Source organism: Notamacropus eugenii, chromosome 5, assembly GCF_028372415.1.
Source record: "Notamacropus eugenii isolate mMacEug1 chromosome 5, mMacEug1.pri_v2, whole genome shotgun sequence".
Lineage (NCBI taxonomy): Eukaryota > Metazoa > Chordata > Mammalia > Diprotodontia > Macropodidae > Notamacropus > Notamacropus eugenii.
Window position 1 is genome coordinate 23,003,314 of NC_092876.1, and position 143,351 is coordinate 23,146,664.

General features: G+C 43.0%; 6 protein-coding genes and 1 long non-coding RNA gene across 8 annotated transcripts; 2 read left to right on the forward strand and 5 right to left on the reverse strand.

The window, feature by feature from the left end:
• Positions 1 to 5,398: 5,398 nt before the first annotated feature.
• LOC140507412 (olfactory receptor 2G3-like) lies at positions 5,399 to 6,882 on the forward strand. Its single transcript, XM_072615509.1, has one exon. It carries the CDS (start codon positions 5,923 to 5,925, stop codon positions 6,880 to 6,882), a length of 960 nt encoding a protein of 319 aa, XP_072471610.1. The 5' UTR covers positions 5,399 to 5,922.
• A 20,838-nt stretch (positions 6,883 to 27,720) lies between these two features.
• LOC140503593 (uncharacterized) lies at positions 27,721 to 29,425 on the reverse strand. The gene is made up of 3 exons (XR_011966834.1): positions 29,318 to 29,425; positions 28,950 to 29,009; positions 27,721 to 27,839 (listed from the first exon to the last, which is right to left on the reverse strand). It is a non-coding gene; the product is annotated as an uncharacterized lncRNA (long non-coding RNA).
• Positions 29,426 to 47,390: 17,965 nt separating this feature from the next.
• Positions 47,391 to 59,266, forward strand: LOC140503594 (uncharacterized). 2 transcript variants are annotated; one of them, XM_072607724.1, is made up of 5 exons: positions 47,391 to 47,599; positions 52,722 to 52,937; positions 53,146 to 53,292; positions 54,257 to 54,382; positions 54,799 to 59,263. In XM_072607724.1, the coding sequence occupies exons 1-5, from the start codon at positions 47,440 to 47,442 to the stop codon at positions 54,978 to 54,980; spliced, it is 831 nt and encodes a 276-aa protein (XP_072463825.1). In that variant the 5' UTR covers positions 47,391 to 47,439; the 3' UTR covers positions 54,981 to 59,263. The 2 variants fall into 2 exon arrangements, with proteins under 2 accessions (XP_072463825.1, XP_072463826.1); XM_072607725.1 differs by having other exon boundaries at positions 47,392 to 47,599; positions 52,630 to 52,937; positions 54,799 to 59,266.
• Positions 59,267 to 63,819: 4,553 nt separating this feature from the next.
• Positions 63,820 to 77,359, reverse strand: LOC140503598 (kallikrein-15-like). The gene is made up of 6 exons (XM_072607730.1): positions 70,937 to 77,359; positions 70,259 to 70,340; positions 66,105 to 66,258; positions 65,198 to 65,472; positions 64,489 to 64,640; positions 63,820 to 64,198 (listed from the first exon to the last, which is right to left on the reverse strand). Exons 2-6 carry the CDS (start codon positions 70,299 to 70,301, stop codon positions 64,049 to 64,051), a joined length of 774 nt encoding a protein of 257 aa, XP_072463831.1. The 5' UTR covers positions 70,302 to 70,340; positions 70,937 to 77,359; the 3' UTR covers positions 63,820 to 64,048.
• An 87-nt stretch (positions 77,360 to 77,446) lies between these two features.
• On the reverse strand, positions 77,447 to 83,127 carry KLK5 (kallikrein related peptidase 5). The gene is made up of 6 exons (XM_072607726.1): positions 82,988 to 83,127; positions 81,793 to 81,885; positions 80,764 to 81,028; positions 79,375 to 79,628; positions 78,860 to 78,993; positions 77,447 to 78,484 (listed from the first exon to the last, which is right to left on the reverse strand). The coding sequence occupies exons 2-6, from the start codon at positions 81,875 to 81,877 to the stop codon at positions 78,332 to 78,334; spliced, it is 891 nt and encodes a 296-aa protein (XP_072463827.1). The 5' UTR covers positions 81,878 to 81,885; positions 82,988 to 83,127; the 3' UTR covers positions 77,447 to 78,331.
• A 2,359-nt stretch (positions 83,128 to 85,486) lies between these two features.
• On the reverse strand, positions 85,487 to 89,483 carry KLK6 (kallikrein related peptidase 6). Its single transcript, XM_072607727.1, has 6 exons — positions 89,226 to 89,483; positions 88,524 to 88,571; positions 87,956 to 88,118; positions 87,451 to 87,710; positions 86,841 to 86,977; positions 85,487 to 85,793 (listed from the first exon to the last, which is right to left on the reverse strand). The coding sequence occupies exons 1-6, from the start codon at positions 89,263 to 89,265 to the stop codon at positions 85,641 to 85,643; spliced, it is 801 nt and encodes a 266-aa protein (XP_072463828.1). The 5' UTR covers positions 89,266 to 89,483; the 3' UTR covers positions 85,487 to 85,640.
• Positions 89,484 to 119,667: 30,184 nt separating this feature from the next.
• On the reverse strand, positions 119,668 to 129,227 carry KLK7 (kallikrein related peptidase 7). The gene is made up of 6 exons (XM_072607729.1): positions 129,147 to 129,227; positions 127,797 to 127,947; positions 126,523 to 126,679; positions 125,298 to 125,551; positions 123,902 to 124,038; positions 119,668 to 119,923 (listed from the first exon to the last, which is right to left on the reverse strand). The coding sequence occupies exons 2-6, from the start codon at positions 127,873 to 127,875 to the stop codon at positions 119,774 to 119,776; spliced, it is 777 nt and encodes a 258-aa protein (XP_072463830.1). The 5' UTR covers positions 127,876 to 127,947; positions 129,147 to 129,227; the 3' UTR covers positions 119,668 to 119,773.
• Between the last annotated feature and the right edge of the window lie 14,124 nt (positions 129,228 to 143,351).

Below are 143,351 nucleotides of genomic sequence, written 5' to 3' on the forward strand. Positions count from 1 at the left end.
TAGAGGATAGATGGGTGGGCATAGATTAAACATTGAAAGAGAAATTAGAGATCATTTAATCCTATCATTTCATACATAAAGAAACTGAAACCCAGAGAGATGAATTGATTGTCCAAGTTCCCACAGGTGTAAACAGCAAAGCCAGAACTAAAGCCTGGGTCCTAAACTTTGAAATAGTATCCTTTCCATTGCATACACTGTGTCTCCAGCACTTCACATAATATTTCTCATGTCTTTTTGTTCTTGACTTTTTCCCCATCTATGATGCTGCAAGGGAATCTCATCATGTGCACATGTCATAATTTGTTCAGTCATTTCTCTGCCACGTAAACATGGACTGTCTACAAAATTTTGCTATTATCAAAAAAGTCGATAGTTATACATGCTATAGATTTCAGGCTTCTCTTTATAATTAGTAAATACTTGCTGAAAGAACAATCGTAATTTCATCAGGAAGCATCAGGATGGGAAATGCTCAATCAAAGAGACATTTAGTGTGTGGTAGAGGAAATCTGGCCATCCAGTTAGTGATAGAATCCTAAAGGGTTATCAATTTATGGGGGCAGATCAATCAACAGAATCAAGAAGAGTGAGGCAGAGGCTAGTTTAGCTGGCATGAGGAATGAGGAAAGCAACACAAGACTTCAAGGGATTCAGTGGGGAATCAAATGCCCCCTTCTAGATCTTACCATCTCTCTAGGCTTGTTTCCATTATGACAAAAGAGAGTTACACCAGATGAAGGCCCTTGCCAGCTCAGACAGGCCATGTTCTAAGAACTGCCCAAGTTCTGACATTCTGTGTTCTAAGGGTGACTCCTAGTTCTAACGTTCTCTGTTCTGAGTCTCTCAGAGCTCTGCCCTTCTGCATTCTACTCTTAGGGTCCCCTCTTTTCTAACAGCCCATCTTCTGTGTTCTAAATGGATTTAAAACTCTGACATTCTATATGGTTCTATGAACCACTAAGCTGAGAAATCAATCCATGCTAAGACATGACTGGGCACTAAGGAACTGACGTGCTCCTTCTCACAGATAGCATTTGTGTGCAATTGGGGTTAGCATTTGTGCCTTCTTAAAAGAAAAAAAAAACTATCTCACATGCCTAGGGCATGTACATGTGTTACAGTAAATGATATATTTGGGATCTATATGGATTTTGAGAAGATTGGAGGGAAGAGAAATGAGATGAGAGTCTTGCCAATTTTATCTCCAAAGTATATCTCACTTCAAACCTCTGATCTCCATTCACACTATCCTGCTTCAGGTCCTCATTAGCTCTCACTTGGAACATTAAAATAGCATCCTGATTTATCTCCCTGACTCAGTCCCTTCACTAATCTGTCTTCCACAAGCTGGAAAAAGTATCTTGCTAATACATAGGTTTGATCAATGCAGTGCCTTGACCCCAAATACATTATCCAAATTGCCTCTGGGATGAGTTACAAACTCCTCATTCTGGAATTGAAAGTTGTCCACAAATTGGCATCCACCTACCTTTCTACATTGATTTCATATTTCCATCCTTCACCTACTTCAACTTTCAGCTGGGGCACAATGCTCTCCCTATATCTGCTCCTCCCTGGAGCATTCAGTTAAGTGCTTGCTATGAAGAGCCCCATGGTGACTGCTGGTGATTCCTAGGGTATAGTGTCAACTTAGGCTTTGTTCCCATAGTTTCCAGATGGTCTCATCCCATGAACTGCTTCGTCGGCTCCTCCCTGCTTTTAGTTTTGTGGCTTATCAATTCAGGTTCACCCACTGGGTCCAGTCTACTAGAAATTTTGATTGGGTATGCTTCACAAGGTATCTTGGGGCTTGGGGGGGCTAGATTTTTTTCCTTCCCTACTTATCTTTTTTTTTTCCAAAAAACTGGGATAATTAATTTTTTTGTCTCATGTAGTTTTCACTTAAGATTTTTTGAACTACAGCTGTGGAAAACCAGGCTTTGATAAAATCCATCAGGATTCAAATGGAGCTACTTGACTATGCCTTGAAACTGAAATTACTATGTTCTCAGTCCAAGCTCCATGTGTTCATTATTTGGGTTTTGATGACTCAGAGTCAGTATAAATAGCAATTCTTTCTGTTTTAGCCAGAAACTTAGAGGGTCTACTCCTCCTAGATGATTCTTTTTTAAGGGCAAACTAGGTCATTTTTGCCTCATTTCTTACTTAGCCTTTAATCGCTGAATGGGTGTTGGCTCAGACAAACTAAGACCTGAGGAGAGCTGAACTTAACAAGTCAAGGTCTCCCATTGCATCCAGGCCATCACCACTTGTGCTGATCTATTTTATCTTGCCAGTGGATCCCCATGACTGGAAGAGAGAGGGAGGCTGATGACTTTGCACAATTTTGCGTCATTTAAATCCAATTTACTTGCCAGTCAAGACATTACCCTCCTGATGTCATTGGTCTCTTGGAGAATGAAGGAGGAATAACTAGAAGAGAATAGCTGAAAACTTTCCTTGAAAGGAGAGTCTGACCACTCTTTAGTTATAGCTATACTCCCTAGCTAAGAAAAGCCATGCGGAAGACTCCCAGGATAATCCTGTCTTTGTTTTTCCACCCCTATGGCTGAGCAGAAAGTGTCACTACCTAACTTAAGGTAAGACATTCCCAAAATCCTCTCTGGATTAGCATGCAAATGAATGTGAACCACAGCCAAAGGTAACAAAGGGAGGTAATTGTTCTCCATTCACTTACACCATATTACTGACCTCATTATGCATATCTGTCAGAAGCAACACCCCTTTACTTTTGTGCTAAATATTTTGGCTTGTAAAAGGTCTTGCTATATCCTACAGAGTCAGAGGACTCCAAGGTATTTCCTGAATTAAACTTGCACCCCCTTTCTCTAAGCCTTTGCTGTGTCCCCTCTCCCCTTGCCTAGAATGGACTCCCTCCTCATCTACACCTCTTAGAATCTCTGCCTCAAGTCCATCTCCTATGAGAAGCTTTCCTTGATCCCCCAAGTAAATAGCATTCTTCTTGACACTACTTTTGGATTTATATATCTGGGTACTTGTTTTAACCCTTAGAAGAACATGTTTCTTCAGGATAGATTTTTTTCTTTCATTTATCTTTGTATCCCAAGGCCTTTTATATACTAGGCACTTAATAAATGCTTTTTGAATTGATTTGAACCGAGGGAAGGAAGAAGTTGGAGGAAATAACAAAGGGAGGGAAAAAAGGAAAAAGAGAACAGAAGAGGATATGAGAGGGCTGGACTGGGAAGAGAAACATAGAGAAATGAAAGATAAGAGACAGAAGAGAAGAAGAGGTTAGAGTAAAAGAGAAATCAGAAGGAAGAGAGGATCAATAATCAATTAATAGACATTTATAAAGTGCCTACTATGTGCATGACTTGTCCGAGGTCATACAGGGATCGTCCAAGGTAGATTTAAGCTCAAGACCTCTGACTCTAAAATCAATGCTCTTTCCACTGGGCCATACCCATTAGATTTGTGCATTAGGAAAGTGATTTTGGTAGCGTGGAGAAGCAATGACCTGGAGAGGGAAAGACTATGGGACAACAGATAATCTCGGAGTAAGAAGGGCCATGTTAGTCAGCAATGAGTATAACCCATACCAGGAAAAAAGAATTCTGTCTAAATATATTGGACAAGGGGTGATCCAGCCTTTAGCCAAAGACTTCCAGTAAGCAGGAACTCATTATACCCAAAGGTAGTCCATTTGCTTTTTAGGGCTCTAGTTGTTAAAAAGGTTTCTTTCTCCCTTCCCTCCGCCCCCACCACCCAGCCCTTATATTAAGCCTAAATTTGCCCAATGACAACATATGCCAAGTTCTGCCTCCGGAAATGGAAAGTCTCTTCCACATGGCAGCAGCTCAAATAAATACTTGAAAACATCATATGATCTCTCCTCCCCATCAAGAAAGAACAATTACTCTCCTCCATGCTAAATAACCCAAGTCATTCAATCTGTCCTCATATGTCAGAAGCTTCAGATTCTTGGCCATCACAAATGCCCTCCTCTGCACCTTCTTCAGTTGTTCAATATCCTTCCTAAAACATGGTACCTGAACTGAACACAACACTCCAGGTGTGGACTGATCAAGGCAAGATCCAGCAACAACAGCTACATCTCACTAATCTTAGATATTCCTTTCAATGCAGCTGAAGAATTTTTTTTGACTGCATGTTCCATGGTCACCAGGGGCAGCTGAGTGGTGCCATAGTGCATAGAGCCCTGGGCTTGGAATCAGGAAGACTCACCTTCATGAGTACAAATGTAGCGTCAGCATTTCTTAGCTGTATGACCCTAGGTGAGTCATTTAACCCCATTTGTGTTAGTTTTCTGATCTTTAAAATGAGCCAGACAAATAAAGGGCAAACCACTCCAGTGTCATTTCCAAGGAAATCCCAAGTAGCATCATGGGGAGCTGGACATAACTGAAAAATGACTCACCAATAATAACCCATGGTCATGACATATTCACTAAATACCCTGGGGAGTTTTCAGAAAAAATATTTTCCTTTCTAGTTATACCTCTCCTGTCATATACTTCCAAAGCTGATCTTTGAAGCTTTTTTGTGTTTCCTATTAAATTTTATCTTGTTAGTTTCAACCCAACATTTTAAACTTTCAGGATATTTTGGATCCCTTCTCTGATATCCTAAATGGTAGCTATCCAACCCAACTTTGTGTTATGATCCTGCCATCATACACTTTAATCCAAGTCATTATTAAAGAGGCAAACACAGATTTCTGAAACACTCCTCTAAAGATCTCCTCCTAAGCTGAGATCAGATCACTAATGATGATGCTGAGCCTCATTTAGAAAATTTCAGAATCCATAAACCATATTACCATTTGGCTCACGTCTCCCTGTTTTGTCCACAAGAGAGGTAGATGAATCTTTGCCAAATGATTTTTTAAAATAGAGTTAAAACTATATCAGTACCACTTCCTTGCTCTATCTGCCTAGCAGGGCTGTCATAAGAGCAAATCAGGTTAGTCCAGGGATAACCTGCTTTTGATGAGTCAGTCATGCTGACTCTGTGATCATCATTTCCTTTTCCAGGTGTTTGCTCATCATGCCTTTAATTAGAGAGTGGAGAACTTTTGCCAAAAATCGAAGTTGAGTCCACAAGCCTAGAGTCTGCTGACTCCATCCTCTTCCCTCATTTGAAAGCCTCCTCCAGTACGGCAGCCTCTCTCTCATTCTCCACATTCTTTCCAAGATCATGGACAGCAGCTCAGCAGTCACATCTGCCCATTTGTTCATTCCCTGGGAACAGAGTTCCTATGGGTGTGAGGGCAGCACAACCTCTATACACAAGTGACTAAATACAGATTCTACACAAGGTATCAAGTGTGCTCTCCACTAGAGGGGACCAGGGTATGCCTAGTGCAGGAGGGCTTTAAGAAAAAGCTGGGGATTTTAGGAGTCAGAGATGAGAAAGACCCTCCCTGCTTATCCCCTTTGTTCTCCTCAGGTTTCTTTCCTTCTCCTCCCTCCTCCTCTTCTCTCTCTTTAGTCTCCTCTCCTCTCAAGCCCTATTCTCTTCAACTTTCTGCTCCCTTCCTAGGATCACAGGATTCCAGGCCTCTTGTGTCAAGGTCTGAAGCTAAAAAGACAGAAGGTCAGGAAGGAGGAAAAGTTATGCAGGTTAACTTAATTGGAAGGACTGGCTGAAGGGAATATTTTAAAATAAGACTGGAGAGGGAGATGGGAGCCAGATTATAGAGGACTATAAGTACTAGGCTAAGGAGTTTATTGTTGGTGTGGGAGCTAGAGAAGGGAAGAGTGGATAGGAAAGGAAAGAAGGGTAGGAGAGGAGAGGGGAGTGGAGAGGAGAAGGGAGAGGAGGGGAGGGGAGGGGAAGAACATGTAAACCTTAGATCTCCACTCCAGCCCCCTGACTGTATCCCTACTGTCTCCTCATCCCACTCTACACAGGATGGGCCAAGGGAACACCACAGCTCTGTCTGACTTTCTCCTCCTGGGCCTCTCAGCCCGCCCTGCCCTCCAGCCCCTCCTCTTTGTAGCTGTGCTGGCCTCCTACCTGGCCACTCTTCTGGGCAATGCCCTTCTGGTGTCCCTGATCCTCCTGGACAGCCGGTTGCACCGGCCCATGTACCACCTGTTGACTCACCTGGCTATGCTGGACGCATCCTATGTGAGCACCACTGTGCCTCAGGCCCTGGCGCACATGCTAGTCCAGAGGCGGGCACTTCCTTTTGCCCGCTGTGGTGCTCAGCTCTACGTGGCCCTCTCTCTGGGCAGCACCGAGGCCCTACTCCTGGCCTCAATGGCTGTTGACCGCTGCCTGGCCGTCTGCCGGCCCCTTCACTATGCTGCGATCATGACTCCAGGTCTTTGTGGGGGTCTGGCAGGCAGTGCCTGGGCTCTGGGCTTCTTGCTCTCTGTGCCCAATGCTGTTGCTGCTCTGCGCCTTCCTTACTGCATCGGGAACCCACCCATTGACCACTTCTTCTGTGAACTGCCAGCAGTTCTGAGGGTGGCCTGTGCTGACACAGCCCCTAATCGGGCCCTGGTCTATGCCATAGGTGTCCCCATCCTTCTAGGGCCCTTTGGCTGCATTCTGGCTTCCTATGGTCTCATCTTGGCCACTGCTCTGCGGCTCCCCTCTGCCCGGAGCCGCCGCAAGGCTCTTTCCACTTGTGGAGCACACCTGGCTGTGGTTGGTCTCTTCTATGGAACCGTAATGGCTATGTACCTGAGGCCCAAGGGACCCACCCCTGCTGGGCACCACAAGCTCACAGCAGTCTTCTACATTGTGGTCACTCCACTGCTTAACCCACTCATCTACAGTCTGCGGAACAATGACGTCCACAGCGCTGCCAGGTACGCAGTTGCCCGCGTAAAGGGGATGAGGGCAAGAGCCATAGAATCATAGATTCCAAGGAAAGAGAAAGTGCCTCAGGTGTGATGTAGTCCCATGTCCTTCCTCCTCACAGGAGTCCCTTCCGGGGCAACCCATCTCTGCCTGAAAAAGGGGACCTCAACCTTTTCAATCAAGCCAGCCTGTTTTTGCACAGGAACACAGGTCAACTGGGAAGCAGATTCTGAGAAAATAAAATGTTAAGCAGGGTTTCTGAGTCATGGATCCTTTTGGCAGGCTGGCAAAGGACAGGATCCCTTCTCAGAATGACATTTTTGTGGTTTCTGTTTCTTTTAATTCATAATTGAGTGGAAAACTAAATTTTAATTATTAGCTATTAAAAATAAAGTTGTTGTTTTTCCATCCAAGTTCATGGACTCCCTGAAATCTGTCTTATGGACCCAGGTTATGCACCCTTGAGGTAGAGAAGATGGCACTGGACCTGGGTATGGTGAAGAGTTGGCCAACCAGGGTTCAGGTCTACGTCTTCTCCACAGAACCAGTCACCACCCTCTGGCCTTGGGTTTCCAGGCTTAGGGGGTGATCCGCTATGAGGACCTCAGCATCAGTGTTTCAAAGACCCTCAAAAGTGGCAGATGACCTAAGTCCAGCCTATACGTGAGCTGGAATCCTCCCTCCAACATCTTGCCAAGTGGTCAGCCAGTTTCTACTTGAAGGCCAAGAGATAAGGAACTCACCACCTGCCTCTTTGTGGAAAAGCACAAAGAACATCCAATTTGTCAGAAGACCTGGATGTGAGTCCTGGTTCTGTCCCTGACCTACAAGCTGAGTGACCTTGGGGAAGTCAAGTGCCTTCTTTGGGGCTCATCGGGAAAATGAGGACTTTGGCCTAGACCCTCTAAGGTGCTTCTAGCTTATAACTAGGATACTAGGAAATATTGCAAAGCAACCCCTTCTACTTCTGGACAGTCCTCATCATTGGAAGGTTTGGTCTGGACAGTACTTATCGTTAGAAGGCTTGGTTCAGTTATTCCCAGAAATCAAGTTGAAATCTGCCTTTACAATTTCTACCACCTGCTCCTGGTTCTGCCCTCTGGAGCCAAGTACAAATCTAAAGTCTGTTCCTCATGATGGCTTTTCTGGTGCTAAAAAAGAGTTCTCTTGTCTTCTGGAAGTCTTTTTTTCTCCAGCCTTAAATATACCCAGTTCCTGAAGCCAGTGCTCATAGACCATCGTCTCTTATCTCTTTAACATCCTGGCTGCTCATGTTTGGAAGCACTCCTGCCCAACAACATTGTTCTAGTAGTAAAGAATATGAGTGCATGCTCTAAGAACTAAAAGGAAACAGGGATGTCTGTCAAACCAGGCAGTGGTGCCCAGGCCCACTCCTAAGAGTGAAAACTCAGGCAGGGATGCTCATACCTGCTCCTAGGACTGCCATCCCCACCATCACATTCCTAAAATGTTGCATCCAGCACTGACTACAGGGAGGTCAGAGAACCTAAGCATATCATCACAGGAAAGGCTGCAAATGTAAATGTATGCTACCCAGGAGGAAACGGTACCTTGGCACCAACATGGAAGATTCACAGCAATGCTCCCCCCAGACATAACTGAGACCCTTCATGCCACAGTCACCTTTAATATACCCACTAGAGTTCTGCGGAGCTGCTGTCTGTCTCTGAGCACCTTGTGCTCTCTGACCTCACTTTTGCTTTGCTGGGGCGAACTTCCTACTTCTTCCCATGGGATGCTCCTGTGGTGCCGTTTCTGGTCCCTCGCAGTTCTGCCTGCCCTCCTCTGGACAAGCCTCTCACTAGCTGTAATGCTGCAGATGGGAGGTGATGGGGGCTAAGGGCGATCCCTCCTCCAGCAAACGAAGACACAGACAGACATAATTCAGCTGAACATTTCTGCGTTCCATAAGTGCAGGGCCCTCCAGGACCTTCTGAGAAAACAACCTCATACATCACTCAGTTTAGCTCCCAACTTGTTTTTACTGGATGAGGAAAGTGAGATCCAGGCAAGATATGTGGCTCTTCCATGTTACAAAATAAGTGGCAAAGCCAGGCCTCAGACATAGGACTTTTTGAAGCCTTCCACTATTCTCAAGCCCTAGGTTTGTTGTTGTTGTTTAGTCACGTCTGACTCTTCATGACCCCATCTGTGGTTTTCTTGGCAGAGATGCCATTTTACAGATGAGGAAACTGAGGCAAACAGGGTAAAGTGACTTGCCCAGGGACACCAAGATAGTAAGTGTCTAAGGCTGGATTTCAACTCAGGTCTTCCTTACCCCAAGTCTGGCGTTCTAGCCACTCTGCCACCTAGCGGCCCAAGTCCTGGGTACTTTCCACTATTACCATTCTCTGCTTGAGGAACACACAAAACACAGACAACTGAGACTGAGGTAGACTAAGACAGTGATAGACACTCAGACAGAAAATGAGACTCCTCCATTTTATGGTTCAAGATCAAAAAGGGGAGGGACAAAAAAGGATGTGCTGGAGCTTATCTAATCAATCAATCAACATTTATTAGGCGCCTACCAAATGCCAGTCCCAGGAGCAGCTCTTGAGAGCATTACTTTTCAGTGGGAGCATTTGCCCTTTCAAATATGGACTTGATTTACCGTTTTGTTGATTTCTGGGCTTAAGAAAATGGAGAAAATGTTGATCATACATTTAAAGTGTATTGTGTTTTTTGAGAGGGCTATTAAACATTTACCAGCACATCCTGAGGGCCACAAAAAGTCCAAAGACACGTGCAGAAGTCAAAACTAAGAAAGGGTATCTATCTGAGGACAACTACAAAAGATTGGTCTGGTCCTCAACTGATATGGGGACTCATGAACCCAGAATGCTAAGAACTATTTAAAACACCTTTTGAGATATCCTGAAAGCAAGAAGATGCCCAAGGAAGGTGTAAGAGCTCTGCTTGGTTAGAAAGGATAATGATAATTCATGACAAAGAGTGCTCAAATCCAGAATAGTTTGCTTTCAGTTTCTCCACCAATAGTCCTCAGACTAAAAAGTATGACATAGCATACATCTAATAAGCCCCTCTTGGGTGGATCATTGTGTGATTCAGAACTAACATTTGATTGCTGATGAGATAAAATGCAGAATTTTGGTCAAACATAGTCCTTTACCAAATGAGCCCCAGCACATCTCCTAAATGTACAATATCACGTATGTGCACTGGGTCGTTTTAAGAGGAAATTTTCTGTGAAGTCCAAGTGTTGTCACTCACTAGGAAGGACCAGGGAAAGCTTCCAAAAGAAGATGAAATTTGAGTTGGTCTTTAAATAATGGATAGGAACTAAACTGGTGAAGAGGGAGGTTTATTCTATACATAGGAAGCAATGTCAGCAAAGTTGGCAGGGGAATGAGAACATAGGGCTCATCTGGGGATGGATGGAGGACTGAGAGCAGTGCAGTTTGGACACAGCACAGAGTTCCTGGAGAGAAGACACCGGAGATGAGACTAGAAAAGTGTAGAGCAGATAATGGAAGGTCTTGAATCCCAGACAGAAGAATCCAAAATGGTGAAATATATGAAGTTTTCTGATCCATGGAATGACATGTCCAGTCCTATGCACAGAGAAAATGATCAAGACAGAGATCAACAGTCTGGCTGAAAGGGGAGAGAGAGGAGGCAGAAGACCAGGGAAAGGACATTGCAAGAGTCCATGGAGGTGTTAATGGATCCTCTAATAAGGTAGTCACAGTGGGAAAGAGATGCCACAGAGACAAAATTGATAGCGATTGTTAACCATCAAAATTAATAATATTGGTTAATTTTGCTGAACTTGTTTTCTTTTCTTTACCACTTTGCTATAAGAAAAGGCTCTTGTGATTGAGAAAAATATTCAGAAATAAATATAATATAAAAACCAAAGATTTTTTTAAAACTATCAATTGATTTTGGAGTGTGGGGGAAAAATAAGAAAGTAAGAAGGGTCAAAGATAGTAGTGTCACAGTCAAGGGAGATAGTTTGAATGGCAGTGGATTGTGAGCAGTTACAAAGGGCTGACCCCTGTAAGTCAGCATATGTTCATGGAAGACAAGTCATTGGACTATTATTTCATTTTTAGAGTGATATGACACTGTCAGAACAAGGGCATTTTCACAAGGCATTTGACCAAGTCTACCATGACATCCTCTTAGACAAGACAGAGAGAGGTGCAGGGTAGATGTTAATAAGGTTAATGAAGTTATGTCCACACCCTTCCTGACCCTTTATTACCCAGAATGGTAATAAAGGTAGATTCAGGCCAGGTTCAGTGTGAAACTTGTCACAGCCCATAGTGGTTCTGTCACCCAGAAGAAGAAAGAGCATCAGAGAAAGGGCAAATAAAGGGAGACTACAGAATTGGTGTTGTGCCAATGAATCAATCACCCAGTTAGCATTTATTAAGAATCTAGCACTAGTACCAGGCACTGAGTGAAGTCCAGAGGGTAGATACCAAGAAAGGAAAAACATTCCCTACCTTCAGTGAGTTTACTCACAATATGCAGACAGAGTAGAAAGCAGGTCACCTTAGAGCTTGCGTTCTTAACCTTTTGGGTGCTAGGGATTCCTTTGGTAGACTTGTGAAATCTACGGTTCCCTTCTCGGAATTGTGTTTTCAAATGAATAAAATAAATAAGGTTACAAAGCAAAGTGATTATATTGATGTAACTTTTTTTTCTATCCATGATCACAAACTTCCTAAAATCTCTCCATGGACTCTGAGGGTCTGTGAACCCCAGGTAATAAATCTGACTTAGAGGTGACTGATACTCTGCCAGAGGCCCTCCATGTACTTTTGGTCTGGACCCTTCCCCTCGCTGCCCATCAATTTCCTTATCCACAAACCAGGAAGATTACACTTGGAGATGGATAAAGTCCTTCCAACTCTCAATCCCACAATTCTGTGATTCTACTGCTCCAAAGGCTGGGCTCTTCCCCTACCCCATTCTGCTTCCTTTCTACAAATGCATGTTGGGGCAGCTAGGTGGTGCAGTGGATAGAACAGCAGTGCAGGAGACAGGAGGATATGAGTTCAAATTTCACCTCAGACACTTGACACTCACTAGCTGTGTGACCTTGGGCAAGTCACTTAACCCCAATTACCTCATTCTAGGTCATCTCACAGTCATTCTGATGCATATCTGGTCATTGGATTCAGATGGCTCTGGAGGAGAAGTGAGGTTGGTGACTTGCACAGCCCTCCCTCACTGAAAACAAAGTCAAGTGCAAGTCATTTCATTATCTCTCTAATGGCATGGTCTTCGGCAACGAAGGACAAACACACATAAATGCACGTTAATAGTCTGCCCAATGGGCAAAGCATAATAAAAGCCCCTCCCAGCTCAATCTTCTGTTTTAATAAAAGCAGCAGCTCCAGATTTCAAGGACCATGATTGTCTTGAGGAAGGGAGAGAGTGCCACCCTGTGGGCACATGCCCTAACACATCAAAGCTGAGTCACCCTTTCAGCATTCTAGCACACAACAGGGGGAAAAGCCAGAGCCCTGTACTAACTCTGGGACCACACCGGCCTGCACTGGATGGAGCCTAAGAGCCCCTCCCAGCTCTAGATCTGTGGCTCTTCAGTGCCTGCAGTGCCCTCTCTGCTTACCTCCTCCTCCCTGGAAGTTAGCATCACTCAAAGCTGAGCCTAGGACCAACTCCTAAAGGAGCCTTCTCCAGCCTCCCCCAAAGAACTTGCTTTGCATGTGCTTCATATGCTTTGGTCATGTGTGCTATTTTCCCACAATAGAACACAAACTCCTTCAGAGAAGACTCTTGGTCCAGCTTTGTAGGCTCAGCCTGGCACTTGCTGTGTTGTAGATGTGTCCGACTCTTCTCGATCCCATCCGGGGTTTTCTTGGCTGGGATACCGGAGAGATTTTCCATTCCTTCTCCAGCTCATTTTACAGATAAGGAAACTGAGGCAAACAGAGTTAGGTGACTTGTCCAGGGTCACACAGCTAGTATGCGGATGTAAACTCGGATCCTCCTGACTCCAGGCCTGGTGCTCTACCCACAGGGCCACCTGGCTTCCCTGGCACGGAGAGGCCATTTAAGAAGTTCCACTTAGTTGCATTTAATTCGATGTCCAGCCTTGTACACTTGCTAAAACACTAATAATCCGAGGCTCCACTGTTCAATAAAGTTGGGTTATTTTAGTCCAATTTCTATAAAATAAAAAGTCCTGCTTTATTCCAGTTTGGGGAGGGGGCGAATCCTCGCCCTAAGCCCATTGTTTTAGCACGGTGGTCCCACGTGGCGCTAACAGCTTCCGCTTTTCTCTGTATCCCCAGGGCTCAGCACAGTGCCAGGCACATAGCAGGTGCTTAATAAATGCTTGTGGGTTGACCCCAAGCCTCAGTTTCTCGATCTGCAAAGAGAAGAAGCTGGCCTTCGCGGCCTCTGAGGTCCCTTCTGGCTACGTTTATAAAGAAGAGCCGAGTCCGCCGGAAGCAGGGGACAACTAGCACCCGGAACGCTCGCACTGTTGCCATGGGGACGACGCAGCCTCAGATCTTCGCTCCCGCCCGGCTCTTCCGGGGCGGGTCATACGGGTCCCAGTCGCTCGCTCATTGGCTCTAGGAGTGGATCCAGGTTGACTTCTGATTGGCGGGGATCCTGCACACGCTCCCGTCGCCCCACCTGCTTCGCTCTCGGCGCGCCCATGTACGCACGCAGGCGCAGTCACGTCTTTAGGCCTTCTGAGAACTTAAGTCTCCCCTTCGAAAACGAAGGACAAACAACACAATTCTCCCGGTCGCTCGGGTCTCGTAGGTCCGTCAGATGGCCGCATCGGGTGCCCCTGTCCTTCTCTGTCCTCCCGGGACTTCCACGAGGAGGTCCAGAGAACACCACTACTGCGCGTGCGCGCAGTCTCTAGGCCCGTCTAGGCTATTGGAGGACCAGTCTCCTCTCGGTGGATTCTTCTCCTCCCCGCGGGGGTGGGGGAGGAGTACGGCGCATGCGCCACTAAATCCTAAATTCTTTCTTCCCCCTGCCGCTCTTCACGGAAGAGGAAGATCACCCGCAGGTTACAGAGAAGGAAATGGGAATCCTACCCCCTCATTTTACAGTGGAGGAAACTGCGGCCCAAAAAGGGCATGTGACTGGTCCAGGGCCTCGCAGAAGGTCAAGGGCAAGCCATCCTGCCCTGGGAGAGCAGCTGAGAGTTAGCATTTATGCAGCGCTGCCTGTGTGCCACACAGTGCCAGTGCCAGGCTGGCAGTCGGAGGAGAGAAGGGGGCACAGAGGAGAGGTAGCAGTGAGCCTGAAAGGACGAGACTTTAACACAGATTGGCTGTAGGGAGTGAGAGAGAGAGAGAAGTCAAGGAGGACGCAGAGGCTTGGGTGTGAGCCTGGGTGGCAGGGCCAGTGGTAGTAGAGCCATTCAAACTCTGCTTCCTAGGGGCTGGCCACACTGCATGCCAAGCTCATGTTCGCCTAAAGACTATCTTATGGAGAACTCGTGCAAGGACATCACTTGTATTGATATCAGAAGAAACAGTACATGGACACTCTCAAGGTGTCTCTGAAGAACTTTGGAATGGATTGTGAGACATGGGAAGGACTAGCCAAGGATGGTCTGCCCGCATCAAAGAAGGCACTGGACTCAATGAGCAAAGCAGAACTGTATTTGGCTCCAAAGAAATGGGAGATACGCAACATCTACACTCCAAATATTCATATGGATTGTTTGTGTCTGATCTGTGGTCAAGCCTTCCAAGCTTGTATAAGTCTGGACACTCCAACATTATGATTTTGGTCTCCTTCAAGTACAAAGGACAACAAACAAGTATGCTGAACTTTAATAGGGAAGTTAGGAAGGATTTGGGGTAGAGAGATTATTTCAGTTTTGGAAATAGTGTTTAAGATGCCTATGAGACCTCCAATTCCAAATGTCCAATAGGACATTATAAATGTAAGCCTGGAGGTCAGCAGAGGGGTCAGGACTGGACAAATAGAGCTGAATATCATCTGTACAGAGAATCCTTGAGAACGAATGAGATTAAACAAAACAGCTCAGAAGAAGATCCAGAGCAGAGCCTTGGGGGAAAAACCAAGGTTAGCACATATAACATGGATGAAAATCCTGCAAAGGAGACTAAGGGGCAGTCAGACAAGTACAACCAGGAGAGAGTAATGTCACAGATATCTGGAGAGAAGAGTAAAAGGAGAGGAAAATGGGCAATGGGGTCAAGGAGAATGGGGATTGGGGAGGGGCAGAAACCACTGTATCTGATGATGGTAAAGAGATCATTGTTAAATCTAGAGAAAGCAGCTTCAATTTGAGTAAGGTCCAATGTCAGAATGCAGAGTTAAAGATAGGAAAGGAAGTTGGGACATCGACTGTGGACAGGTTCTCTGGTTTATTGAGGATATAGGAAGATAATTAGCAGGGATGTGTGGATCAAGTGAGGGTTTTTTGAGGAGGGGGAAGAAATGAGTGTGTAAGCAGGAAGGAAGCAGTCAGTATAGTTTTCAGATAAGTGAGAGGGGGGAGCATGGAGGGGGCAGTCTGCTGGGAAAGTTGGGATACAGTTGGATAACTTGTGCATGTAGAGTGGTTGGTTGGGCCAGGAGAAGGGTCACCTCATTGTATGATTCGAGAAGAAGGAGATAGAGGCCAAAAGCAACTGGGTGATGTCAGATAAAGAGGAAGGAGAAGAGTGAGCTCTTATGGAATGGTCTTGCTTTCTTTTTTATTTATTTATTTTTTATTTTATCTTAGACTCAAATACCAGAATTCAAATACAGAATAGAAAAAAGGACCAAAAACATATCGTAAACTTAAATACTGGAATTTATATACAAAGTTACAAAGAAAAAAACATGCCATGTGCATAGCAGAACATAAGACAGGATTCAAATTGTGTAACAATATATTTTCATTTCAACAAAGCCTGTATGATAAATAATACTTGTCCTCAGAACTGACCACAAAGCCCAGCACATAGTAGGCATTTAATGTTGATTGACCAATAGAAGAGATTTTTGCTCAGATGCTGATTGAATAGATGCCCCATGAGCTCCCTTCAGACTCAGTTTCTGTGATTCTAAGATGAGAGTCCTTCCCTGCCCTGGGGAGTCCATAGGAAGATGGGGAGATAAGAGTCACATACTTGGAATAGAAGAATAAAGGACACTGTCCATCTACCCAGTTCATTCACTCCATAACTATATATGAAGTATACTATGTACCTAGCCCTGGGCTCAGCCCAGAGGAAGTCATACTGATGAATGCAGCCCATAGTGGAATGCTGGATTATGTACGTATGAAACAGTAGATGTGCTGTGGCAAGAGGCTAGTCAAGGAGTGTGCAACTACATGTTTAACAACCAGCTTTCCAGAATGGGTGAGGCAGGGAGACAACCTATATATACATGTGAGATTAATTTTCATTACTGACATTTTCTCCATCACCTTCATCAAAAATAAATAAATAAATTGGACCCTAATTTGTAGCATTTGCTGCTTTTTGAGGGGCAAATGGTCATCCTTAAAATTTAACAACTGGCTCTCATCAGCCTACTTTAGCTAGCTCCAGCACACCCCTGGAAGAAGGAAAGGGAAAGGGTGGAACAGGGAAGAAGCATTTATAAAGCTCCTATTCTGTGCCAGGTGCTTTACAAATATTATCTCATTTGAGATAGAAATAGAAATAGGTAGAAATCTGGGTTCCAGTTCCACCTCTCCCCCTACTTTTCTGCGTGACCTTAGGCAAGTCCCTTAACTTCTCTTGAACCAGCTTCCTCACTACCAAATGAGGATCCCTTCTGAGGGCCCTTCTATCTCTAGGATCCCAGGATTCTGAGCATTACAGGAATTCGGAAGAAAAAGAAATCAACCAAAGCAAGAGTCAGCAACAGAGGTTTCTGAGAGAAAGCAGAAGTTCCATTGGACCTTAAGGATGGAAAGAATATGCTTAAAGACATTCACTTGGTGTGCGGGAGCCACTCCAGAGTTCACATGGAACTCAGGTGGTATCTGTTCAGTCTCTCTTTGAAAACTCTCCAGTGATGGGGAATTCACTGACCCCCCAGGTAGCCTTGTTCCATTCCAAGTTGTTCAGTCTTTTCAGTTGTGTCCAACTCTCTGTGACCCCTTTTGGGATTTTCTTGGCAAAGATACTGGAGTGGTTTGCTATTTCTTTCTCCAGCTCATTTGACAGCTGCGAAAACCGAGGCAAACAGGGTTAAGTGACTTGCCCAGAACCACACAACTAGGAAGTATCTGAGGCCACATTTGAACTCAGGAAGATGAGTATTCCTGACTCCAGGCCTGGCACTTTGCCCACTGATCCACCTCATATTCCAATTTGGGATGGTTCTAAATGGGAGAAAGTTGATAGAGATTTCTTTTTATTTTGTTTTGTTTTCCCATTTTATCAGCCCCTTGTCTCTTCCACCTGCTGGTTGATGGATACATATGGGTCCATGTTGGTACAGAGAGGCAGTTGACGTTGCATGGGAAGAGCCCTGGATGCCTGCCTAAACAATCAACCTGCCAATAACAAAGAAGGTGTTGGGAAATAAACGTGTTGCCCAATGAGGAAATAATGTAGAAGACTCAGGATGTGTGAAGAAATCACCTTACTGTGGGCGAGATCCGTATGATCATATCTGTGGACTGCTGTGACCTCGTGGGGGCTACTCATTCACTTAATCATTCCACAAACATTGCTTAAGCAGCTACTGTATACAAAACACTGCTCAGATTGGTGGAGAAACTATACAAAGTTTAAACAAGGAACATTTTCCTTAAGGGATTCATAGTCTAGTGAACTGGTTCCCTGGCCCCCATGCTCATCTGCCTGTTGCTGCCTTCAGCTTGTATCTGGCCTTCTCCAGGCTTCAATATGAACACCTCCCCTCCTTCTCCACCCTCTCCCCACCTGTTCTCTTAGCTAAAGAAGATAGTGATTAGTGGAAAGAAAATCAGTATGCTGAACTGACTGGGCACAGATGTGTCTAATCCCAGGCAATCACCATGTAGTAATCATATTAATATGCAGAGCAATGTTTTCCACACTGGGAGGGGACAGAATATGGATAAGATGAGTTATCTGCCCTTTTGTAAGTCAGGGAGGGAAGGAAGGGAGAGAGGGAAGGAGGGAGGAAAGAAGAAAGGAAGGGAGGGAGGAAGGGAGGGAGGAAGGGAGGGAGGAAGGGAAGAAGGAATTAGTGAATAAGTTAATGAATGAAGAATCTTTTAAGCTCTCTTTTTGACAAAGAAGGAAGTTGAGACTCAGAGGGGAAATATGCTTGCCCAAGATGACACGGCAAAAACAAAGAGTCAAAACTAGACCCCAAACCTCCTGACTCCTAATTCAAGACACTTGGACAGTGATGAAAAAGTCCAGTGTTACTGACGCACACATATACATATGGACACCAAAGGTCATGGACATAGACATTAATATACAGCCCACAGTCATGAACGTACAAACTTGTCCATAGGCACACACATCATCATATCAAGAACCTGGAATTTTGCTAGTGTGGAAGCACTCTCCACAGGTGTGGAAGCCCTTCACAGGTCATCAACTGTGCATACTCTTTAAAGTTAGGTGTTTTTCCCAAGGCCATATGGCTCATGTCAGAGTCGGATATTCAAAGCCAGGTGTCCTAACTCCCACCTCTTTCCACTATGGCCCTTTGTCTCCTTTGTAGGGGTTTGCTCAGTAGGAGAACCCCCAACACTCTGCCCCCCACCCTGGGGGTAGTACAGAGAGTAAAGGTCTGTGGCCAGAGGAAGGATCTGCCCAATTCTATGCCTTAAGACAATTTGTATGATATAAAAGATCAAAGATCTACAGCTTGAAGGCCATCTGGTCCAGCTGGGGCCGAGGAGAAGGAAGGGGCTTCCTCAAGGCTACACAGGTGGCCAGGAGCACTGCAGGAGTCAAACCCAGTGCCTCCCTCTGATAGCCTCACTTTTCTGCCTACATCCTCCCTGTCCCCCATCCTCTCCCTTGTGTATACTTTGAGGCTGACCCCTCTCCTATATGTAAAGCTCGAGAACCCCCCGGATTCCCAGGCTTCAGCAATGCAACTTAGCAGTTTGGACCAGATGATGTACTCTAGTTTTCTGAATGTCTTAGTCCCCAAGTTGAGCAGTGAGCTTCACGAGGACTGGGTCTACATATTCAAATTATAGACCTAAGACCTCAGAGATCGTCTGATGAAAACTCCTCCTGTCACAGATGGGGAAGGAGAGGGACAGAAAGGTATTGACTAATCCGAGGTCATTTAGGTAGTGAACATCTGAGGTCCTCCTTGTTTCCAGAGTCCAGTTCTTTCCACTGTTCCAGACTACTAAATTCTGTTTCCTCCTCAGTTTCAAGCACAGTGCTACACATGCGCACGCACACACACACGTATGTATACACACAGGCATGTGTGTATGTATACATATATGCATGTGTGCATATACATATACATGTGTGTATGTGTGTATGTGCATGTATGTATATGTATATATAGAGAGATACAGAGTTTAATAGATGTTTGTTGAAAGAACCAATTAATAATCCCCAACCTAGATTTGAATGAATTCCAGTTTTGTAAGTAGCTACGACGTCTTGAACAAGTGATAGGTAGGCTCTCCAAGTCACCATTTTGTCATAGGCAAAATGAGATATAATATGATGTTTGCACTGCTTGACTCTGAGGATTTCGAGCTGGGAAGGGCCCTTAAAGATGGCCTGACTCAACTCTTACACTTTATTCTTGAGGAAACAGTCCCAGGAAAAGGAAGTGATGGGGAAAAACAAAGCTGGGATTCAGACCCCAATCCTCCCAAAATGTTCGGAGTTTACATCATAATATATCATAAGCTTTCCACTCCAACACACTGCCTCATAAAAGGTTCCTCTGATAATAAGGGAGAGTTATCAGCCACCTCTACTCACTTATTATTAGATAACCACCAAGGCCCCTTCTAACTCTGAGATTTTATGATTCTGTGATATTAAGAACAGGTCAATAGTAGTCTCCAAGTGCAAACTGAATGATTGGCTGTTGGGGATTTTGTAGGTTTTACAAATGGGGAAACAGAGGCACAGGGAGGGTAACTTAGGCAGTAAACATTTGAGGCAGGATTCAAGCCTTGGTCCAGCAAGCACTGAGGGTCTTCTAGGACACTTTCTTCTCTACGATCCTGTGTTCTTCAGTGAATAGAAGGGATACAACTTTGGTGAATTGCATCTTATAGATTTCAGTCCTTAATCCATCAGCCTCCATCCAAAATGTCTTCTGTTTGGGTATCTTAAATAGAAGACTGTATCCCCTGTATCTCCTGGTGGGCAATCCTAAGACCCATTGGCATTTGGCAAGTCATTACAACACTAGTTGGTCCCTTGCTTTCCCTCCACAGGGAATCATAAGTCTTTTTTGTTATTCTTTCTCCTTGCCTAGGCTTGGGAAATCATGCTCATTGGTTACTCTCTGTTCCTTCCAGCCTTCACAAAACAGCTCCTTGCTTCTACCACTCTCATTCACGTTGGTCTTGAGCCTTAATTCACTTGACTGCCCAGTGCAGTCTTCAATTTCCTGGAGGTCTTTAAGTCCCAACTAAAATCCCCTCATTTACTTGAAGCCTTTTCCAAACATCCTTAATGTTAGTGCCTTCCCTCTGTAATTATTTTCAATTTATCCTATATACAGCTTGCTTGGTATATATGTTTGCATATTGTTTCCACCTATAGATTGTGAAAGAGCAGAGGCTTTTGCCCCTCTTTGTATCATCTGCCTGATAAATAAGAGAAGCTAAATAAATGTTTGCAGCTAGGTGGTACAGTGCATGGAGTAAGGTTCACTTTCCTGAGTTCAAATCTAACTCAGACACTTACTAGTTGTGTGATCCTGGGCAAATCATTTAACCCTGTTTGCCTCAGTTTCCTCATCTGTCAAATGAGCTGGAGAAGAAAATGGCAAACCACTTCATTATCTTTGCCAAGAAAACCCCAAATGGACTCATGGAGAGTTGGACGTGACTGAACAATAATGAATGTTGATTAATTAGTTCATTGTAAGTGTCTGTCATATTACTTTTCTATCAAAGCAGATTCTATTAATGTATCCCATACAGGAGTATCATCGTGTCCACAGACAATCTTCTGTTCAGGTCTTTCCCTGGTACTTCCTTATGACACATAGGTGTACCTGCATTCTTGCATATCCACTGGCAGATCTTACCCCCCAAACTTGTTTGGTGATTTAAAAGGTTCAAGAGACATGATTTCTGGATAATTTAATCAGTTTATTAATAAGGCCAGCATTTTCACAAAGATGGTCATTTGACCATCTCTCTCTTTGACCAAAGGCCATCATGGTGCAGGGCTCACAGCTTATATTTTCTTTTGGAAGAGGAGTGTACAAAAAGATGGCAATCGACTGTGATTGGTTAACAATTAATGAGGGACTGGACCTGAACTTTGATTATGTCATCTACTTCTAGGTCCCCCCCTCCCTTTGGGCAATCTCTTCAAAGAATTTATGTCCCATCCTAGCCTGAGCAGAGCAACATGGCTGCTCCACTTGGGTGGGGTCTAGATAGAGGAAAAAGTTAGCTCAACCTTCAGAAATTGAAGTCTTGAAATAAGATTTTAAAAGGGGGAGAAAATCTGAATCTCCCCAAATCATTGGTTATTAATAATCATTTTTCTCATTTTTAATATGGGCCTAATTTCCTTATTCCCATGACACTGTCCACGCACCAGCTTAGTTGAATATGAAGTGCCTTATCACCAGGACATTGGCTACCAGGCAAGGAATTTTTTCAGACTGAGCGAGTCCTGAAGTTATAGATTTGTTGAGGGGTTGAGATCTGTTTCAGGGACTGAGGGGATACTCCAGTGGGGCCACAGAAGCCTAGGGTGAGGAAGAATTGGGTGCTCTGCATGCCTCTTGATTGGCCAAGACATTATTTCTTGTAACCACAAGAGAGGAAAAGAGCCTTGGACGTACCAAATTTGGTACCATAGTCTCATTCAGATCTTACTGCTAATTGCCATGAAAACTTTGACCTGCTCTGTTTCTAGCCTGTACCTTTCCATAGGTAATTTGATGAATTCTCCCCACCCCACTCTGAGGGACTCATCAATGGCTCACTCACTCATTGGGGCCAGACTGAGCGTTGACACCCATCCAGTATAGTCTGAACTCAAAACGCTCGTACTCAAGCAATCCACTAGCCTTAGGGATTACAAGAGTAAAATCTGGCTACAAATTGAATTTTTTCAGTTCTTTTAAACCTAGACAAGTTTCCTGAGAGAGTGAGTGGAGTTCTAGACCTCAAGTCAATAAGATGGCCTAGATTCAAATTCTCCCTAGACCCTTACTACTTTCAGTAGACTAATTCAGTAGTAATCTGAGTATCTCAGATCATAATCTGAGTAATGATAATCTCAGTAATAATCTGAGAGTTTTGGGTGGGCCATGAGACAATTAATAAACAATGAAAAAGACAAGGAGTAGGAGGGGAAAGCAGCTTACATGATGCCCAAGTTTATAGATTTTCCAGGCCCACCAAATGGGATAGAGATATCTGTACCAATGTGGAGCCCAGGGATCTCACTGCCAGGCTCCAGCAACTCTCAAGGCACAAGGAAAGACAAATGATGCAGCTACTGAAGGCTGCAAGTGGTGACAAAGAGACATTAAATGAAATATGAAGGCAAGCCAAGATAAGGTGGTTTACAAGAATTGCAGAGGAAAGAGAAACTTCAAACAGATAAAGCAGGAGAAACTCAAAATTAGAAGGGGGCTACATCAGAGGGAAGTGTAATCACCATCTCCAAGGACCTCAAAGTAGATTACATAAGGATTGGAGGAATTAGAATGTTTAGCCTAGAAAAGGCCTTAAGGTCTCTCCCAGCTCTGAAATAGACCTAGAAAACTGGAGTTCAAACCCAACCTCAATCACTTGTCATCTGTGTGACCCTAGACAACTTACTTAACCATATAGCCTTAGTTCCCTCATCTGTAAAATTGAAATAATAATAGGGTCTACCTAACAGGATTGTCATGAGGATTAAATGGCAAAATACATGTAAAGGCTTTTTCAAACCCTAATGTACCAGGTAAATGTTAGCTATTACGATGCTTTAAAAAGTCGAGAGACAAAGTTTCTCAGTAATTAAGCATTCTATTAATAATGCTAGCATATTACCAATAAAAAGGGCCAGTGACACCCTCAGATGACAAAGATCCTGCATGGAATCCATGCAATACTTTTAAGTCGTTGGAAAGGTGGGTGTTCACCAAGGGTGCCACCCTTTCCAAGGGTGGCAATCAACTCTGATTGGTTAAAAATGAATGAGAGAATGAATATTATGATAACAGTTAGGTTATTCCAATAAGTATCTTGAGGTATGTGACACTGAGCACCCAAATCTTGGTCAAGAGACTTATCAATTTTCATATCTCCTGTCTGAAATAAAAGAAGAATCCACATTTTCCCAGACTTGTCTGAGTAAACACAATAATGAGTAAACACAATAAGCAGAAATCTACCCGTTCACCTAAACTTAGACTTTTTTACTGCCTTGCTCAAAATTTACCACACTGGTTAATTTTTGGATGAGGAAGTAGAAAGGGGGAAAAACCTTGGTTCTGATTCAGTAAATGGTTATTAAATGCAAGAGATAAAGAATCATTTCTCTCACACTTGATCTAATGACTCGCCCAGCTCTGACATTCCCTGTTCTCAGAGCCCTCTCAGCTCTGGCTATACAAAGAAAGGCAACGACAGTCCTTGCCTTTAAGAAACTCACATTTTAGTGAGAGAGAATATATATATATATATATATACACACATATACACACATACAAATCGTATATCTACACACATATATGTACACACATATAGAGATACATGCTTGTATTTATATAAACACATACACAGACAGGTGTGTATGTGTGTGTATGTCAATGCCAGCAGTAATCTCAGAAGAAAACCATACAAGGGAAGGGTTTCTGGGGACCTCTGGAGGTGGGATTTGAAGGAAGCCATGAAGCAGAGATGAGGAGGGAACTTTGCCATTCCAAGCAGAGGAGATAGACAGTGAAAAGGCTTGGAGTTAGTTTTCAGAAAACAGCAAGTAAGGCACTGTCTCCAGATCATCTAGCATGTGGAAAACACCAGAAAAGTGTCAAGGCACCATGTTATAAAGTCCGAGTGAAGATTCTGTATTTAATCCTGTAAGTCATAAGGATCTGTTGAAGTCTATGGAGCAATGGGCCTGACCATGGTGAGACCTGCCCTTCCAGAGCATCCCCTTGGCAGTTGACTAGAGAATGTCATTTCAGTGGAGAAGCACAGGAGGCAGGCTGTTACCTGGGTCTGAGGTGATGAGGGCTGGCACCAGGGTTACAGCTGCGTGAGTGAAGACAAGGGACATATGTGGGAGATACTGAGAGGTACAAACAGAAGATTCAACCACAGATTGAATATGAGGGTTAAGTTCAAGTGAGAAGTGAAGGAATAAGTCTAAGTTGAAAACTTGGATCACTGGGACAGTAGCACAACTTCTAATATTTATAGCAAAGTGGGAAGAGGAAGGTTTAGGGGGTATTGTGGGCTATGTGTAAAATTGGCTTGTTCCAGAAAATTCAAAGTTTATTCAAAATGGAATAGGTATTCCTGAACTATAGAAGTCTGATTAAAGTTACTGGAATATTCTAATAAAATAAAAATAATGAAATAAATGTGTAAGATGAATATATAGGAATATAATAAAACAGACACAAATATGAATGAAAATAAATTAAAGAAGATTTGTTTTTTAAAAATCATACAAAAGTGAAAAGGATATGGAACATCATTTCCTCCTATGGTCAGGAACTGAAGGAAACACCCTGCAGGCAGTTTGAACTTTGGAAATTGTTTCTGACCACCTTCCCAGACCAAACCTTTTATAATTCAAACCTAAAGTAAACCTAAAAAAATCAGATAGGGCTCAGTCAAGAGATGGAGCAGAGAGTAGACTGCAGTCACTGAACTGCTATGACCCCAAGAGCCAGCCCGATCTTTCACTACATCCCATCCCTTGGTGAGAAGGTTCAAGCAATTTTCTGAAACGTTCTTCACCCTTAAAATAATCTCAATAATTCTATACTGGGGAAGGTGAACTTGGAACAAATTAAAATAAAATATCAAATAATATAAAGTAAAATATATAATAATATAAATGAAATCATTTTTAAATAGTGGGAGAGATGAAGTAAAGACAGTTTATTAAAAGTATATGGCGTAAAATAAGTGTGGTGGCCAGGAACAGTGCCAAGAACATCAAGTCCACTGAATGGATTAAGATATTTCCACTGTCACTGGTTGTCACTGGTCTCCAACTCCAGTATGGACCATCTGAATTAAAACAGTGAAGAGATCACAAATATCTTGTATACAGGCTATCCCAAGGGCTCTTACCCTGTATCACCATTCAGTCCCCTGAATGGTGTCCCCTGGCTCACCAATCAAAGAACCACCACCCTCTCTCCATCATCGATAGCTCATGCAAAGAGAGGTCATTGTGCGATATCCTGTCACTGTTGCATTTTTTTTGGTGTCTAGTGCAATTGATCCCTCTGATTGAAGGAGTTCAGACTAACAATTGATTAAGTAAAAATACTCAGGTTGTCCCAAAAGTCTTAGTTCAGCGTTGGGCTCTGATTGCAAAGGCTATCAGGTGAAAACAGGTCCCTCAACAGTTAAAAGCAGGCCAGAGAATGAAACATGAATGTCTCAGAAAGGTGGTTCCCTGGGGACTCTGGGAGCTAACAAAAGTCCTAACAGATCTGACCGAGTCCTTCAAAAAATCACTTTTATACTCTTGTTGTCCAGAAGGTACAGATGGATCCCAGATCAGTCACCAAGGGGCAAAGTTAACTCCATCTGCCCCAGTTCTTTACCGCTACCTCCTTGCTCAAAACAGTTCCAACTGGTGCAGTGGGAATGTGAAGAGTTAACACATACTTCCCAGTTCTACCAATGTCCTGGCCACAACATCTTGCTGGTGTCAGATATGGAGCTATGTTGCCACATCAAGCCTAATCATATGGAAAAGCTCTAAGTCCCAAATTCTTGAAATAGACCTTTCCAGGATAAAGAAGTCACCCTCATAATAAAGTTTTGCAGAAAGAATATCCTTTAACAGACCAAAGCCCTCAGTTTTGAGTGGGTTTCATCTTTGCCTCTTCACTTACTGTGTGACCTTTGGTGAGTGTCTTCTCTTTTCTGGACATCAGCCCTTTCATCTGTAAAAATGAAGCAATTGAACTAGACTGTCCTGGAGGACTTTTCCAGCTCTGGATCCTGTCCAGAGTGAACTGTCCGAGTTTGCTCCAGAGCGGGTGGTATCAGAGATAGGACCAGAACCCAGGGCTCCTTGACTAACATACTTTCCACCGCTTTTGATCAATCCTAGAATATGGTACCCACCAAACTCTGCTTCTGCCCACCTCCAACCCTCCTATTTCCATTCTCTATCTGAGTCCCAAGTTGGAGCCAGAGTGGAATTGAGTGGTTGGCCTATTTACATGTGAAAAGCACTGTTTGTGGAAGACTGGGATTCTCGGATTCTCGGTGTATGACAGCCTGTCCTGGGAGGAGCACCAGACCAGGCGTCAGAAAACCTGGATTCAAAGCTCAATTCTGCTGCTCATTGCTTGTTAAGTCCCTAGACAAGTCCTTAGCTTCTCTATGCCTCAGTTTCCTCAGATGCATAGCATCAAGAATAACTCCTAATCTACCTACTTCATGACATTATGGTGAATAACAATTGAAATAATGGATATAAATCTCTTTGCTAATCATAAAATGTGATAAAAAATGTCAGTTATTATTCTTGAACAGACCCAGTTAGCAAGCAATAGAACTGGCTGGTGTTCATATTGTTAATCTGAGCCAGCCCCTCCTAAATACTTCCCAGGACAGGCCATGGCTAGTCCACCATCTTCCATTTTCTTTCATCCATAGGAGACAATGCTCTGCCTTCCAGAAAGAGCTCCTGCCTAGGAGTCAGGAAGCCTGTGTTCTGAGTGTGACCTTGTGGTCTTCTTAGCTATAAAATAACAGGATGGAGCTAGGGAAATTTCAAGTTTCTTCTCAGCTCTTAGAGTTCCTTTTTTCCACCATAGGGGGAGGAGGTTTGGGTGCATGATTCTGGAGGTTCTAGCCTTGTTCCTCTCTTTCTCTGTCTCTCTTGTGGCCATCTTTGTCTCTATCTCTCTGTCCTTTCTTGTCTCTGTGTGTCTCTCTGTTCTTCTCTCTGTCTCATCTCTCTTTTTCTGTCTATCTCTCTGTCTTTCTGTCTCTGTCCGTCTCTAACTCTGTTTCTCTCTGTCTCCCTCTATCCATCTCTCTCCCTCTCCCTGTGTGTTTCTCTGTCTCTGTCTCTCTCCCTCCCCCCCTCCCTCCCTCTCTCTCTCTTCCTCCCTCCTCTCTCCTTCCCACATTCACCAATGCCCAAGGAAATATTAGCTACATACCCAGAACGGCCACAGGGGGACAGCAACAGCCTAGGAAATTAACCGTGACTTTGGATGCTTGGGTGTCTGCCACCTCCAATCCAGATCTTTGCCTTTCTGAGCTCACCTCCACACCCACTTCCAGGAAGCCAGGCTCAGGGACCTTATCTCCAGATCACCTAGGAATCCCTCCCCCCAAATACACACACACGCACAGGAACACACACGCACACAGGAACACACACATGCATGTATGCACAGGCACACATCACTCACTCACCACACATACACACGCACACCCACCCACACACCCACCCACACACACACAAACACACACACACACACACACACACACACACACACACACACACAGGAAGCTGTGTGGGGATGAGTCTATAAGGAAAGGAGTGAAGGAACCAGGCGGGATAGGCCCGTCACATTTATTTAGTCCAAGAGGCCAGGCCGATTATTCAAGGCATGAATGTAGTCTTCAGGTCTGAGGTTCTAAGATCTTCTCATTTCTGGGCCTGAGTTTGAGACAGAGACAAAGATCGCAGTTGGCAGGGATCCAGGGGGACAGTGGCACCAACACCAGGCTGATGTTCGGCAGCTCCAGGTTCCCTGCCTCTGTCCTTGTAGCCTCAGTCTTGAGAAACTGACACAATAGTTAACTGCTGTGTGCAAGGCTGCCCATTCTCAATGCTGAAGATACAAAAATGAAAGACAGACTTTGCCTTCAAGAGGCAAATAAGTCCCTAAATACAACATAGAATGTGATGGAGTCACATTATAAATATGATGAATAAATATGATGAGTACCTAAATACAAGCTATGGTGTGATGGAGTCAGACAAAGAGCTACTAAGAGGTCTGAGGAAGTATAAATAACTTCTAGTGGGAGTGGGAGGCGTGGGGGGTATAGGAAGTGTGGGTGAGGGGGGACAGTGGTAAGGGAGGCTTCCTGGAAGAGTTGGCATCTGAGTTAGGCTTTAAAGGATGGGAAAGACTTAAATAAATTATGGGATTGAGGCAGGGGGTGGGGCACAAAAAGGAGGCTTATTCAACTGTGGGGACAAGTGTGATCACAGGTTCCAAGGTAGGTGGGAACAGGAGAGTGGAGACAGAATGTTTCAGTCCAATGTACAGTACTCAAATGGTTGTGAGATGACATCATCTGGACTGGTGACATTATGAAGGACCTTGAATCCCAGGACTAAAATCTTAAACTTTATTCATTGTAAACAGAGCCATTAAAAGAATTTCGAGTACAGGAGTAACATGATCATAGCAATGGGTTGGACAAGTCTCTTCTTGCTGAGTGCCAGTTGCCTTCTCTGTAAAATGAGGGGCTTGGAGTTAAGGGATCTCTAAGATCCTTTTCACTCTCCACATGTGTTAGGTCATGGGTTTGTGGAGTTAGACTTGAAGAGAACCTTAGTGGGAATCAACTCCAAATTCCTCATTTTACAGATGAGGAAACTAAAGCCCAAAGGATTAATTGATGTTAAACATCACAGAGGGTTCAAGATTGAAAGATTCAAGAGACCCAGAGAGAGGGAGAAATAGAGAGAAAGAAACATACAGGTCAGTGCATTCCCAAGACACTCGATGCCCTTTGCTCCCCAGTCTCCCCTCACCTTATGGAAGAAGTAAATGGAGGCAAAGATGGTGACCACTCCCATGGCCAAAGTGACATTCTGGGGAAGGTGGAGAGCCAGAGGTCAGGTCTTCTGCGATTCCCTTCCCCAATCCTAACTTTCTGCCCCTCAGTGCCCCTTTCTCCATTTCCTTTCCCTCATCCTGTCCTCCTTACAGCCCCAATTTGCCTCTTCCTCATGACCCTTCTTGATTCTCTTTCCCCTGTTTCCCCCACCCTCTAACCCTGAATATTCCTACTTTCCCATTATCCCTATCTAAGCTCTTTTCCCCTAATAATGCCCCCTATTCCTTTTTGTCTCGGTACCCAACCTTCCTCTTTTTTCCATTCCATATCTCCCCCCACCACCTCTTGCAAGCTCATTGCTTCTCCTGCCCTCTGTGGACTAGGTACCCTCTCCCTCCAGCCTCTTCTGAGTATATGGGGCTGGGTTCAGAAAGTCCAGGATTGGACCTGCCGTAGCCTGGGAGAACAGAATGTTACCATGGAAATGGTTCCTCCCACCCTGTGGCTAATGGAGTGGGGGAGAAGACTTGGAGAACTTGGACCAGGGCAGAGTCAAAAAGGAGGGAAATGCTGTTTCAGAGCATCCTCCCTCCCCTTCTGGAGGTCCTCCCATGATTCCCTATACATTTTGGGGAAGGATGATCACAGTGACTTTGAGCATCTAAGTGTATCTGTACATTGGTTCCCCCATGAACCGAGACTGTTAAGTGCCTCCCAGTCTTGACATTTGTGTGATGTAACCTCTCTAAGCCTCAATTTCCCCTTATGTAATATGTGATACCTAAAAGCCTCCCTTTCCTCTCTAAATCCTATCATCCTAAGCCAAAAACGAAAGACAAAGACACCATTACCAATACCATTACCCTTGAGATTAGATTCTAATGGGAGAGACAACATGAGAATATATAGAAATATGGAAGACGACCAATGAGATCATACAAAGCAACCTTAGTGGGGAAGGGGCTGGCAGGTGGGGAGGGGGTGGGAGAGGTAGTTCAAGATAGACCTTGAACAGAGACTTGAAGAAAGCTATGGATGCCAAGAGGCAGAGGCAGGAGGGAGAACATCAGCCACTACCAAGGCATGGAAACTGGAGGGGAGAATGTTGAGTGTGAGGAACAGTGAGTAGGAAAGTATGTCTGGGCTGTAGAGTTCGCAGAGGGGAATATTGTGCAAATAGGCTGAGAAGGTGGGGAGGAGTCAGGTTATTGAGAAATTTAGATACCAAATGGAAAAGGTTCTTTTTAATCCTAGAGGTAATAGGGAGCCTTTGGAGTATATTGAGTAGGGGAGCAAATGATATTAAAAAGGAATAGATATCCATCTGGTATTTTACATTCAATTTTATTGTTCCATGCTGTATGTTACATTTTATTCCATTCTGTAAATGATTTTATTCTATAACCATATTCTCTACTCCATGTAACAGGCCTAATCTTCTTCTTCCTCTCTGGGCAAAGAAAATCATAAGTTAAAAACTTTGGCCTCCTTCTCTGAGGCTGGAGGTATAAGCTATAGCTCTCCATAATCACTGCTAATTAAAGAGAAACTCTGAGCTTGGGCATGATTATCTCAGCAACACCTGCCAATCATGTCTGCCAAGGGAACTTTGTTATTTCATCTAACTTCAGTCTCTGAGAAGCTGAATGATGTCTTGGGGCCATCCTAGAGAAACCAGAACAAGATGATTGCGACCCATCCTAAGGCTCCATAAATTCAGGGTACCTTGTAGTCTGGTGTCCCTATCCAGTATCTGTGATCTCAAGAAGCTGCTGGACTCTGTAAATTTACAAAAGCACTCTTTAGAGATAGAAAGAAATGGACCTTTTCCCCATGTGTGCTTTATACCCTTTCCTTAATGAAATCAATCATAATTTCCTAACGCCATGATGTTCCCAATCCCATAACCAATGATATGATTTTTATTTTTTCTTTATGATTATACAAATGTATTCCACCCTCCATTTAGGGTCTTTGAGCGATTCAAGGAGTCAAGAAACTTAATTTATTCGTAGATAGTGCCTCTACTAATAAATCATAACTTTGTGCAGAGAAGCCTCTCTCAATTTACCTTTTTGTTAAATTTCAATCACCACCATGTTTCCACCAAAGAAAGTCACTTTGGCAACTGCTTGGAGGATGGATTGCAAGGGGGAGACTTGGCTTGACACTGAAAGATGACACAGTCTCTGTCCTCAAGAGCCTTACAGTCTACTGAGAGGTATGATGAACACCCCCATAACTAGGGCATAATGTGATAAGGATGATGGAGAGACTCAGTCAAACAGGTCTTGGCATAGAGGAAGGAAAGTTCATCTTTAACTGGGGAGTCCAGAGATGGCCTCAGGGAAGAGAAGGTGCCTGAACTAGATTTCGATTGGAGGGAAAGATTTCAGCGGGTGATGAAGAAGCAAGCAGTGTCAGCTGCTAACTAGCTGAATGAACTTCAGCTTTCTCTGTAAAATGAAGGGAGGTCACTTCTGCAGTTCCTTCTGGTTCATAATTTATTAAACAGGAACTTGCTCCATGGTCCACAAAGACTCAGCAACAAGACAGCCCCTGCCTGCATGGAACTGATGGTCTAGTGACTGATACAATATGTGCCCAGACAAGTAAAGTCAGGGTTGTTTGAGGTGGGAGGGAGCACCCCCAAGGGAGGAACAGGGAGGATCTTCCAGAGGAGATTATATCTGAGCTGAGCCTTCAAGGAAGAGAAGGATTTAAAGAGGAGTGTGTGTGTATGTATGTGTGTGTGCATGAGAGTGTGTGTGAGAGTGTGTGGATGTGTGTAGATGTGTGCATATGTGACAGAAAGATAGACAGAGACAGAGAGAGATACAGAGAAAGGTAGACAGAGAGGGAAGGAGGAAATAGGGAGTGCTTTGCACAGAACCCAAGGTCTGGGAACAGCAAATAATCTTGTTTGTCTGGAGCCTAGAATGCATGAAAGGATCTGGAAGAGGAAATCTAGAAAGCTAAAACAAAGTAAGAGCATGGTGGCCTTGAATGCCAAGCTGAGCACTCCATACCTTAGGACAATAGGGAGTCACTGTTCTTCCTGAGCAGGGGATGACATTGGCCCAAGGAAGGGTATACAGGCAGAGGTGTAGGTGGTGGATTGAAGGGAGAGAAAGTAGAAATAGGGGATCTGGTTATTAATATCATTGTGTTGCATAAGACAGGTCCTGTAACTTCCAATCCAATGGCCTTCCCATTCCATGCTGCCCCAGACCCATCAGAGTGTATAAAAAGGTACAAACTTGCCATGGCCTTTGCAAGAGGGACAAGAGGATGGGGTCAGACCACTGGGATCAGGGCAGACTCACCAGAGGATAATAAGAGGAACATGAATTTAGAGCTGGTAGGGACTTTAGAGGCACTGAGCCCAGCCTCCTCAGTTTGCAAATGAGGAAACTGAGACCCAGAGAGGTCAAATGACTTGTCTAGAGTTGCACAGCATCTGGAATGGGATTTGAACCAGATATTTGTGGCTCCAGGTCCAGAGGCCTCTCCCTCCACCAGAGGTGTGCAGGCAATATGTTGCACTATGCAGTGCAGGAACCAGATAAAATGTGATTGGAAAAAAATGAGCAAAAGAATAGAGAGTGTCAATATGTAGTGCACTTATGTATGGTCCAGTGACCCCATTTGTATTGGAGTTTGACATCTGTGCAGGACTCCAAGGACCACTGATTTCAGCCTGAAGAAGAAGCAGGATTGCCTGGGGCAGAGCTGTCAGGGAAGGATGGGGCGCTAGAGCTAGTTTGGAGGAAACAGGGCTAGCTAAAAGGAAAAGGGAAAAGTCTGGTGAGGGGGACTGGGGCCTGAGCGAAGAGAAAAGACTTAGGGGAATTGTTGTCATGTTTCCTGCTCATCAGCCCTTTTGTTTTTAAATCACTGTGGGAGGGAAAGAAAGAAGGAAGGAGGGAGGAAAGGAGACAGGAAAGGAAAGGAAAGGAAAGGAAAGGAAAGGAAAGGAAAGGAAAGGAAAGGAAAGGAAAGGAAAGGAAAGGAAAGGAAAGGAAAGGAAAGGAAAGGAAAGGAAAGGAAAGGAAAGGAAAGGAAAGGAAGAGACAGAGAAAGATAGAAAGAAAGAAAGAAAGAAAGAAAGAAAGAAAGAAAGAAAGAAAGAAAAAGAAAGAAAGAAAGAAAGAAAAAGAAAAAGAAAGAAATGAAGAAAGAAAGGAAGAAGGAAAGAAAGAAAGAAGGAAAGAAAGAAGAAAGAGAGAAAATGGGAGAAAGGAGAAAAAAGAGGGAAAGAAGGAAGAAAAAGGAAGGAAGGAAGGTGAGAGGGAGGAAGGGATGAAGGAAGAGAATTGGAATGAGAAGTTATGGGAGTGTCCATCAGTTAAAGAAAGACTGAAAACTTGTGGTTATATTAATGTAATGGAATATTATTATATCACAAAAAAAAACAGAAGAGACCACATCAGAGATTCCTTGGTAATATAAACTTAAGACAGGAAGTGAGTAGAACGAGAAGAACAATTTATACAAGGGCAACAACATTGTAAAGAAAATCAGTTTTGAGGGCCTTTAGCGCAGTGATCAAAGCAGTGACCATGCATGTCTCCAGAGAGCCCAGGGACCAAGCATGTGACCCACCTCCTGACAGAAAGATTCACACACATACTTTGTTTCATTTGACTATTCATTGATTGCTTTTTTCTCTTGTTTTTAAGAGGCAGCAATAATGGTGCACAAAGAAGAGGGTGTTGAAATATATATATGAGACCAGACAGAACTGTAGAAGGAAGCACAAATAAAGGAGATAATTTTGAAAGTAATAAAAAATGCAATTTATTAAATATCTTTTGAAAAGCACTCAAGCAGAGTGAAATGGAGGTTCCTACTTTCATATCCAGTCTTCTTTTGTGTTCTGCTGTGTATATGGAAATGCTGATTTGGGCATGTTTGAGTTTAGAATATGTGTGTGTGTGCATATATACACATGCATGTGTTCAATACATGTGATGCATGCTAGCCATATACACATGTACATATACTATAATACATGTGCAATCTACATGTGTGTACATATACATGGGTACACATCTATACATATATAGAATGTTTGCATATATTTATAAATAATGTCCCAAAAGAATTATATCTTAAAAGTACATGAAGGCTTTGGTATCTTCTCCTGTCTGGCCGCCTTTCCACTCCCTCCTCTATGCCATCCCTAGACCACCGCCTCTCCCCACTTCCCTAATCTGACAATGAAGTCTGTGTCCCAGCCTCATGCTCCTCCCCAGTCACAGCTCCCTCCATCCCCCTTAGACCAGCTCTGGCTCTACCGCCCATCTCCATCCCATCCTCTATCCCTGTCCCAGCCCCAGCTTCATCCCAGAGGGAACCTTGGCTCTCATCCCCACCTGTCATCATGAAGAGGAAAATGCGTGCCCATGTCAGGTAGTAATTTATTTCCAGGGTGTAGCTCATTCTCTCCTGCAGGAAATTCCGGGCCTGAAGCAGGTAGAACAGGGCACACAGGAACAGGAACAGGCCTTGACACAGGACAGGAGACATAAGTCACAAGAGGAAGGGATGAGGGAATGGAGAGAGAGTGCTGGCCTAGGAGTCAGGGGCCTATGTTGCTCCTGAAACATGGCAATCACCATCCTTGGAGCCAGGATTGTGGGTCCTGAGCTGGGCTGTCCACCAAATTGTTTGTTTTATAGCCAGATCTGGAGATAGATCATAGTCTAAGAGTGGGACTGGATCTAAGGGTCAGGCTGGGGTCTCCTCAGCCACAGGGAGATACCTCAGTGGGCAGAGCTGGAGTCAGGACAACCTGAGCTCCAAACCTACCTGGGCTAGTCATTTATCATCTCAGCCTTAGTTCCCTATTTCACAGGGTCATCTTTAGGACTAAACGCCATAACACATGAAACACTTTGCAAACCTTAAAGTGTTATGCAGCTGCTAGTTATTATTATTTAGAAGGGAGGCCAACACTCTCATCTTACAGAAAGGGAAACTGAGACCCTGGGAGGATGAGCAAATTCTTCAAAGTCATGCTGAGAGGATACCTCTGGCTCTGCACTCAATGTTCAGAAACATTCTTAGGAAGAATTCAATCCTGTGAAGAGGTAGGTCTTACCTCTCTTGGATTTCCCAGAGAGTTGGGCTTTTTTCAGTTTTCCTATCTTGCCAAGACTGGACATACAGTGGAGACTCACAGTCTCCTTCAGCTCTGAATGTAATGTGGGCATCCTAGGGGCTCACTGCCTCAATATAATCCTTTCTGTGGACACCCAAAAGATTTAACCCACTGCAACTCAGAACTCCTGATCTTAAGAGATTGTCCTGAGGAGCAGAGATGACAGGTATTCCCCACCAGGCTCAGAAATGTGGGCTCTCTTAGAACCAAGCAGGGGCTCTTTCCCTTTGGTCCCCAGGTTTTCCCATTTCCCAGACTTTCTAAAGTTTCTTTCATGTCTGAGCTCCCAGATCCAAGTGTCCTAACCTGAGTCTGCTTTGTGCCTAGGGCTGACAGATCTACCACACCCTGTTCCTAGTCACCACTTCCTTCACCTGCCATGGCCTCCATAACAGCATGCTGGACCCAGTCACTTGCCTGCTCTTTCCTGAACTGAACAGTCACTAAGGTTCCCTCTCGCCTTGGGAATTCCTCCATGTTTCCCTTTCATCCACAGATGCCAACCTATAAACTTGAGTTCTCTTGGTTTCTTGACAAAGAAACCTCTTCTAACATCCCCCATTGCTCAACATGGCATGGAGCTGACCTTGGCCTCATGACACCTATGCCAACAGATGAGCTCTGACTCATTCTGCCAAAGTTGACAGGATTTGGATGCAGGTTCAGCCCATGTGAATAGCTACTTCTCATGAGAGCATTGGCCTAATCATGTTTGCTAAAGCCTAGGGTCAGACCTTCTGATGACAGCATTTGGGGCTCAGCCACAGTGATGTGGAGGGTTCAGGATGCCCATTTGAGGGTTCAGCATCCACAGCAGTGAAGTAATAGGTCCTCAAAATAGAAAGTATTTGAGAAAAAAAAGCAAGTGTGCAAAGTCAGAAAAAATAAATCCACCTGACATTTAAAGTAATTAGAAATGACCAGGAAAGAAAATCACCGATCACAGGCTCAACTCCTTAACTATTCTATGTGGTTCCCATCCTGTTGGCTGGGCTAGATCAAAGATATTCCTTCGGCTTGGAAACTCTGTGCCTCAGGTCCTAGAAAAAATGGTTCAAATGCCACTTATGATACTTAATCAATCAGGAGACAAACATTTATTAAGCACCTACTATATGCCAGACATTGCACTAAACACTGGGGGTACAAAAAGAGTCAAAGAAAAGTTCCTCCTCTTCAGGAGCTCATGATCAATGGGTAGCAACTGGCATCCAGATATGTTGTGCATAGAAAGCAAGCTGCAGAAAGCTAGGGAAATGATGTGATTGGGAAAGGCTTCCTGTAGAAGGGAGGATTTTCCATTGGGGTAGAGGAGAAAAAGGATCCAAGCATGTGGGAACAATCAGAGAAAATGCCGAGAGCCAAGATATGATGGAGAAGTATGTTCTCCTACATGAGTAACAGCCAGGAGTCAACAGGATTGAAAAGAACAAGTAGGGGATTAGGGGGTGGAAAGATAAGGGGAGGCAGGTTATGAAGGGCTTTGAGCTCCAGACAGAACATTTTATATTTTATCCTGGAAGCAATAAAGGGTTACTGGAATATGTTGAGTAGAGAAGAGACATGATCAGACCTGCCCTTTAGTGGTTGAATGGAGGATGGATCAGAACAGGGAGAGACTTGAGGCAGGCAGACCCACCAGTAGCTATTGTCATAATCCAGCAGTGAGGTGATAAGGATCTGCACTAGGGTGGTGGTAGCGTCAGAGGAGAGGAGGAGGCATATTGCAAAGATACTGTAAAGGTCACATCAGCAGACCTTAGCCACACATTAGATATAGGTACTGAAAGACAGTGAGGGGTCCAGGACTCCAAGGTTGGGAGCTTGAGGGCCTGAGAGAAAGATAATGAGTTCTGTTTGGGATATGTTGAATTTAAGATGCCTGCTGGACATCCAGTTCCAGATGTCTGAAAGGTATTTGGAGAAGTGAGATTGGAGATGGGCAGAGAGGGTGGGGTAGGATAGGGACATTTGAGAATCATCAGCATAGAGATGGTCATTAAATATGTTGGAGCTGATGAGATCACCAAATGAAGTAGTATAGAAGGAGAAGAGAAGAGGGCCCACGATAGAACCATGAGGGATGGTTAGAGGTTGTGATCTGGAGGAAGATCCAGCAAAGGAAACAGAGAAGGACTGGTCAGATGAGTAGGAGGAGAAGAACGAGAGAAAGGAGTGTCCCGAAAACCTAGAGAGAAGAGAGTATTGAGGAGGAGAAAGTGTTCAACAGCATCAAAGGCTGCAGAGAAGAGAATGAGAAAAGAGAAAAGGCCACTGGATTTGACAACTAAGAGACCTTACCGTCCTTCATGCTAGCAATCAAATGCATGTGAACATGAATTTGTATTAACTATGCACTACTAATACATTAACCCCTCTAAGAACAAACCATTTCTTAGGTCTTCCCAATAAGCATGTCTCATACGCATACTAAATGACAAGTTTCCAAAAGAGACAAGATCTTTCTTCCTAACCATAATCTGTCTTCTGACCTTACTATTGCACCAAGAATGCTCTTTCCAAAGTCACTAATGCTCTCTTAGATGTCAAATCCAGTGACCTTGTCTCCATCCTCATTCTTGACCTCTCTGCAGCCTTTGACATCGTTAGTCACTCTCTCTCCTCTCTAGACATTTGGGACACCCCTGTCTCTCCTGTTTCCCCTCTTCCCTCTCTGTCTGCTCCATCTCTGTTTCCTTTGCAAGATTCTCTTCCAGGTCACACCCTCTAACTGTAGGTATCCCTCAGGGTTCTGTCCTGGACCCTCTTCTCTTCTCCCTCTATACTACTTCACTTGACAATCTCATTAACTCCTATGGACTTAATTATCATCTCTATGCTGATGGTTCTGGAATCCACCTTTCTTGTCCCAGTCTTACCACTGGCTTCCAAACCTGCATCTTCAACTGCCCTTCAGATAACTTGAATTGGATCTCCAGTAGACATCTTAAACTTAATATATCCAAAACAGAATTCATAATCTTTCCCCCAAACTTCCCCCCTCCTCCTATGTTTCCTTTTGCTCTAGAGGACAGCACCATCTTCCCAGTCCCTCAGACTCACAGCCTTGGAGTCATCCTGGACCCCTCACTCTCCCACCCCCTCACAACCAAGCTGTGGCCAAGGACTGTCGATTTCACTTTTGCACCATCTCTCAAACACACCCCCTTCTCTCTTCTGATGCTGCCACCCGTACTCTGATGGAGGACATCATCTCCTCACTTCTGCTTGGTCTACCTGCCTGAAGTCTCTTCCCCACTCTAGTATACCCTCCGTTTAACCAACAAAGTGATTTTTCTGAAGTGCAGGTTTGACCATGTTACCCCCTACTCAGTAAACTCCACTGGCTCCCTATCACCACCAGGATCCAATGCACAATCTTCAATTGGGCATTCAAAGTCTTTCATGATGAGCCCCCTCCTTTTCTTCCAGTTTTCTTACACCTTAAACTCACCTACTCTTCCATCCAGTGACGCTGGCTTCGCAGTTGTTGCTTCTCAAATAAAACCATACATCGCTAAGTTCTGGGCATTTTCTCTGGCTGTTCACCCACACCTGCAATTCTCTCTCTCCTATCTTCCTCTTCCTTCCCTCAAGTCTCATTAAAACACCACCAGTAGGCTTTTCTGTCCAGGTTCAATCTCTCCCTCTATTGATTATTTAGAATTTGTCCTCCATATAGGATGCTTGCACATTTTTTTGGATCCTGTCTCCCTTATTAGATTGTGGGCTCCTTGAGGTAGGGAACTTTTACCTTTCTTTGTATCCCCAATGCTTCATACAATGCCTGGCACATGAAAGGTGTCTAGTAAATGCTTGTTCACATATATATATATATATATATATATATATATATATATATATATATATATATATATATATATATATACATATATATATATATATATATATATACACACACACACACATATATATGTATATATATATAGAGAGAGATATACACACATACACATCTATATATACATATAGATGTATATGTATATATGTGTGTATATATGTATATATGTAAGCAGGGGTGTGTGTGTGTGTGTGTGTGTATTATATATATACATGTATATCAAACCACTCCAGTATCTTTGCCAAGCAAACCCCAAAGAAGACCATGGGGAGTTGGACATGACTGAAAAACGACTCAACAGCTAAAAACAGTCACATACGCATGCATGTAAACATGCTGTGCACATGCATGTATACAGGCAATCCAACCTACACAGTGTGTTGCACATGCATGTGCATATGAACATGCATTACATGCATGTGCATATATGTGTGTGCATATTGTTGGTCACTTGTTTCAGTCATATCTGATTCTTCCTGATCCCATTACTTTCTTGGCAGAAAAACTGGAATGGTTTGGCATTTTCTTATCCAGTTCATTTTACTGATGAGAAAGCTTGGACAAACAGGGTGAAGTGACTTGCCCAGGGTCACCCAGCTAGTAACTGCCTGTGGCTAGATTTGAACGCAGGTCCTCCTGTCTCCAGGCCCAGCACTCTATCTACTGCAGTGCCAGCCAGCCACCCAATATACATATACATGCACATATATACATATACACACATATATGCACATACATATATAATATATACACATCAGTATACATATGGTTGTCTGGAAAGATTGGTGGATGACTACAAGACCTTGATTTTTGTTTTTCCTATATTTAACATGTGTTTTTCACAACCATCAGGCATTTTTCATGCTGCTGCATATATAAGGTAGCTGCTAAATTCATGGAGAGAATTTTGGTATCACATTTATAATTGACAGTGCACATACAAGACCAATTTATTGATACTTAAGCTAATTAATATGACAAAAATACTCATTAGACTCATTCTTCTCAATCGTAGCAATGAAATTTTATCAATCAAATGCATGTAATCTATTAGAGAATACATACATTAGTCCCACTAGGAACAAACCACCGACCTGATTTTCTGGGTATTCCAGTAAACATCTCTTACCTACAATTGATGATGAGGCACCCTTTCTGACAGTGTAGGACATGTATCCCTCTCAAAGGCATTTGTCTTCCAAGTTGGCAAATCTCCATCAGTTACTCAGCACTGCCCTAGAGAGAACAAACACGTGGAATATTTGGATGTCAAGGGCAGAGAACACAGGAGTCAGCCTTAGGTCTGTCCCTAAGTGATGTTGTTGATGGGAGACCTGGTTACATCTAAATTTTGATTGGTGATTGGTTACTTAAGCATTATGATTAAAGGAAATGATCAATTAAAGCTCACATCAATAGTAAACATTTGTCAGCTGTTTATCACATTTGAGAGACTCAGTAATTGTTTGGGAAAACACAAGTCATTGACAAATTATACCACTCAAGTACCACTCTTTAGGGAAGCTAGATGGCGTAGCAGATAGAATACTGGGCCTGGAGTCAGGAAAACCTAGGTCCAAAACCGGCCTCAGATACTTACTAGCTGGGTGACCCTGAGTGAGCCACTTCACTCTGTTTGACTCAGTTTTATCATCTGCAAAGTGAACTGGAGAAGGAAATGGCAAACCACTGCAGTAACTTTGCCAAGAAAATCTCAAACAGGGTCAGATAGGAAGTCAGATACAACTGAAATGACTCAACAAAAAACAACATTCAAACTTACTTATTCTTCAAGTGTCACTCAAATCAGACATTCTCTATGAAACCTTTCCTGGTCCCTTACCCACAGCAATCTCTCTGTCCTCTAAACTTATTTAAAAAAAAGAAAAAAAAGAAAAAGCACATCTTGTTACAGGAAAAAAAACAGCTACGTAATAACTACTCATTCCCAAAATGGAGGTTTAAAATAAAATGGAGACAGTTATGTTAAGGTAACAAACCAATTGGCACTGAATGTCACATTCCTGCGTTAAGTGCAAAGTTGGTTTCAGACATTCTCCAAGAGGATTTTCTTTGGAGGAGACTCCAGGGAGGAGAAAGAGAAAGCCTTATGAAGCTGCAGATAAGAAGGAAGAAGTCAGCTTTTTGACCTTTCTTCCCTGAAATTTGGATAAGTGAATTTCCCTTTGTGGGGACATCCAGTCTCTCTATCAGTTTGAGGTGAGATTTCATCTTACCCCCATCAGAACAACAGACTCATTGATGCATTTTTCTGGTACATTTTAATCTGCAAAATTTCTCTATCTTCTATGTCCTCTTGGCTCAGCTCCTTAAAGAAACTTGGGTTCTTTATTTAGCTAGCTAGGGAGGCACAGTGCATAGAGACTGGACCTAAAGTTGGGAAGATGATCTAAGATCCTTCTTCAGATACCTATGAGCTGGGTTACTCTTGGCAAGTCATACATGTTCTCAGTGCCTCAGTTTCCTCATCTGTATAATGGGGACAATAATCGCACCTATCTCCCAAGGTGATTGTGATGATCAAATGAGATATCATAAGTAAATCCTTTTGCAAGTCTTAAAGAGCTAAATAAATGCTAGTCATTATTATTATCAATATTATTATTCATTATCTATGATGGACTTTTGAGTAGTCATCATTCAGTGAGAAGGGGCCAAATCATCAGGAGTAAGCTTGGGGTAACGGCATCCCTTAAGAGTAGTCAGGGAAGCTGACTTCTGTTTTAACTTTTCATGCGACTGGACTATTAATATTTCAATAAGTGGGACAAAGCAATGGCAGTTCTAGTCCACTAGCCCTCTCAGAGTTTGGAGACAAGAGCACCCAACCTCAGGGCCCTTCTCCCTCTTTCAAGGCAGGAAACACAGTCTTGTTTAGAAAGGGTTGGGGCATGATTCTAGAGACACCACTTTGTGTCTCTGGGGAGCTATCTTTAGACCACCCATGTTGATAGACAGACAGATTGAAGGACAGGGATGGGGGGAGAAAGAGAGAGAAAGGGAAAGAAAGAAAGAAAGAAAGAAAGAAAGAAAGAAAGAAAGAAAGAAAGAAAGAAAGAAAGAAAGAAAGAAAGAAAGAAAGAAAGAAAGAAAGAAAGAAAGAAAGAAAGAAAGAAAGAAAGAAAGAAAGAAAGAAAGGAAAGAAAAGAAAGAAAGAAAAAGAAAGAAAGGAAAGAAAGAAAGAAAAAGAGAGAAAGGAAAGAAAGAAAGATAGATACATAGATAGATGCACATGGCTGTGGCTATGTCCACGGATAAAGATAGTGTGTATGGATATGAATATGGATACTTATGTGTCTATCTTTATATAGAGATAGATAGATAGAACTTGTGAGAGAGAGAAACTAATTCTCTTTTCTCCCAAATTCTCCCCACCTCCAGACTTCCCTATTACCATCATGTGATGTTCCTTATCCATTAGACTCATTATGTATTTGCCTTTCTTGACTTTACATTATCTCTCCCCCTCCATATCCAATCTGTTGCCCATGCCTGTCTATTTCACCTTGTTATCTGCAATCACAGCAGCACATCTGAGGACAGCTGCTGTGAATGATTTCAAGGGTCTTATTGTGTAGTATAATGAACTCTCTATTTATTCAGCAATAAAATAAACATTGTTCAATAAAGTAAAGCGTAACATTCATAGCAACATCTTTAAACAAAACGTTTCATTCTATACATACCGACACATATACATATACAATAACGCTCAGTATGTCACATGGCACATATTATTACATTCAGTAGTATTCCCCAAAATACTTGTTTACACAATCAGGGTATTCCAGGATAGGGTCTTCCCTAGCATAACACATCCTTAAGGGGTAGCAGAATATACCTTATCATCCACCCCTAGGTCACAGTAAGAACATCACACTGCACAACATATATCATTGATCCCCAAAATCAGGGGGTCCCAGGCTAGGATTTTTCCTAGAATGACGCATCCTTAGGGGTAGCAGAAAATACTACATTATCCACCCTGAGATCACAACAAGAACAATCTCCCTGATCAATACCAAGTGTCCAAGCACAGTCCTCTTTTATCTTAACTTGAGGTTGACTTCCAAAGTCCCATGGTTCTTCCTCCGTGAGCTAATCACTCTGGACTCTCATCTGGATTCACATGTGAGCAGCTCTCCCTTCCTGCTCCATGTCTCAGCTCACAGAGACTGCTCCACTCCAAACTCTCCCAGCTCTTGCCCACAGTTTCTGCCTCTAGGAAAACAAAGTTCAACAGTGCAACAGCATCACTGATGCATATCACCAGTACTGTCTTCTCAATTCACCACCAAAGTCCAGAGGCTTTGTGATAACAGCTCAGTTCACTTTAACAGTTCTCAAAAGGAGCTTAAACTAAGCCTCCTTCTGATGGGCAGGTTTCTACCCTACAGCTCTATTTGATTTCAAAGTTGCAGGCTTTTTCAGCAAGTCTCTGCCATCAGAGGTCTCTCTGCTCTAAGAAGTCTCCCTGTTCTCAGCTCTCTTCTTTTCAATGCTGGCGCCCCTCTTCAACACTGTCTCCCTTCAGTGTCTGCTTTCTCAACACCGGCTCTCTTTATATACAGTTCTACTCAGCATCTGATTGGCTAGAGCCCACATGCATGCATCTAACCACGAGTGGTTAGAACCCACTTACATGTCTGATTGATCTTGCATGTCTCAATCCAGAAAAACAACAAAAAGATCCTACTATGTTTGTTGTTACACACTGTTGCAGCATCTCTTGAATACACCTCATTCTTTCTTCTGATACCACCACTACCTTGATACAAGTCCTCATCTCCTCACATCTGGACTAACCTATGATCCTTTAATTGATCTACCTGCCACAATTTTCTCCCCATTCCAATCTGGCACCCCTTTAGCTACTAAAATGACTGCAAAAATGCAAATCCAACCATGGCATTTTTCCACTCAATAACCTCCACTTACTCCCTGTCTCCTCTAGAATCAATGATAAAATCCTTGGTTTAGCATTAATAGTCTGTCATTGCCTACCCCTCTCCTACCTATCCAATGTTCTTACATCTTATCCACCACCACCTACTCTTCAATGCAGTGATACTCTTCCCATTTTCCCTCAAATAAGACCACCCATCTCTTAGCTCTGGGCATTTTCATTGACTGTCTTCCACATCTGTAATGCTATTTCCCTTTATCTTAGCACAGTATCGGACACATGGTAGACAGCTAATAAATGTTTACTGAATGACCCACTGATCTCTACCACTTGGCTCCTTCAAGTCTCAGCTAAAATACCACCTTCTACCAGAAGTATTTCCAAACCCTAATTCTAATTCCTTCCCTCTGTTGATTATTTCCATTTTATTGTATTTTTAGCTTGCTTGTTCATAGTTGTTTGCATGGTCCTCCCACTGGAATGTGAATTCCTCCATGTCTTGCATGCTCTTTTGCCTCTGATTATACCCCCAGTGCTTAGTACAGTGTCTAGTACGTAGCAGGTAATAACAAATGATTGACAGACATACATGTCATATACATATATATGTACACACATACACCTATATGTGTACGCATACACATAGACGTGCATACATATATATACACATACATGCACATGCAGAAATACATAGATACATATGAAGCTATACTAGGCATAGGGTCCAGCCTTTACATCTGGATGTCTGCTTAAAATATATGTCATCTTATCTTAGCTCCTGGATTCCTAGACCTCATCTCTACAGGTTTTTATTTCAATCCTGGATAAATTAGCATATTACATAGAGAAACAGCTTGGATTTAATGCTGATTCTAACCTAACCTGACTGTGTGACCCTGGGCAAGCTGCTTAAACTCTCAGTGCTCCAGGCCCCACCTTAAGGCTATTAGATGTGGAGAAGGTGCCAATATGCATTGGTGGAGGGGATTTCCTTACAGGGGAGCTTTCTATACCAGTAAAATCAGAGACCTAGTCCATATCCTTATTCTAAAGTTTCCTCAAATCTAGAGGTGGAAGAGATATTAGTAAGCAAGAATTTATTAAACACCTATTATGTGCCATGCACTATGTCAAGCCCTGGAAATACAAAAAAAAAAAAAAAAAGGAGAGAGGAGGGGGAGAGAGATGTGCAAAAAAAAAAATCCCTGATCTCAAAGAGATTACAGTCTATTGGGAGGAGATAACATGCAATCAAGTGTGTACAAACCAAGATAAATCCACACACAAAAATGGAGATAATAAGCTGAGGGATGTCAATTTCATTAGTCTTCTTGTAGAAGTTGGGATTTTATCTGGGACATGCAGAAAGTCAGGAAGACTAGGAGATGGGAGGGAAATCCAGACATATAAGACAGTTGATAAGAATGCCCAGAGTCAAAGAAAAGGTCTCTTGTACAAGGAATAGCAATGGGGAAGGGAGGGGAATGGCCTGAATTTGAAGAAGATCCCTTAGAAGGTAGCATGGACTTGAGAAAGAGAGACAAACTAGCAGTCTATCAATGAGGTGATGAGGTCCATTACCAAGGGTGATGACAGTGTCAGAAAAAAAAGAGGTACATACTAGAGATTGTACAAAGATAGAAGAACTATATAGGTCTCCTAGTCCAACATTCATTTTATAAGTACAGAAATAGAGGCCCAGTGTGGTTAGGTGATTTGCTCAAGGTCAATAAATCTCTGATGTATTAGCTTCTTATGGACTACAGGTCCAATAAACTTATTCCTTCTACCACCTAGTTATCTTCAGAAAGACTCCAGCCTGAAAAAAAAAAAAGCGATATGCCTCTTGCCTTTAGAAAGCCTGAAATTGAGGGTTAGACCTACTACACACAGGGAGAAACTTAGGACTTTGAGATCCAGAAGATGATGAAAAGATGAGGGTGATAGAGTTCAAACCATGAACCAAAGAGAAGGAGGAGGTCAGAGAGCCTAGAGTTGGGATTTGAAAAAACTATGGATAATAAGGGGGACAGCAGAAAAAGAGGTAGAAGGATCAAGACCATGTCAATCATCTGCTTAATACCTTTAGTGGCCCTCTGTTTCCTCTAGAGAAACAACAAGCTCCTCACCTGAGCAAGGGTGACCCTTCTTCATCTGTCTCCCATCTATCCTTCCAACCATATCTGATATCCTTCCACCTTCCCTACATTTTAGCCAAGCTCACCTATCTATCCGCTGTTCCCTCACTTCCACATTCCATTTCCAGTATCTATGCCTTGGCTCAGGCTGTCCTCTAAGCCTGAGATTTCCTTCTTTCTTTCCTTTTCTCTTTCTTTTTCTTCCTTCCTTCCTTTTCCTTCTCTCTCCCTCTCTCCCTCCCTCCTTCCCTTTCTCTCTCTCTCTCTCTCTCTCTCTCTCTCTCTCTCTCTCTCTCTCTCTCTCTCTCTCTCTGAATTCCTTTCTTCCTTCAAGGCTCAATTCATATAGCATATAGATTTTATTGGAGACTTTTTTTGATCTCCCTACTTCCTATTGTTAGTGGTCTCTCCAGTCTATAAATCTATATATTAATATATTATAATATGTGTCTGTATTTAATAAAGTGTAATATTCACAAGGGGAGGCACACTTTCCTTCTTGTATATGCCCACACTTGGCACAATACCCAGCATGTGTTTGTTTGCATTTTGTTTGTTTTTTAGCTTTTTCAAAGAGATACTTTGAAAATAAGTAGCAAAAGTACAAATATCCCCCCCAACCTCAACACTGAGGAGATAACTTATTTATACCACGTAAGCCCCAGTGGGCTCAGATTAAAAGCAGTTTCCATATAGCCTGAGTCCTACCAAGTTCAGCATTATCTAAATCCAATATCATTCAAATTTATCATAACTGTTAGAAGAGTGAATGTCTTAGCTACAAATGGAATGCATCCAAAAGTCATTCCTTGACTTAGGATGGGCTGCAAAATCTTTCATTCACTCTACTACAATTCACAGTTTTCCAATCCATAGTCTTCTCTAATCTTCTTCCGCTAAAATAGAAAAACCAATGTGGAAGTAAAAACTCAAGGTGTATACTCCTGGGCTATATGTCAGTCTCAGATAGAGAGGGTCCAAGATGTCTACTCTCACAGGCTTGTTTCTCTCTTCTCTCTGGAGCCCAACCAAGCAAGGAGGAGTCAGACAAACCATAATAGTCTAAGTGTTGGTATATTGAAGGGATGGATAGTTGGCTTGGCCCAAAGCGCAGAACCATTACTCAAATCTGAATTAGTCCCACTATCCTCCCACTATACCACACTGCCTCTACTCTTTTTGGATTTGAGAACTCCTCTGTAAAGAATTTCTGGGTTTTTCCCTAAGGATCTGCCATGGAAGCCTCTATTTCTCTCCCTGTCTTCTTCATCCCCAACTTTTTCTAGGCCTTTCTCTCTCTTGGTTCCCTAAACTAAGAATTCTGTTCTAGCAGGGTGGGGGTTAGCAAGTCTGGGTGTTCCATGGCAGTTGCTCATGTTAGTCGAGATTAACATTATGAGTGTAAAGCCAGTAATAGCAATCTCATCAAAGAAAAAAAAATTAAGTCCTCTCTCCACAACATTTGAAAGTAGTGATAGTACAGCATTGCAGAATCAGGAAAGTAAAAAAGACCCCAATGAAGAGGAAATTACAGGTATGGAATGGCTTCAGGGAATTTGGTAATTTGGGGAGATAGAATTAGAAAATCAGAGTTTAGCTGCTTGAGAGGAGAGATGAGGGTGAGGATGGAAAGCAAGGATGACAATGGAAATGAGATTCATGGCATGGGCTTGAGCTTTGGGTAGAAATGACAGAAGTGATTTTAGGATCTCTAGTTGTTTGGGGGACATTACTTGCAATGGGAAATGTGGGTTCAGGAAAGTCAGAGAGTTGCATAACTCAAGGTGGAGATGGAAACTATTATTTGGAGCTTTTGATTTGGGACTTAATGGATGTGTAGGGGTGAGCAGTTGAGAATGAAATCTCAGGGAATAAGGACAAGGTCAGAGAGTTTGAGCATTAGGGGAAAGGGAGAGCGGTTGAAGGCTTTAGTGGGTTGGTCAATGGCCAGGAGTTCAAGGTTGGTGGCTGTGATTTTCAGGGAATCAGAGCAAGAATTAATGCAAGGGCTATGAGAACTCAGAAGATGAAGATAGGGGTGGAAAAGATGAATTATGATTCCTCAAGAAACGGAGGTTATCTGAAGTCTTCATCTCCCCTCTTATCCCCACCTCTCCTCCCCAAAATCCCCTAAACCCAACTTTGCTCTTCCTCTTTACATTCTTGTTTTTGTAAATAGCACCACCATATTCCTTGACTTTCCCTCCACAACATGGCTGAGCTCCATCTTAACTGTTTGCATTGTTTAAAAAAATATTTTATTAATACATTTTGCCAAACTCCATTTACTTCCAAGAAATTCATCCCTTTACAGAAAAAAAAAGGCAAACAAACAAAAACACCACGAAGGGTAGAGAATGTGGTATTCTCCAAATTAGTTATCTGAAACAATAGTGATCTTTGCACTAGATTGAGGATCTGTGATCTTTGAGTGCTTTCTTAAGTCACATTATTGTAACCATTGCATGTATCATGTTCCTGCTTCTTCTCTTCTCATGTTAAAGCCATTCAAAAAGTCTCCACATGTTTCTGGGAATTCTCCCTTTTCAGTGCTCTTTCAAGAGTAACAATTCTTAACATAGTCTGTGAGCTTGTTTTTCTTTTTAGATGAACTATTGCAACATAACAGATGTCCTTGGTAATTCTATGAATTTATTTTAAACATTTAAAACCAGTATTCTGAGAAGGGGTCTATAGGCTTTACCAGACCAAAGCTCCTGGAGAGCAGGGACTGTCTTTTGCCTCCTTTTATATCTCCAGAGCTTAGCACAGTATATGGCACATAGTAAGTGCTTAATAAAAGTATATTGATTCTCCAAAAGAGGTCTATGACACGCCAAAAGATTAAGAATCTCTATTGTAGAGAAATGCTATTACTCACGATCAAATACCCATCTCCAGAGAGAGAGGGAGAGAGAGAGAGAGAGAGAGAGAGAGAGAGAGAGAGAGAGAGAGAGAGAGAGAGAGAGAGAGAGAGAGAGAGAGAGATGATGGACTCAATGCAGATTGAAATATGACATGATCAATGCAGGAATTTGTTTTGCTTAGCTAAACACGCTGCTGACAATAAGGTGTTTCTTTTTCTTTATCAACAAGGAGCATGGTAGGAGGGAGAGAAATGTGGGTTTCTGTTGGTTGACAAAAAATAAAATTTAATTTAAAAAATTTTTTAAAACCATCAAAAAAATTGCACGCAATTATTTGTTCAGCCATTTGCCGATAGATGGACAACTATGTGTTTCCGTTTTTTTCTAATACAAGGAGTGATAACATGAAAACTATGTCTGTCAATTGACTTAAGGTCTTTGTCCAATAGTGAGACTGTTGAGTCAAAAAAAATGACCAATTTTTTGGTCATTTCAAACATAACATAACATAATTTCAGGTGTAGTGGATACAGTGCTGGGTCTGGAGTCAGGAACACTCCTCTTCCTGAGTTCAAATCTGACCTCAGACACTTGCTAGTTGAGTGACCCTGGGCAAGTCACTTAACCCTCTTTGCCTCACTTTCCTCATCTGTAAAATGATCTGGATAAGGAAATGGCAAACTATTTCAGTATCTTTGCCAAGAAAACCCCAAATGGGATCATGAAGAGTCAGACATGACTGAAACTATTCAATGACAGCAATAAAATTACAAATTGATTTCCAGAATCATTAGAACAGTTTACTTCTTCGCCAATGATGTATTAGTGCAGCCATTACAACATGGATTATTTCCATAAAATATTATCATTTTTAACTTGATGCATGTGCAGTGGTGCCTCAGTTATTTTAATTTATGTTATTGATAATTTGAAGTATTCTTTTATATGGTTATCGTTAGATTTCATTTCATCTTTTTTGAAAGATAATCACTTGTCTATTAGAAAATAGATCTTAATCTTATATATTTGGGTCAACTCTTTATATATTCAGGGTATCAGGCATTTTATCAGAGATATCTGATGCAAAATCTTTCCTAGTGAATATTTTATCTTCTTAACCTAATTCAATTCATTTACTCAAAAGTTCTTTTAAGTTTGATCACTGAAATTATTTATTTTGAATTTTACGATCTCCTGATCTTTTATAATCTCTCCGTTATCTAGTTACAAATTCCCTTTCCACTTCCAAACCACAGTCATGAAAGATAAACTGTCAATCTTCCTTGATAAGTCCTTTTATATTTAGGTCACGTGTCTATTTGGAATTTATCATGACAAGGTACAAGATGCTGGTCTAAACCTATTTTCTACCAACTTTTCCCCCAGAGATTTTTCTTGTACAAGGAATCTTTCTCCCAGTAGTTTGAGTTTTGGGGTTTATGAAACACTGAACTACTCTGTTTATGTTCTTCAAGATCATTCTCACCTAGTCTGGTTCAATGATCTTTTTTTTTTTTCACCAGAACAAATAGTTTTGAAAACTACAAAACTGAGCATAGAGCTCAGTCTTTAATGTAGAATGCCAGGCCCCCTTCATTCCTGCTTTTTCCCCATTGTGCCATATTATTTTTCTCTACTTATCCTAATCTCCTAATAGAACATTAGTACTCAAATGTCAAGGACAGAGTGTATTCTTTCCCATCTTTGAGCTCTTAATGACTGATTTGCCCAAAATAGAAACTTTGAAAAAATTTGTGTTTAGTGGAAACCATTTTCTGATTCCTGCTTCTCTATCATTTCCCACAGTCAGGTCTTCTCCATTTCATCTTTGCATACCATCTCTAGATCAAAACTTGTCACTGGCTTCATATTACCCATCAAATCAAGTTCAGATGCCTTAGCTTAGCATACTGTCCAAACTGATCTCGATGTTGCCCACCAGATTCCATTCATTCTCTAAGACTTAAGTCAGTTTCTCTCTTCTGGAGAGACAATTGTACCAGATGAAAGATGAAATGACTGAAGAAACAAAGGTTCAATCTTCCAAGAATATTGATTTATTAAGCAACACATGCCAATTGCCCAACAGAACCAGACCTCTTTCTCATCTTAGGGCTGGACCCTGAATACAGGGGCACAGAGACTTTTATACATTAAAAACCAACTAATTAAAAAACTTGATTAATCCAATAAAGTCAAATAATTAAAGAGAAACAACAATACAGTATTAGGTAATCTGATTTCTAATTGGAAGAAAGATTAGGGACTTTCCAAATAGGGAGGGGGAGAGTGAACAGAAGTAATTCCGTGAAATTAGAAAAAGAGGTGTCCCACTCCCCAACTCAAGTGTCTGTAAACAATCAAAGGAATGTGCAAACAATAACTGATTGATGAGTATTGACCAGTTTTCAGATAAGACATATTAATTGCTTGAGATGTAGAATTGTGAGAAAACTCCTTTCATCGGTCTTTGGATTAGACTGGGTTTCTGGTAAATCCAATCTATGTCCTTAGTTAAGGGTCTAGCAGGTAGGGATGGTTCAGCTTCCCAGTCACACAGGGCTAAGTTCAAACAATGCAATAAAGTTTGCTTTCAATTCCTACAATTGCATAAAGTTTTCTCACCAAAAGAAATCGGACTTGACCCATAACTGAATAAAAAGGTAACTCAGTTGACTCCAGACTTGAGTCACCAGATGGAGTCAGTAGGATTCATTCAGTTCCCACAATTAATCATTTGCTGTCCTATTTCTCTCAATTCCCTCACAATATGATATAGTGGAAAATGGACTGAATGTGGACTCAGAGAACCTGACCACCTTCTACTTCTGTGACTTTGGGCAAATCACTTCAGTTTTCTGGTGCTCCATTTTTTCATCTGAAAAATGAGGGGAGACTAGATGACGCAATGACATACTCAAAATCTTGCCTACTTCCACTCAATTCAACCAAAATTAACAAGTATGAACTTTATGCTAGGTGATGGGGGAAAACAGAGATAAATGCATAAAGGGGCCTTTGTACACAAGCAAACTAATTACTTTGACACATGGGAAAGGGATATCAGTGTCAAAGAGAGCAAAGGAAAGTGCTACAGAAAAATATGAGGAAGGAAAAATCCCCTTTACACATAGGGAAAAGAAATTCAAGGGAGGCTTCCCAGAAACGGTACCTGAGTTGAGGCTGGACAAAAAAGGAAAATGTTCATCTCTGGTGGTGGGGAAAGATTTCTCTTAGGGTCTCCAGGGATAGTATAAACAAGGGCATACCCACAAAAGGCAGGATGAAAGTGGGGTTGGAGTGAGGACAGTACCTGAGAACTCAACAATTCAGCTCATGTTACATACTCCCCTGACCCTCCCACACATTTCCTATCTGTACCATTTTTCGTTGTTTTTTTTTTTTTTTCTGAGGCTACGAGTGAAAATGAGAATAAATGTGAGTGTGAGATGGGGATGATGGGCAAGGGGAGATACGAGGTAGAATTAGAGGTGATAAGATGAGAGAATTTAGAGATATGAAGATGCGGTGAGCTTGGATGACAAAGATAAAAGTGGAGTTGGGACAAAAGGATAGAGATAGGAATAAGAACAGGCCTAGGGCTGGAGATGAGCTTGGGGGCAAGGTGATGGGGTTGGGGGTGAATGGGTCAGGACCACATATAATGAAATCTCCTTTGTTCCTTGCTCTCCCCCAGAAGCTGTCTCGAATTCCATCTCCTTTGTCCCCTGCTCTCCCCCAGACACTCTCCCTCGAATTCCATCTCCTTTGTCCCCTGCTCTCCCCCAGACACTCTGTCTCGAACACCTGCCACCATCTGGACTGAAAGTCGATTCGTCCTGCGAGCCTGGGCTCTCTCCATTAACATGTTAGCATTTCTGCTGCTGATTTCTTTGGCTGATGGTCGACTCGCTATCATAGAAGTATCGGCAAATCACAGTGAAGTCCTGGGCTACTGGACCAACTGTCAACGTCACAGCTGCCTAAAACTAGACAAGGTCACAGGTATGAATGAGTACCTTGGGCAGGCGGGGTTATGGAAGGAGAGGAGAGAGGAGAATGGCAAGGCTCACGCTGCACAAGTTCTGACTGTCATCTTCCCTATATTGAAGCCCATCCATCCCTGTCTCATCCTTATCCCCATCCCTGTCCCTACATTGAGGAAGGGTCTGGAAGGAAACTAGCCAACAACTTTGCCATCACTTCTCTCCAGTGAGCAAACATTTGGGAATGGGTTTCATGATTCTTGCCCTGGCTACTGAGACCTTCTGCCTCTTCTTCATGGCCTTCTCTTTCCGGCCCATCTTCCGAAGAATCAGTCGCTGTGATTTGGTCTTTGGTTTTCTCAACCACACCACTGGTAGGATAGAACTGGGGTCAGGCCTGAGGTACAGGAGAATGGAGGAGATGGGTGGGATCAGGGTGGGAAGAGAGAGGAGAATTGAACTGAGGAGTTGGAAGGGGAAGAGGAATGGTTCCAGGGCCTGTGAAGCCCTGAACCTCTTCTGTGGCCATCTCACCTTGGCAGTATGTCTCAGGCCTATTGTGTCTAGGTCTCCCTCCTTTTCTTTCTTTGAGTTCTCAGTCTCATGTTCCACTTTGCATGAGTCTGCCTATCCTCTGGGTGTCCCTCTTTCTTGGTATCTGTCTTTCTAAACTCTTTCTGTCCTGTTGTGCACCTTTCTGTCTCTGAGTCTATTTCTGGTCTCTCTATCTCCATTTGAAAGACTCTTTCTTACATCTCTGTTTTGTTGCACCCCTATCTCTGTCTCAGTCCCGGTATATTTTGCAACACAGGGCTCTCTCCCCTCCTCTTCTTTCTCTCTGTCTCTGTCTGTTTGTCTCCTCTGTTTCTTCTCTGTCTCCTCTGTCTGTCTCTTTGTCTCTGTCTGCCTCCTCTCTCTCTCTCCCTCTCCCTCTCCCTCTCCTTCCCTCCCTCCCTCTTTCTCTCTCTCTCTCTCTCTCTCTCTCTCTCTCTCTCTCTCTCTCTCTCTCTCTCTCTCTCTCTCTCTCTCTCTCTCTCTCTCTCTCTCTCTCTCTCTCTCTCTCTCTCTCTCTCTCTCTCTCTCTCTCTCTCTCTCTCCCCCCCTCTCCTTTCTCCCTCTCTCCTTCTCTCTCCGCTCTTCTCCCCCCATCTTCATCTCTTAATGTGACCTGTTCTCTCTCTATGGCTCGGAACTTTCCGTGTCCTTGTGTGACCGTCTTCCCGTCTCCTTCCTTCGTGTCTTTCGAGAACTCTCAGTCTCTGGAGGCTCTCTGTTTGGGGTTATTCTGAGACCATACAGTGTGATGTTCTAAGTGTCTCTGGCCCCGCCGGAGCCCAGGGGTCCTGATTTTCCTCAGTATGATACTCTTCACTCTCGAATGCCGGACCCTCTCCCTCTCCAAAGTCACCTACGTCTCCCCTTACTATGTGTGCTGGGGGAGCGCCTTCATACAGTTCTTGTCAGGTAACGGGACAAGGGAGGGGAGAGTGGGGAGACGGGGAGAAGGGAGAGTCCAGGGGCGGAGGGGTTGCGGGAAAGGGAAAGGGGCGACTAGAATTGGAAAGAGGATACAAAGAGGGCTGGGAGAAGAGCGATGGGGGACAGAGGTGAGAGAAGGAAAGAAAAAAGGGAAACGGAGAGATCGAGACATGGAAGCAGGACTGGGAGGGAGGACTAGAGGAGAAGAGGGAGTGCCCCGGGATCGGATGGGGCCGGGCCGGGTAGAAGGAGAGGGAGGGGCTGGACGGGGTCTCCCCCACCTCACCCCATCCCACCCCCATCTCACTGTCTAGTTTCCCTGACCTTGCTTGCCTCCCCTCTCCTCCCCTCGAGTCTCTCGGGGAGCCTAACCAGCTGTGTCTCCACCCTCCTCGTTCCAGGGTACCTCTGCCTGATCAACCACTGGCGCACCTTTACCTTTCCTCCCCCGTCCCCGAGGTCCTCCTCGTTGATCTGGGTGCAGCAATCCTCCTCTCCCCTCTCTCGGTACCCAACCAAATTCCCGCGGGCGGGGCGGCGCAGGACCGCCTTCCAATGTAGGAGCCAAACCTTGGAATCCTAGCGAGCCCCGGCCTCCCTCTACTGACATAGACAGGCCCCCAATAAAGCGTGCCCATCTGCCAGGCCATCTCCGTGTGCCTGAGTGCGGGGCTGAGAAGGCGCAGGCGGGTGGCGGTGTTAGGGGAAACAAAGGAAGGTCCTATTCCAGGACCCGCATCTTTATCTGTAAAAAGGGAGTGGGGTAGGCGAGAAGTGTTTCAAGGCCATCTCAGGACCCTTCTAACTCCACTATTCAGTGACCTGGGTCTTTTTTATCTCTGTCCCTATCTCTCTCTCTCTATTTCTGTCTCTCTCAGTGTGTGTCTCTCTCTGTCTCTGTGTGTCTCTCTCGGTGTGTCTCTGTCTCTCCCCCTTTCTCCCTCCTTTCTTCCCTCCCTCCTCCCCTCCCAGACTGTCTCTAATTCACTCAATGTTTCTGTAACTCTCTCTGTGTCTGTCTCTCTAGTTCTTTGTCTCTGTTTTTCTATCTCTGTGTCTCTGTCTCTGTGTTTCTGTCTCTCTCTCTGTATCTCTCTATGTGTCTCTCTCTCTGTCTCTCTGTCTGCCTATCTGTCTCGCTTTCTCCCTCCTTCCTTCCCTCCCTCCTCCCCTCCCAGCCTCTCTCTCTCTCTCTCTCTCTCTGTCTCTCTCTCTCTCTCTCTCTCTCTCTCTCCCTTTCTCTCCTCCCCTCTCTCCTCACCTCTCAGACTCTGTCTCTAATTCACTCGATGTAGGTCTCTGTTTCGCTAATTCTCTTTCTGTCTCTATAGTTTTCTGTCTGTCTTTCTGTCTCTCTGTCTCTGTGTCTCTGTGTCTGTTTCTGTTCCTCCCCTCCCCTCCCACACTCTGTCTCTAATTCACTCCCTGTAGGGGTGTGTGTGTGTGTGTGTGTGTTTCTGTGTGTCTGCGTGTGTCTGCGTGTGTGTGTGTGAGACATTCCTGGCTTCAGAATGATTATGAAAAGTAACTGTTGTTCTTTCCCTCCCAGCTACATTTACTTATTTTTTTCTTTGTTTTACTCATTAAAGGGGCCATTCCCTGTTTACTTCTTGAAGAAGCCTATTCACTTCCTGTAGGGGTGTGTGTGTGTGTTTGTGTGTGTGTGTGTGTGTGTGTGTGTGTGTAACTCATTTATCCCGTTATGACAACCACTCCCCATCCTCTTGCCTTTCCCTATCATTCCCGGTCTAGGATGGTCTCCCTGTGTCTCTAATTCAAATGTGTGTAGCTGCTTTACTTCCTCTGGGTCTGTCCCTACCTCTGTTTCTGCCTGTCTGTCTGGTCTTTGTCTCTCAGTCTCTGTTTCTCTTCCTCTCCTTACTCTCCCTGTCCCTTTCTCCCTGCTTTCCTCCCTCAGTCTCACAGCATCACTCCCTCCATATTGATGTTTCCATATCTACTTTTGTCTCTCAGTCTCTATCTCCAATTCTGCCTTGGTTACTGGGGATTTAAAAGGAATGTTACAGGTCCTTAGAGTTGGAGTTAGTAAGAAACCTTAGAGAACCCCTAACCAAACCCCCTCATTTACCACATGAAGAAAAGAGATCCATTGTGCAGAAGGGTGGAGGCTCACAGGGGAAGACTGAGAGACCCCCAGCAGTCTCTGTCAGCTCTGGGGTCCCCTGGCCCCATGAAAGAGCCATACAATTCTAATTCATGGATATGGCTTCTTTAATGTGACCAGATCAGAGGAGGTAATGTGCCCTGGAGTCAGAAGACCTGGGGTTCCAATATTCCTTCTTCTACTTGCAATCTGAGTGACACTGGGCAAACCAATCAACCTCTCCACTCCTCAGTTTACCCCTCTGCAAATGAAGGAGTTACTCTACACCCTCTGAGGTGTCTTCTAGCTCGAGATCTCTATGGCTATGTCCATGACTTGCCCAAAGCCAAGTAGGTCCAGGCAGGAATCAAAATCAGGTCACCTGATTGCAGTCCTCCATACCCAGGTGTATTTCGACCACAGCATTGTAGAAGGATATGGACTCAGTATTGGGCTTGGCATTTGGCTGAGGATAAAGAGGAGAGGCAGACATATGGGAAGAGCATCTTTTCTAAGTTTACAGGAAGTAGGATCAGGCAGTGAGGGATGAGGGAGGATGAAAGGGAGACTCGGTTGTTCTTTACAGTCTTCTGCATCCCCTCTCCCCATGAAGATGCTAGGTTTCCCAGTAATCCCACAAGGAATGTTACTGCAAGATATGAAAGACACCATTGCAAAATAGAGGGGCCACCTGAGTCATCCTTGAGACATGAGAGAGGCCAAGCTGAGCAGAAGGGTCTCCCTCCAGCTCCTCCTTGCCCTCACTAAATTCTGGTTCTCTAGGACAATTGGCCAGATTTGACAAATGGTCAAAAAGATATTATCTCTATTGTCCAATCTGATTGGGAGGGATCTCTGGCAGTGCTCTATCCTCTGGCAAGCAGTCCCTCTGGGACTGGGATGCTAGAAGATTTTCAGGATCTTTGTGGGGATCCTCCACCCTTTTCCCTCCTCCAATTTGGCTGTTGGTCTAGGAGTGAGCAAGGAAAAGCCTCATCCTTTTCGCCATCCTGGGAGAGGGGTAAGGGTGAATCTCTTAATTTAGACTAGAACAGGTACGAGGAACCTATGTTGTCCTCTAGGTCCCTGAGTGTGGCCCTTTGACTGAATCCAAACTTCACAGATCAAATTCCCTTAATAAAAGGATTTGTTCTGTAAAACTTAGACTCAGTCAAAAGGTCACACCCAAGGACCTAGAAGGCCACATGTGACCTCAAGGTCACAGGTTTCCCACTCCTGGACTAGAAGATGTTAGGACACCCAGTCCAAGGTTGCCAGAGCCCTTGTGCTTTCAGACAGGGCCCTTTAAAACAAGTAGTAGATGCAAAATGTACAAAAACATCTACCAAGATGATTCTACTCACCATTGGCACATGGAACATACGCACACTTATAGACAACACAAAATCCAGCAGACCTGAAAGACAAACTGCTATTGTTGCAAGAGAACTCAATAAATATCATGTCCAAATAGCATCACTAAGTGAAACAAGGCTAATGGAGAACTTGCATGGGGCAGGCAATCACATGGTGATCAGAAGAAGCAATACAAGGACACCGTCAAGGTCTGAAGAACTTTGAATTGGATTGTATGACATGGGAGACACTGACATAGGACCACTCAGCATGGCGTGCCCACATCAGAAAGGGTGCTGTGCTCTATGAGCAAAGCAGAATGGAGACAGCACAAAGTAAACATAGGATGCACAAATTTGGAGTACCTACCCCAAATGTTCACATGGACTATATGTGCCCAATCTGTGGTAGAGAATTCCAAGCTTATATTGATCTGATCAGCCACAGTCGGACACATTGAAACTTGACTTTACCATGGTGATGTCATTTTGGTCCTCTTCGGGAATGAAGGACAAAAAACAAAACCAGATGCCCAAATCTCCAGCTTTTCAGGGATACCTCTGACCCACCTCAAGGAAAGGCCTTTTACTTAACCCCTTAGCCCATGGAACCTTAGAGATGATCTCCTTCGAGATGATTTCCTTCAATTCTCCACATCAGAGAGGAGAGAACTGAGGTACCAGGTGATTTAGAGAACATCAAACATTGAGGTACCATTGGAGGTGAGCTCTAACCTCAGGTTCTGACTCTACCTAGACAGAAGAGCATCCCCCACCCTCATGCTTGACCTCTCCCTCTCCAACCATCTAGGTTAGAGTTCATAGAGGGCTTGTGAGTATCTTCTCTCTAGCTCTCAATTTTATCCTAGATAAAATGCAGGATGGGAATTCAATGATTTCTAAATCCCTTTCTAAATCTGACTTTGGTTAAGAGTTTATTTGCTGGGGTGGGGAAAGGGGGCAGATTGTGCCAAGGGCAGCAAATTGTACAAGACTAGGAGTTTGGGAGAGGGAAGGAGTCCCTATAGTGACCACTGGACTCTACAGAATGTTGGAACTAAATAGTACCCTGTTGATCCTCGCCAACCTACTCATTTTACCAATAAGCAATCTGAGTCTCAAAGAGGAGGAAATAGTTATTCATGGCTATAAGTAAATAGTAAAAGTGGGAACTGATCTCATAACCTGAGTCTCTGTGATGCTTCTTTATCACCCTACCATCTTGCCCTGAGATACTCAACCCTCTACCACCTCTCAAGTTTCCCAAGTCTTGGAGAAGTCTTACTAGGCATCCCGCCTTTCTCCCAGTAAGTTCCCAGCACATAACATGTATTGGGGGTCATGTTCTAAGGGTGAGCATCAGCACAGATTTGGTTGGGGAGGATTTCCAAATCTACACAAACCAACTCAGTGGGGAAGGTTTCTGGGGGGTAAGGGAGAGGTCGGGTCTAGGACCATGCTAGGGATAATCCTTAACTCCCTAACAATTCTAGGACTCAGGCAACTAAGATATTCCTACTTTCTAAAGGAGTTCTGCTTCCCCCAGCCCCACCCTAGAGACCCAAGTGCCCAATCTACATTCTCTGCTTTCCTTAGTTAATCCAGGAACCTGGTCTCTCTGATCCTGTCCCCATCTGAATTTCGAGTCCCCATTGATTCCGCATTAATTATTCCTTCAGGAACTCAGACATCCTGCTTGCCCAGTTTCCTACTCTTTAAGGACCCAGACATCCTGATTCCCCCAGTCTTTTTCTCCTTAGGGATCCAACTATCCTGATCCTTCAACCCCCTGATCAACAGAAAGCCAGTGCCCATACCATTGGGGCTAATGATGCTACCCCAGCCTGAAGCCTGGGAGATGGTACACAGGGCAGGCTCTGAATATGGCAGGTCAGGGGCCTAATGGACTTATTGAACCTAACTGGAAAGGCCAACTGTAGCAGAATGGTGCCATGGCTTGGGTCAGCCAAACTAGGGAGATTCAGGAGACTCTGGTTGGAGCAAGGATGGATGAAGCTAGCTTTCACTGAAAACAACTTACCATTTTCCTCTTCCTGTAAGGCATGCCACCCCAGTTAGGTCTGATAAGAGCTAGGCAAGAGATGAGAAAAAGTGGTAAAAATGAAGAAAGGACAATAAAAAAAGTGCATGATGACAAAAAAGAGAAAGAAAATGGAGAGAGTAGGAAGGGAGGAAAGTGAACAAGAGGTAAGGAATGGAAGGTGAAGGAGAAGGGGAGGAAAGATGGAGAGGAGAGGGAAAGGGAGAAGGAGAGAAACAAGGAGGAGCAGGGAAAAGAATAAGAAGAGACAGGAAATAAGAGTAAAAGTGGAAAATGAAAAAGAATGAGATGGGAAATGGCTCGGTGTATCTGGGAAGATGAGGCAAAAATTAAAAAATAACTGTCAGACCTTCTTAAAGGGGCCACGCCCTCTGCCACCTCATCTGCCAAGTTGGCACTCCACAACCATCAGGAAAATATACGTGATTCTATTTCTCACTTCAGGTTCCTCCCCTTTAGCACCTCAAGTTGCATGTCTGTGTCCTTGTTGGTTTGAAAGGTGGAAAGATTGTTTTTTGATCTGACACCAAGCACTCTGGACAGCCTGAAGTGACTCTCAGCGGCATCTTCTGGTCAGGTGCCTATTCCCCTGGGCATCAAGGGCATTTAGTGCTACCATTCCTCTGTACTGCTGCCATCCCAATAAAAAGCCAGAGAAGGGCTTGGGGTCAGTGTTGATAGATCCCCAGTGGAAGGGAGGAGATGGAGGTGAACAGGGTGGCAGGGGAAGATCAATTTTAATAAACTTGTTCGGCATTTAAAGCCTTCAAAATCCAAGTTAATTCCCTACATTCACCATCTTGTTCTCTACGATTCAGCAAGACTGTCCTACTTGCCTTGCCTCCTGTTCCATCCCTGCCCATTTCAAAACCACTTTACTCGCACCTAGCCACCCTCCCCCTCCTCTACCAGGAGCGCTGCTCTCAGCTGGTCCAGAACGCGGCTACCACCCTTCAGCTGCAAACCTCTTTCCCATTTTCTATGTGTGGTCTTCCTCGCTAAAATGTAAGTAACCTGAGGGCAGTTTGTTTCAAATATGGGGAGCTAGGTGGTTTAGTGTGGGTAGAGTGTGGGAATGTATTTGAGAAGACTGGATTTCAAATCTGATCTCAGATACGTACTAGCTGAGTGACCCTGGGCAAATCACTTACCCGCTGTTTGACGTTTCCTCATCTGTAAAATGAGGATAATAATAGCACCTACCTGCCAGTGACACTGTGAGAATCCTTAGCACAGTGCCTGGTATACATTAAGTGTTATATTATTGCTTGCATTTCTATCTTAGCACTGCTTAGCAAGGTGCCTCGTGCATTGTTTAATAAATGGATTTTCATTCATTCATTTACAAAACAAGCCACCTCAACTCACGATGCTTTACTGTAGGTAGGCTCTTCCCCTGTGCCTCTAATGGCAAGGCTCATTCAGACTGGCTCCTTCAAGAGCCCTTACCTGACTCCTTTATTTTTGTGCCCTGTCCTCCACACACATATATAAAATACTTTGTAGTTATTTTGTTAACATTTTGTATTGATATGGGAGCAGCTAGGTGGTGCAGTGGATAGACCACTGAACCTGGAGTCAGGGAGACGAGTTCAAATCTGGCCTCAGACGCTAGCTGAGTTACTCTGAGCAAGTCACTTAACCTTGTTTGCCTCACTTTCCTTATTTGAAAATGGGGATGATAAAAGTCTCTACCCCCCAGACTTGTTATGAGAATAAAATTAGATAATAATTGTAAAGCCCTTAGCACGGTGCCTAGCACATAGTAGATGCTATGTAAATGTTAGTATGTATGTGTATGTATGTACATATAGGTATATATATATATACACACACACACATATGATTGTACATAGTACACTGATTTCCCCTCAGCAGAATGTGAGTTCTTTGAGAACAAGAACCATTCTGGTTTTAATATTGCATTCCCAGGATTTGCCACAGAGCCCAGCACTAAGTAAATGCTTTTTGAATGAAATACATGTGAATGAGAGGAAATTGAGGTGAACAAGACAATTAAAGACAAACAAGTGATGGGAGTGAATGAGAAAACTGGAAGAGGAATAGAAGAGAAGGAGGAAAGAGAACTGGATGGAGAAATGTAAGGGAATGTGGGAATTTGGGTTCTTTGGAGTTCACTTAGCAGGGTATCTGATAGTACCTAATAAACACTTGTTTACTGGTTGACTGACTAAACAAAGAACAGAAATGAATAACAAGGAATGAGATGAATGAAGAAGAGAACAGGGAACATGGAAAAACAGAAAGATATAGGAGAAAGACTAATGGTGTCGGAGTCAGGAAATTTGGGCTCAAATCCCACATCAGACATCAACTGATTATGTAATCCTCAAAGAAATCACACCTTCCAGAGTTTCTGTTGACTCATCCATACAATGAGGAAGATATTGTCTAAGTCATAATATTGTTGTAAGAAAGGTATAAATCTGTATTTTGTTATTATATTGGATACAGAAGTATATAGGATGGGAATGGTGGAATGCAGGGGAAGTAAGCAAAGAGAAGTGTGTATTTGTGTATTAGGAATGGAGTGGTGTATAAATTTAACTATAACAGGCAATGATGAGCTAGAACGTACATTTCCCAGTATGCCTGGACCCAGAACCTGACCATTCATTGGAGGCATCAAGTCGATAGCTAAGCTATGGAAAGTAGCTTCATGGGAAATAAAGTTCTTACTTTAATTCAAGGACTATTAGCACTCTTGATCCTAAGCATTTGAGAACTGAGTTTTAAATGCAAAACATGCCTGTTACATAAAAGACCATAGGAAAATAATGATAGTCGTAGGACCAGGAATTGGAAGAAAACATAGAGACCAGATGGTCTATAATCCACCTCTCTCATTTTACTGAAATGGCTAAAAAAGGTAAAATGACTTTGTCCTAGGTCATACAGCCCACAATCAAAACCAGTCCCTCTGACTCTACACCCAGTGTCCTTCTTGTTACACCATACTTCTTCCTGTGAAAGAAGAAAGATGAACAGGAAAAAATAACATCCTACCATGCTCTAGAGGGCAAGGGAAATGTCTTACATAATGGTTATTTCTCCATCACTTTTCACTGTGCTCAGCTCATCAGAAGAAAGAACGAGCCAGATGAAAGATGAATTTGAGATGGAGAGAAGAAATTAAAGGAAAAGGATGGGCACCAAAGCATGGGGGCAGAGTAGGGGAAGAGAGGCGATAATGGGAGAGACTGAGGATGAGATTTTTTCCTAGTAGATCTTTCTAGGTGTGGACTTACATGAAAACAGGTGGCAGTAGGAAAGGTGCTAGCATTGTTGTCTGAAGACCCGGGTTAAAATGTCACTTCAGACATTCAATGGTTATCTTGGACCAGTTACTTTCCTTCTCTGTGCCTCAGTTTCCTCAGCTTTAAAATGGGATAATGCTTGTACTAACCACCCCACTGAGTTGTCATTAGCCCTGAAGAAATAAAAATAATTAAAGTAATGAGAAGTAGAAGGATAATTAGGGTTGGTTTTCAGACCTCAACCCAAATAATAATAATGTTTAGCACGTGTATAGCACTTTAGCAAAGTACTTTCCAGATTTTATCTCATCGGATCTTTACAACAACCCTGGGAGGGAGTGCTATCATTATCCTCATTTTACAGGTGAGAAAACTGAGGTAGACAGCAATTGAGTGATTTGCCCACAGTCACAAAGCTAGTTATGCCTGAGACTAGATTTGAACTCAGGTCTTCCTGACTCTAGGTCCAGCACTGTACTCACTGTGCCTCTTAGCTTTCTGCTATATTAGATCCCCACTGATCACATCACACTCCATCGGAGTATGCCTGGTACAGGGTAAGTTCTTAACATGTGCTTGTTACTTGTTTACTTGATGTGAAGACACAGAAATGCCAGGCGGACTAGTTTAAATTATAGTCTTGATTACATGGTTACTTTGGACAGAATCTCAGGGGAGAGCCCCAGGTTCTTAAAGTGAAGCATTTTTCTTAGTCAATCTTCAGTTCTTTGGGCTGGAGATTAAAGGTGTCAGGTCTCTGACTTGCCCCAGACAAGAAGATGTCTAGGGGGGCACTCCCAAGGCATCCACAGAGGAAGTGTGAGCAGCAGCCAATGGACAGGGATGTTTCCATTAGTTCTTCATGACATCATGAATCCAACCCAAGTATTTGCATACTTTGGTGTAGACTCCTGGCTTGGCAGTGGTATCACATGGGACGTCACCCCAAGAGACAATACCTTGCAGCATTCCTCCGCAGACCAGGGGGCCGCCTGAGTCACCCTATGGAAAGAAGGCAACAGAAAGAACTGCTATCCCAACCATCCTCCATCCGCATCCTCACCCCACCCCTAGCCAGTAACCCAACTCCATCCCCAAACCCATTCTTTCTCCCTACCCAATCTTCATTCCCTTTGACGCTTCCATCCTTAAACCCAAACCTTCCTGTTCCCAAGTCTAAACTCCTATGCCATTCCCATTCTCATCCTCATTTCCCTCTGCAAGCACCAACCACTCCCATTTTCCACCGCACTTCTGTCTCCCCAGATGAGAAGGGACTCAAAGGCTCAGACCTCGCACGAGTCGGTGCCTCCTCCCGCAACACCTGCACACACCATGGTATCTGTCACCTGCCCACGATAGTCTTTATCGCAGGAAGCGGTTGATATGATGCTGATGTTGGCACAATGCAGTGTGTCTGGGAGCTTCACTGTGGGCACCGCAGCTGGGAAGGGACCCAAAGTTTACACCCTAGTTCCCACTCGCAAATTGGGACTCCCTCTCCCATTTCTCTAGGACTGAACCTCCAACTAGGTATGGAGATGATATTACCCCCATCCTTTCAGATATGAAATATTTCAGGCCCCAGGGCTCCTGGAGGAAGCTAAAGCCGCTTTCCTGGGACTCTACCTTCGGGGGCTCAGAAGTCCTCGTTCCTAGTCTATGTCCGAAGAGGATTTATTCATCCGAGACTACCGTTTAATCCTTGAAATCCAATGATCCCAGGCTAGATCTTCTCCTCTGCAAATATCTGTCCTTCCAGTCCCCAAACACTCTGGACATGGGTGTTCCAGCTGTCCAGCCTTACCACAACTTGGATTCTCAGACACCTGCCCTTCAGTTCCCTGTCCAGTCCCGTCCCACGTATCCTCACTATTCTGTGTCCCTCCTTTCCCCCACCCCCAGCCCCTCTGCCCCTTGGGGACCCCAATTATCTTGCTCTCTCCCCCTCCCAGTGAACCAGACATTTGAAGCTCCCGGGTCCCCCTCCTTTCCACGCACCTCGGTCTCCCCGGCCCCCGCTCTTGGATTCGGCCACTAGGCCCCAGCCCGAGACCACGCACTGCTCCCCTTGACGGGGGCAGCGGGTGGGCAGAGGCACTGGCCGCACGCTGTCCGACAACCTTGCGGGTCGGGTCAGGCGGAGGAGCATGATGTCATCATGGTGGCCGTGACTTTTATAGCGAGGGTGGGGGATAGCATAGGACACTCCACGCAGCTGCTCCACGCCTTCCCGCACGCGGAGGTTGTGCTCTCCGAGCCGGACCTGCATTTTGCTGCCAGAGAAGTCAGACGACCCATTGGGGGCCGTACCCTGATGCCCAGACCTGGTCCACTTAGGGGCCAGACATTTCCATTTTCCCTTCAGGACTCCACACGTCCTCATCCCCAAGCCCCAGCTCCCTAGGGGACACAAGAGTCCAGATGCCCACCTCCCCCTTGGGGGACAGCCTTCATGACCCCTTTCCCCAACTCCATGCCACCTCAGGAACCTCGATGTCCTGAATACTGCCCTTCTTTTCCCAGACCAAAGCCTCTTAATCCGCACAAACTCTGCTCCACAACCCACTCCTCCTCATCCCATCCATGGATCAGTGTGTCCTGGCTCTCCCCATCCCTCTCGGGAACTCAGGTGTCCATACCATAGACAAGTAAGACAAGATTAGGGAAGGATGAGCCTTCAACATAGTCTAGTCCAATCCCATCATTTTACAGATGGGGAAAACTGAGGCTCAGAGAAGTTATTTACTTTCCCATAGTCACATAGCCAATTAGAGGCAGACAGGGCTAGCATGAGAACAAAGTACACCTGGCAGCAAATCCCTACCCACTCACAGACCCAGTCCTCCAGATCACCTTGTTTCTGCCTCCTCCCCACCCACTAGAGGCCAGACTCCCACATCCATACCCTGTGATGCAGTGGGCAGCGGTAAGCAGCCACTGGTTGGAGATGAGGGAAGCCCCGCAGTTGAAACGGCTGCCCTCGAAAAGCGCTGCCTGCCATGGCTGGGAGTGGGGGCGACACTCCTCCCCACCTAGGACCATGTCATTGTCCTGTGATGCTTGAGGAGGGAAGGTCTGAGGTCAGTGAGGATGGTGACACATCCCAGCCACAGAGCAGGCATCTACCGGCCAGAACAGGCCCACAGAATGTGGCTTCTGAACATCCCACAGCCTGGAATCTAAGGCATGATTTCCAGCATCTCTCCCAGGAATTTCCTAAAGGTCTTGCCATCATATTTCTTGTTTAAAAGGAGTCCTGATTTTTAAAGAGAACAGCCGTCCACTTCCTAATAACTCCCTGTCCAATTTCTGCTGCCTCTCTGTCTTTTGCTTTCTAAGGACCCAAGACAAGAGATCTGAAATCCCTGCTTCCTCAAAAGTCTGTTAGTCCATTTTATAATGAAGCTATGGCCAGGTTTCCAGACTAACACCTTCAAATTCCACCCCACAAATCCAGATGATTCCCATCTTGAGTCTAATCCCCAGGTCTCTTTGCACTCTGCCCTCCAATACTGGAACCAGTATATAGTAAAGATAGATAGATAGATAGATAGATAGATAGATAGATAGATAGATAGATAGATAGATAGATAGATAGATAGACAGACAGATAGATGGATAGATAGATACAAGGATGGATGGATGGATGGATAAGAAAAAAAAGTTAGTGGGGAGGGAAGGGAAGAAAAGGAAACAGCTTTAATTGGGGAGGACCCTTGCACAAAGAGAAAAGGATATGTGTACAGCTGTGGAATGCTCAAGGTCTTGCACAAACTCCCATGAGCCTGAGCACACATGGCAGGTATGTCATGTTCATAGCATATACATGATCATACTTGACTCTGAAGTTACGCAAGTATAGGTGTAGGCATAGACACTCGAAGACACACAGGAATGGTGTCATTTGAGGTCGGAGAGAAACACAAAGTCAAGGAAGTTGTCATGAAAAAACAGACACTGTGGGACAGTGGAAAGGTCTCGGTCAAGAAGTCCGGTTACCTCTCTGACCCTCAGTTTCCCCTTCTGTCAAATCAAGGGTCTGGACTCGATTCTGTCTAAGGTCTCTTCCAGTTCTACATGTAGGGATGGGAAACCTTCATCCTCGAGGTCACATGTGGCCTTCTAGGTCCTGAAGTGTGGCCCTTTGATTGAATCCAAACTTTACAGAATAAATCCCTTCATAAGAAGATTTATTCTATAAAACTTGAACTCCTTCAAAGGGCCATACTTGAGAACCTAGAGGGCCACATGTGACCTCAAGGGTGCAGGTTCCCAACCCCTGATAGGAAATTATCATGGGATAACAATCTCAATACATTGATAAGGCCAGGCAATACTTCAACACAGACCAACGCATGTTACATACATGAACATATGCATAAGTAAAAGGCCATGAATGGACACACATTCCATGTTAGATCTAAAAGGCATCAGAGGTGTCAGAGCTGGAAGGACCCTGAGAAGAAGGTATCAAAGTTGGAAGGGACATAGGATCTCAAAAGTGAGAGAGACCGTGCTACAGAATATCAGAGCTGTGGGCGAAACTTAGAACATGGAAAATCAAAGGTGAGCAGACCTTGGAACATGGAATGTCAGAACTGGGAAAGGTCACAGACAATAGAATATATGATATGATACATGGGAGAAATCTTGAGGTCTGGCTAGGTCAACCTCTTCATTTTGACAAAGAGGGAAACTAGGGCTGAGAGAGGGAAAATTAAGCTTGTCCAAGATCACACAGATAGAACAGGAGACAACCCTAGAAAAGCAGCCTCCTGACTTCAGATCCAAGATTCTGCTCCCTGGACAAGGGTATCGTAGAACAAAATGTCACATGCATACACAATATATAGAGGAAAGTCTATAGATATGAAATATCCATATCTTTATGTGTATATGAAATGCCATGGGCATGAAACATACATGTGTATATACATATATGGAAAGTTATGATATGAAACATGTATTCGTACATATTAAAGGCTATAGATATAGAACACATATGTGTAAGTATATGCATTTAATTTTTATACATACATATATATGAAAGGTATGAACATAAAAGGTCATTGGCACACGCACATGGACATATGTTCTGCAGTCAGAAACATACATGCTGGACTGTAGGCACATCAAAATATCAAGGACCTATGATTTCATTAGTGTATAAATAAATTCCCTCAACTGATGTGTCTCGTGGCCTATCTATGTAGCTCCTACCTTAGTCCTTTTGAGTTGCCTGTGAGAAGGTGGAGTGGGTTGCCCATGGTGGCACAGGCAGTCAGTGTCAAAAGTGGGATTTAAGCTTAGGCATTTCCTGATCCCAGGCACTCCACTGCCTCCCATCACAAAGCATACAGTTGAATGGGACAGAAGCAGCTTCCAATGTCAAAGCTCACAATGCTTCCTAAGATCATTCTGGGCCAAAGAATCTACTGAGGATAGAAGCAATCCTCTGTCTCAGGACTGGGAGGAACTCAAGGGTGGAGAATGTCGGAATTGTAAAGATCATTTACAACCCTCCTGTTTCAAAGATGACCTAGTTTGTGAGCAAACTAAGAATGAAGTCATCGAAGGCACTGGGGCTAATGTGCCCAAAGGAAAGAAGGTGGGAGTAAAGAGAACAAGGGTGGGAGGTAGGCACAGAGCATTGGGCATTGTCTTCAAGTCTCTAAAGAGACTCTCTTAGTAGAGGAGTTATGTGTTTTGCTTTGCCCCAGATGGGGTGCATTGGAGCAAGGGGGAGGGAGAGGTAAGTTGCAGAGATGGATTTTAGCTGTATGTGAGGAAAACTTTCTGACAATCAAAGGATCCAACAATGGAGCAAACTACCTCCCTGGGTGGTGATCTGCCTGTCACTGGAGGTCTTCAAACATCACCTAGGTGACCCATTTACACATACCACAAGCATGAGCAACAAGTAGGAACACAGAGGATGGAATACATAGGCACAGTTGCTGAAGGTAACATATAAAATCACAAATACAGACACACAAGTTCACAGAAACCAGACTACCAATGTGTTTATGCCGAAGTCACAGACATGTGTATTCATACATGGGTGTGGGTGTGAATGAAGAAGAGACAGGGTGGAGCGATGGGGATGACAGCTGGATTTGGAGTCAGAGGACTTGAGTTTAACTCCCAACTCTACCTCTTACCACTTGTGTGACAGCAAGCAAGTCACTCCTACTCTAGGTTTTCCTTTCCTCATCTAAATAATGAGCAGGTTGGACAGGTTGGATTCTGGGGTCCCTTGGAGCACGAAATCTATGAGGTGTCTTATGGCTTCCTGGCCCTACCTTCTCTACTCAGACCATCACCTCCACCTCCTTCCCATGGGAAGCTTGGTCTCCACCTCTGGGCCCCTCAGCTCTCGCAGAAGTCCTTAAGCCTTACCATGCTTGAGCCCAGGCCTCCACCATAATCTCCCTGCCCTTCCAACCTCTCCTCTATGCATGGTCTTCCCTAATTAAAATATAACCTCGTGTAAAACACCGACTGGTTTTACTTTTCTTTGTATCCACAGTGCCTGGCACAGAGAAGGCACTTAATAAATTGTCTGTCTATCTATCTATCTATCTATCTATCTATCTATCTATCTATCTGTCTGTCTGTCTGTCTGTCTGTCTGTCTGTCTATCCATCCATACATTCATCTCTCCAAATCTATATCTATTTATCTATCCACATGTCAATTTACCTCTTTATCCACCTATCTCTCCAATTAGACCACTTATCTATCTCTAGCATCAATTCATCCATCGTTTATCTCTCATCTATCTCTCAATATCTGTCTGTCTCTCATCTCTGTCTCTCCTACGACCCTATGAACATGTGAGGTCACAAAGACACGGCCACATACTCGGACATACAAATTCACAAACATCTTTGGAACTCTGACTTTGTCTAATTATGGACTCAGTAACCAACACAGTCATGGTGCTGGACCTGCGGTGACATCCGCAGACATACACACGTAGTCACCCTTGTACATATATGAGGGTGTGGCTGAAGGTCACCGACTCAGCCACAAACACGATCCAGGCCCTCTTCTCACCTGTGACTAGCAGGAGGCAGAAAGAAGTGAGGAGCCGATGCATGGTGGGTCAGGGCCTTGGATGAGGCCCTTGACCTTGACTCTGAGTAAGGAAGGAGAAATGGAATGCTGGGGAGTGGACAGAAGAGGAATGGGTCCACCCTTCCTCTTCCCACCTCCCCTGTGCCCTCCCACCACTCCCACCATCTTCTCCAACAGTCAGATGGTCCCTTCGCCCCTTAGTCTCAAGCCACCTGTTTGCAGCTTCAGAGGCTTCGTTGCTAACACTGGAGCTGGAAAAAACCCTTGGAAATCATCCATTCCAAGCTCCTCTTTCAACAGAGGAGGAAAAGGAGGGCCTGACCCAAGTCAAGTTTTAGGCTTTGTATAGGAGGCTTTCTCCACTGAACTACCCTGCCCCTCATTCTTTCTAAGTCTATAAGGCAAGTGTCTCCATGGTCAAAATCTACAGCACAGATACCCTCTACCATTCCCTCTTCCCCTTCAAGTCTTGTCTCTTCTCTGTTGCCCAACAGGGTTTCCATCTTCCCCTTCTCCAGGAATCCCTCAAGAATTCATCCAACCCTCCATTCTTTGGCTCAGGGCCTGGGTACCAATAGTCTCCCCTTCGTTGGACTCCCTTGATGCCTTCTCCCCACTCTTTCCCTAGACTCTGCCCCTCTGCTTTCTGGGCCTCACCTGATCTGAGGGCGTGAGCAGTCTGGGACTGGTGGCTCAGGCTTAGGCTCTGTCTGCTCAGGAAGGGGGAGGCAGGTCCTGGGATGCCCAACTTTATAAGTTCCTGAGCCCCACCCAGATTTAGAGGAGTGGGTAGAAAGACAATGGTAAGGGCCCAGTTTATGGGTGGTGACGCCTCAGCAGGAGGGGGGCAGGGTGGGCCGGCCATAATGAGCGTTTATGAGGTTGGCGCTTTTGTTCCGCGTCCCCAGTTAAGAGATTTTTCTTCTACAGGCCACTCCAGTCCATCCCAGAGCCTGGAGCAAGGATGAGGCCATGGGGCCAGAGCTTAGAACTCAAGGTCAGTGAGTCATGCACCCACAACCAGCACTCTCCAGAAATCAGAGCTTCTCATCCATCACATCATCTTATTTGATTCACACCCCAACAGGAGCCTTCTTTCTTTCTCCAAGAGGTAGCCAGTCAGTCTCCTGCTTGAACGCCTCCAGTAATAGCAGCTCGTTATCCAACAAGGCAGCTCACTCTCCTCAGGGGCATCTCTAACTGTGAGAAAGTCAGTTAGGAAGTCACAAAATAAATAAAAAGTCCTACTATGTGCTTTCAAAGACAAAGAGTCCCTGCCCTAAAAGAGATTATAATCTAATGAGGAAGACACCATGCAAAAAACTATGTACAAACAAAGATACAGGCAGATCACATGAAATAAAGAAGAAGGAGGAACTTCAGAGGGCATTCGTACAGGGAGGTCATTCAAGGCCTGATGCAGAATCTTCAATGATTGGTTATCCAGCCTGCAATGACGACCCCTTCAGAATTCGTCCTATATTAAACGAACCTACATCTCCCCATAGATTTCCTCTCACCCACTGCTCCCCTGAACATTGTTCCTAGCTCATAAAAACAGCACCAAAGGGTGAAACCTCTACTGACCTGAATCGAGAATGGCCAACAGATCAATCAGAAAGTCAACAAGAATATATCATGGGCTTAGGGATAGTTTTCCCTACTTTCTTCAGTTGCTTTGAATTTGGCAATAAGAGGATGAGGTGGATAAATACTATAACAGAAACAGCAAGCATCAGCTTGGACAGACTTTGAGGGACAGTGGAGGACAGAAGGACCCGGTATGCTATGGTTCATGAGGTCATGCAGAGTCAGATAGAACTGAATAACTGAAAAAAAACAAAAATGCACCAGGCACTGGGCTAAACACTGAGGACACAAAGAAAAGAGTAAAAATATTCCCTGCTATCTTTAAAGGAAGAGACCACATATAAATAACTGGGTCTATACCTGAGAAATTCAGAAGAGATGGAAAGGAACCCCAGAGAGGAAGAGCTAAATTTTGAAGGAAGTTGTGGAACCTCAGAGCTGAGGAGGGATAGCATGCCAGGATGTAGAATGACCAGTCACTGGATGATGGGATCATTTGGACAAGCCTGATCTTTTTCCACTTAACAAACCCTTCATGCGCTAGAAGATGACCATCAAGTCTCCCAAATGGCCTGTTTTCCCAGTCCCCTTCCTATTCTTCTTCCAGGTCAATGTTTTAATCATTGGGGTTCAGTTTGGAGTCAGAGTTACAATTGGGATTAGGAGTAGGGTCTGTGTCCTTATCATCCAGGGTCCTCTTCCACCAGAGCAGCTCATTCCGTCTTCCCAATCCATGAGATTCTTTCTTGTCCTCATCTTTCATCATTTCTTCATGGAAGGCTCACCCAATGCCTCTAAACCTTTCTCTAGTTCTTGGATAGTTCATAGATGGATTGTGTCACATGTAATCTGACCATTACTTATCCTTCACTTTCACTCACTATATGGCTGACCCACCTGGTTTTCAGGTCACACCTATCCCCAGTGGCTTTTATTAAACTTTTATTACACTTCTCCGATGCAAGTCATTGGTGATAATATGCCTTGAGCCTGTTTATACCTGCCATGTTTCTAGTGCTGTCTGTGCAAACTGAAATTCTGGTCCTTGAGAGATCCTAGTGGGATGTGATTCCTAGGAATATAATATCATCAAGAGACTACCAAAATATACTGAAATATCCATGATCTCACAAATGTGGGTATTTCTTCCAGTAATGCCAATCACAACACCCATGCCTGCTCATTCTAACCTAATCATATCTATAGTGTCGTGAAATAGATAAGATTGGAATCTGGAAGGACTAGGTTCAAATCCCATCTCACTTACCTTGGGCATGTCACTTTACCTCTTTCTGCCTCGGTTTCTTCATCTGTAAAATGAGGCTATTGGATCTGATGATCTCTGAAGCGACTCCAGCTCTCAATCTATGATTCTATAAATAACTTTGCCACAGAGAATCCAATCATATCATTAAAAGCTTTCTTCATTTCCTCTTGATATCATGAGTATACCAGTGAGTATACACATAACCTATCCATTGGTTACCCCTCATTCTTCCAACCTGACCAACCCATATACCTTTCTGTAATATATTTTGCTTGGCATCTTCCCTCTCCTCCAACTCCCCAATGACCCCTAGCATATAATTCACTGCCAGCTTACACCCATTATGGACCTGTCCATGGCCCTTTGGCTTACACTCATTTTCCATTCTTTGAAGATAGTAATAGCTCTCAGCTGGCAGTGCCATGCCTCCTGGTGGCATAAGAGACACACTGAACCTTCAAAAGTTACATCTCTGGCCTTTGCACTATCTAGTCTGATCTCTTTCTCCTCTTTACCTCTACGTTCAACACAATGTCTATGTGAGAGGCAGTTAAGAACTCCCTTGAGTTCTAGGATTTTCAGTTGAGAAGGATAAGCACTCCCTTGCAGTTTTGATAGAGGTTTGGGTTATCTTGATCTTTGAGCCACACAGGACAAGAGAGTCAGACTTGCTGGTGATTTGCCTTTGTATATTCACTCAGTCATCAGTTCCTCTGGCTCTGCCTCCAATTAAGGGACATAGGGAGTGAAGCCTCTCAGCAACGAGACTGGAAGCCTGCAGGTAATTTCTGCTCATAATCTTCACAGTTCATGTTACATCATCATCTACATACATACAAATGGACTGAATCAATACACTCCTGTCCAACTACATGCCATTGTCTTTTCTTCCACATAATTTTTTATCCACTTTGTTTTTTAAGTGTAGGTGGTTAAAAATAACATTTATTAATTTCTGTAGGATTTTCAAAACCCTATAAGTACATTACCTCATATGATTCTTATAATACTCTTCTCTGTTTCATTTGGTTTGGTCTGACCCTATGATTTCATAGGTGTAACACCTGGTATGGAAAGTCCCTCCACAAATGCAATCAACTATATGTTTCCGACTTACAGTCTTAAAGACTTAGCCAGGAAGAGCAAGAGGTTAAGTGACTTGCCCATCATTACACAGTTTAGTGTTGTTTTAATAAGAAAAGGGACTTGAATTCAGGTTTTTCTGACTAAATCACCCTTCAATTCACTATATCACTCTGTATATTGTTATGTACATGCTATGTTTTATTATATTTTGTATAATATTAAATCTTTTTATGTAAATGAGGAATAGTTAACAACTCTAAAATCCAGGGGTTCTGTGATATGTTGGAGGTCAGAGCCAAATCAGGTTTTCCTGATTCTAATTCCATTACTTTCCCCACAATGCCCCTCAGATTAGGCTGACTACATACAAATGAAACCATTTGATAACAACCTCCCTAAAATGTGGTCCACCAGAATGGACGCAATGCATCAGATGGAGTCAGCCCAGTACCCAAGGGAAGGTGAGAACTTCTTTTGAACCTAAATCCTATGGGCCATGGATAAGCGGAAAGAGCTTTCAGAATCTTCCATTCCTTCCCCAATAGGACTGCCAGGTAAAAATTGATACTGAAAAAATCAGAATGACTGAGTCCTATAATAGTAACAATGGTGATTATTGGTATCAACATATGCATAGCTCTTCTTTGTGAATGACCCTGAAGTAAAAACATGTGTTATAGTAAGTACAATGAACTTGAAATATATTTTGATTTTTGTTAAAAGATGGTAATTCTTTAATATTTCTGTGTCTTCATGTCTTCTCTGTCTTTAATATTTCAGATGTAACATATCAGATATTTGTATATCAGATAATATTTAAGATACAATGGGAAAATCCTTATATGTCCTGGTATTGTGTTTACCTCTAGTCTGTGTCAGAAGTGACTCAAAATCAATAGTGTTCTAGAGTACTTGGCCTCCCTGCCTTCAGGGTCTCTCTCCACTCCAATCCATCCTCCCCTCAGATGCCAAAGATCCAGTCTTAACAAACAAGCCCTGGCCATGTCCCTCCTTTATATAGAAGGTCCAGTGTCTCTTTCTTGCCTCTAGGATAAATCCAAATAACTCAGTTTGGTATGTAAAACTCTTTATAATCTGACCCCAACCAACTGTCCCAGGCTTAGTACATATTACTTCAAGTGCTCAACAAACTCTAGCTAAAGTGTCCTGCTTGTGCTCTTATGCAGTCATCCATCTCCAGTCTCCATGCCTTTGTTCAAGCAGATCCCTTCTCTCCTCTCCTCCATTTCTCAGAATCCCAACTTCTTCAAAGCTCAGCCTAAATCCCATATCCTGTATGAAACCATTTCTACTCACACAGTTCCTAATGTCTTTTGACTCCCTCTCTAAAAAAATAAAATTTGTACAGTATGCATGCTTGCATTTGAGTAGATTGTCTTTCCTGACAGAGGGTAAGCTCCTTGAAAGGAGGACTTTTTTTTTGTCTTTGTACTTCTAGGGTTTGTATAAAACAGGTGATCAATAAATGCTTGCTGATGGATCTATTGATGGAAGATAGCCTAGACCCTCTCCGTGAAGTCTTCGGTCACTCTCCCCAATCCTCTGCCAGCTGAATGGGTTCTTCCCTCAACAAATTTTTTCAGAGAAACTTGTTGGGATCTCCCCTTCTCTTGCACCCAACCCACCCATGTAGTATTATCCTTTCTTCACATTCCCAAGGGGCATGCTGGTATCAAGGATGCATAGCTGATCTTGGAGCCAGGACCATCTCGATTCACTCACAAAGACTGATCATGTGACCATTGACTCACCCTCTCAGTATTTCAGGCAACTCAAAGACTGTAAGTTTTGGAGACAGTGCTAATCTGCCCTGATAGAGGGAGTTTCCTCAGCAGTGTCAGTGAAAGCACATCCAGTCCCTATCCCTATTTATATCCTATAAATTGTTTGAAGGCAGGGATTATTTTGACTGTCATCATTTTTAACCTTAGAGTCCAGCACAGGGCTTTACACACAGTAGAAAGTTAACCAATGTTGATTGACAATGTTTACTGAAGAAACCACAGAGGAGGGAGCACAGGCTCTCTGGCTTGGTTGAGGAATAGTGCCCCAGTAGGTCCAGCGATTACCTTGCTCAGTCCCAGGGAGGCCCCTGTTGTTCCAACAATCTTCACCTGACCCTACCTCTTCACAACTTCCCCTCTCGCCAACTCATCTAGCATTCATTGCCTATTATTCATTCTCAAAGTAGCTATGATAGCTCAATCCCACTATCCAATTATTAAAATCATTTCCTGATTGATCTCTCCTCTATCCAGTCCAGACCGTTGCCAGAGTCCTTAACGCTTCTTGCCACGTGTGACCTTGTCACTCTCTTTACCAACTGTCACTGATTCTCCATTGCCTACCAAGTAAGATGGCAGATCTTGATTCTAAAATTCAAGCAACTCCACAATGTGGCTGCAGTCTCTATGTGGGTTTGGCCTTATCCCACTGTGTTTACCTTGAAGAGTATAGAGATTCTTCAACCTGTATTTGTGAACTTAATCGTACTTAATCTAATTGAAATCCTTTGGAATCTGAAGGTTTTATTTTATACACTTAAAACCATTATTCAGAGAAAGGGTCATAGGCTTCAACAGATGGACAAGAGGGTCCATGGCCAAAAAAAGCAAAAACAAAACCACTATTCTAGATAAATTGAAGTACTCTTCATCACCGTTCCCATGTTGCCTTTCTTTCTCATCTCCATGTTTTATCCCTGCCAAGGAATACTCCTCACTCCTCCTCTGGCCAAGGCAGCGATAGGTGATGACAAGGGAAGGGACATGGAACGTGGTCATGCAACTATCCAGGTGGTCAGGTGCCTTCCTCATCCAGATGAATGTTAGTACCACAAGTTTAGAGCTGGAAGGCATCTCAGAGGCTGTGAAGCTCAACCCATGCATGCACAGAAAAGGAAATCGGGGCATCAAGGAGATGAAAAGACCAAGGTCACACTGGGATTAAATGGTGGAGGTAGTATTTGAGCAGGTCTTCAGACTCCAGAACAAGTGATCTGTGCTGCCACTGTGTCCCTCAGCCCTTGCCAAAATTACACAAGAAGTAGATTAAAAAAAAACAAAACCCTTTTCTGACTCTTCCCACTAAACAAAAGTGTCTTTTTCATCAGCCCCTCTAGGGAGGGGGAGGTAACAGAGGAAGGGAGGGAGAGTCTATGGGCCATTCCTAGGAATAATATAAATCGCTCAGACTCATGTAACTTTAAAATTTGTAAATATTTTATGTACATTATCTCATTTGAGCTTGACAGCAATACTGTGACACAGGTCCTGTTATTAGCCTTATTTTACAGATGAGGAAACTGAGGCACATAGTGGTTAAGTGACTTGGAGTTTGAAGCCAGGACTTCTTGATTCCAAGTCCAGACTCTACCTATTACTCTACATGGCAAGTGAAGAGATAAGTAGAGACCCAAGCCCAGGTTGGAGAGATTTGGGAGGGACAAAGAATTGATGGACTAGGGTACTCACAGAGGGAGGATGCTCAGAGAGGAAGAGGGATTTGGGGAAAGTGTTGTAGGTGCTTAGGTAAGGGAATGGAGAGGAAGGGCTGGGAAGGTTTTGGGAGAAAGTGGGATTTGAGAAAGAGGCAGAAGGCTCAGGAGACAGAGAGGAAATGGGGAAGACCTAAACAGGAGACGGGGCTCATGGGGAAAGGCTGGGAGAGGGAATAGAAAACAGGAGATTGAGTTGGGAAACTAGAACAGAAGATGAATGTGCCTTAGGCTCCCAATGGAGACACAGATCCTCCTACCCCCATACTGGCTCCCCCTTCCAGGTGGTATTCCACAGGAGACTTTCCTGTTCTCCCAGAGACAAAAGCAAAGGTCAGGAACTCCTTAGTCTCAGTCTCTGAATGGACTAAAAGTTGGGGAAGAATACACAAATGCCTGGGTTCCTGTAAGGGTCAGATCCCTGGAACCTGAGAAGACAAGACCTGAGGGTCTGATGATGAGTATCCCTGAGAGGAAGATGCCCAGATCCCTGAGAGAATAAGGAATAAAGATTGGAAAATTGAGGAGCCAGAGTTCCCAGGTCTCTGAGCAGGACATAGATTAGGGAATTACATGCCAGGGTCCCCTTAAATCAGTTGTTTTTGATGGTATCTTTGATCCATTTTTTGAAAGGGTACAGGTTAGTGTAGACCCCGGGCCTGTTTGGCTTTCCACAGGGAAGATCTCCCCAGGATACCAGGCCCTGAAGCATTCCATTGCAGACCACAGGTCCCCCAGAGTCACCCTGGGAAGAAAAAAACAAGGAAAAAAGAGAAGGGAAAGACAGAGAAGGATAACCAATATGAGGAAGATGAGCACAGTTAGAGTTAGAAACAAACAGAGAGAGGGAGATAGGAAGAGACACAGAGAGAAAGGGAGCCAGAGATGGAGAAAAATAGTGAGAGGTGGGGAGAGAAAGAAAGAGAAAAATACAAATGAAGAGACATCTCAGGAACACCCATTTCAATCCCCTCCCTCTCCTTTCGGTCTTTCCTTCCCCTGCCCACCCCTCCTTTCTGGCTACTCTCTTTACCTCCATTTTCCCATCTCTGTCTTCCTTCCTCTCCTTCCTCCCTTGCCTCCCTTATTTCTCAGGTTGGTTAAGACATTCAAGGTTTACCTGACAAGAGTCCTTGCCCTTTTCATCTCCAGCACAGAACATGCTAGAATCGATCTCCCTGGGGTAGGCCTTTTGACAGGCCTCCTGAGACAAGATCTTGATGTCAAGACACTGAAGGACCTGGGGATAGTGGACTGGGAAAACCAAGTTGCAAGTCAGGTAGGGTCAGAGACTCAAGATGGGACAGCTACACCAACAAGTTCATAGCTCATAGAGTTGGAAGGGATTCTAGGGAACAAGATCAAGTCCAACCAAGTCCCTCTTTTGGGGAGGATGGGGAAGATGAGGAAACAGATCCAAGGGGGTTAAGGTTCCTGGGGAAGATGAGGAAACATATCCAAGGGGTTTAAGGTTCCTGCCAAACAACACAAAGGAAGTTTGTAGCAGAGGGAGATTTTGAACTCTGATCCCAAGGCCCTAAATTCAACACTCTTTCCAGGTAGCTGTGAAAACAGACAGACCAGACAGAAAAAAGGGAGATGCATAGACAGAAACAGAAAGGGCCCAGGACTTACGCTGAGAGCTGTTGGTGGTCCCCCAGCCTGAGACAAGGCACTTTTTCCCAGCAGTTGGGGCCTCATTTGAGATGTTGATGGGTTTAATGCCTTTTGTGTCTAAGACCTTCTGGTTCAATTTAATTAGCATGAGATCATTTGAGTGAGCTGGCCGGGTATAGTTCGGGTGAGGAAAGGATTGGACACCTCGGAGAGTCTTCTGGCCCGCCTCAGAACCATGGAGACGGTACCGGCCCAGCGCAACAATATAGGAACTGGAGAAGATGGTGGACAGGTCACTCCTACACCCTCCCTCCAGTCCCATACTCACTCATATACAATTTAGCATCAGAGTTCTGTCTCCATGTCTATAAAATGAAGGTGCTGAAGTATCAGACTTCTAAGGGTCCTCTAGGTTCTCTATCCTACCTGGTGACTGTGATCTGTCTAGGTGGAGGTGTCCCAGAGACAGTTGGAAAATTGGGCCAGATCTGAAGGACAGGGTATCCTAGTGACTTTAGAGTCTGAAAGAACTGGATCCAAATCCCACCTCAGACATATACTAACATTAATAAAATATTTGCTTAGAAATTTGAGTCTCTAACATTTTGCTTCTACTCTTGCTACATGATGAGGGACAAGACATTTTTATAAGCCTCAGTCACCCCATGTGGAAAATGAGATTTGGCAATACCTGAATACTAACTTCCCAAGACTGTTAGGCTCAAATGAGGGAGAAGGAGGAAGGAAAGGGAATAAGCATTTGTATGGTGCCTTCTACCACATGTTTCGTCAACTGTGTCTCCTTAGATTGTGTCTCAACAACCCTGGCTGGTTCTGGTTATAGTATTATCCCCATTTGAGAGCAGAAAACATTGAAGCTGTCAGAGGGGAGGATAATTCCTCAGGGTTGTATGGTTAGTGCCAGTGGTCAGATTTGAACTTGGGTCTTTCAGCCTCCAGTGATAACAATGCTAGTGACATGAAAACAGAATCTTCTAGCCTAGCCTTTACAAACAACATCACATCTCAGACTCACAACTCTGGCATGTGAGCATTTACAGATGGGGGCACACAGTCAGAGAACAGAAGGCACTTGGCCAAAGTTACTCTTAAGTGTCTGGGGTAGGATCTGAACTCTCTTGAAATTCTTTTCAGGACTCCAAGGTCAGCACTCTAATCCATAGTACCTCTGAGTTATTATCTAGTGTCAGAGACAGAATTTAAATCCAATTTTTGCTAACTCCAGGTTCACTACTCTCACTTCCCCTTTATCTCCATCCCTTCTCCTTCCCCTTCCTCATTCTCTTCTGTCCTCTCCCCCTACCTTCACTCTCCCTCTTCATCCTCATCCCGGTTCCTTCCCTCCTCAACCCCACCCCCATCTCTCCTCTCTCCCTCTTCACTTACGGTTTCTGGCAATGTGCAGCAGTGAGCACCCACTGGGGATGCACCAGGACTGCCCCACAAAAGAGGCTTTCAGGTTTCAGAAACAAAGCTGCCTGCCAGGGTTGGGTTTGGGGTCCACAGTCTTTGCCATTTAAGATGCGATCCTCAGTATCTCGATCGGCATTGTCATCCTGACGGTTCTCCACCTGATGGCTGCCTCCTGTCTGCTGGTGGCTCCTATACTCCTGGCAGGCCTGGTTCCCCAGGCTGGGCCCATTCTTCTGACCTGGGAGAGGGAGGGTGAGGGTCATGGTAGGAAGAGCTCAGGGTGGGGTTGAGGCTCAAGAAATGGGCCTTGGCATAGGACAGGATAGGGTAGGAGGGGCTTCTTGGTAGAGCCAGTGCAGGTTGAGAGGGAGCAGATCGCTCTTGGGCAGCAGGCTCATTGAGTTAAGGTTCTAAATGCCTCTGCTTCCCAGAGCCCCCTCACTTGTGCCAACTCACTTCTCCCCTTCACTGCCAGCTTCCTTGAAAACCACTGTGCTCACCCAAAGCCTTTGAATTAGACTCCTCTGTCCCATCACTGCTGCTCTACTGAACCAGCCAAGGCCGCTTTCACTGTCAGGCTTACAGAACTGACCCTTTTGGTCACTGAACCATTCAGTCCTTGCTTTCTCTGACTCCTCTGCAGCTGCTGACACAGCTACCCACCCTCTCCTCCCCTTTTCTTCAGATGCTCAGAACCCTCTTGTTTCTCCAGCGGCTCTCTGGGCTTGCCTACTCAGGTCCCTAAGGGTCCATCTCTCCCACCAACTCTGCCCTCAAAATTTTTCCTTGTTTTCCCCTTCCCTCTTTTCCTCCTCCTCCTTTTCCTCCTTCTTCTCCTCTTCATCTCTCTCTGTCTGTCTGTGTATGTGTGTGCCTCTCTGTCTCTCTTTTTCTGACTCTCCCCCCCCATTCCTCTCTGTGTCCTGCATATCCACACTTTCCCCATTCCATCCTCTATACACAGTCACATATTCACACAACTCCAGGCTCACACACCCTTACCTGTCAGACCTGAGTCTCCCATAACCAGAACTGACATCAGGGCTGCCAGGATCCAGGCCCAAGGGGAATGTACTGGTGGCATCATTGCTGCACCTAGTTGGAGACAGGATGTGGGAGAGGGAGTCAGCCTCTGAGACCCTGTTCAACTGAAAACACATTTCTCTAGTATTTGTGACTTCCTCAAAATAATCCAAGGAGGCAGAGGGTGTAGGTTAGTATTGCTGTGCCTATTTTACAGATGGAGAAACTGAGGCATAGGTGAAGTGATGGACAAGATCACATATACACAAAATAACTAATGGAATTGAATTCAACACAGTCTACTGTTTTCATGAGGTCACAGATCTGGACCTGAAAGGAAACTCAGAAATCATTTCGTCCAATACCCTCTCTCAGCAGAGGAGGAAACAACCCCAGGACCATTATGTGACTTGACCAAGGTCACATGGGCAGCAATTGGCAAAGCCAGAGTTTGAATCTGAACCCAAGCCTGCGTCCTAAGCCCTTACGGAGTCCTCTGTCCATTCTTTCCCATGCCCTCTCCAACCCCTCTGGGGCCAACATGCAGGGGGTAGAGAGTTTCATAAAGGAAGTCTGGGCTTCAGTTGTTGAGGGGAGGCCCAACGTGAGACAGAGGGAGTCACAAATAGAGGTAGAAGAAGGTTAATTAAATAAAGGTCACCAAGATCCAAAGAGAGGCGGAGATGAGAAATAACAGAGATCGCCAAGCGAGAGATGAAAAAAAAAAAATTACGGTCTCTACAAAAATAGCCACAGAGATCCGAAGAGAGATGGGGAGTCACAGACATCGTCAGAGGAGGGATAACAGAGATGGCTGCAGACAGCCGGAGAAAGCCTGGGGAGGGGAGGGGAAGGCACAGAGATAAACCAGAAGATGGAGACTAGACGCAGAACAGAGAGACAATCAGAGACAGAGAAAGAGAGGATCACCCAGTCATAGGCACAGTGACCCATAGATCTAGACCACAGCAAACGGACCAGAACCAGAGGGACAAATGGAGTGGTCCAGATCGAGGAAGAAGGGCGCAGAGACATTCCGAGCTCACAGAACCAAAGACGTGCAAAAGAAGGAGATGAGATGCCCGAGAGAGGCGCGCTGAGCCATCGCACCAGGGCACCTCCAGGGAGAGTAAGGCAGGACGACAAAGCCCCACCGCACCCTCGGAAAAGGTACCTGCAGGTGGCCTCAGGGACGGCTGCGGGGAAGACTGTCGGCCACCGAGCTCTGCCAGCTAGCTCCCCACCGACTTTCGGTCCTTCAACCTCTGGCTCTGGGCTCACCTCCACCTCGGCCTCCTCCCCAGCTTATAACTGGCTCGCCCCACCGCCCCCTGCCTCCTGCCCCACCGCCCCCTGCCTCCTGCTCCCGGCCGCATTCCGAACAGGAGGGTGAGGCCCCTCAGGCAGGAGCTACGGTTTGGTATCTACCCTCCGCCCTCGCCCCCGCCGGGTTTCCAGCTGCCGCCCGAGGTCCAGAGGCCGCCCGGCCGGAAAAGCCTCCGAACGGGGTCAGTCAGGGACAGGATGATGGACCCTGGACCCTACCCCCGAAAGGCCCTGTCCGGGTCTCGGCTCCTCTCTCTACCTCGGGCTCTCCCTATCTCCCCTAACAGTGTTTTGGGAAGTTGTTTGATTCTCTGATTATTTCTAAGTCCTTCCTTCAGGTCTGTTTCTCCCTGCTTCTCTCCGTCTCCAGTGACTCTGTTTCTGAGTCTGTTCCTTCTGTATCTCTGACTCTGGGCGTATGTCTCTGGGTCGCCGTGACTCTGGGTCTCTAGATCTTTCTGTCTCCCTAGATTTGGGATTGCCAAGCCTCCCTATTTGTCTTCATAATTTGATCTCCCTCTCCCCGCTCGATGGCTACGGGATAACTGCATCACTTTCCAGACTCCTTCAAGCCGCTTCTCCTCGAATTCTGTGGAAGTAGGGAGATGGGGGGGAAAAGAAGGAAGGGTGCGAATTGGGTGTGTTTGGGAGAGGGGGAGGTACAAAGACCCTGGAGGGGGAGGGAGGCAGAGGAGCAGTAGCAGCAGGGAGCGAGGAGCCTTTCAAGTATGGGAACTTGGCTAGTACCCAATTGAAAGGGAGGGAGCCGGGAGTAGGAGGAAAGGGACCCCACCCTGATGGGGAAAGAGGCTCATTCTGGAGGCTGGGGGCAGGGAAGGGAAGGGAAGAGGAGGGAGGGTCACAACTGTTTAGGAAGCCCCACTCCCCCAATGCCACCGCCCCAACCCTGGGGCTCTAGCGTCCTGTGGTGCTCTTCTCCCACCACTGTCTTGAGGTCTGCCTCTCCTCTTCCTCTTCCTCCTCTTCTTTCTCCCTCTCCTCTCACTTCTTTTCTTCTTGTTCTTCTTTTTTGTCTTTCTGTGTTCCTCTCTCCTCCTTCCTACTCCTCCTTTCAGCCTTTTTATTCTTATCTCTCTCCTTACCTCCCTAAGTTCCTCTTTCTTTGTCTCTACTTGTTTCTCTGTCTCTGTGTGTGCCTTTATTTTTTTTGTTTCTCTCTTCTGTCTCTTGCTAAAGATTTTCCAGCATGTTTCGCTGTGTATCTCTCCCTCTCTATCTCTCCCTGTTCCTCTGTCTCTGTCTCTCTGGGTGTCTCTCCGTGTATCTGTCTCTGTCCCTCTCTATCTCTGTTTTGGTGTCTTTGCTTCTGTCTCTCTGTCTTTGTCTCTGTCTCTCTCTCCATACCTGTTTCCTTCTCCACATTTCTGTTTCCTCAGTCCTTTCTCTTTCTTCCTAAGAGTGTTCCTGTCTTGATTTATTTCCCCTTCTGTCAGTATGTCCCCACCCATCTCTCATGCTGTCTCTCTCTAAGGTCTCTCTCCCTCTCCTCCACAGGCCCTCCTTTTACCTCTCCCCCCCAACCGTCTTTCTCTGTCTCTGTGTCTCTTGCTCATTGTCAGTAGATTTGTGGAGCTTTGTCTCCCCATATCTGCCAAGCCTGGCTCCTTGTCTGTGCATTCTTTAACACTTCGTTGTGGCTCTGACTCATCGTGAGCCCTTCACCTCCTTTCCAGGCTGAAGTTAAAACATACAATTACCTTTCTCTTCCCCCTCCCCCAAATCCTTCCAGATATTCCCTGACCATAGGGAGGCAAGAGCACCAAAGCAGAGGCCAAGCCTCTGACTCTTATCTTTCCACACATTTCCTGGGATTCAGAGCAAGCAAAGGTCCCTATGGACTGAGGTGATCTGGGAAGGTTCCAGAAGGAAGTGGGACTTGATCAAGGATTTGGAGGATAAATAAGAATTAAGGTGGGAAGGTCCCGAAATTGGCAAGGAGAAGGGGAGGATGATTTGGGGAAGGATAGAAGAATATAGACTTTAGAACTGGAATCTTAGAGATTGTACAATCCAAGGCTTCACAGATAGAGATCACAAGGTCTCTGACTTAGAGTGGGGCAAAAAAGGGCATCTTTATTTTCACAAAACTTCTAACTAAAATTTAGTTTTTTATTTTCTTTTTTCCAGTTGCAAATGTAGGTAACAAACCATTATTCAGAAAAGGGTCCATTGCTTTACCAGACTGAAAAAGGTGTCCATCACACACACACACACACACACACACACACACACACGTTAAGAATCCTTTTTGCAATATGACCTAATTTTAGAAAGGAAGAAAATGACCCCCAGAGTGATATTAATTTTGATTAAGGGCTCAGATTGGTTTGGACAGAAAAAACATCCATTTCAATTTATTGAATATGTTACTTTTCAGTGCACAGCTTTTGGTAGGAGAGAAAAACAGGTGAGGGTAAGTTTGGCACATGAGGACATGGAACCAGCCAGTAGGGTCAGAGGTCAGAAACTGCAGGTCTAGGTCAGTTGGCTTGAATTGTTCTTTGGATCCAGTCACAGTATCGGCACACATCAGTATAGACTCCTGGCTTCTGGGTTGAGCCACAGGGAACCTCCCCCCAGGACACTAGACCACGGAGACGTCCCTGACACACTAGAGGTCCACCGGAATCACCCTGTGGGGAGAAGGGGAGAGAGTGAAAGACCCAGACTCAGACAGATACAGATGAGACTGGAAGCAGGCCGAAACATGGAGTTACAAAGACAGGTATACATAGAGAAGGAGGCAAAGCAGGGGAGACTCAGAGACAGAGGGATCCACAGAATTGGAGACAGGTGGAAACATGCTTATGGATCAGACAGGGCAAGCGTTAAATTCAGAGACACCTCTCCTGCCCTTGTCCTGACCAGAGTCTCAGAGAAAGCTCCTTGCTTGTCTTCCTCCTCTTTCTTTGTTTCAAATCCCTCCCTAGTCATCTTTCCTCTCCCTGTTTCTGCTACACACTGTCCTCCAAAATTCCCTTCCATTTACAATATATCGTATTACATTATATTGGATGGTGTTGTGTTATATTATATTGTGTTGTGTTGTACTATGTTATGTTATGTTCTTATTAGATGGTATAGTGTATAGAGTGCTGCACCTGGAGCCAGAAAGATTCATCTTCCTGACTTTAAATTGGGCCTCAGACACCTACTAGCTGTGTGACCCTGGGCAAGTCACTTAATCCTGTTTGCCTCAATTTCCTCATCTATCAAATGAGCTGGAGAAGGCAATGGCAAAGCACTTTAGTATCTTTGCAAAGTAAACCCCATCTGGGGTCATGAAGAATCAGACCCAACTGAAAAACAACCAAATAATATATCTTATTGTATTATGTTATGTTTGCTATGTATCTTCTATGTACATGGTTGTTTGCCTGTTCTCTCCCACTAGAATGTGAGTTCCTTAAAGGCTGGAGTCTTCTTTTGTCTTTCCTTGTACCCCTAGCACTTAGCCTAGTGTCTAACCCAGAATAAATGATTAATAAATGCTTGGTAATCGACTGATTCCCCATGTCACTGTTGTATTCTTAAGGTCTTGGTGTCACTGACATTTTCCAAGTGCCCTTTATCTCTCAGTCTCTCTGGGTCTCTGTTCTCCATTTTTCTGCATGCCTCCAGTTTTCTGTCTCTGGATATCTCTGTCTATTGGACTCTGAATCTCCCCCTCCCCAACTTGCCTGGCAAGAGTCTGTTCCACTCTTCTGTTCTCCTGCACACACCATGTTGTCAGTAATCTGGTTGGGATAGGCCTGCAGGCAGGTCTTGTGAGGCACCAGGTGAATGAAGGCACATTGGAGTGTGTCTGGGTAATGGCCTGGGAAGAGACAAGCATACCAGAAACTGCTAACACAGTTACTTTATTCGACCATATTCTAAAAAAAGCTTGCTTCTCCCACTATTGATCCTTCCCATTAGAGGTCCTTCCAATGAATCTTACTGCTCCTCGCTCCCAATTTTATCCCCTTTTCTGGATTCTTCTAATCACTTATCCCTTCGACTCTGGGTCCTGCCCACCGTTGGCCCCTCCCATTATTGGCCTTTCCACTATCAGCCTCTCTCACCATCGGTCTTTATCATCATGGATGGCTCCCACCAACCATCATGCTGCTTGTTCATCCCAGTTCACTCTCATTGCCCATCCCTCCTACCCAAGACTGAGAGAACCCACTGGTGTCCCTCCACCAAGTGTTTCCCTTATTGGTGATCTCTCCCACTATTTATCATCACTTATCAGTGGTTCTTCCAATTCACATTGGCCCTTCCCTCCGTTTCCGTCATCACACTTACCCTGCGCATCTGTCTTGCCCCAACCAGAGATGACGCAGGGTGAGGTAGAATTGTCCATGCAGTCTGATTCCCAGGGAAGAGTCAGAGGCTGGATATAGGGAGACAGAGTCATGGCTCGAGGTAACTTCAACAGCATGATGTCATTATCATGCCGAACTTTATTATAGGCTGGATGTGGGATAGCCTTGAGGACTGGGCTCAGCTGCTGACTTTGCTCCCACCGCCGAATGTTGTGCTTGCCCAGGAGAACCTGTAGGCTCCTGAAGGAAAAATCCTGATCTTTCCTTGGGCCCTCTGACCATGGTTAAGGCCCCATTTTTTTCCCTGGATCATTACAACCATCCCTTGATTTCATGCTACACAAAGTATTTTTCTGGAAGACTATGGGGATGGATGTGAATATCCCAGTCTTCCACTTTTCCTTTCATCCCAAATTCATGGTGATAGGGAAGTACCTCTTAGGGCCTAACCACAATCTCTCACATCACTAGGTCAAATGACTTACGGTTTTTGACAGTGAGCAGCAGTGAGAACCCACTGGGGGTGTATGAGGACTCCACCACACAACAAATGGTTGGAATAGAAGAGAGCAACCTGGTAGGGTCGTTCTCCCACTTTACAGCTGTAGCCTCTGGATCCCACAACCTTGTCTGTTGCCTCAGCCCAGGCTGTGGGGAAAGAAATACTATCATAAGGTAACCTCCAAAAGCAACCTCATTCTTTCTCTGCCATCTACCTAAATGTATCTTTTCATCCTAGTCTATCCCATAGCCTGTTACCACTCTAAATCCGTATTCTTCTGTACTTATATACCCACTCACATCTCCTCTTCCAACACCATGACCTTTCACATCTCTTCTTCAAATGCCATCCCACCCTTACCTGTCTCTAATCTCATTCTATCTTTGCACTCCTCTTCTTCCTTTTCCCCAGCCAATTGCCAATCCCACATCCCACATGCACACCATCCTCAGTCCTACCTATGCATCCCATCCCCAGTCCTACCTCCATCCCCATCCCCAATCCCATCCCTACCACAAGACCCATCTCCATTCCTATCCTTATCTCCAAACCTGTGGTCACCAGTATCAAGGCAAACATCAACAGTTCCATGATCATTCCTGGGGAAAGGGGAAGGAAGTTGATTGGTTCCTGAAATAGGCCCCACCCCTTTCTAACCCCAACTCTTTACCTGGAGTTGGGATACTTACTCATCCCTGATGACCTTTGTCTTACTTTCTCTTTGATAAATTATCATATCTTGACTTCGACCTCATCCCTCATCCCCCATTTTTCACTTGACTCATCAACTCACTTCTCAGATCTTAAAATGTCTTAAGAGACAAGACTTCTTGTTTCTTGTACAATCTTAGAATATCAGAATCTTACAGTGAGAAAGGACCTCAGAGAGCATCTAGTCTAATCCTTACCTGATAGAGAATCCCCACCACCTCCCCTTCAAATGGTCATCCAACCACGTCTTGAATGACACTGAATCACTCATATGACCGCAGATAAACCCATTCCTTGCTCTGGATCTCAATTTGTTTCTCTATAAAATTGTCAAGGGGGGAGAAGAGGACTAAATCACTTGACCGTTCTGGGTCTCAGTTTCTTTTTCTGCAAAATGAAGTTGGTTTTTTTTTTTTCCTAGAGAATCTCTCAGGTCTCTTCATAGCTTATTAAGCAGAATTTCTCCATTCCTTCCCCATGACCCTCTCTATTCCCTTGGCTTCTCAGGGCTCAAAAGATGGGAGAGAAGGTTCTGATCTTACCTGCTGAGTGAAATCCAGCTGGAATCCTGGAAAGAGACATACAGAAAGAAGAGAAAGAAAGAGACAGAGACAGTGAGACACAAATGCAGAGATAAAGGCAGAAGGAGGAAGAGGGGAAGAAATTAGAGAGAAAGAGCCAAACATGCAGAGAGAATTCCAAAGACAGAGACAAAGACTGAGTCCCCACCAGGGAGGAATGGGTAATCCTGGGACGGTCTGTTTCTCTCAGAAGTCCATCCTCACACCTGTTGTTCCAGCTCCCTGCCTTTTAACCCCTGCCTGGCCAGAGCCCCAGGCCCTGTTCACACTCTCCACCCCTTTCCTGCCCCCGCCCACACCTCCCCCAAACATTCTTCCGAACACCAGAGGCCCTGCCCTTTGTTACCCTTTGACCTCAGTCACCTAGGTTCTGCTGGGATGAAGTTTGAACATCTATGCACCTAAGAGCCTTGAAGACTCAGAAGAAGGACCCCAGAGTCTCAAAGAGAACATCAGCTGGGTAGTGGATGGGGGTCAGGAAGATGGTAAATGCCCACATCTTCATGATAGCAAGAACTAGATACCTGAGCTCATAGGATCCTGGTGCTAGAGATGAAAGTGATAATATAATATAATGCAATCTCCACATTTTACAGAAAAATAAACTAAGACTCAGGACAGTAAGGGCTAGAAGAGAGGTTAGGTGAATGTGTTTGTGTGTGTGGCAGGGGGTAAAGCAGAATTCAGGGTCCTTGATGGAACAGGGTATTGAGAGGCTATGGATGCCTGGGTCTCTGAGGGAGTGGAGACAGGGTTCCTAACACCTGGGTTCAATGAGTTTGGGCTGACTCACCCTCCTGCTGGTAAGTCTGTCCATGGACACCCACAAAGTCAGTAACTGTGTTAGTGTGTGTCACAGGGAGGGGCCTGCTCCCCCAGCCTGGGGACAGGGTGGGGGGCCAGGGGAGCAGGAAAGGGAACGATGGGGAAAGGAGGCAGCCAGGCCAAGAACAATAGCCCTGTGTTCAGACCTGACGGATCAAACAGTTCCCTACCAGCCTGTGACACTCTAAACCCCATTCCCACCTCCAGCAGGCTCTGTGGGAGTCCCTTCCAGGGTCTCTGGCCCTTCACATCTGTGTCTCTGTCCAGGACTCATCAGATATCTCAGGAGGTTCTGTGTAACCTACGTTATATGTGTCACATGTCTGTTATGTCTCTTCCTTCCTCTGGGATCCTCTCTATATCTCTCTTTCTGTCTTCTTTCTCTGTCTCTCTCTCTGTTTGTCTCCCTTTCTCCCTCCCTCCCTTTAGCCCTCTATTTTTGGGAGAGGGGCAGAGGAGGGGAAGGATTTCATATACATATATAATACATTTGCATGCATATGTATATATATATAATTCTCTCTCTCTCTCTCTCTCTCTCTCTTTCTCTCTCTCTCTCTTTCTCTCTCTCTTAATGACTTCATCAGCTCCCATGAGATAAATTATCATCTCCATACAGATGATTCATAGATCCCTATATTCATCCCTGACCTCTCTTCCAAACTCCAATTTCACATCACGAAGTGCTTATAAGACATTTCAAAAATGGATGGCCTGTAGGCATTTCAAACTCAACATGTTTGAAATGGAACTCATCTTTCCACCTAAGCCTATCCCCTCTTTCCCCCATGGGAACAATCATCCCTTGCAATTTTTGAGCTTCAAATCCCTGTAGTCACCCTTCACTTCCCGCTGACCCTTACCCAATCCACATATCTAAGCAAAAGACAAACTCTGTCTACTCTGCCTTTATAATATCTTTCCATTTCTTCCTCTCTCTGCTCACATAGCCACTCTCCTAGTTGTAGATTTCCTTGCCTCTCTCCTTAACTTTTTTCATGATCATCTAAGTGATTTGCTTTCCTGAAGCTTCTCTCCAGTCAATCCATGCTACACATGGCTGGCAAAATGACATTTCCAAAGCATACATTCTACTTTGCTACTCCTCCTACTCAAAATACTCCATTGTCTCCCATCTTTCTTTGGGTTCCAACACAAACTTTTCTTTTTAGAATTTAAAGTCCTTTACAACCAGACTCCAACTTAACCTTTCCAGACTTATTATCCAGTATCCCCCTTCCCACTCTCTGTAATCTGGCCAAATTGTCCCTCTTGGGACTCCGTCCAAGTGACGTGCTATCTCCCATCCCCATGCTTTACACAGCCCATTCTCTCTTCTCACTTCTGTCTACCTCTTAGAATCCCTAATGTCCTCAACATTCTGTTCAAATGTTCCCTCCTATATGAAGTCTTTCTTGATGCTTCTAGGTAATTTCTCTCTCAAAAATAAAAATTCCTTCTTATTTATGGACATTGTATTTTATGGACGCAGTATTGTTTATCAATGTTTATTTCTGAACATGTTTTCTCCCCCAATAAAATGTAAGCTCCTCTCAATCAGGATCTGTTTCATTTTGTCTTTAGCTCTCTAGAACCTAGCCCAGTGCCCTTGAAATTTTTTGATTAATTGATTGATTGATTCCTTCGTCTCACACCTTCTGGGCAAATTTACCCAACTCCCACCAACTCAGGCAGGTTGGCTCTCCAAAGGGCAAATTAGATTACTACTATGGGTAACCCTGAGGAGTTATGGGTGTTTTATTTTAACTATTGATCATGAGCTCCCTTTCAGTCTGCTCCTCATTGATTATCAATTAACTACCCAGAGTTAATTAACTCTTAGAAATTATTTCCTGAAGTTGTATAGGAACAATAGTTGTTAAAAACAAAACAAAACAAACCCCCCCCCTCCATCCAAAAAAACCAACAGCAATAAGGGAACACACTCCCCTTTCCCACATGGTCCCTAGAAATTATAGGTTCAAATGTAGATAGCCTACATGGCCAAGAGCTCAGTTCACAACTCATGATGATTGGCAATCCTTTTCTCCCTGAGTGAGGGAGATCCTGGTGAAACTCCCCTTACAAATAGCTCTCTTCTGGCCTCCAAGTCACAGCCACTCCAATATCTTTGCCAAGAAAACTCACAGACAATATTGGTGTGTTGCAGTTTTCTTGCAAAGATATTGGAGTGGTTTGCCATTTCCTTTTCCAGAAGTAAACAAAGGTTCACTGATTTTCCCAAGGTCACACAGCTAGTGAGTATCTGAGTCCGGATTTGAATGCAGGTCTTTCTGACTAAGGTTTGGCACCCTATCCACTGAGCCATCTAATTGCCAACTTGTGATGTCTAAGGTACATCTAGTGGTGCCCAAAAAGTAGTTGAAAAGGTCATACTAAAGGTCAAAAGAGATGTTAGCACTGGAGAATCATTTGTATAGAGATGATACATGAACCCATGGAAGATGATGAGATAACCAAGTGAAATAGTACAGAAGGAAAAGAGACATATTAAAGAGAAAGCTCATAGGGGACAGTCATGGTTAGTGGGCATGATATGGATGAAGACTAAGCAAAATAAAATGAGAGGGCTCAATCAGACAGATGAGAGGAGAACTAGGAGAGAGAAGGGTCATGAAAATGTAGAGATGAGAGAACATGCAGAAGAGAGTGACGGATTATGTCAAAGGCTTCAGAGGAATCTGGAAAGATGAGGGTAGAGAGAAGACCCTTAGATCAGACAATTAAGAGATCATAGGTAAATTTGAAAAGAGCTGTTTCAGTTAAATGATGAGGTCAGAATCCCCAAGGCAACAAACATCAATTTAGATCTTACTACACAGAAGGACTTATGCTCGCCAATGGTCATACAAAGAATTTTTTTTTTTACATGACAAAATTCTCATCCTGAAGGAGCTTATGGTTGACTTATAAGTAAGGGGAGTGACTGGTAAACATATTACAATGATGCAAGGTAGAAAGGAGAACCAAAGTGCTAAATGACTATATTTATGGGGCAAGACAGGAGGAAACTCTTGAAACTCTTCCTGGCATACAAGTTGGGCCTTGAAGGAAGGGAGGAACTTTAAAAAGTGGAGAGGGAACTGGGAATCTATTCCAAGCATTGGGAATGGAGGAAGGCAGAGAAGTGGCATGAGCAAAAACATGGATCTGTGAGAAAGGGCAATATGAGAAAGTAATTTGGTTTGGAGAAATGTAAGGGAACTACAGTGGCAGTTAGGTGGTTCAGTAGATAGAGAGCTGGACCTAGAGTTTGGAAGACCTGAGTTCAAATCCAGCCTCAGATACTAACTAGGTGTGTGACACAAAGCAAGCAACTTCACTCTGTTTGCCTCAGTTTCTTCATCTGTAAAATGGCAAACTACTCCAGTCTCTTTGTCAAGAAAATCGCAAATGGGGTTATGGGGAGTCAGAAACAATTGAACAAGAGCAAGGGAAATGTGGGTGGAAATAAAAAGAGTTTGGAGGATCTTGGGGAAATGTGGAGATATGTAAGAAATATAAAAGAGATTCCAGAAAATACACACAAAATCCTACTCCCAATGTCTTATTTTGGCATGGAAGTGACCCTAGTGTCTCAAGAGCTATACAAATCCCTACTTTCCAAAGGCCAGACTAGTTAAGTGGATGGAGACTCTCCATCTATCTGTCCATCTGAAGAGGAATTTTTGAAGCAACGAGACAAAGAAAACGTCCCTAAGTTTTGTGTAGCTTTCTTCCCAAGAGAAGTATCAGGATGGCAGAATTGGGTCAGGGAGTGGTAAAGATCACAAATTTTAGAGTCTCTATAAATTTTCAATTGATTTTTGGTACTTCTCTAAATGTGAGATTTCTGTTCAGTAACAAATGGTATTGAAAACATTGAATGATATCAATCTTGACATCCTTGTTATAAATGAAACCAACACCTAAAGGAAGGATGATTCACAAGGAAGAGGGAAAAAATGAATTGGAATTGGCTTTATTATATATCTAGGAACAACAAGAAATATGACTTCTTGAGCTCTTTGATCATCATGTATTGCAATATTCAAGATAAGTATCAGTAACACACGTGCACGTGCACATGCACACGCACACACACACACACACACACACAGACCATGAAAATAGTTGCTGAAACGGCCAACTAATACATAGAGCTTTATGCCTGGAGAAAGGAAGATGTGAGATCAGATCCAGCCTCAGATATTCACTGACAGTGTGACCTTGAGCAAGTGATTTAATTTCTGTCTGCCTCAGTTTTTTTTTTTTTGTTCTGTAAAATGGGCATAATCATAACACCTATCTCCCAGGGTTGTTGTGAGGATCAAATGAGATTATAATTGTAAAGCTCTAGACACATAGTAAGTACTATTTAAATGTTAGCTATGATATACATATATACAGAAAGAGATAAATAGTATGGATGTAGTGTATGTATACTTATATGTACATATATAGACATACTACATATATGTATGTATATATAGTGTATTTATAGACAGTATGTATATGTGTTTATATTGACTAATTTCCCAAATACAATCTCGATCTCTTTCTTCCTTCTCTTCAATTTTGTTTTGAAGAATCACAGATGGACAGTGAATGGGGCTCAGAATTGAAAAGGAGAAGAGAGAGCCCAGGATTGTATTTGGGAAACTGAGTAGTACTTTCAATGACCTGAATTCCTCCTCCTCCTCTCTCTCTCTCTCTCTCTCTCTCTCTCTCTCTCTCTCTCTCTCTCTCTCTCTCTCTCTCTCTCTCTCTCTCTCTCTCTCTCTTCTGTGTGTATGTCTCTCTGTCTCTCACTGAAATTATGGGTCATTGAGCTGGAACAGATGGCCAACAGGGAATTTCTCATGATACACAGCTTAAATGATGTATGATTAGTAAAAAAAAATGGTGGGTCATTCCCACAATGTGAGACAGTAGATGAGCAAGTTGCAGTTTACAATGGTGTTTGCTTAATGTCCAAATTCACTAGAAAGGACGTATGAAGAAAAACACTATCTGATTCCAGAGAAATAACTGAGAAATATATGTATATATATGAAATACATTTAATAGATATAAAATACAATAAATAAATGTGTATAGAATAAGCTTATATGTGTGTATACATGCATACAAACACATACATACATACACACATATGTATGTGCCTAATGGCACCATCTGTAGGGCAGGAGGGAGGGGAAAGGGAAGAAAAGATAAGAAAGAACAGAAATTTACCCAATAACTTTATTATATATTTAAAAGAAATAGGAAGCTGTACAAAACAGATTTGCAGTTTCATGTGCAATCGCCCTTTTTAATTATACTGTGTCCTGGAAATACTTATTTTATTCTATAAAATAAAATGTTTTTTAAAAAGACTAAGCAATGAAATCAAGGCTTGCATAATGTGTGATGGCATATATACATATATTATATATGTGAGTGTGTATGTTTATGTGTGGATGAATATACATGTAATACATGTTGTATACATGTACACTTACATAGATAGATATAGACACATGTGTGAGTGTGTGTGTAGTTGGTTAGTTGCTCTCCTTTGTTCTTGAAGAGGACTAAAATAACATTACCGTGCTGGAGTTAAGTTACAGTGTGTTAGAGTATGACTGATCAAACCCACACAGACTCTGAATGCTCTACCACAGGTCAAGCACAAATAGTCCATACAAACATTAGGGGTGGAGATGTCTCTAATTTTGCACATCTCACGTTTCTTTCGAGTTACTGCAATTCTGCTTTGTTCATAGATCACCGCACCTTCTGTGATGTAGGCACACCATGCTAAGCAGTCCTATGCCAGTATCTCCCATGTCACACTATCACTTCCAAAGTTCTTAAGAGAGACCTTGTATTGCTTCTTCTTCACATGACCACCACTTGAGTGCTTGCCCTGTGTGAGTTCTCCATAAAATAATCTTTTTGGTAAGCTGATGTTTTCCATTTGAACAACACAGCCAGTCCATCAGAGTTGTGCTCTCTGCTGTAGAGTTTGAATGCTTAACAGAGAAAGGACCTCAATGTTTGGTACCTTATGCTGCCAGGTGATCTTCAGAATCTTCCTAAGACAATTCAAATGGAAGTGATTCAGTTTCCTGGCATGGCGCTGGTAGACTGTCCAGGTTTCACAAGCATACAACATTGAGGATAGCACAACGACTGCATAGAACTTTAGTCTGGTAGGGAGAGAGAGGTAGGGAGGGAGGGGGAGATAGACAGACAGACAGAGAGAGAGAGAGAGAGAGAGAGAGAGAGAGAGAGAGAGAGAGGATATAAACGCACACTGACAGCCTAGCTCTATGAGTTCTCTATCCAAATGTATATCACGTGCTGGAAAGTAGGCAATCATTATCCACTTGGTTTTGCCTGTGTGGATGGTTAGGTCAAATTCTTACAATTGCTTATGGATCTCATTTAGGAAACAGCACTATCCTGGGACTGATGCAATCAATACAATGTCATTTGCAGACAGAAGAATCTGGAAGATCTCACAGTCTGAACTCTCCCGAAGACATTACTTGATATCTCCACAATTGTATCTATCAAGGAATCTCATATAATTTTAACATGTGCATGACTTGCATTGAGAAAACTCAAGGCTACATTTGGTTCTACTGAGTCTCTTGGATCAGATGACAATTTCTTAACTTGTCCTGGGTACTTGTAGACCCATTGACATACATTCTGGATGATGAATGATAGATTATACCCATCTAATTCATTCTCTAATGGAATATGAGCATTTTGAAGACTGGAGACTGGAGAAAATAAGACCTGTCAGGAGATAGGAGAGGAGTCACAGACTAACTCAGACTCCATCCCTTGGAGGAAGGCCTACACATCCAGACAGCCACTCAGAAGGGCTTAGTATGGGGTCTGGCACATAGTAGATGCTTAATAAATGTTTACTGATTGGTTGAGATTACATCAAACAGAAACAGCCAGACACCCAGTCATTTCTGAACCAAACTCCAGGAATTCCAATCAACCGAAGTGGAAAGGCATTGAGAGAGAGACCAAATAGAAACCTTGAGGGTCAGTGATGATGTGGAGGAGTAACCTCTGACGTCTGGTCCAGAGAATCATGTGGACTCTAAAGGTGTAGAGAGGGGAGTTGACCCTCTAGCAAACCTAAGCACTTTTCATTCATAAGGGAGCTCCATTAGGGTAGAACTTAGGTCTGCAACATTGTGGTGTCTATGGCAAGTAGAAATCAGCACATGCTTGTCTCTAACAGTATCATGTCCATTTCCCTGTCAGGGAGGGGGGATGCTCCCCTGTATTAAGTAGCAGTATTATTAATATAATACAGTATTATATATAATGCAGTATAAATATAATACAGAAGTATTATAAATCTAGAGGATAGTTTAGATGTCCAGATAGACTGGAGAGAGAAAGTGAGCTGTTTCCCCTATTTATTGACTCAGGTATAAAGCAGAGGTTGTATATTTACAGATTGTGTATTTTTTCTTTAATGTTTAAAAATAAAGCCTTCCAATATTCAATGCTTTTTCACAGTGAATACTTACAAGGAAAGTGAAGGCTCTTTTCTTCTGGTTGTAGAGACCTAGACATGAGCCAAATTCAGATATTCCCTGGAGAAATCCTTGGTGTGGACAAAGTGAACCAAACTCCAGTGTTCCCAATGAGATTCTGTATGAAGGAGGAAACAGAGAGAGGCTGATCCATGAAAAGTCCCGAGACTGAACCCAGTCCCTGGAAACCTAGCAATTAGATTCTGGACTAGTCATTATACATTTAATAAATATCTATAATGTGCAATGAAGCGGGAAATAAGTGAGGGAGATTCAAGATTGTGGGACTATAGAAGGAAGATACTGGGAATCTGAAAGGATATGGGAGTTTAGGCATGCATGAAGGTATATGTGAGAGATACTAGGGATTAATAGGAGAAAGAAGGGAAATTATACAGGGGATATGGAAGAGATATTTGAATGGCATTGGAGGGTAAGAGGGATATGTCTCCAGTGAAATCCTATTCCAATGTCTCACTGTGGCAATGGAGGAAATCCAAGGACCCCAGAGTGTAGGTGGGGTCTGCCAACATACCCTAAGGGAGCATTCCCATTGGGGTGCCAAGGTCCTTGTGTTGGATGCCCAAACTAAATGGGTTTGTGATATAGTCCATTCTTATTACATTCACACTATAGCTGTTGACTTGGTGGCATTAAAATATTCAATTTGGACAATGGGGGAATCCCAGCCCTGCTCATCTCTCCTTCCTTTGCTGCAGCGCCCATCTCTGGGAGTTCCTCGGCTATCATTACCTTGATAAGGCTATCCTTGAATCAAGGCATGACTTCTCCCAGCCAATGGATAAAAGGCAGTGTTTGATGTGACCAATGGCAGGATGCCGCACCCTTCTGGAGGACTATGAGAACTCAGATTCACAGTGGCCTGGGGTCACCAGGCTGAAAAGCATACTGAAACCATAATCATGGTCCTGGGACCCTAACTGAAGGCTGAATCTATCCATTGTGAAGAGGAAAGAGGCAGAAGGATTATAGACCCATGAACATAGCAGTTGGACTTCACTGAAGAGGCCACTGGGGGATAAATCTCCGACTTGGTTGACCACAAGACAATTTCATTGGATAGTAGGAAAACATATGATCATAGGTTTATGTCTGGAAAGAGAGCAAAGATCATCCCTCTCCCCATTTTACAGATGAGAAAACAGGTTCAGAAAAATTAAAAGGACTTGCCATGGGGTCTCATAACTAATAAGTGTCTGAGGTACGATTTGAACTCTGATCTTCTTGATCCCGGGTTCACCACTCTAGCTACTACAACCCACTTCCTCTTAGAAATGATGAAGGCCACATGGTTCAGTAGAAAGAGCCTTATCTCTGGAGTCAGAGAACCTGGGTTCAAATCTTGCTTCTGAACCATATTACCTTGAGCAAGTCATTTGCCTGCTTCATTATCAATAAAAGAAGAGTGTCAGACGAGGTGACATCTGATGGACTTCTTTCTATATCTGACTCCATGATCTATACCTATGACCTATATCTATGACCCATGTTAACTGACCACTCTGAAAGCAAAATTAACACCGTATTAAACCAAATGCAAAAAGATAGAGCCAGGAAAAAAATATACAAGTGAGACAAATCTGTAGACCCAAACATGGCAGAACACAATCTACAATGGACCCCCATGGATAGCTGGCCCACCCTCCTCTGTAACTTCCATAAGAAATTAGGATGATCCTAGAGAAAAATACCTCATTGTCCAGTTAAGAGCATTTACATCAACATCTGACTTCCATTTGTAGAAGAGCAACATGAGGGTAGGTTCAGCTCTGTTGACATCCCTGCCATGGGTCAAGATGGATGATGGTGATAGCTACAGATCCTGTCAAAGGAAAAATCAGGATTTACGTAAGTGAAGAGTATGGTGATTACAAGGTTTGAGGGACATAGTTTCTGGGCAATTTAATCATTTTATTAATAAGGTCAGCAAGTTATTAATAAAAGGATGGACATTTGGCTCTTAGACCAAAGGCTATCATGGTGGCCTCATACCCACATGTTCTTTTGGAAGAGGAATAGTTATCAACTCTGATTAGTTAATACAATGGGAGGTGGGTCATATTAAAATGAGGGGCTGAGAGTGATGTCATGTCACCTTGGATAGAGAAACTATCACAATAGCCAGGCTATCCCCAGCTTTGAGCCATCTATTCAAAGAATGTATGCCCCACCAAATCTGAGCAGAGGACTATGGCTACTGGGGGAGATCCTAGCATGGTCTCATTATCAGCAATGTCCTTCACGAGACTGAACTTTTAAAATCAGGACTTTAGGAAAGGGGGGACCTCTGGGTCTCCCCGAATCATTGGTTACTAATAATCATTTCTCTCAAAAGGAAGGGATGGGGGGGTATGTTTGGGTCATCTTCTCTTGTGCTGATTTTTGTTTGAGGAAGGACCTTTTCATGAGGTTTCTCCCTCACCTCTCTTCCTTTTCACCGGCTTTTAGAGGCTCACTCCTGTTTCTCAGAAGAATCTCATTTTATTGATGGCTGAGGATATCAGAAACTCTCTTATTTCCACCCCTCTTTTAGCCAGGAGCTGCAACATACCACAGTGATAGAACAGGATCCTTATGGAAAAGTATCCTCCATCCTTCTCTAGCTCCCTCCTTCCCCCAATCTCTCACCCTCCCTCCCTCTCTCTCACCCTGCCTCTTTGTCTCTGTCTGTCCATGTCTTTGTTTGCATCTATTTCTCTGTTTGTTGTCTCTCTGTCTCTTTCAATGTGTGTATGTCTCTTCCTCTCTTTCTCTCTGTACCTCTTCTCTCTCTGTCTCTCTCTGTCTCTGTCTCTGTCTCTCTGTCTCTGTCTCTCTCTGTCTCTGTCTCTCTCTCTGTACCTCTTCTCTCTCTGTCTCTCTCTGTCTCTGTCTCTCTCTGTCTCTGTCTCTCTCTGTCTCTCTCTCTGTCTCTCTCTCTCTCTCTGTCTCTGTCTCTCTCTGTCTCTCTGTCTCTCTGTCTCTCTCTCTCTCTCTCTCTCTCTCTCTCTCTCTCTCTCTCTCTCTCTCTCACACACACACACACACACACACACACACACACACACACACACACACACACACTTCAAGCTGTGCAACCTTGGCCAAGACATATAAAATGCAAGACGAAACTTGGACTACTTCTGAATTTCTTCCACATCTTACTGTGTATATTTTTGTTTGTTTGGGTGGTGGGTACTGAGGGCAGAAAATTATCCAGGGCTAGGAAGAAGTTTGGGGAGAAAAGGGGCTCTTGGAGTAAGCATGAGCATTGGACTCCATGCAGTGTCAGGGCTGGATGGATCATCCTATGGATCATCCCCAGTCCACTCATTTTACTGATTTTCCATCATGTCCAACTCCTTGTTATCCCATCTGTGGTTTTCTCAGCAGATTTACTGGGGTGGTTTGCTTTTTCCTTCTCTATCTTATTTTACAGATGAGGAAACTGAGGTAAACAGGGTGAAGTGACTTGCCCAGGATCACCCAGCTAGGAAGTGTCTGAGGCTGAATTTGAACTGAGGAAAGTCAGTCTTCCTGACTTCCAGACTTCCTGACTTCCTGACTCTGGATCTGTATACACTCTGGTGCCACCTAACCTCCCCTCACCGATAGATAAAGTCAGTTAGTTAACTAGTAACAGTTAAAAGTTACAATGTAAAAATTTTCAGATCAAAGACAACTAACTCCCACAAATGCGTTTACTCTAGGTATCATATTACAAATTAATGGCATTTTATATACAATGGCGTCCCAAAATCATAATGCAAGAAAATATAAGGCTAATATTAATATAAAACAATATCAAGGATTTCAATCATAAATCCAGACAAAACTTAATGACAGTCAAAAGATGAATCTCTGAATTACCTTGCTAAAGAAAAATGTTTTTGTCTATCAGGCATTTTATAGAAGTTGTATTCAGAGACCAGTATAGAATAATTATGATCCAATTGAGCTTCTTATTATAGAAGTGGTCAAATAACATTGTGATTCAGAGCACAGATGAATGACACTATGAACGATAATTTTCCAACTAATTTCTCAAAACTCTAGAATAAATTTGAAATTTTTTAATGTTACAAGATATTATGTTGACCATCTCCGAAGATGACTTATACTGACAGAAAGATTGCTCTTATGATTCTTATTTTGTAATCTATAAACTTTTTACCATATTGCAGATTTTAACTGTATTTTAATCACGGTCTGTTTTACCTATAAGAGGTCAAATATCATAATCAACATTATAGAAAAAACTGTCATTGTTAATATTGTTCATAACAATATTGAAGTTATTGTTAATAATAACATTGTTGTTGTTCAATCATTTCATTCATATCTGACTCTTTGTGACCCTCTTTGGGGTTTTCTTGGCAGAGATATTGGAGGGGTTTGCCATTTCCTTCTCAGCTCATTTAACAAATGAGGAAACTGAGGCAAACAGTGACTTGCCCAGGGTCACACAGCTAGGAAGTGTCTGCAGTCAGATTTAAAATCTGTTCTTCCTGACTCCAGATCCAGCACTCTATCTGCTGTGCCACCTAGCTGACTATATCACAATTTTGTTTATGATAATGATATGAGGTGCTTCATAGTTACAGAGAGTACCATATAGAATCTCATTTCCCAAAAGCCACTCACTGCCAGCACTTCAAACTGAATAGACCATGCCACCTTCAGTGTGTTGTGTGTGTTGGTCCTTCATTGCCAAAGAAGACCATGCCATCAGAGAAATAATGACATGACTTGCACTTGACTTTGTTTTGAGTGAGGGAGGGCTGTGCAGGTCACCAGCCTCACTTCTCCTCCAGATCCATCTGGATCCAGTGACCAGATATATTCATCAGGATGACTGGAGATGGCCCAGGATGAGGCAATTGGGGTTAAGTGACTTACCCAAGGTCACACAGCTAATGAGTGTCAAGTATCTGAGATGAGATTTGAACTCAGGTCCTCCTGACTCCTGCACTGGTGCTCTATCCATTGCACCACCTAGCTGCCCCACCACCTTCAGTAATGCACTGCCAAAGATTAATGTGGAAGTCTTGAATTTCCAATTTCCATTTTTTGGGATGCGTGTTCTTCTGAAATGTGATCATTGCAAACATAACCTCTCATAAAGTAACGAAATCATAAATATATATTCCCCACATCATGATACTCTTCCATTGGTCCTTCAAGAACAGACTTTAGTATGCTATACTCAAAGAACTCCATGCTGTACATTTATGTCTATATTCTCCACTAGGTGAATCTTGCAACTGAACAGAATATTTTCAGTTTTAAGTTGTGCTTCATGATTCCAACTACTTTTCCATATCACTAAAAATAAAACTCAGATATAATGAGAAATCTGAAGACTAATTCTAACCGACCTCTCACCTAATAGTGGCCATAAATTTGTAGGCATAGACATCTTCCCATTCTCTTATCTCAGTTCCACAATCTCCTCAAATTTTATCTGGGGTGTGTGTGTGTGTGTGTGTGTGTGTGTGTGTGTGTGTGTGTGTGTGTGTTGACTGAAGTCCTGTAATTTCCCCTTTCTGCAATCTCATTCAACACTTCACTTCATTAATTTCCCAATCCCTCTTTTTTACATTTCCCAAACATATCTCGTAGCTCATCCTCAGAGCAAGCTTTCTTCATTCCAATCTATCTCTCCTTTGCAAATTAGCACAAGTATTCTTATACAATAAAAACTTACTGCAGAATTTTTACCTTTCCCTGATCAAAATGGAAGCTCCTCTGAGTTTGGAGAAATCTTCCAAGGGGGGAAAAAGGAATCTTATAGGTCAAAAAAAGTTACAAGGTTGTGTAAACAGAGACTGTCCTCAATTTGTGGTTTGTTTTTTTTTTTTCAGCAATAGCATAAGCCCAGCGATCCTATCTTGAAAATTTGACAGGAAAGGTAGTCAAGAGAGCATGGTAATGACAAATGATTGACAATCAGACAAGTATTTTTCTTCCATGTCTCTAGGAAATGCAATGAAAGGACATATAATTTCAACAAATCCTCATTTAATCCAGGTCATCACTCATTAAAAACCTAGGAGATTAAGTTGCTACTTCCCCAACCAAGCCCTTACTTTAGAGTCCTGAATCACACACACAGAGCACCATTCTCCTCAGGATATCAGGGCAGCTGCTTAACTAATACATCAGAGTCCAATGGCTTGTGTTTAATAATTATTCTTGTGTAAGAGAAAGGCAAGTACAAACAAATACAGACGAGTACACAGAACTATAACTTGTCTCTGAAATTTCCTAGATAGAGAACAATTTTACTGATCAGTCAATGTTTACCCGCCCAGAAATCTCCCTGGTATATTTTACCTTCTGTGGGTTGGAGGGCTTCTGTGCTGCAAAACTGTGCTGGATTCAGTGTTAGGTGCTGCCAAATGATGCATTAATTTTCTTATCAGTTCATCTAGCAAATACTGATAAGCTAGCATGAATCAGATAAACAGGTTTTTATTAGATCTAGCGTGGGATATACTCTATTAGAAGTTGATGGGAATGTGTCATTCACAGTTCAGTTACTAATATTTATACCTTCTATGAGACAAAGAAAAAAAGATGGCTATTCATTATAGTGCAGTTGGTTATGCAAAAAAAACTAGGCTTGTTAAGGAGAATGTAAATTATTAACTATAGTAGACAGATAACGGATATGTCCTTGCTAATATGACTAGTTCCAATAAATCAAAAAGAAACCTGCCAGGCTAGATACAGGAAGGAGACATTTCAGAGACTGTTGAGTCCTCTTCGTCTGGCAATTGTCTTGTACCAATTACAGGAGGAAAGAACACATTCAAGCTATTGTAGCATGGCTAAATGCCCAAAACAATAAAATGGATTCAGTCACGTTCTCCAAAAACTTTACTTTTAACAATTCCCCTTTGTTCCTACATAAAACCATTTCTCTTCTTGGGATGTCTTATATCAGAGTGAGATTAAGTAAACTGCTTATATATCAATAGGTAATAGTCCAAAGAAGGTTATATTTTGAACAAAAATATGTGGCTAACAAATCATACAAATTTTAGAAAATTCCCCTAAAACTAATTCTCAAACATTAACCAATAAATTAATTGTACTATAATACATATGAGAAGACATAAGAAAAATAGATAAGAAAATGGTTTAATAAAACCTCTTAGTAAGATTGGAGAATCATAAACATTTCTAAAAGAAAAGGGTTAAGCCATGCCAAGAGACAATGGACAATAAACATAGCTACACCATCAGGGAACGTATCTTAATGTTCATCTAGAAAACACGTTTCTTGTTCTGTTGGGGAGGGGCATAGCTTTCTATTTCATGAAGTCATCTGCTCCTGGGAAACATTTTCCCTTGAAATTCTGTGTCAAAGGTGTCTGTCCCTGACCACTATACTCAAATTGTCCATGGTGATCTGAAGATAATCAGGGAAAAAGGAAAATAATCTATATGTTCTAGAATGTTTACAGCAGCTTTCTTTGGTGGTGGATAGGGGCAGCTAGGTGGTGCAGTGGATAGAGCACCAGTGCAGGAGTCAGGAGGACCTGAGTTCAAATCTCATCTCAGATACTTGATACTCACTAGTTGTGTGACCTTGGGCAAGTCACTTAACCCCAATTGCCTCATCCTGGGTCATCGCCAGTCATCCTGATGATTATCTGGTCACTGGATCCAGATGGATCTGGAGGAGAAGTGAGGCTGGTGACCTGCACAGCCCTCCCTCACTCAAAACAAAATCAAGTACAAGTCATGTAATTATTTAATCTGATGGCATGGTCTTCTTGGTCAATGAATGACGAACACACACACGCAAATTGTCCACCTTGATTGACTTAAATTCAGAAACATGGATCCTTGAATAAATATCTTTGTGTCTTTCATGAAGAATTTGATTGTTGACAGTATCTGGAACAAACCTTTTCATTTTTGTTTTCAGGGTGAATACATGTCTATCTTGACCACATTCCAAGTTCCACGTCACTTGTGGAAATTCTCTAGGTAATGTTGTCTGTAATCTGTTCATAAGACTATGCAAGTTAGTGTGGTGGAACAAAATCTAATTACAGTGGCCTTCCAGTAACTAGATTGTATGATGAAAGCCAGTGCAAGTCTTACGGAGTTAACCGTGTGAACAATAGAACTAAATGAAGAATTTCAGATTAGTTCATATGTAACTTATCTGGGTGGCTAGATGATGAAGTGGATAGAGCATGGGACCTAGAATCAGGAAGACTCATGTTCATGAGTCTTAAACATTTACTATCTTCATGACTGTGGACAAGTCACTTAACCTTGTTTGCCTCGATTTCCTCATTTGTAAAATGAACTAGAGAAATATCCATTATCTCTGCCAAGAAAAAACAAAACAAAACAAAAGGGGTCATGAAGAATCAGACACCACTGAATGACGAGAACAGTAATAAAATTCTCTGAAAGTTTCATTCTTTTCATGCCATATGTTCTTTTTATCTTTACCTAAAACTTGTATTTGTATGGGTAATGCTATCTATAGGCTAGAAAAAGAAGCTTTAAAAGCTTTCTTGTGGATATGACTTTGTAAAAACAAATTATATACTTTCGTCTCTTGATGTTATTAGAAAGAGAGAGAGAAAAAAATCTTAAAAGGATTTTTTTAAAAAATCAATCTCCTATTTAGGAAGAGCTCACAAAATGAGATTTTTTTTTTTTACATTTTAAATCTTAGGGTTTTCTTTACATTTTTAACATAACATTTTTAAATAGTTAAGATTTTAACATTTAACAAGATGATTTTTGATCATCTTGCCCATATTGAAATATTTTGGTCAGCCATTCTGTTTAATGAACTTCAACAAATTAGACAACCTTTTCCTAAAGCTAAGTGTATTAGGATCATGTTACTGTAAAGACTTCCTATGCTATATGAACCTGTACTCAATTCTTCTCACATAGCAAGGGAAGGAATAAAGTGATCTTGGACCATTTGCTTGGGGCAAACAGCAGTCTCTACAGACTAAGAGAGAATACCAAATTTGGATTTACTCTCTATATATCTTGTTGCAAGGCTACTCAGTGGATAGAGTGCCACTCTTGGAATTAGGAAGACTTATCCTCATGCGTTAGAATCTAAACTCAAACACATCCTAACTAGGTGACCCTGGGCAAGTCATTTAATCTTGTTTGCCTCAGTTTCATAATCTCTAAAATGAGCTGGAGAGGAAAATGGCAAACCATTTCAGTATCTCTGCCAACAAAAGCTTAAATGGCATCACGAATAGTCAGACCCAACTGATAATGATTGAACAACAATTTCTCAACCTTCCCAAGAACTTACATCTAGTTGTAGCATTTCTTGGTTCACGTTCCTTTTGAGCAGCTCATGCCATTTCCCTTGAATGAAAGATTACTGGCTTCATAATATTTCAAAAAGTTACTTTTGCATTCAAACCTCAAAACGAGTCAAATTACGGTCCCTAGAGATTCTTTACATGACATGTTCCATTTCATAGCTTAGGGCAGAGTACATTTGTTTTTTCTTGTTTCACTATCATTCAATAAAAATAAATAATTATTAATGAAAAACTTGTATCTTTGGTACTTACCAAGTACCTAAAAGATCTTTCAAAATCCCCTTCCATTTTAAACACACATTTCATATATACATACTAAATACATTTCATGTATGTTGTTGGTTATTGCTCAGTTTCAGTCATGCCTGATTCTTTAAGACCCCATTTGGGGTCTTCTTGGTAAAGACACTGAAGTAATTTGCCATTTCCTTCTCCAGTTCATTTTACATATGAGAAAACTGAGGCAAACAGGGTAAAGTAATTTGCCCATGTTACACAGCTAGTAAATGTCTGAGGCCAGATTTGAACTCATGTATTCCACACTCCAGGCATGGTGCTCTGTGTACTTAACTAGCTAGCTGCCCTTTGGTTTCATGTATATATACATATATATATGTGCACATATATATATATGTATATATATATATACACACACACACATACATACATACATATTTCAGATGTCCTGATGTAACAATGAACACATATATAACATATATAATGAATATATATGTTACATATAACAACATATATATACACACATACATACATATTTCAGATGTCCTGATGTAGCCATGAATTATCAAAGATTTTTAAAATAATCATATTTTCAGGTTTTATGTATGATAGTTCATATAAAATTCAGAAAGACACTGGCGTCTGTCAGCTTGAACATCTATTGACTTCTAAGGAAGAAGAAAAATATTCTTAACTGGAATTTACCCATAAGTCGGCACAAAGATATAATTTCAACGCAAACTATTCCAAGTATAATTTTATACACTTTGGTTTCCTAATTAGTAATCTAATTTACATATTAGAATTTCCAAGGCTCTCATTAGTCACATTTTTACAACTTCTTCCAGAGAGGCTGATGAGATGTTATGATCTTGCCCAAGCTAAAGATTCAAAAGACCTATTAAGCCCCACAAAGAACTTACAAGATGTTTTGGACTTTTACCATATACTAAGTAATCATCATTATGATTTTTTTGAAGGAAAATGTACCCAAGTAAATACTTAATACATTTTTCCTCCATAACAACCAAAGCTTCTAATGGGTGATAGCCCAAATTCATCAATTTCCATCATTCAGATCAAAGGAGTCAATTTCCTTCTACAAATGCAGCATGTTCTAGGCATCATTGTTCAAATTAACATTTCTCATGGGATGGAAATCACAATACAAAATATCATAATAGTAACAACATATAACAATATTATGGACATAAAGCATTAAACTAGAAACTGAATGTTTCCAATCAAATGACATCAACTGAGATGAAAGTATTTTGGAATTATTCTACATAGAAAACCATTCCATCTGTGATTTATCTTCAGAGACTAGTATAGATTAAATAAAATTGAATTGCTCTTATGTATGCAAAGATGGCACCAACAGTTACCATTCAGAACACAGAGAAATCATAAATCATAGATAAATAATCATTTCTCCTATTTAATGTATAAAAATCCAACATAAATTCAAATTTTAAATTGGTCAGTTTTTAATTTTGCTACATGATTCCAGCACTTTTCTACACCAAGAATATCAAAATCAGTAAAATAAAATTTGGAGATCATGAGAAATCTCAAAATTAATTTTAACTATCTGAGAAACAAACAAGCACTTCTCCAAATGGAGTAATAATTTTACAGCCATAGAGATCTTCTTATTCTCTTCTTATCTAAGTGGGATAGAAGATTTAACTTGCATTTTCCTGCAATACTTTATTAAATCCTCAGCATTTCTATTGATCTATGCTCATAGCTGGCAATGAAGAGGAATTATGACAACATGGGTAAAGAAAATCACTATTTATGTTCTTGCTCTAGGCAAAATCCAAACTCTTACTCCTTTGTCACTGTTCAGTCCTGAGTGACTCTCTGTGACCCCATTTGGGATTTTTCTCAGCAAAGATACGGGAGTGGTTTGCTACTTCCTTCTCCAGCTCATTTTATAGATGAGGAAACTGAGGCAAACAGGGTAAAGTGAGTTGTCTAGGGTCACAAGTTAGTAAGTGTCTGAGTCTAGATTTGAACTCATGAAGATGAGTCTTCCTGATGTCAAGTTCAGCCTTCCATCCCCTTTGCCACCTAGCTGCCCTTTCTAATTAGTTGACAACACCATAAATTTCTGCAAATGGGGAAAGGATATCTTTCTCTCTCCTTCTCCCCCACCTCCCTCTCTTCCTCTCCCTCCCTCCCCTTCTCCCTTCCTCCCTCTCTCTCTCTCTCTCTCTCTCCCCGCCCCCATTCCCAAGTTGGCCAAAATTAGAAGCATGGAAATTAGACTATGTCTTTTGAAAGCTTGTAATTTTTTGCCAGAAAAGTTTTCATTCTTTTCTTTATTTTCATCTGAAAGGTTATTAAGAATGAGGTAGTTTAACATCAGCATTGGTTGGGTGCCTAAGAAGGAATGGGCCTTTCTGCTTCTTGTGCCTGAGTTGATGGCAGTAATAACAGACACCAAGGAGAGGTTTTTTGAATCGTTTGTTCCCTTTCTGTTCTACAAAATCATTGTCTCGCCAGAATCCTACTGCCGACCAGCCAGCTGTTGTACCTGGTGATCTTCCTGCCTCTGTGTTTCTCTTGGGCTTTCCTTTTCTCTTTTTTTCATCTCACTCTTTAAACACAAATATTATCAGTGAGAAGATTTCGTTGATGTTTTTTTCTTGCCATGCAAGGGCACGATTATAAAGACCCATGTCATAGCTGTTCAGTCATTTTACAGCTCTTTGGGACCCCACTTGGGGTTTTCTTGGCAAAGATATTGAAGTGCTTTGCCATTTCCTTCTCCAGTTCAGTTTACAAATAAACTGAGACAGACAGGGTTAAGTGAGTTGCCCAGGGTCACACAGCTAGTTAGCATCTGAGGAAGCATTTAAGCTCAGTTCTTCCTAATTCCAGGCCTGTTGCTCTATCCACTGCACCACCTAGTCACAAAGAGTAATGTAACTGTCCATTAAAGGAAAAGGATTCTGCCTCTAGCTCGTCAGTATCCCCAAAGAAGGGGGTGTCTCAGACAAGTAGTGGGGTATGAGGTGGACAATGTGACCAACAGTGCCAGAATCTAACCTCCAGTGAAACTTCACAAGGAGATGATTTTTTCTCTTTTCCCCAGGAGAAAAATTCATTAATTTTTCATAGTTTGGTTGACAAAATTTATGCACTTCAGGATCTACCCAAATGAATAAAAAGCTCATTTGTTTCAGGAATTGAACTTCCAGAATTTCCGGAACTTACCCTCTTAGAATTTGTAAGGTTTCATGTTTAAAGGTACCAGATGATGGCCAGGGTCATTCAGCAGAATAAGTGTAGTACAGAAATTTGGTTTGACAAAGTACACATACAGAATTTAGATAGAAAAGCCCTTTCTGGATTTATTTTCTAATTCATTTGAATGGATCTGAGGACATTTTACATCAGATTAACCTACCTGCCCTTTTCCCTTTACTCAGGTCAGATAACCAGTTTGATCTCCACCAGAGTTACCTCTAGTTCCACCCTATCCAAATATAGTTTTTTCTGAAGGTTCCCTGGAATCTAAGTACCAGATACCAGATCAAACCAGATTTTTTAACTGGGAATTTAAACATGAAGATTAGTACATATACACAGTGACAATCAGACAACACAATATAAAAATGCACAAAACACTAAACTTTGTAGATCTCTCAGTTTGAAGCTCAGTGATGCCATATGTACTACAGCTTGATCAACCTCTCAGTTCCCCTTCTCCAAAAGTTGTAGAATCGTTGAACTCATGAGCATATGCTAAGAAAATCCTTGAAGACAAGACCTGTGAAGAAAGAGTCGGCCAAAATTGATGCATGAGTTTTCTCATTGGTTCAACTGGTTAATTCTAATAAAAGCACAAGTCAGAAAAACAGGCTTTTATTAGACCCAGCATATGACACCCACCTACCAGCAGTTGATGGGAATGTGTCTCATTCAAATTCAGCTTGTCCAAAAAAAAAAAAAGGATGGCTCTTCATTAAAGAGCAACTGATTATTTTTAAAAAGGGACACTTTTTAAAGAAAATGGGTATTACTGTTGACCGGAGATAGATGAGATGTGTCCTAGTTAGTATAACTAGTTTCACATGGATTGGACGCTGCCCAAGCTCCACTTAGTGGTTACTTGGGGGAAGAAGGCTATCTCAGAGTGAATGTAAATAGTAATTGCTTCCCTTTTGACCAGCAAGCCTAAGGGTCTTCCCATCCAGGTTTGATTTTTTTTTTTTTTTAATAAAGAGATCATCCCTTGACTTGATTCTTAAAGAAGCCCATTCACTGAATGGGTGTTGCCTTACTCAAAGTGAGTACCTGAGAAGACAACAGCCTAAAAGGGCCAGGGTCTCCTATTGCATCCTGGACCATCTCCAGCTGTCCTAATGAATATCTGGCCACTAGCCCCAGATGGCTGTGAAGGAGAAAGTGAGGCTGGTGACCTTGCAAGGCCCTCCCTCACTCAAATAAAAGTCAATTGTAAATCATGTCATCATCACTCTATCATGGTCCTCTTTGAGAACGAAGGAAAAACCACACAAGTTTCATTAAATCAAAAGGAAATGCCTGTCAGGCTAGATAATCAAGGAAAGTGAGTCTTCCTTTTCTTTTTTCTTTTTCTTTTTTAAAGTAATTAAGTCTTTTTGTACCAATTAGAGAAGGAAAGAACACATTGATAAGAACCAGCTGGTCCTTCAGTTCATGGAGGGATCAAATACAGCTAAATGGCCAATCTAGAAAAAAAATTGAATCAATTATATTCTCCAAATAATCATTTTTAACAGTCATTCAACCAATGAATCAGAGAGAAAGGGTGTAATTTATTACTCTCAGATCATAGGCCTCACTGAAATTAAAATCGTGAGTCCTGAATGGCAACTTTTCAGATACATTTTCAAAAGTAAGCAAGGAAAGTTAACGATTTTTACATCAGAGAAGAGATAACAGAAGTGGAATATCTATATCAGGTAAAATAGGAAACTAGCCAGGAAATACCAGAACTACAGCTAATATCTTGAGGTGGGATTTACAGGCAGAGCAGGAACTGATCAGTTAATACTGGGGCTCTATTTGATGTTTCAATTTGATTTTGCTAGTTATGTGACCTGCTCATCTTAAGAAATAGAGAGTAAAAAAAAAAAATTTCGGCCAGAAATACTCTTATGGCATCAGAGAGAGAATAAATAGGAATAAATTGATCTAAATAGGGTTGATGTTGGTAGAACACAGTGGAACAGAGAGAACAGAGGTAAATGGGGGGATGAGGAAAATCAATTTTTAAAAATCTTGTTTGACATTTAGAACTTTCAAAATCTAAGACAGTTACATATTATTTCCATCTTGTTCAGCCAAACTAGCCTACTTGACTTGACACTACATACTTTCTGGTCATTTCCAAACCATATTATCTGGATTCTTCATCACCTTCCCCCTGGAACTCTGCTCCGGGGACACAGGGCTCTAATAGTTGAACTTTTACTTTATTCAGGTGTTCCACAGGAGCCACTGGAGTTTTTGGACTCTAGCCTCTAACTCTCAGACAGGAAGGAAAAGAAGACAGCTCCAGGGGAGTTAAAAATTTTACTTTATTCTAGTCTAGTCTTTTCCAGAGGGGTTGCTGATAATGGGAACACTAACTACAATATTCGCTAATCACCCTTCTTGCAGGGGCCAGTGTGGGGAGGGGGGGACTACCCCTATTTCTCCATAGGGTTAGTCAAGACAGGCACAGCATTCCAGCTTGTGTAGTTCCCTAAATCCCCTTAATGGGGGCCAATTGAGGCACACACAACATTACACTGTCATATTCCCCTATGGGCTCCCCACTTACTGAGCAGTGTCCATTTGCTTTATGGGTGACAGATAAAGAAGTTATCTTGCCAACATTAAGCTTGTAGGTTAAATTTAGCAATTTTGTTATTCAGCACAAACAACCTAAGTATCACATTATGTCATCCCTTATCTCACTGGGCAGCCTCAGTAGGACCATCTGTCGCTATGATTCTAGGAATTACTATCTAGGATCCTTGGAGTTATTGTAGGAGTTATTATCTAACACCTGGGAACTAAAAATTACCATAGCCATAGAGCCTGGGAACTAAATTCTAAGAAAGAATAACAAAATCTTCCTTATATACACTTGCATGGCTATTTGCAAATCTTTCTCTCTGTCTGTCTCTCTCTGTCTCTCTGAGTCTCTCTGTCTTTCTGTCTGTCTCCCTAAGCCTCTCTCTGTCTTTCTGTCTGTCTGTCTGTCTCTCTCCCTTCCCCTATCTATTCTTTACCTCCAATTTCCATGTAAGTGCCTTGAGGGCAGGGATTGTTTTGATAACTTACATTTGTAACCCCGCACTACTTAGCAAGGTACCTGGCACTCACTTAATAAGTCCCCATTTAGAAAACACCCTACCTCACCTGCTGGTGCCTTACCACCATGTCTCCAATGGAAATTTCTTCTCCCACTTCTGCCTTTTGAAATCCATATCTCCCTTCCAGGTTAAATTCAAGGACTACTTCATTCCAGACATCTTTACTGACTCAAATTATTTTTGCTTCCTACATACATACATACACACACACACACACACACACACACACAAATACACACACACACTGAAATAACTTTGGCCTTATTTCATATGTATGTTGTACCCACTTATCTGTGTTTGGTTATACACAATTCATACTGAGAAGGGAAGAAATTGTTCTGGTTTAATTTTGCATCCTTAGTACTTAGCCAGAACCTAGTACATAATAAATGTTTATTGAAGTGAGTAGAAATAAATAAGGGGAAATGGTGGTGAATGGGAGACTAGACGTAAACCAGGGACAGGAATGAGGGAGGAGAGTGGAAGAGGAACAGAGGTGAAGTAGAAATGGAAGGGAATGGAGGACACGGAGGTTCCCTGGAGTTTGCTCTGCTCTCAGTGCTCACTCTAACAAGTACCCAAGGAATGACTGTTTACCAGCTAATTGATAGGAGGTAAATGGGGTGAATACAGGGAAGGGGGGAAATAAAGATGACTGAAGGAGAACAGAGGTTCATGAGGGGAGTGGAGAGTCAACATGTTCATGATCTTGGAGTCGAGACCTTTGCTCAATCTCACTGCAGATATCTGCTAACTTTGTGATGCTTAGAAAGTAGCTTCTTCTCCCAGAGTCCCAACAGTGGGAAACCTATGGCCTCGAGCCAAACATGGCATTGGAAGTCCTTGGGTGTAACCTTTGGACTGAGTCCAAGTTTTATGGAACAAATCCTTTTATTAAAGGGATTTGTTCTGTGAAGTTTGGATTCATTCAAAGTATCTCACTTGAGGACCTAGAGGGCCCTGTGTGGTTTCCAGGCTGCAGGTCCCAGACTCTCAACTGACTCATCTACACAATGAAGAGAATGATCTTTGCACCAATCCATGTTATAACATTTCTCTAAGGAAAGTATAAACCTAAACTTTGTTACCATCCCTGAAACATGGTGGATAAGAATTGTGGGAATGGAGGGGAAATAAGAAAAGGAAAACAAGGATGTCTGTGTGGCATGTTGGTTGCGTGTGTCCATAGATCTGTAAGTAAGAATAGATACCTGTAGGGGTTCCTACCACCACTTTCTTTGAGGAAGACTTGTATTCCTGTCAGGAGGAGAAACAGGAAGTTGGGGCCAAATACCCCCCATTCTACTCTTCTCATAGAGGGAATGGAGGCTGTTCAGTCATGAAAATATTCAGTCACGTTGGATTCTCTATAACCCTACTGGGGTTTTCTTGGCAGAGATACTGGAATGGTTTGCCATTACCTTCTCCAGCTCATTTTGCAGATGAAGAAACTGAGGCAAACAGGGTGAAGTGATTTGCCCTGCCAGAGGTCTATGCTAAAATAGAAAGCAATCTCTGCCCTCTTGTATTCTCATGGGAGGAAGCCAAAGGCACATACGTTGAATATTCAAGATATATACAAAGCAGGTACAAGATAACCTGGGGTGAGAAGACTCAGGTATCTGGGAAAGGTGGGGTTTGAAAGACTGGGGAAGTTCTCTTTGCAACAAAAAGTGGTGTTGGAGATGAGTCAGATAGGAGGCCAGGGAGTCCAAGAGGCGTGAATGAGGTGGTGAGAGGCAGTCCTTGAGAAAGCAAAAAGATTGTCGATGTGCGAGGTATGACTGTCCAGCATAGCTGGACAGTTGAATGAGTGGAAGGTAATGAGAGAAGTGATGATTACTTCCCTCTTGTATTAATAATTAAGTATTGAATCAGGTCTAAGGTTTTCCCCCCTTTCTACTTCCTCATCTAAATACCTTATTCAGGCAGCCTTGGAGTGCAGGACTGATACTGAGGGAAAACTTAGATCTGTTCAAAAGGTAAAGATTTTGGTTTAGCTAAATTGATGGATTCCTACCCACTGTGTTTTATTCAGACAGGTCTAGGAAAATGTGAATTCTCCTTTTTTTCAGATGGGTGATAGGGCTATACTTAAGTCTCTTTGACTAAAATTGAATGATCAAAATCACATCCCCCAAGCCCCGATTAGAATAGGTCCATCTCTCATTATAATATTCATTCTCTCTCATTATTTGCTAATCAATCAGAGTAGATTCCCACCCTTAGGAACATACACTCTTCCAAGGACATATGTGTTGAGTGGGTTGCATGAAGGATCTTTGGCATTCAAGAGTGTCACTGACCCCTTTTATTAATTATATGCTACTGTGAATATAAAATTGTTAATTAACCAGAAATTACATCTCTCAAACTTTTTATACATCACAGTGCTGTTGTTCAGTTGTTTTCAGTCCTGTCTGATTCTTCATGACCCTTTCGGAGGGGGTAGTGTTTCCTGGCACAGATACCTGAGTGGTTTATCATTTCTTTCTTCAGCTCATTTTATAGATGGGGAAACTGAAGCAAACAGGGTGAAACAGGGTCACCCAGCTAGGAAGTGTGTGAAGCCAGATTTGAACTCAGAAAGATGAGTCTTCTTGACTCCAGACTCTGCACACTATACACTATGGTGTCACCCAGGTGCCCTTGAAAAGCCCCATAATGTATACTAACATTTTCGTGAAAAGTATGTGGGTTTTGTTTTTTTTTGTTTTTTTGCAATAGTTAAAAAAAAAAAGAACTGGAAAGACAGTGGGTAATCATCAGTGAAGAATGGTTTACCAAACTCTAGCATATAAATATTGTGGAATATTTTTTCGCTAAGGAGGAACAAATACGAGGTATTTAGCAAAACATGGAAATACTGGTATGAACTCTTTTAGAACAAAGAGAGCCCATTCAGTGGATTGTAACCATGTATTAAGAGCTTACTCTGTGCCAGGAAGAAGGCTAAGCAAACAGTGTTTATAATGACATTGCAAGGCAGTTTAAGTACCAGCACCAATCTTAATCCAGAATGACAAGCCATGAAACACACTTCCTTGTTCTTCTTGGCAAGGAGGTGAGGGATCATAGGGGCAGAAGGTAATGTCCACTATATATGAGCTCTCTCTATCTACCAGTTGGTTTTCTTTGTTACAATATGGGGAGGGTCATCAAGGAAAGGGGGTGGGACACCAAAGAAAATGACCATGGTGTGTTCCTTGAAAACAGGGCTTGTCTTTTACCATTCTTAGTATGGCCAGCACTTAGCATGGTGCCTGGAACATGGGAGAGGCTTTTAAAAAGTACTTACTGATGGATTGAAGACAAAATCCTCAATAAAACTTGCCTTTAAATTTCCAAATTATAGAGGGACTATGGTGAGACAAAGAGCCCTAAACTTGAAATTAGAGATCCTGGTTCTATCTAATTCTTAGTAAAGGTTTAATAAATGTTTTCTTCTTTCCTTCCTTTCTGGTTCACATATTTACCTCATTTCATTAGGTCATTTCATCTCTCTGAGTCTCAGTCTTTTTGTCTGTAAAATGGGGATAATAATACCTCATGAAGTTATTATGAAGAAATTGTTTTATTAACTGTAAATCACAATTGTTTTAAAAGAGCCACCAATCCATGGCATATTCATCTAATTAAGTGCAGAAGGATACATCACCAAGTGATGATGGCTAAGTGATATTCATATATATATATACATATATATATATAGGCATACTTGTTAAATAAAATGTTAATATCACCTAGTCTATATATTAATACATTTATATTGATAATATATACAAACATTATGTATTTATATTGTGTACAAATCTATTATATGTACACACATATAGGTACACCTCAACAACTCATAAAAGGCCGACTCATGAGGCTCCAGTGGGTCATCATGTGCATTGCAAGATGGACTGGCCACACTGATCTTTGACTTCATCCTCATTCTCATCATCTGACTACTGATGAGCCTTCCATCCCATTACTTCCTTTGTCAGAGGCAGTGTTAATGGCAGAGTGCTTGTTCATACCACACGTCAGAGCCCAGTGACCCTGAGCACGTCATATAACCCCTTGTGTGTCTTGAGCAACTTTATTTGATCTCATTGGATCCTCCCAACAGCACCATGCAGTAGGCAGGTTCTACAGATGCTGTCATCCCAATTTTGCAGATAAACAGGCTATGGAAGAGAAGTTACTTGCCCATGGTCACAGAGTTATCAAGTGTTGGAGGCTGCATTTCAGCCCAGATCACAATATCTACGACAGGAGAGGAGAATAAGATGGGGGGATATGGGAAACTTAGTAGAGGATTTTGTTTTCCTGGGTCCAGACTTATGATTTCATTCTAATGGAGTATTCTCAGTGAGGAAACTGAGGCAGAGTAGGGGCTCAAGTGTGACTGATAGTTTGAAGTAGTCACTAAAGGCCCTGAGAGTTTAAATGATTTACTGAGTATTTCACATCCAGCATATATCATCAGTGGGACCTCAACCCAAGTCCTTCTGACTGGTTCCCATTTCTCTATCCACTATACCAGCGATTGTCAGAATATGCTCAGGGCACCCTTGAGGGTTCTTGAGGTCAAAACTATTTTTTTATCATACTAAGACATTTTAATTTCTAATGAATGTTGCTAACTAGCCTTTCTTGGTGAGTCCCCAATAATTTTTAAGAATGTAAAGTGTTTGGAGGACAAAAGGTCTGAGAACAGCTGCATGATCCACTGCCTCCGAGGGGACATAGAACAATGTTAAGGAGACATATGGGGAACATGGGAGCAATTTGACAAGGATGTGGTGATATGGTTGTTGCTGCTGCTGCTGTTTTCTTGGTACTGGGTCTGTGCCATCATTGACATAAAGTGCTCCCATGAGGAATTCCCTCTTGCAGGTCCTGTTTGGCAACCTGCTGCCTTTGAGAGTCATCTGGAGCACAGAGACAGCAGGTGACCTGCCAACTGTCACATAGGCTGTGTGTCCAACTCTAATTTTGATCACAGACTCTTTCTTGGCTGGGAGGGGGATATAAGGGATTCTCTCTTAAGATCACCCCCCTCTTCAATGCCTGATCTGTGGCACAGGGGGGTCTAAAGTCCTCACTGGCTTTACTTGCAGAAAGAGGATTTCAGTGTGTCCTACCAAGATGGAGGGGACCAGAATTCAAACTGATGACAGGTTGTGAGTCTATTGTCCCAGGACCAGGCTAGCTGAATTCACAGAGGCTCATTACTGAGTTGACTGCAGGGATAGAAATCGAGGGGCTACAGCAACTTCCAAAGCCATCTGCCAAATAAGACAAGGATTTTAAATTGGCATCATATGGGCAGGGTGTGCCCACATTGATAACATCAGTGAAGCATTGCAATCAGATCTGGCTATGGAGAGGAAGGGAGGAGGGGCAGGGACATAAGTGGATAACAAGGGAATGGGTTTTTATGACATTGTTAGAGAGAGGTGAGGGAAATGTGAGCTAGAAATAGTTAAGCTATGCCCCTGAGATATGAGAAACCACCTTCCAACACCGCTTTGCAGAGGTCCTCGCCTGTGGGACACTGTAGACGCTGCTAGATTTTTGCATGCATTGTTTGGTTGATTTTTGTTCTTATTTTTTTCCCCTTTAAAAAATTTCTGTTATGTAGAATGACTTTCTGAGAGGAACATGTAGAAGACATGTGGGGGAAATTTTAGGTATCGCAAAACCAAAAGATTTCAAATTTCTGTTTTCCTAAAATGAGAATATAAAAATAAAGGTATGAGAAAACAGAACATTAGATTGTGGCAGGGTCCCCCAAAAGCCTCTGGAAGCATTGGTGAAGAGTGACTTCATGGTTTCTTCTGATAGGACCCTGGCCAATGTCTGAGTCACTCATTCTATTATAGGTCAATAATGCTTTCTACCTGGAGCCTCGGGAATATTTCCCAGGGACAGACACTCCTTTTTCTGCATCCTTCCATCCTTCCCCTCCCCTTAAGTCTTTCTCCTCTGGGGTTTCTGGCCCCCAGTCTGCCTGTCTTTAACTTTTACCCCAGTCCTAAATTCCAGGGTGTCTCTCCTTTCTCAAGGCAAAGGCAAAAGATGTGTATGTAAATACAGACAGGGTTGTAAATATCACATTTATTGGAAGTTCTGCCCCCAGGTACCCTTCCTCCCACCAACACACACACACACACACACACACACACACACACACACACACACACTCAACTCCTCATGGTTCTCTGGATCCAGGGAATAAATTTGCAAACTTCAGTGTAGACACCAGGGTCATTGGGCTGGCCACAAGGGAAGGTTCCCCAGGACACCAGGCCTTGCAAGACTCCACCACACACCAAAGGTCCCCCAGAGTCACCCTAGGGAGAGAGCGAGAGACAGGAAAGTTCACTCTAAGTTTCATAGAAAATATCTTTTGGCCTTTAGTAGACCCAAGGATCCCAAATCCCAGTTCCAAGAGCCCAGTGCCTAATCCTGTTTAATCAATTTCCTTTGTCTTTATCAGCCACAAAGGAAATAGTTCCATAGGATTCAGTTGCAGGGCATGGTAAGAGGTATCAGCCATGGGAAATAACCCTCCCTATATTTGAATATAGTATACATTGTCCCTTGAGGTCCAATACCTGGTAGTGGACAAGGACTTCCCCCTTCACTGTCTTATCTGGTGAGGAGAATGCCAGACTTGCTAGTGACCTTGTACAATTCCTTTTCCCTCAGTTAGCCTCCCTATAAAATTGGAGGACTAAATGATCCCTAAGGTCACTTCCAATTTTGAATAATAATGGCAAATCACCTTTCTCTAGTGCTTTGAAGTTTAGAAAGTGCTTTCTTTTCTGTATTCCTGGGAGATGAATAGTGAAAGTCCTGTTATGTCAACCTTCCTAAGATTCTGGCATCAACTGACTTTTCCAAAATCAGAACATTAATAAATGTGCATGCTGGGACTCCTATTCAGGGCCTCTCCACTATAACTAACTGCTTCTGAACTCTAGATTCAAGAGGGACTCAGGGCAGGAGACATAGAAAAAAAGGGGAGTTAGAGATAGATAAAAAGAAAAAGAGAGAGATAGAGGAAGAGACAGGGAAGTGGGAGGTGAAGACAGAGATAAAGACAAGACATTAGACATTACACAGAGTCAGATATAGAGCTGGGCAGAGACAGACTATAGATTATACATACAGGTTTGTAGCCTGGGAGTTATCTCTGACTTTGAATCTCCATGATCCTTCAGCCTCTACCTCCAAACAATCCTGATGTTATCTCCTCCATACCTCTTCCATCTGGGTCTTCTCTCCATCCTTACTGCCATCACCCTAGTTCAAACCCCAATTCCTTCCTGCCAGGATTATTATAAATAACCTGTTCATTGCTTTCCATCTTAAATGTAGTAACCTCCCCTCCCTAATGCATCCACTAAACCAGTGGTGTCCAACTTGAAAAGAATCGGGACCACTGTGGAGTCACACTTAGAGAGCTACATTTAAGCATTATCTATGTTCTATTTTATTGTGTTAAATATTGCCCAATTAAATTTTCATTGGGTTCAGGACTCACCCTGGAGTGTTAAAAGTGCCTAGGACACCTCCATTCTAAATCAGTCTGTGATTTAGACACAGACACTGCCTATGATTTAGATTCTTCCAACAGTACCATTCTGACCATGGCACTCCTCCCTCACAAATCTTCTGTAGCTCCCCATTCTCTAGTGAATGGAGTTTTAATCTCTTAATTGGGTTACTCAATGCCTTCTATGATCTAGCATTAATCTACCTGCTGAGGCTTATCTCACACAACCTCCTTCACATATGCTATCAAGAGGCAACTAGAAGGCAAAGTGGAAAGAATGCAGGACCTGGAATCAGGAAAACCTGAATTCAAATCTGGTCTCAGACACTTACTGGCTGTGTGACCTTGGGCAAGCCACTTAACTTCTTTCTGTCTCAGTTTTCTCTGCTGTAACATGGTGATAATAATAGCACTCCTTTCCAGGATTATTGTGAAGATCAAGTGAAATAATATTTGTAGTGTTTTGGCAACCTTAATGAGTCCTGTAAATACTAGGAATTATTATTTTACCTTCTTGTCAAACATTTTATTAGCCTCCCTCAGTCAACCCCAAAGAATCCCTGTGTTCTCCTGACTCCTACTTTTGACCACAATAGCCCCATTCTTGGCTATGCTCTCCACCAGGACAGATGCTTGGAATCTGGCTCTCAATATATTGTAAGCCCCCAGGGAACAGGATCTCACCAGCTGACATTTACAAGGTAGGGGGACCATTGCTCATACAAAAGCTGACTGAAATTTAACAGGTTATAGGGCAAGAGGAGGTTATTCCCCAATAGTTCAAGGATGCCTCCATTGTCCATCTCCATAAAGGTAAAAGAAATCGATTGTTCTGACAATCACAGGAAGGTCTCTCTCTTAGTCACTGCTGGCAAGATTCTTGCCAGAGTCCTTAAACATAAAGGGTGAGAATGTGCATCTAAGGGAAAAATTCCAGGGGTCTAAGCTGACCCAAGCTCAATATGTACCATTTGTGCAACAAGGCAGCCATAAAAAGCTAGGACTAAATCTTCCTCTCTAAGAATGTCTCTAGCCTTACTTCCCTGGCTTTTAGTTTTGCCCCCTGAAGCCAAGTAGAATAAATCTAACCAGATCCATTCTTCCTAATTTTGCAAAAACAGTCTATTTTTTTCAACAATTAGCTTTCCCAGATCTTTCAAGTGATCGTCAATGATGTATTATCTAATTCTCTTGTCAATCTCATTATCCTCCCCAATCCACACTTTGTCTACATCTTTACTGGAATGGGATATGTAGAGGGCTCCAGATGTGACCAGAGAAGGGCATAGTTGAATGATTACCAACCTTGATCTGAACACCAAGCCTTTCTTCACAAAGCCTAGGCAAGCTTTGGCTTTTAGGAATGCCCTGTGCACAACTGAGTTTGTGGCCAACTCAGACTCCTGAATTTTGCCCCGAGATGTACATCCTCACTCTTAGGGTGATTTTTAAAAAACCCAGCTATCATAGTTTTACTGTATCCCTGGTATACATTTGCCTAAATCAATTAAGGCTATTGTTCCAGCAAGTTGATCCAGTCTGGATCCTGACTCTGTCATCCAATATCTTAGGCACTCCCTTCAATCTTCCTATCAACTATATATTTGACAAACATGACTTTTCCCAAATCACTGATTTAAAACACACACACACACACACACACACACACACACACACACACATTTAATGACCCTGAACCCAATCCCTTAAAGATCTCCTTCCAAGCTGACCTCATTCCAAACACTTTGCATCAGTCATTCAACCAGTACTAGATACACCTAGCTATACTATCTAGACCACATCTCCAGTTTCTTATCACCCTTCCTCATACGATATCCCCAGAACTGAACACAATACTCCATATGCCATTTGACTAGAGTAGATTACTAAGATATCTCATTCTTGACCTTTCCCTTTTGTTCATGCAAACACACTTGTGGCTCGTATTCAGGTCTCAGTTCCCTAATGCCTCAATTTGGTTCACGTGAATCACTCACCAATGATGCTTTCCCATCTTAAATTTGGGAAATTGACTTTTTACACCCAAATTTGTGACTTTACATTTATCCTTTTCAGATATCATTTGGATAGATTTGGCCCTATGCTCTAGACCATCCAATTCTTTCCATACTCTGTTATCCATCCTGATACCTATTCCTCCCATCTTCTTATCATCTGAAAATGCAATAAGCCTGCCATCTCTGGCTTCATCCAAGTCACTGACAAAAAGAGTTAGCATTTACAGATGGTATTAAAGTTTGCAAAACTCTTTACATATATTATCACTTTCAAGTCTCACAACAATCCTGGGTAGTATATTATCCCCATTTTACAGAGGAGGAAGCTGAGACAAGTAAAGGTGAAGCAAGTTTCCCCTCCCTCACAGGTCACACAACTAGACTGGATTTGAATTCAAGTCTTCCTGACTATAGATCTAGCATTGTATCTACTGTGTCACCCAGCTGCCTATAAGTATTGAAGAGTGGAAAGTCAAGAATAGATCTCTAGGGCCCTCCAGGGAGGCAGGGAGAGAGAAAGAGAGAGAAAGAGACAAAGACAGAGAGACAGAGAAAAGAAGAACTAGAAGAAGAAGGATGAAGAAAGAAGAAAAGAGAAGAAAAAGGAAGAGAGAAAGGGAGAGAAAGGAAGGTAAAAGAGGAGAGGGAGATAGATGACAAAGAGTAAGAAAAGAGAAAAAAGAGAGAGGGAAAAGAAAGAGGAGAGAGAAGGGAAAGGAGGGAGTGGTGAGGGAGGAAGAGGAGAGACTTACATTGCATGCATTGGTTTTAGAGTTTGGGATACCAGCACACAGCATGGATTGTTTCAATAGGTCCTTATAAATCTTCTTGCAGTCCGAAGTGGAAATGAGGTTCACATTTGTACACTGGAGTACATCTGGATATGTTGCTGTTGGGGGTAGGAAGAGCGGTAAAATCCTCAGTCATCCAGCAGAAAATAGGATGCATGAAGACTCAAGGAAGCATGTGGGGGAGGAAGGCAATGCATAGATGCTCCAATTCCATGAGCCTAGTAGTTAGGGGCTGGAGATGCCTAATACCTAGGTCTCTAATGCAGATGGGAGTGAGGATAGACACTACTTCCCCTAAGGGAAAATATGGGTTCCCCGGAGAAAGTGAGTTTGGGGAGTGAAGGTTAAGATTTTATCCCTGAGAGTCAGAGAAAGATGGATACAAAGCGCAGCTGCCCGAGTACCCAGAAAATAGGCTCTGATGGCCCTGAATGCCCATCCTCTGCCAGGAAAATAGACTTGAGGAGCTAAAGGCTCAGGCGCTAAAGGGCAGGGAGCAGATAGACAGGATCTCACATTCGGTTCTCCAGGGAGAAGGGTTGGACTGGGGGCAGAGAGGGGGCAGGAGGTCCAAATTCCTGAAAAAATGTGGTATTTCAGGGCTGGAAGTCTAGACTCTCAGGGCTTAAGCAGATATGGGCATTGGATTCTTGGGCCCTTGCAAAGTGTTATGGAACCCAGGGCACATGTACCAATGTGTTTTTTTTTTTTCCTTAGCTCTTAGCAGAGTAAGATTGAGTGTTGAACAATAATTTGAGACTTAAAAGGACAAACAACTCAGTCACCAAGTGATAAGGGATAAGGTGATGGACCATATTCCTGGGCTTCTGGGGGCCATAGGAGGATAAGAGTGGACAACTAAATGGTTGATAGGAAGGACCTGGACCCTTGGATCCCAGAAGTCTTGAGAGTGGGGTTAAAAATAAAGAGGTTGTAGGTGACCTCTGACCTTCCTTCCAGCTCTTTGATCTTTAGGCTATGTGGCCACTTAGGTGCCTGTGAATTCTCAGATCCTTGGATATTTTGATTCCATGATATACCTGAGGATCTCTGATGACTGGGTCCTTCAGAACTAGAGAAAAAGAGTGTTAGATATCTGGGTCCTTGGGACCTGGGGTAGGTGAATTCTCAGGTTCCTAAAGGCTGGTAAGGACATTGGATCCTGGGGACTGGGAAAAATTTGGATATCTGGGTCCCTGGAGGCTGAAGGATGCCTGTGTCTCTAAGGTTAGAGAGGTTAGATGCTTGGGTCCCTGGGGCTGGGATAGGTAGATTCCTGCATCTCTGAGAGTTGGAAAGATAAGATGCCTGGGGCCCTGGGGGCTGAATAGGAGGGTACCCAGTGGTTCAGACTTACACTGTGGGCTGGTGGTGGTGCCCCAGCCAGAGACAGTGCAGGAGGTGCCTGGTGAGGCACATTTGGAGGGTAGAGTGATAGGTTTGACGTTGGTCCCAAGCCTGGCTGGTCTCTGTAGCTTTATCAGCATGAGGTCATTGACATGGGTGGTGGTAGAGTATTGAGGATGTCGGTATGACCTGGTAGCCTGGATCACTTGGGAGCCTCTCTCTTTCGCCTTCAGATTATGTCTGCCCAAGTGCACATTGTACGAACTGGGGAGTTAAAGAGACTGTTAAAAATGCATCGAACCTGAAAGCAATAGCAAGAGATTCATGAGGACAGAGAGAGAGAAAGCAGACCATCAGAGCAGGAGACTGGGTTGGATCTTCTAATCCTGTCCATTTCTAGTTGGGTGGTCTTGGACAGGGGCAGTTAGGTGGTGCCATAGTGTATAGAGTCACTGGGCTTGGAATCAAGATGATTCATCTTCCTGAGTTCAAATCTGGTCTCAGCTACTTCCTAGTGTGTTATCCTGGATAAGACACTTCACTCTGTTTGCCTCAGTTTCCTATCTGTAAAATGATTTAGAGAAGGAACCAACCCCTCCCATATCTCTGCCAAGAGAACCCCAAATAGGGCCACAGAGAGTCAGACACGACTGAACAACAAAAGGCTCACTTCCCCTATCTGAGTCTCCTTTTCTTTATCAATAATACTACTGATAAGAAGTACCAACAATAACAAAGATAATAATCCCTTAGTTTTCCCTGAACTCATTCATTATCTTATTTGATCCACCCAATCCAGCCAGGTTGGTAGTAGAAGTATTATTATGCCCATAATGGGAAACTGAGAAGAGGCCAAAGTCCAACCCAAGCCTGCAGGCTTTAAACCCATGATTCTATTCACTACACAGTGGATTCTACCAGAACCAGAACCAGAACAGAGAATGACAGACACAGCTACAGACAGAGAAGACAGGCACATAAAGAAAGAGAGACTGAAGCAGAGAAAGGAAGGGGAAGAAAGACAGAGACAGACACAAATAAAGACAGGCAGAGAGAGAGAAGTCGGGACTCAGAGACACAGATCTAGTCAGAGACCAAAGAACACATGGAGACAGAGAGACAAAAAGAAAAATGATGGACAAAGACATGAAAGATAGAGACCAAAAGAGAGAGACTGAGCAAAGACAAGACAGAAAAGAGAAGCCCCTTTCCCACGGCATCCCTCACCCACTTACTTCATCATGCAGTGGGCAGCTGTAAGCACCCAGTTCCTAGCCACAAGCACTCCACCACAGTGCAGCTGATTTCCACTGAACAGGGCCACCTGCCAGGGGTGGGAGCCCCGGTCACAATCCTTCCCTTCAATGATCTTCTCTCCTTCCCTCTCAGTCTCTGCAAGAAGAATGGGGATAAGGGAAGGGAAGAGGAAGGAAGAAGAGGGAGGGGGCAAGAGAGGAAGGGAGAGGATCTCAGGACCTTGGAGAGGTTGAAGAGCATCAGGAGATCCACATACAGACAGAAGCTGATACAGAGACAAGTAGAGAAATGGGGGGGGGGGTTGCAGGAGGAGCCTCAAGGATCTTGGGATGAGGGAAGACATCCTGACCTAGGCATATGGAATATCAAGGCAGGAGAATGAAAACTAAGAAGAAAAAGAGAGATAGATGGGGCATAAAGACAGATATATAGACAGACCAAAGGAGGGGGGCATCTCAAGAACACAGAGGTGGGGGGGTGATTGAGAGGCAAAAGTGAAAGATGGTTCACAGACACACATAGGAATAGAAAAGGAGAATGGTCTTGGATATGGGGTCAAAGGCTGGGACAATGGAGGGTAGTTTGGCTTTGTTATAAAATGTCAGAGGGAAAAAACAGACAGAGACAGACTTGGAATTGTAGAGGAAAGAAGCTTCAGGGATGACGAGATGGAGAATCACTAACCTGGAATATTGGGAACGAGGAAAGTGTTGTATGATCAGGAGACAAAACAGAAAAAAAATAGGATAGAGCCTTCAATAAAGAGAAGGAAAGGAAGGAAGGAAGGAAGGAAGGAAGGAAGGAAGGAAGGAAGGAAGGAAGGAAGGAAGGAAAGAAAGAAAGAAGGCATGAGACCTCAGAGTTGCTGAAATATAGGGAAATGGCCTCAACCTTAGGGATGACATGTAAAGAAACAGAGTCTAATAGTGAGTTGCCCTCAACGATTGGGTGGAGGGGGGAAAGGGCTTGACCTGGAGCAATGGATATGGGAAAGGTTAGAGAGGCTTGAGAGGAGAAACAGAGGCTGAGAGACTGAGGATCCATGAAGATAAAGCAGAAAGAGGCATGCACAGAAAGTTGGGAGTCACTCAGAGAACAAATGTAGGTCAAGAAGAGAATAGGGGAGAGGCTCACATGAAGGGGGAAGGATCAGTTTTAGAGGATCATGATGGGAGGGTGCATTCTGGAAGAGGTCAAAAGAAGTTATGGGCGTAGGAGGTGAAAAGACTGTGGAGTCCACTCCTGCCCTTACCCTCCACTCTCCCCTGGGTCCAAGTGCCAGCTGCCAGCAGCAGCAGCTGTAGCACCCAAAGGCAGCACACCCGAGCCATGTCAATGTCTTCTTGTGAGATTCTATCTCCCAGCTGGCTCACTCCCTTAGAGAGACTTCTCTACTGGAATGCCTAGACAGAATCAGACATAAGTGGGCATTAGCCTGCTGACTTACACATCCTTGGAGATCTAGGAATCTGAGCCCTTCTTGACCATGCCTCAGAGACCTAAGTGTCTCGTTTGCCACCCACTCCATCCGACTTTAGGGATACATGTCCTTATACCAAAGCCTGCCTCTTCAGGTCCTCAGTGATAGGTTTTTATAGCTTCCTAGATTCAGAGTTAGAACAACCATTTGGTCCAGTCTCACAAATGAGGCTAAGTGACTTACTTTGTTACAAAGTTGAACCCTGAGTCACTTACTCCACATCCAGTCTTTTTTTCCCACTGTACCTGGCTGTGCCCTCAGCCCCTTCTGGCACAGGAATCGAGTGTCAGGAGCCCGCAGCTCCTGTTCAGCCTCAGAGATCTAGATATCCTGTGCTCTCTCACCCATCTGGTAACCTATATCTACCATAACTTTGGAGGAAAAGTGATGGTGAATTGGAAATAAGGCTAAGTAGGGTCATTAGTGGTTGAATGGGGGAGGGAGGAGGTACAGAAGAGGAATTGTCTCTAGAAAAATGGGGAAACAAGTTCACTTGACAGATTCAAGTGAAGGATTCTGCTGTCTTCAGCCTGGAATGTGAACCTGGCAGGTGGATGAGGGAGAGTGTCTGGGAAGGAGAGCGGAGCGCCAGGGGACGGAGGCTCTTTCAAATTCGGGTAGGAGACATAGACGAGGACCTCAAGCAAAGCTTGAAGAAATAAGTGTAGGGGCTGCGGGCCTCCGCAGCTGGAGACGCAGAGCAAAGGGGGCTGCAGGGGCGAGGGCGAGTGGACTGGGAGATTGAGGATACAGAGAAATTAGAGTCCCCGGGCATTTTAGGACTGATAGCAGGTGTAATATGCCCGGGTACCCTGGAGGCAGTTGGAACCTCAAACTACTGGATCTTTGAGAGGGACACCAGGGACCCTGTGCGGGTGGGAGGAGGGAGTGCCTGGGGAGAGTCTGGAAGGAGGATAGTTGGAAACCCAAGCGCAGCCAGGCTCCTGAATCCTCAAGGGAAGTGGAGGAAGGGAGGCATTGATGTTTGGAAGTCGGGAAAGCCTGGACAGGTGGGGCAAGTGAGTGCTGAGCTCTTGGGTGCCTTGGGACCTGACTCAGGGCTCCTATTCTAGGGTAGGTGAAGAAAGGTGACGTTAGGTCAGGGGAGGACGCCGGTCTCACCTCAGGCAGGGGCTCAGAGCAAGGTGCGCGGTGAGGGCGGGCTCTCCTCCAACCGCGACCGTCAGTCGGATCCACAGCGACCTGATCCGAAGAAGCTCCGGTCTCTTATACTGGCCCCTGCCCCACCCGTCTCCCCGCCTTCTCTTCTCGTCCTGGCCCTACGCTCAGCTCCCAGAGGCACGGGCGGCGCCCAGCTCTCTGACACCCACTCCATTTGTTCCCTGTCCAGTCCCCCGGAGACCCCGGACTGGCCAAGATAAACAACAAAGGTTCGATGCGTGGGGTCTGGGTCGGGCTGGCTCATCCCTGCCGCCTCCCTCCCGCCCAGATTCGACTAGCTCTGGGAGGTTTCCTAGGATAAAGAATCGAGAGGTGGGGAGTGCGGAGGGAGGGGGGAGGATTAGTTGAATTGAAGGGGACCGGAGTCTCTTAGGCATCCGCCCATCTATGTGACATGGTCTGTGCCACCCCCCGCCCCCGCCGTGGGGCCAAGCACCCAACAATCCCCTTCAGCGTCCGGACGCCAGCTTGGCTCTAACCCTAACCTTTGTTTACCACTGTCCCCTTGGCGAATCAGCCCGCTGAAACCCAGGAGTCCTTTAAGAAGCACGTTTTATCAACTCATAAAAAAATTACATAAAATTTCAAGGAAAACCAAGACTACTCAAATACAGTTACGCTTTCTTTTTTTTAACCAAATGAATCTCAAGTTAAGAACTCCTGAGCGAGAGAGTGGTAGGTTGTGAGGGACTCCCCCTAGAACTGAGAATATTTTTAGCCTCTCCAGAGAAGCGGGGTCTCCCCATCCCTAACTGGACTCTCTCTCCCAATCCCATTCAAGTCTAGTGACATGAAATGAAATCTGGTTCTATGTTCAAATCCTCGCTGTTACTATCTGTATGACCTAGAGGAATCACGTAACGTCCCTGGGTCTGAGTTTCCTCATCTGTAAAATGAGAGGGTTGAACTAGACTGTCTTTGAGGTCTCTCCCAGCTTCAGATCCCATGAAATAGTGGTTGTCATCTCCCTGAATGCTTCCCCTCCACTTTCTCTATCTAAATTCTTCCAGGGTGAAGAGAAATAGTGCATACATATGATAAAGTGGAGGGGGGAGGGGACATTGACTCTGGAGTCAAAGGATATATGGATGGATGGATGGATGGATGGATGGATGGATGGATGGATGGATGGATGGATGGATGGATACGTCAGTTATTACTCATCTTGCCCACTTCTCAGGTGTGTTGTAAAGAAGATTTTTTTTTGGGGGGGGGGAATACAGGTTGGATGAAATGGTCTTTGAGATTCTTTTAAATTTCGAAGAAATTTTATGACGATGAAAGAATGATCCTTCTCCACGCCACAGATTCCAATGAAAAGATCTTAGCCAACAAACTGTGTTCAAATCCTGCTTCTGACTCTTAATATGTCTGACTTGGGGTAAATCTCCTAAGTACCCTGGACTTAAGTTTCTTCCTCTGTAAAATCAAGGGGTTAGACTAGGTGACTTCTGAAGACTCTTTCAGCTTATAGAAGGATCAGACCTTCCAGATTTGGATTCTAAGACCTTGATGCCAGTGGAGCCCCTATTACTAGCACTGATCAAAACCTTGACTTCATGAAATCAGGGACCTTCTAGTTGCTTATCTTGGTATCTCAAGCACTTAGCACAGTACCTGGCATACAGAAAGTGATTAATAAAGGTTTGTTTACTGTCTGATCCCAATCCTAACCCTAACTTTGAGTCCAACTTCAGCCTGTGGGACTAAATTGCTATGGCCCTAACCTTGCCACACCCTTCCTCCATTCTTCTCACTTTGCCAATCAAGGGTACTCAAACCAAAACCCCCATCTCAGACTTCAGTCCAGACCTACACTTTCATAATTCAACAAATGACCATTAATCATCCTACTATGTGTCAGGCATTTTCTAAGTGCTGGAGATACAAAGAAAAAGGGGGCCACCAACTCCTCTCCTCAAGTATCTACATTCCAATGAGGAGACAGCATGCAAACCATTGTGAATGTACAGGATATTGAGAGAGTGCAACTGGAGAGGAAGGGAGTGATCTGAGGGTCTGTGACTACCCAGTGTAAGCTTGGAATGTCTCTACCACTGAGGAGGCAACTCGCCTATCTATCCTGTTTCTGACAGCAACAGGTTCCAATCAGCACAATTCTGTTTGTTGTTTTGTGACCCATTATAGCTCTGTCATCTAGGAGTTTAACCAGACTTTATTGAACTCATTGATCTTTTCCTCTTACTTCAAGATGAGTAAATGATGTGACATGACAGCCAGGAAAAAAAAAATTTGTGTCGAAAGGAGAAGAGAATGAAGAAGCAATCATTCTGTTTTAATCAGTCCTGGACAGACAGAACATGGAGTACTGTTTTCAGATCTGCACACCACTGGTTTGGGAGTACATTAATAAGCTGGAGAACGTCCAGAGGAGGACCACCAGAAGTCCATGCTTCTGAGGGTCAGCTGATGAAACTAGGAGTGTTTGGCTTGGGCAAGAGAAGGCTCCTGTTTGCTGGAGAGCTATCTTCAAATATCAGCAGGGCAGACAGGTGCAAATAAGAGGCTGGTTTTTGTGTGCTTACCCCCCGCCACCCCCTGCCCAGGGCAGAACTAAGTCCCATTAGAAAGAAGGGGAGGAGAAGTTATAGGAAGGCTGAAATTCACAGGATGACTAGAAAAGCTTTGAAAGCTACTCTATAGTATAAGAGGGCTGCTTCATAGGGTAGTGAGCTCCCTGTTGCAGATGTAGGGGATATTGTAGAGAAGACTCCTCAGGTGCCAAATGACAGGTGAGAATCCTTCTGGTTCTCAGGTTTTGGGATTTGGGAACAATGGAAGGGCATTTCCTTCAGCCCTATGACTACAAAGTAAAAACCCTGCCCATTTCTAAAACTTGAGTCCAAGGAGCAGGGAACAGGAGATGGAAGGAACTTCAGGGGTAACTGGTCTGACCTTCATTGTACCACTGAGAAAAATGGTAGCCAAGGAGGATAAGTGACTTGTATTCACACTGGTAAGAAACTTCAGAAATGAAATTCAAACCCAAGTCCTCTGACTCTAGAACCTGTGCTCTATCTATATCCCCAAACTCAGTCCCTAACTTATGCTAGATTGAGGTGAGCATGTATGTCATTCATTATGAAGGAGATTCAGGCAGAAGATGGGATTTGTGGTAGCAGAAAGGCACAGGGTGATGGTTTGATGCAATGAGAGGATGATTTAACTTGAAGACCAGAAGATCTAAAAGAAATCTATATGGTGCCATAGTGCATAGAACACCAGCACTAGAATGAGGAAGACTCCTTTTCCTAAATTCCTAATCCAGCCTCAGGCACTTATTAACTGTGATGCTGGGCAAGTCACTTTACCCTCTTTGCCTCAGTTTCCTCATCTGTATAATAAGCTGGAGAAGGAAATGGCACTCCGGGATCTTTGCCAACAAAACTCCAAATGGAGTCATGGAGAGTTGGACATGACTGAATAACAACTCGAAAATCTGGATTCTACCTGCAATCCTTCTTTGCTTGATAACTCCAGTTAATGCTCTTCTCTCTTTGTTTCACTTTCCTCTCTGTCCAATCTGAGTAGATCTCAATCTTTTTTGTGTCATGAACCCATTGGGCAGCTGAGTGAAGCTTACAGACTCCCTTCTCAGAATAATGTTTTTAATGATTAAGATAAATATCGTGAGACCATAAAGAAAATAAAGATATACATTATATAATAGATCTATATAATATATGTAATAGGATATGTGTATGTGTATATGTGCATGTATATACATGTGTTATACACACATATACATATATACATGTACATAAACATATATTTATATCTAACTCTCTCTATAGAGAGACAGATATATATATATAGGTATAGATAGATAGATAGATAGATAGATAGATAGATAGATGATAGATAGATAGATAGATAGATGATAGATAGATAGATAGATAGATAGATGATAGATAGATATATGATAGATAGATAGATAGATAGATGATAGATAGATAGATAGATAGATAGATGATAGATAGATATATGATAGATAGATAGATATATGATAGATAGATAGATAGACAGATAGATAGATAGATAGATAGATAGATAGATAGATAGATAGATAGATAGATAGATGATAGATAGATATATGGTAGATAGATAGATATATGATAGATAGATAGATAGATGATAGATAGATAGATAGACGATAGATAAAATTTCCTATCCAAATTCACAAACCCCCTGAAGTCTATCAAGGGGTCTTTGGAGTCCAAGTTAAGGGCTCCTAGAGTAGATTAAAGTCTCTTTCAGTACTGGGATCTGTAAGCTTCTGTCTCCTCCCTCCTAAGAAAGGAATAATAATGTTTGTGCTACTAACCCCTCAGGATTGTAAAACACCCTCGGGACAGGGAGAGGCATCCTAGTCTTTTCTTCACAAAGAAGCGTGAAATGAAAATCTCTCTTCTGATTTTTACTGGGTCAGCTCATTCCACACTGACTGTATGTGCTTGTGCAAAACATAGAATTCCAAGACTGGGGCTATTTCCTTTTGTCCAGGTTTCGCCAGCATCTGGCAGGTGTCTGGCACAGAGTAGGTGCTTAAGGGAACATGACTTGACTGAAAGCTTATAAACCTTCAAGAAGTGCTAGAAAAATAGAAGGAAAGATTTAATTGCTTTGGCTTCCAGAGTTACCTCCAACCTAACCTATTTGGGTTGTTTTTCAGTTCTTCTTAGAGGAGTCTTAGATTTAGAACTGGGAAAAAAAACAACTCTGGAGTCATGGGGTGCCTCCCTCTTATCATATAGATGGGGAAGCAGAGACCCAAGTAGCATAAGTAATTTGTCCATGGTTACACAGGTTGTAAATTGCCAAAGGTGAGAGTTGAACCCAGAATCTCTGACTCTTCATTTTCGCTATTCAGAATTCAGACTTGGGTACTTGGCTAATTTTTTTTTTTTTGTCTTCTTGGCTTTGACATCTTATCTTGGTCCCTAGCCCTGCCCTACCCTTCATCCCGTCTCCCACAAACTTGTCCAGATTCCAAATGGTGCCTGAAGCATCAATTGCAAGGTAAACTCTTGTCATTTTTACCTTGACAACATGTCTGTTCTATGTCCCTTTCTTTTCAGTCATAGCCACCCCACCTTTGCACAAACTCTCACCACTTTTCTCTCAGACTATTACAATAATTGCACCACCTTGATGTTACCTTGTACTCCTAACTCTCATTTACCCAACAGATCCAATCTGTTGCCAAGTCCTATCATTTCTACCTTCCTAATGTCTCTCCTATATGACCCCTTCTCTCCTCTGACCCAGCAACCTTCATCCCCTAACCCCTGAACTATTCCTTCACCAATCTCTCCTTCCACCATTCCATTCTCAGCTGTCAAAGTGATCTTACTAATGAATGAATCTTACCATGTCACCCTCCTACTAAAGAAACTCCAGTGGTTCCTTATGACCTCCAGGACCAAAGAGTCAAACCTCTGGCTGTTGAAACCCTTCATAGACTGGTGCCTTCTTACCTCCCCAGTTTCCTTATACTTCATTCCCCATCAACGTACTCTTCTACCTAGAGACACTGCCCTCCTTGCTACCCTGGAACAAGACACTGTATTCCTCAGCTCTGGGCATTTTCTCTGGCTTGTCCCCTGTGCCTGGAATGGTCTTCCTATTACTTCTGTCTCTCAGTTTCTTTGGCTTTCTTCAAGATTCAATCTAAGGGGCATCTAGGTGGCAAAGTAGATAGAACTCCAGGCCTATAGTCAGGAGGAACTGAGTTCAAATCTGGTATTTGATACTTACCAGCTGTGAGATGCTGGGTAAGTCATTTAACCCCAATTGCTTAAAAAAAATTCAGTCCAAATCCTACCTTCTTCAGGAGGTCTTTCCCCTTTCCCCACCCTTTCCCTTGGTCCCTGCCCAGTAAGATTATACTTTATCTATACTATATATGTTTTTACACGTATATAGGTATTTATATGTTGTTTCCCCCATTCAAATACAAGCTCCTTGAGGGCAGCAATAGTGTTTTTCCTTTTCTTTATATTCCCAATTCTTAGTACAGTGACTGTCATGTATGAAGGTCTTAGTAAGTGCTTGTTGACTGACTTTTGTCTCTCTCATTCCTGGGACACATTCCCACCCCACCCCCTACTCCCTTAAAAATGATTAAATGAGATAACATGTGTAAAGCGCCTTGCAAAGCAAACCTTAAAGCGTGATATAAATGTCAGCTATTGTTCTTATTATCCACCCATCTTTGACTGTCGAAATCCTTTTCTTCCTTCTTGGATTAGCTAAAAAGCTGCCTCCTCCGGGAAGACTCCCCTGACCTCCTTTCCCAGATGTCTTGAGGTCTGGATTCTTTGTTAGAGGTATTTTGCCATCTTTGAATCCCTGTGCTCCAGTCCCTGCTGGGGAGGGGGATGGAGAGGACCTGGAGGAGTTAGGAAGAGCCTGATCCTCTCACTGGGGCAGGTTGCTCTCAAGACTGAAGTGGATTCCACACGATCCCAAAGTTGTGGCACCATAATGGGAAAATATTTTCTCTTCAACTTCCTAGGGTCTCAGGTCTTTATGCAAAATTGTAAAGCAATATACTCCTGGCTTCCCTGGGCTTCACACTTTAACAGTGAAGTGTGCCATGGGCATAAATAAGTAGAATATAAGGGAAACTGTTTCAAGAGTAGCGGAGAAATACAGATAAAATGCTCTAGCTTTTCACAGAGCAAGGGGGAAATCCTGAGAGGGCTTCATGAAGGAGGCATCTGAGCTGAGACCCAATGGAAGAGAGGAACATCCTTTTACGTATCTGCATATCATGCCTTTACTAGACTGTAATGGGTGGAGTAGAAAAGTGTTGATTCCTGCTTTCTATTTAAATTATTTTAATTATTATTTCTCTTGTAAAGCTAAATTCTTGTAAAACCACACCCCTGAGAATCAGGATGTGTCTGGGAGTAGCAGATGAGCCAGATGTAGCAAGACGGTACAGTGGAAAAGGCATCCAAGGTGCCATATTCAAATCCTGACTCTGTTATTTGCCATAATTATGACCTGGGGAAGACCTTCCTCTTTTAGGCCTAAAGCTAGTTGGTCTCTAAGGTATTATCCAGGTCTGAAAGCTATGGTATGGAAATGTGAGAACTAGGCCAATGAAGGAGAAAGTTTAGGGATATCTTTTTTTTGGTGAAGTAGGATCACATATGAAGAAGATGGGCACAGAGGTACCTAAACCTGTGATTTCATCTTCATCATCCTCATATACAACATTTATTGTGAAAACTTCTTTGACCTTTGGGAGTGTTGCTTCAACACTCCCAATGCAAAGGCCTTCAAATTGTTTCATGGAGACACAAAAAAGAAGAATGTTCTTGGGTCATACCTTGCTGCATCTGATACTATAATTCAAAAATGCAACGTGGTGCAATGTAAATAAAAATTAATTTGAAGTTGAAAGACCTGGGATTGACTTCTAGCTATTGTATAGCTTACGTAGTTAGCTGTGTACAACCCAAAATTAACCACTTTACTTCTTGGGCCACAATTACATCATCTCTAAAATAAAAGAGCCTCTGATCCCTTGAACCCCCTGATTCTATGGACCTGATAGCCTCCAAAGCCCATAATCCTATACTTATGAGCTGTATGACCATGGCCAAGTTGTGTCATGTTTCCAAGCGTCATTTTTATTTCTCATGTGATTTGCACTACTTCCTCCCTCAAAGGGCTGTTCTGAGTAAACTGGTTGGTGAAAATTAAAACAAAGGGGGAGTATGTTGCTGTGGTTAGTGGGGTGATCTAGGAGTCAAGAAGACCTGGATACAAGAACTACCTCTGACATGTTATTTGTGCAACCCTGGGCAAATCACTTAATCTCTCAGTTATTCCTCCATGTCTAGAAAGCTCTCTCTCCTCTTCTTTGGCTCCTGGTTTCCCTGACTTCCTTTAAATCCTAACTCAAACTCTACCGTCTACCAGAAGCTTTTCTTAATCACCACTAATTCTAGTTCCTTCCCTTGATTATTTCCAATTTATCCTGTTGTACATTTTACTTGTCTTTCCCTATTGGACTGTGAGTTCCTCAAGGGCAGGAAATATCTTTTGTGTTTCTTTGTATCCCTACCCCTTAGCAAGTTCCTAACACATAGTAATGGGCTATGTCTATTTACTTCATTATTTGTATATATAGTCATACATACAAATGATAAAGGATACATGCAAATGTCAATCAAAAAGCAATTATTAAACACCTACTATTTGATACACACTGTGCTAAGAGTGAGGCATAAGAGAAAAGCAAAAGATATTGCTTTTCAAACAAAACCAATGCAACCAAAATTAGGAGGAAAGCAGAGAACTGGGGAAAAAATTTTGTAAAAGTATCTCTGATAAAGGTCTCATTTCTCATATATAGAGAGAACTGAGTCAGATTTACAAGAATACACATCATTCCCTAACTGAAAAATGGTAAAAAGATATGAACAGGAAATTTTCAGATGAAGAAATCAAATCTATCTATAGTCATTGAAAAAAATTCTCTAAATCACTATTGATAAGAGAAACGCAAATTAAAACACCTCTGTGGTACCACCCCATGCCTATTAGAGTGGCTAGTATGACAAAAAAGGGAACTGATAAATGTTAGAGAAGATGTGGGAAAATTGTTATACTAATGCATTGTTGGTGGAATTGTGAACTGATCTAACCATTCTGGAGAGCGGTTTGGAACATGCCCAAAGAGCTATAAAATTGTGTATACCTTTGGATCCAGCAATTGCACTACTAGGTCTGTTTCTCAAAGAGATCTTTTTAAAGGAGGGGAAAGGATTCATCTGTACAAAAATATTTCTAGCAGCTCTTTTTGTGGTGGCTAAGAATTGTAAATCGAGAAGATGCCCACCAATTGGGGAATGACTGAACAAACTGTGGTATATTAATGTAATGGAATATTATTTTGCTATGAAAAATGACAAGCAAGAGGATTTCAGAAAAACCTGGAGACACTTACATGCAGTTATGCAAATGAATTGATTAGAACTAGGAGAATACTGTACATAGCAACAGCAACATTGTGTGATGAAGAATTGTGAATGACTTAGCAATTCTCAGAAATACAATGATCCGAGACAATACTAAAGGACTCATGATGAAACATGCTGTCTACCTCTAGAGAAGGAACCAATCTTATCCAAATATAAACTGAAGCATGCTATATTTTTACTTTCTTTTTTTGTTCTAGTCTTCTTATACAAAATGAATAAAATGGAAATGTTTTACATGATTCCACATGCATAACATATATTGGATTGTTTACCATCTTGAGGAGATGACAGAGGAAGGAGGGAGGGATAGAATTTGGAACTCAAAACTTCAAAAAAAAAATCTTAAAAAACATTTTAACATGTCATTGGGGAAAAACTATTTTTTCTTTTTTAATTTAATTATTTTAGCTTTCAACATTCATTTCCACAAGATTTTGAGTTCCCAGTTTTCTCCCCATCTCTCCTCTCCCTCTTCCCAAGACACTGTGCATTCTGAATACCCCTTCTCCCAACCGGCCCTCCCTTCTATCACACCCCTCCTTTCCCTTATCCCCATTTTCTCTCTTTTCTTGTAGGGCAAAATAGATTTCTATACCCCATTCCCTGTGTTTCTTATTTCCCAGTTGCTTGCAAAAACTATTCTCAACATTCTTTCCTAAAATTTTGATTTCCAACTTTTCTCCCTTCCTCCCTCCCCACACATCAACTAATATTTTTAAAAAACATACTGCTCTCAAGGAACTCACAATCTAATGGAAGAGGAAGCATGCAAACAATTATGTACAAACAAGTTATATAGAGGATAAATTGGAAATAGTCCACAGAGGAAAGAAACTAGAATTAATAGGGATTGAGAGAGGCCTCCAGTAGAAAGTGCTATTTTATCTGGGACTTGGAGGAAGTTAAGGAAGCCAGGAGGTGGAGATGTAGAGGAAGAGCATTCCAGGCATGGGGGACAGCCAGAGAAAATACCTGGAGCCAAGAGATGGGATGGTTTTGTTGGAGGAAGAGTAAGAAAGTCAGTCTCCATGAATCAAAGAGTAGGTGGGGTGATGTGATGTATAAAAAGACTGGAAAGGTAAAAGACTGCAATATAATGTATAAGAAGACTGAAAAGGGCTGATTATGCAGAACTTTGGATGCCAAACAGAAGATTCTGTATTTGATCCTGGAAATGGTAGGGAGCTAGAAGAGACCCCAAGTAGGAGATGGGGAGAGGGAATAGGAGAGGAGAGAGTGACATAGTGAAAGCGCAATTTGGGAAAATAACCTTGGCCACTAAGTGAAGGATGGACTGGAGTAGGAAAAGATCAATAGATGAGATGTGAGGAGATGAGAGTTCATGTCAGAGTTATGGTAGTATCAGAAGAGAAAAGGGAGGAAAGAGGGGTATTTGAGAAATGTCGCAAAGGTGAAATTCATGGGCAGAGGCTACAGATTGGAAATTTGGGGTGAAAGATAGTGAGACGTCAAGGATGACACCATCATTCCAAGTCCAAGGGATAAAGGAGATGATAATGTCCTTGGCAGTGGTTGGGATGTTTGGAAATAGGGAGGGCTCAGGAGGAAAGATGATGAGTGTGTGTGTGTATACATACATATACATGTTCATACACATGTGTATATATGTACAAATATGTATATATTTTCACATGTATGTTATAAATGTCATTCTCAGGAAGCATAATTGAGTATCCCTAGAATCTTGACTCATCACTCTCTAAAGGAGATTGTCTACTACCTTCAAAGCATCAGGAGAAAAGTCATGAAACTAGATGCTCTTTTCTCCAGTCTCTGAGTAGACTGCTGAACTAAAATGATAATAACCTCTTTTCCCCATTTCCCTGAAATATTATTATATGACTAGAACAAGTTTGAAGTAAAAGTCACTTCCATGGTTGCTCTTAAGAGCTTCCCCAAATATGCACCTGCTGGCATGTACCCTTCCCACCAAGTGATGACTACACAAAAGGACACCACAAATAATGCATCATCACTATATTCATTGTCATCACCATTAACATTTATATAGCACTTTAAAATTTACAAGGGAATTTAAATAAGCTATCTCATTGGATCATTGCAACTTATCTTGGAGACAGTTGCTGTTATTATCCTCATTTACTGATGAGGAAACTGAGGCACAGAGAGCATGCATGGAGTAACTCAGCTAGTAAGCATCTGAGGATGGATCTTAAGTCATTTTCCTGACTTCAAGTCCAATACTCTATGCACTATACCTCCTAGGTGGGTGAATAAACAAGAAAACCCATTTATCAAAGTCAAGAGGAAACAGAAATTGGAGGAGTTATGCAAATTAACATATACCAGAAACATTCATAACACTGAATCTGCTGTTCTGATGAGAGTGAGATAAGATCTCATCTCATACCAAGAGAGAGACTCAGATCTTGCCAAAGGGAAAATTTGTTGGCCCAAATCTCTAGGGCGGCAGTTGCAGAATGAGGATAGGTTGAAGAGCTGGCTTCTCCTCTCATGTCTCTAGTTTCAGAAGTCTTTCTGTCTCTCCTCCCTGGAGGTTGTCCCAAATAAAGTCTGAAAGCATGTGTATCCCTCTTGGAGAATGTCTGGAACCACTTCCACCCCTCACACAGGCATGATGAATTATAGCGAGAATTAGTTTGTTGCCCTGATAAAACTGTCCCCATTTTGTTTTGAGTCTCCATTTTGTGACTGAATAGCTGCTTTATAAACTGTTTTCTCACAGTCAGATAAGGATTTCAGTAGCATAATTTGGCAATAACTTGCGGATCCCTTAAACTTGATAATCAACTGCTAGTGATTTGTTCGTATCCCTCAAAGTTGGTAAACAACTAAAAAGTACATGTCTCCCAAATGTAGCAAACAACTGATAAACATTTCATAATGATGGGAGCTTTGACTATAGTTTCCTCGAATCATAAGCTTAGGTACCCTATCAGCAATCAGAACCTGAAGTTACCAGTTCCCCATTATTCAATTTTGTCATGGGTCGTGACTGACTCTGGATCTTGCAATCCTTCATTTGAGTTTATATATCCCCCATGTTTTCTTTAGGACAATGCTGATTAACTAGTGAAGATTTGCCCACTGGTGAAGCAAGCACCTTGGAGAGAGACACGTGGACTGTAGTTAGCCAGAGAGGAAACTTCATCATTGAGTGCTAGTAAAAGATATTTTAACTTTAACATTTTAATTTAATTTTTAATTAATTAAATTATATTGTTTTATAGATAATGTATAAATTAAATAATTAATTAAATTGATTTAATTTAATATTTTAAGAAGTCCTAGGAAATTGGGTTGGTGGTTTGTTTCTATTGGCATCATATGAAGAAAGTTTGACTGCTGCTCTTGAAAAGTATAAGTCTAATTAATATTTCCATTGCATTGATTTTAATATCAATAAATTGATTTGCATGTGCCCCATGCATTGATTTTGGAATTCTCACCACAAATTAATAGAGAGCTCATATTCATAGTTGCTGCAAAATGCCTTTTGCAAGGGGTGCGAGAAATCACTGTTATTTGTGGAAGGACAAAAACATTGAGAATTCTTATAAAGTCATCCATCAAATTTCCCAAAAAATCTAATGTACATGTATATATACAAAGGTGTATATGTATACAAACTGGTTGACTTGACATAACTGACTCCATAGTGTTTTAAGCCTTCGTTGTCATTATGTTATAGGTAATAATTTGTGTCTCCCATGCCTGGAATTCGCTCGCACTTCATCTCCATCTCCTGGACTTCTTGGCTTTGTCAAGTCCCAGCTAAACCTTACCTTTCACAATCAGACTTTATGGATCCCTTCCATGTCAGTGACTTCCTTCTGATAATTATCTCCAAATTACCTTCCATATGACTTGTTGTACAAACTTGTTTCCACATTGCCTTCCTCATTAGTTGTGAACTCCTTGAGAGTAGGGCCTGGTTTTTTTTTTTGTTTGTTTTGTGTTTGCCTTTCTTTGTATTATCAGAGCTGATCACAGTGCTTGACACATTGGTGATGGTGGTGGTGAATCCCCCCCATTTGCAGTTTTCTTGGCAAAGACAAAGAGTGATTTGTCATTTCTTTCTCCAGGTCACAGTAGGTGCTTAATAAATGCTTCTTGCCTGAACTCTCCCACTTCTACGCCTGGGGAAACTTCAGGGATATAGACTAGATCTTCTGATTTTACCTGTAAGGAAATTCCCTCCCCCAGTACAGGTTGAAACCTTCTCTGCAACTAATAGCCTGAGACAGTTTAAGTGACCTGCCCAATGTAGGGTAGTGTCAGGACTAGAGTCTAAGCTGGCTTTGTATACAAAAGGCTTCTTCATCCAGAAATAGAACAAAGACCATGGAGACTAGGAAGAATGTGCTGGGGAGGCAACCAAGTCAAGAACTGACTCCTGACCCCAGAACAGCCTCCTCTCTTCATTATAGCTTCTTGAAATTTCTGACTTCCTTCCAAGGCTTTTCTCAAGTGCCACCACCAATCATTACTATGGCCCTCCCCCTACCATGAGACTTCTTTGGCTCTATAGCTGTTTGGTATTTGCCTTAATATTCCCTCTCTCTCCATCTAGACAATGTTGGCTTCTGGAGGGCAGAGGTGAACCTCATACACAGAGCCTTGCACCCAAATTCATAGAATCATGGATTCAGAGCTGAGAGGAACGTCACAAGTCTTTTATGTCATAAGTGAGAAACTGAGGTCCAGGGGGATCAAGAAATTTGTCCAGGTCATGCACTGAGTCAATGGCAGACCAGGATTTGAACCCAGGTCTCCTTCCTTGGAAGGAAGTTCACTACTCTACCACACTGCATCCAGTAGGCACTTAATAAGTTCATGGGGAATAACTGGTGAAGGGAGTGGAAAGTGAGCTATGAAAGGATGAGTGGAAAGAACTGGGAATGTTTATTCCAGAGGACCAGAGGACGGTTAGGTGGCACAATGGATAGCGTGCTGGGTTTTAGTTCACATGTAGCTTCAGACACTTACTAGCTGTCTGCCCTTGGACAAGGCACTTAACCCTGTTTGCCTCAGTTCCCTCATCTGTAAAATGAGCTGGAGAAGGCAATGGCAAACCATCACAGTAACTCTGCCAAGAAAATCCTAAAAGTGATCAGGAAGA

What these genes read in the sequence shown, in the direction of transcription:
- KLK6 (XM_072607727.1), bottom strand. Translation starts at nt 89,265, where the DNA reads ATGTCTCTTTCCAGGATTCCAGCTGGATTTCACTCAGCAG. An exon ending in GGGCAAGACAGATGCGCAGG is followed by an intron (nt 86,978 to 87,450) that starts GTAAGTGTGATG and finishes GTCTCTTCCCAG; the next exon opens with GCCATTACCCAGACACACTC. An exon ending in GTGGAACAGACTCTTGCCAG is followed by an intron (nt 85,794 to 86,840) that starts GCAAGTTGGGGA and finishes TTCTCCCCACAG; the next exon opens with GGTGATTCCGGTGGACCTCT.
- LOC140507412 (XM_072615509.1), top strand. Translation starts at nt 5,923, where the DNA reads ATGGGCCAAGGGAACACCACAGCTCTGTCTGACTTTCTCCTCCTGGGC.
- KLK5 (XM_072607726.1), bottom strand. Translation starts at nt 81,877, where the DNA reads ATGATGCCACCAGTACATTCCCCTTGGGCCTGGATCCTGGCAGCCCTG. An exon ending in GACCACCAACAGCTCTCAGC is followed by an intron (nt 78,994 to 79,374) that starts GTAAGTCCTGGG and finishes TGGTTTTCCCAG; the next exon opens with TCCACTATCCCCAGGTCCTT. An exon ending in AGGGCAAGGACTCTTGTCAG is followed by an intron (nt 78,485 to 78,859) that starts GTAAACCTTGAA and finishes TTTTCTTCCCAG; the next exon opens with GGTGACTCTGGGGGACCTGT.
- LOC140503594 (XM_072607724.1), top strand. Translation starts at nt 47,440, where the DNA reads ATGTTAGTCGAGATTAACATTATGAGTGTAAAGCCAGTAATAGCAATC. An exon ending in CAATGAAGAGGAAATTACAG is followed by an intron (nt 47,600 to 52,721) that starts GTATGGAATGGC and finishes GCTCTCCCCCAG; the next exon opens with ACACTCTGTCTCGAACACCT. An exon ending in CTTCATACAGTTCTTGTCAG is followed by an intron (nt 54,383 to 54,798) that starts GTAACGGGACAA and finishes TCCTCGTTCCAG; the next exon opens with GGTACCTCTGCCTGATCAAC.
- KLK7 (XM_072607729.1), bottom strand. Translation starts at nt 127,875, where the DNA reads ATGGCTCGGGTGTGCTGCCTTTGGGTGCTACAGCTGCTGCTGCTGGCA. An exon ending in GACCCAGGGGAGAGTGGAGG is followed by an intron (nt 126,680 to 127,796) that starts GTAAGGGCAGGA and finishes TTCTTCTTGCAG; the next exon opens with AGACTGAGAGGGAAGGAGAG. An exon ending in GCTGCCCACTGCATGATGAA is followed by an intron (nt 125,552 to 126,522) that starts GTAAGTGGGTGA and finishes TTAACTCCCCAG; the next exon opens with TTCGTACAATGTGCACTTGG.
- LOC140503598 (XM_072607730.1), bottom strand. Translation starts at nt 70,301, where the DNA reads ATGCATCGGCTCCTCACTTCTTTCTGCCTCCTGCTAGTCACAG. An exon ending in GCTGCCCACTGCATCACAGG is followed by an intron (nt 65,473 to 66,104) that starts GTATGGATGTGG and finishes CTTCTCTGGCAG; the next exon opens with CAAAATGCAGGTCCGGCTCG. An exon ending in CGGGGGCCGGGGAGACCGAG is followed by an intron (nt 64,641 to 65,197) that starts GTGCGTGGAAAG and finishes GTCCCTTCCCAG; the next exon opens with CTGCGGTGCCCACAGTGAAG.